Source organism: Frieseomelitta varia, unplaced genomic scaffold (genome assembly GCF_011392965.1).
Source record: "Frieseomelitta varia isolate USP_RPSP 00005682 unplaced genomic scaffold, Fvar_1.2 scaffold_987, whole genome shotgun sequence".
NCBI lineage: Eukaryota > Metazoa > Arthropoda > Insecta > Hymenoptera > Apidae > Frieseomelitta > Frieseomelitta varia.
Genome location: NW_025110797.1, coordinates 133035 through 234688, shown reverse-complemented (window position 1 = coordinate 234688; position 101654 = coordinate 133035). Strand labels below are relative to the sequence as shown.

At 43.6% G+C, this 101654-nt stretch overlaps 1 long non-coding RNA gene across 1 annotated transcript; it reads right to left on the bottom strand.

Moving 5' to 3' along the window:
* Positions 1-18333: 18333 nt before the first annotated feature.
* LOC122538376 lies at positions 18334-95046 on the bottom strand. The gene is made up of 3 exons (XR_006308845.1): positions 94662-95046; positions 76155-76390; positions 18334-18435 (listed from the first exon to the last, which is right to left on the bottom strand). It is a non-coding gene; the product is annotated as an uncharacterized LOC122538376 (long non-coding RNA).
* Positions 95047-101654: the final 6608 nt, after the last annotated feature.

The following is a 101654-nucleotide window of genomic DNA, read 5'->3' as shown; positions in this document are numbered from 1 at the left end:
TTTTTTGTAGAGAAACAGAGGAACGATAGAAGAATATTTCTCAAAGAGAGCTAGTTAATCGGTAAATTTTGAAAATTCTCTGCCTGCAGATCGATACGAGATCTATCGAATTTCGCGGGGTTGAAACTCGAGCGAGGTCTGAAATGCTGTTTGAAAGTGATGCTTCGCGACGTGCGAGAAACAACAGACAAAGAAAGAGGCAACGACGAGAAAAGGAAAAAAGGGAATCAGGTGACCATGGAAAATGAAAACACGCGAAAGAGAAAGAGCTTAGTATAGTAGCTTGGAACAGTCGGTTTCGAGAGGGTTGACAAGGAAGAAGGGAGGAAGAAAGTGTGACGAAAGTGTGGACGGGAAGTGGAGGACGAGAAACGTAAACTTTATTCCGGACAATGCAGGCTGCTCCGGCGTGCTATTCTATTATTTTCGCTGGCTCTCGGTGAGGCTGTCAGGCGAGGCTTGAAGCTTGTAGCCACGGGCAACCCTCGCCTAGCTGCGACACGGCAGACGCTTTTAATTTCGTTATTCCCTCGCCGTGGCCTTCGTCTTTTTGCCGGAGCCGCAATTTGTTCGTTTTGCGGCTCGGCGCCGGGCTGCGCTGACGCGCCGCGTCTCCGAGGCAATCGCCATCGACAAATCAGTTTAATCGATTCGACAAATTACGCGCCAACGACTGCTGCTGTAGCAGCCACTTCCCTTCTCTCAAGCAGTCTCTTCCTCGTGCGCCTGATTCTCTGACCGAGGAAAAATGCGATCCAACTGCTTTCGTTTCGTGGCATTAGCAACGCCGGAAGAGATCTCATGCAAAGTCCACAGATACATATGTGTATGTACACTGTTCCTGGTCGATCTGCTCTTCGAATTGAACACGCTCGTCACGCCTGCCCGCGCGATTGCAGTCTCTGCCACCGTCGAGCGAGTCGTTTCACTGGAATTTTGAATCTTGGAAATTAGATCGAAAATTAGATGGGTGATGCGCCCTGGGCATTGACGTGTTTGTTTTCCCGGCTAAAGTTCAGATGGCGAGTTATCACGTGCGAGATAGAGAGAGAAAGAATCAAATATTTCGTCCGACGAAAATTCCTAGCCCGGAGCGTGTGTGTCCCCAGTTTCTGTAGCACGCTCTTTGTTCGACCTCGCGTAAAGTCAAAGGTTTCTTTCTACGAGCGGACAAACATTTTGCTAGGAGGCTCGGTCGAGTAGAGACAAGAAGAGCAGGGTGATTTACGAGAAATTACGAGAATCACGGAAACGTGTAACTATCGTTGCCGAAAGTTGTCGAATAATTAGTGAGAAATTGAAAGAAACGTCGAGAGACGGAGACGTGTCTGCGAATTGGCCAGGGAAATACCCGAGCGAGAGCGTGTCGAAGAGAGAAAAGTGCAGAACGTCTCGAACGTCTTCAATTTACTCAGCTTCGACTTTGCCGCTGCAAATTCATCGGCTCGCATAATCGCGTCTGCGGAGGGAAGCAGCCCGTGAGCCTGGCTGCCATTGAAAGTCGCTTTAAATTCACTAAGAGGACGAAGAATCAAAATCGTTTCCCCGTCAAATTCCCGAACGATATTCGACGTTAAACCACTCGATTCCTCCCGGCGAACGTTTCTTAATCGCTCGAGGGTCTGTGTGGCGGTGGAATGAAAACAGGAGAGAGAGAGAGGAGAAATCGATGCGTCTAGAAGCAGCAACGGGGTAAAAATCGACAGAGAGAAAAACGACAAAGGTCTCGAAATCGTCAGGTATAATATTTAAGGATTATTCCGTCTCGAATAATTCTCGAGGAAGGAGAGCCCGGGCAGGCATTGTTCCGATCCATTAATATCATTCGACCAGCAAATTGGATTATAGGGAATCCCTTTAAAGGGACGCTGCGACACCCTCTGTCGCGATATTTTTCATGCTTTCGATGGACACTGCCGCGGAAACACTCGGGAATTTTAATGACAAACGATCGTCAAGAGGAATATTCATTGTTCGTTCGTTCGTTCATCAACAGCTATTGTCCGATAATGCGTGACTCTTTCTTTTTTTTTTTCTTTTTTAACTCTCCGTTTACTTCGAGCGAGAAGAGGATAATGTAAAATTGTTACAACACGAGAGAGGAAATTCACCCGCGCCGATGTTTTCTTCCGGTGAGAAAGACCTCCGAGATTTTAATCTCGTGTCCTATCGCTTTGTCAAAAGGGTAAATTACGATGGAACTCTCCTCGAGGAAGCACCTCGAAAGGGTACACGTCTGACAAGTTAATAACTTCTTTGTGAAAAGACACGGTTCGTGATACTAACGGTGACTGTGAAAGAAGACTGAAGGATAGTCAATTTCGCGCAGGGTGAGATAATACTCGAACAAAGAGAGTGAGGGGAAGGATTTTGTAGAAATTCTTAAATAGCGAGACAGTGCATTTTAATTATGATACTCTCGAGGAAAGGGGAGAGAATAGTTAATCGACGGATAATTTTCATCGGTAGAAATTGCATTTCTTCGAAAGCCAGGGGAAGAGAGAAGACCCAGGTGGATGTTTGCGCGAAAATATAATCACAGCCGGCTAAACGGAGCCGCTCTCGCTCTCTCTTTCTTTCTCTCTCTCTCTCTGCCAACGTTCAATTTACTTAACGTCGTTTAGCCAGTACGTGACAAAGGGCATCGCGGCGACAGCGCGCAGACTTAATAAGAGCGGCACGGGTGACAAGAGGAGAACAACAATTACTCGAGTTAAACAAATTTTCATGTCATTGACTGAACAAAGGACCGGAGATACCTTCCGTCACTTTATCATAATGCCAGGCGCGCAGCCACCTCTGACTCGCGCGAGAGGAAAACAGCGTGAAGCGTTTCTGAAGAGAGCTCTCGGCCGTTTAATAAATATGCGGTAGAAGAAGTCGTTGGCTGCGATGAATGAACAAAGGATCTTTCCGCGAGTTTTCGAGCGCCGTTCGAGCGAGCTCATTGTCGCTGAAGGAAGCTTGTTTTCCTTCTCGCGCTTTCTCGCAAATCGGAGTAACGAAAGCAAGAGTGACACCGGGGGGAGGGAGTTAATTTACGCTCGAGTTCACATTTGCGAAACGTTCGTTCGTTTGTCGCAGCCACCTCTCTGTCTGTTTCTCTCTCTTAGATTAGACGAAATATTTCGCTTACCTTTGGAACACTGAACAGAATTTTCCGTGTAAAAGGCGTTTTACAGTAGTTACTCGATTCAGCGTTTTTAATTTTCACGAAAATAATAACGCCGGTGTAACGACGGAACGAATCGAAAAGGGGAACAGCAATTCAATTGCCTTCGTTACTCACCGACGCGCGCTCAAATGAATAACTAATTATCATCTAATTACGCGCGTCGCACCTTTTTCTCGGTCAAGACGCACGGAAAAAGCTTGATGGGAGAGAGAGAGAGAGAGAGCGGCGAAATACCAGCTGAATCCTGTAATTAAATGTTAATTCGTCCGGGCGTCCGTTGCTCCTTCGTTCAATTAAACGTACCCGGTGTCCTCAATGTATCAATTAACAGGCAGCCAGGCGCCCCGACGACGTACTGCAAATAGACGCAAACGAAATCGATCTACATTGACAGTGGCCGTTGCCGCCGCCGCCGCCGCCGCGCAAATGAAAATAGCATTTCTTTCTTCTTGCCTGTGCAATCCGAATTGGAAAGCAGGCATTGGTATTCGTTTAACGATCCCCGGGCTCACAAAGGAAGCAATTTCAAAGTGAAACTTAATATCATTCCAATAATTAACCATCTTTACGCTGGGAAAACCATCGCTGGAAATCCGACGGATTCCTCCCCCTCCCCCCATTCTTTTCTTTCCTTTTCTTTTCTTTTTTTTTTCGTGATCGACGAGAGATCACATCTTTGAAAAAGATTTTTAATTAAAAGCTCTCTCTCTCTCTCTCTCTCTCTCTTTCTCTCTCTCGAAAAAATAACAGTGAGTTACTACCTCTCGCAGGTAGTTTCGTATGCGGCTCGCGGACCCGATTCACTTTTAATTGACTGGTGTAATTTGATCTCGAGGGAGATCATTCCCCGTAACAATGGGAACGTAAGAAATAATATGTCCACGGCTAAAATAGCTAGGCCCTCTTTATGCCGAGGGAGAACTGTTGAACGGAATGAAAAGCTGCGAGTTCTTTCATCGGTGCCGGTGGATGAAACCCAGATATCGTACGAATACCTCTCTCTCTCTCTCACTTTCTCCCTCCCTTCTGTCAAGAGGGCGATGAAAAAGGCTACTTCGAAGTGTTCACCAACCGAAAATAATTGAATCCTCGCTACTTATTGGTTACTCTGAAACCTTTTGTGGGGAAACGTGCTTCCGCCTGGCCGTTTCCACCTACCCCTTCCCCCCTCATCCTCCTCCGCCTCCCCCCGCGCGTTCGATTCCGTCAGACAGCGGACAAACACTCGAGTGGAACGAGTAGAACGGAGTATAACCGTCGAGTGTTGCCGCATGAAAGCGACAGAAAGGGGAATCTTCGTCGTTAAATGAACCGAAATTATTCCTTTACCGGGCACGAGCCGTGCCCCGATAAGCCGGATTCTCGGTCGAGACTATGAAGTAGTTTACGCCGAATTCGATCTCTAATATATTTATCGGTTGCTGTTGGTGAAAAAAAGATAGAGAGAGAGAGAGAGAGAGAGAGATGAGGGAGGAGGGATGAGGGAGGAGCAAAAAGGATCGATCAAAATAAAAGCTTTCACGCGCGTTAGGTTTTAGATGGAAGACTACGTCGAAAACGGGAAAGTACGATTGGGGTTAAGTAGGGAAGGTGGGTGGGGGGTTCGTGACGGAGGAAAGGGATAATGGAAGAAGGTACTAAACATTTTCCTCATCCACATGACCAAAAAAAAAAAAAAGAAAAAAAAGGAAGGTGAGGAATTATTCAGGCTCTTTAACTCTCTACAGTGTAGCGTGCATAATAGAATCTATAATGGCGCATCTCGGCGCATCCCTTTGGACGTTTTTGAATCTTTTAAAGCGACTGATTGCTTTTACATTTCACCCTCGCACGTTCGTTCCCGAGCGCCGTTCGGATAAATACTTCGTCGAAGGCGGTAGCTGACACTTGCCTCTCCCCTTTTCTTTTCTTTTCTTTTTTCTTTCATCCTGCCCCCTCCCCCCCCCCCTCCCTCCCTCGGTGGAAGAAGCGGGCGGAGAAAACGTCGGGAGGAAATCGAAGGAAATTCAGACGTTCGACGAAGGATAGAGAAGTGTTTTTTAGGGAATCTCTCGCTTCGTACACCGACAGAGATTCAGCTCGCCTGCTTTCTTATTCCGCGTTCAGAGAAAAAAAAAGGAGAAAGAAAAAAAAAGAGAAAAAGAAAGAAACGAAACAAGCAAGACAATTAAAAAGTTCGAACGAAGCAGCTTGAACCAACTCCCGTTCCGCCTTCTTCAACGTTTGAAGAGCCACGTTTCGAGTCGTTTCGCGAATCCGCCAACGACGACATAACGAATGTTAAATATTTAAACGAATTTCACGAGCCGCGGCGTACGTAGGTTTTGAATTTCTAATCGAACCACAATTCCTTTCGCTATCTCGTGCCGGCGCGCTGCTCTCTTGTTTCCGTTCGCCGTCCCTTTCGCTTCTGCAAACCTCGAGCAAATACTTCTGCAGGGACAATAGTCGATATCTCGTTCTCTTCTAGGATGTAAAGTGACACGGGGTGAAGGCAGCTCGTTACCAGAAGAAAATCGCTTCTAATTATATTTACTCTGCCTGGCCATTCCCTCGGCTGCGGTTGATAAACGTGCCGGACGGAAGGGAAACAGCATTAATTAATTCACTCGGGTCCGCGTGTAACAATACACAAAGTCAAATATGACTGATTAAACACGTCGAGTGTAACAATAACGTTTTGAGCGTGTTACGTATTTTAAAATGTTAATTCGAAAATTAAACTTCGTTCCTTACCGGCCCCTTTCTTTCCCGAGGAATTTATACACACGAGGCAACTACATTCGCGCGTTTTCGAAGGAAACGGCGGTGCAACAGGTTGACGCTTTCTTCTCGCATTCGAAATCATTTTTATCGCCTTCTATTTTCTCGTGTTTCTCTTCTCTTCTATTTTTTTCTTTATTCTTTCGCGATATAGTGGATGAAGATTCGATTTCATTAAACTTAATTAAACGTTGTACACGTACGACGTACGAGGATCGATCGAGAGGCGAGAAGAAATTCAACGTTACAATGGTACACATTTCCCCGCTACAAGAAAAATAGAATTCAATTCTTTCCAGAACAATGTCCGATTTTCTTCGTTGGGAAATTTTGCTTCTTACAAAGCGTCCTAATTAAAATCCGATTGAGAACGATCTTCCTTCGAGTTTCGAGCGGAGTTCTTAGCTCAGTGGTTTGCAAACGACGAGGAGAGAAAGTTCAAAATATTCATTTAATTTATCATCTCGCGATAATCTTCCGAACTTGGACGAGACTGCGCACTTGTTATTTCCATAGTTCGTTGAAGCAAAACATTGGAAATTTTCTAGTAATCGGTCCGGATTATGCGAGGGAGAACTTTCACCGCTCTCTTCTCAGCGTCGAATTACGAACTTCGTGGAAGGACGACTCGAAAGAATGTTAAACCGTTCGCACGAACAACCGTTTGGAAGCCAATTGAGAGCGCTGAGTCGATTAGCGCATTTCAAAACGCTTTCCAAACCTCGCTCTTACGAGGTTTCCCTCGTTGAAAATTCCTTCGATTCTAATTAAATTTCGAAAGGAAGCTTAATTCGATTGAGCAGATTGATGGCTTAGTTTTCACGCTTAACCACTTGCGCTGGCAGCTGGTTCGCGGACCGTAACGAGCGACCAAACCGTATACAATAATTCTTTTTTGAACTGGTCGGTATGATATCACTATAGAGAGAAATTATTAAGAAGCTATAAATTTATTACTTTATTTTACCTGTGTTGTATTTAAATATACTTAAAACTGAAAAAGTATTGCAAATTTTGGGGCAAAAATATACTTAAAAGTGAAAAAGTGTTGCAAATTTTGGGGCAAAAATATACTTAAAACTGAGAAAGTGTTGCAAATTTTGGGGCAAAAATATACTTAAAATTGAGAAAGTGTTGCAAATTTTGGGGCACAAATATACTTAAAACTGAGAAAGTGTTGCAAATTTTGGGGCAAAAATATACTTAAAACTGAGAAAGTGTTGCAAATTTTGGGACGGTAAAAATTCTCTACGAGCGGTGACCCGTCATTCCAGCGCAAGAGGTTAAGTCAAGACTGAAGCAGAGATTCCGTGAGCTAGAAGTTTCGTTTGCATCGTCGGAGAATTGCGGTCGACGAAACGATGCTTCCATGCAACACCATCGAGAGGAGTCAATGTAGCACAACGGTTTAGGAATCTGCCTCAATTTCGGTTAATCGCGAATACCTTACATGTTCGTATCCGTACACATCGTTTCCCGTCGTGCATACCGGGTGTGCTAATGGAACCACTAGGGGAACTGATTTCACGCACGTCCATATCCGCGTGGATAGATCGATCAGGTGCAACTAATCGCGGTACGGTTCGGTCTGGCGACGACTCTGATTAACTCCTTAACTGGAAACGTTTCGTTGCGCTCTGCACGACGCGTTTGTCCGACCGTCTTCGATAATCCGCGACTTCATTCGACTCGAGTTCGACAAGTATCGTTCGAGCGCACAAACGGTAGCTAATAGCTTTTAGAAACTCGCGTTTCACTTCTCCGAGATAATATTATGCCAGCGTGTGTCTGCGCGCACGCGCGCATTTTAAAAAATCAACAAACGCCAGAAAATACCAGTGGAAATATCAATGGTTTTTCTTTTTTCTTTTTTTTTTTTATCGAGCGATGTTTTCTGTGCAAATAACGCATTTGGTAAGCTAATGCAGCGACCAGCGCCCGAGGATGTTGAAAGTAACCGAGGTTTCGAACTTGCTCGAATTAGGCTAGATTTGAGCGCGTCGAAGTAACATATACACACAAGCGGGCAGAAGGTGATTCCTTGCAAAATAAAAATAATAAATAATAATAAACGTAGAACGAAATATTTTTTTACTCGAACTTTGTTAGAAGTGAAGACTTGTCAAATATATTTGACTTTGGCCAATTCCAGTGACAGAAAAGAATAATTGACGGATGTGGTTGTTTTGCGTACGAAAATAAGTAAAATGTTTTCGTTTGAAGTTACATTTCTGAGATAATTAACTTTGAATGTGTTTCGTCAAAAACTTGATAAATTACTTGATAAATTGTCAGATCTTGTACAGAAATTTTATTCCACGTTTTTTACTTGTTTCCGCACGTAAATTATTCCGTCACGTCGCGTCTAGAAATAAATTAACTTCAAGTCCTCTTAAAGGAATCGAATCTTCGATTTCGATTTTCTCGAAAATCCGAAGCCTCAGATCAGAAAGTCTTACTCTGTGTTCCTTTCTTTATCCCCTGCCAGCTTGTGCCTGTATCAAAATGTCGCCACACGAATATTTTTTAAATTCTCGTTTCGCAACTCGTTGGATGTCGTAACACAACACTCGCGCGAGATTGCACCGCGATCACGTATTTCTCTGTCCCGAAGTAATCACGTCTCGCTAAAATCTCTTCGCTTCCGTTAAAGAAGAAAGAGATGAAACCACGCAATCGGAGCCGATTGATCAACGGAACTAGGGCGCGTTCGCGATAGATGGATTTCCGAGCGATTCCGAGGGAATCGACGCCCACTGAACCGCGAGTCATAGAACGCGTGTAGATGACCCCGAACTGGGTACCTCGATAAGTGATTGCCAGCGATCGTTTCTTTCTTCCGATTCGTTCTCACTCGTTTCTGCTCTCGACGATTCTTTGTTCTTTCCCCCTCCCCTCTTTCCAGCGGATTCCTTTCAACGGAGGTAAAAAAAGAGAAAAAGTGCTCTCGAAAACAGTTATCCGACTCGGCATCCGCGGGATTTTCCTTATTACATCCGCCGACCAGAGAACAAATGAGATTTATCATAAGCAGTCGGCCTCGTGGATAAATCTTGGCCCGTCCCCCTGCCAAGCGAGAGCCAAGAACGAGAGCGGAGAGGGATGGGAGTAAAGGAAAGTACAAGGGATAACAACGGCGAAGACGGGCGAGAAAGTGAGGGAGTGGGAAAAAAGTCTCGGCAAGAGGAAGACAGTCGGGGGTTAAAGTGGAAGGTGGGAGAGGGTATGGCAGCCGTAGAATGTAATTTGAAAAGTTTTCTCGTTAAATTGCGCAAAATGCGTGCGGTACGCGTCCGCGGGACAGCGGGTCGTGCAGAGCAGAGACAAAGTGGACCCGACCGGTCGTCGCGGACGGACAATGACGCGCGCAGCGACTGATTTTAATTATGGAATCCGCGCAGGTAAAACGCTCAATTTTCCCATCGTTTCGCTGCCTTTGGCCCTCTTTTTTCGGTCGTATCTGCACGGCCGCTGCAATTTCAATCGAACCCACTCTACGCCGGATCCGCGTGTGTCCCTCTGCCACCCTGCTGCACCCTCATCATCCCCCACTCTCTCTCTCTCTCTCTCTCTCTCTCTCTCTCTTTTTTCTCTGGTTCTATCCCTCTTCGTTACCATCCCTCTGCCGCACGATCGATTTCCACTCGACTCCAGGAAAATATCGACGAACGTCGAATTACGATTCGCCGGTGTTCGTCGAATAACAAATAAAACGCTCGCGTACTTTCTCTCTCCCCCTCCCCCCTCTGCCGCGATCTTCCGTAACGTGGCGGCCGCGGACGGCGCGAGGGTAGAAATGAACAGTGGTGGGCTGTTGGGATGAGATGTCGGCACCGTCGGTATTACATCCTTCGACATTCACGCTCGGAATTGCATCCCGTTATCAAATTATCCTCGCGCGTTTCGCCCGCCGCCAGCTTTCGCTTCCGCGAATCTCTATCGCCCCCCCCCCCCCCCCCACGTGTCCGATCGCCCGCGATTATTTTCAGTTTTCGCTGGTGGAGAACCGAAAGTTGGATGAAAAATCGTTCCGAAGAGCAACGATAAAGTTGCAAAGTTGCTGTATCTTGCTGTTTTAGAAAGTACACCTTCGCCGTGTATTTTTCTTGAATTTACCAGACCTTGTCTTTCCCCACCCCTTTGTCTTTACACCCCCCGCCGACTATTAATTGTCCGGTGAACCGGAAAATTCCCGAGAGAACCTTTTCCTTTTCTCCGCGAGAACGAAAGAAAATAGACGGCCGAGCTTCTTTCAGCAAAGCGGAGAGAACGAAAGAGGTACGCTTGTCGCGGCAATTGGTCCGTCAAAGAGTGCGGAGCCATTTAGCTTCGCGAGCGAGTTCAAAATATATACCGGCCACGGCATTCGCCACCCCGAATTACTACCGGTCTGCATTTTCTCTTTGCTTCGTATGTGTGCGCGCCTAGGGGAGTAAAAAAAAAAAAAAAAGCCACGTACGTGGAACGCGTGAAACGGTCAGCCGGAAAATCGCTGTGCGAGGGAGAGAAAAACGAGAGCGCGCGCACAGGAGAGGAAACGACCACGCTGGACAAAGGTGTACGAGCGAAGAAAGGTCTCGACGAGGGAGAGAAGGACCCACGGCGAGAAGAAAGACAGAGTGCTACCGGCTCGGCTATTTTACGGGCCGGAGTAATTACGGTTTCGGTGTTTTCCGGTGTTAACAGTTGTATCTGGCCCTGACATCTACCTGACCCCTCTGTTTTCCACCATCCTTGCGGCCGGCCTCGCGGCCGGCCTCGCGGCCGGCCTCGCGGCCGTCGCAATTTTCCAATTCGGGAATAACGTTTTACCAGGCCAGGTCGTCCTTCCTGTCGTCTTTGTTTCTCTCCACCCTCGTTCCGATAAAATACGTCCCGACCGACACGGACTTTCCTTCTCTGTCCTTTGCGGAAACGCAAATTTTGCGACGAAAAAAAAAAAAAAAAGGAAATTATCGCGCCGCCACCTAGACTTACCAGACTTCCCAGAGACTAGAAATTTGAAACTTTATTCCAAAGAGAGAACTTGGACCGGGGTGGGGATCAGATGTCACTCTGATACTCGGTATCGTTGACACTCAAGCCATCTCTTTTGGAGATGGACTGCTCAAAGCATCGTGCACTCCCCGTCGGGGAGTTGAATATCACTTGGAATTGTTTATCACTCGATACTGGTCGATTTTGACACGTCGTACACGTCGGAGTGGACGAGACACCGTTTATACATTTCGGACAGAGAAGCTTGAATTTTAATTTGACGGTGTTTCAACCGTTGCGCGAGAGGGGCGGCGACGACGACGACGACGACGACGACGACAGCGTGCTGCTTCCACCCCTTTGCACGGAGGAAAGTCTTTCACGCTTTCGATGCAGGAGAGTGTTAAGGGTCGCACGAGTACATCGTTAGAACGTTAATTGCCATTCGGCGTGCAACGCCGGCATTGTGCGACGGTGTTTCAGACTTTTTAACAGCGTTCTTTCTTGTTACGATAATGGCGGTGTAAGTGAGAAGAAGGGTACAGGGTTCAGGGCGTGTTTTTGCGGGAATTCACGGTGCCCATTTGCCTCCTCCGTTCGCGTGGAAACCGGAGCTGAAAACAGTGCGACGCGTCGTGCTGTAACTTTCGTTCAATGAAACACTTTTATCGCCCTGACTAATGAAACACGCCGTGTTTTTTTTTTTCTTTTTTTTTTTGTACCAACGGAAGCATATTCAATTTCGACCGGCGAATTTTCATCTCGTCTGCAAATTACCATCTACAAAATTAAAAAGAAAATATATATATATATATATATATATATATATATATATATATCGAGCAAAGTAATTTGTAACTTTGCTTTCAGCGAGCGTCGGTCGGCGTGTTCGAAAAAAATCCGTGAAATTCGTCGAGCACCGAAGCACGGATCGTTCTCGAAAAGGACGCTCCGAATCGTCCGAATTCCCATCGGTGAAAGAATTTAATCAGCTCGTTAGGCGCGTGTATCCGTGGATCTGGCAGGCGGAAAAAAATTTCGGCAAATAAGTGATTGCGAAGTGGTCGCGAATAGACCGGGCAGGATCAGAGGGATGATCCAAGTTCGAGGACGCGGCAGCTGGTTCGAGGACGACGTATATCAGGAGCACCCTCAAAGTAGCTCAACGACTCGTTATAAATTGTCGTCGACTGCTCCACCTTGGATTCTACGGAAACGACGCGGCGTAATGGCGTGGAGGAGATGGCCGTGGGGATGGGATTGCCTCTATCGGCAAGTTCCTTCCGACTGGTAAAGGAAGGAACGGAACGAATTAATTCCGTAAGGACGAAAACTTGAGAACAAAGGGGAGGGGGGTGGGAGGGAGCGGGGGAAGAGATGCTGGGATTCAAAGGACGCAATTGGATTCGAGAGTCCGGCGCGAGAGCAAGGGACGCGCTTGCACAGGCCTGTGTCTCTCTTTGCTATTCTGCTGATACAGTGGCGAACTTGTCCCATCGGCCTCGCGTCATCATCCTTTTTTTTTGTTCCCCTCGTTCTTTTCTTTCGTTTTCACCCACCCTCCTCCCCTGCCAGGCGCTAACCGAGAGTTTTGCGAGATTCAAAGTCAGCGACATCATCTTTCCTCTTCTCTATATCCGTGAATCGGGAATCTGTTTGGCAAGGCACTCTTTTTTTTTTTTTTTTTTTTCTTTCAATCCTTTGCGGTCCGAGCAATTTTCATCGTTTCGTCCCAACTAGTCCGCGCTACGTTGACAATTTTGTGTCAGTTTTGCTTCTGGTGTCGGTGATATCGCTTTGCTCTACTCACGAGTAGATAGTTAGTAGTTATTATTACTCTCTGAAATTCACGTTCAACATCAATCATATAATCACTGTCAACGTCTTCAAATGCATTTTCAGTTGCCGCTGTACGTACATTTACGCCACGGTCCAGTTAATAAATCAAAATTTTTAAACTTTCTTTGCGAGGACTTTTGTGAAAAATAAGACTCGCTATACTAGGGATTCTATCCCTGTGCGCAAAGACACCAACAATAAGCGATTTCTTTCGAAAACCACGATATCGAGATACACGACCAAATAGACAAGGAATATCTTGTTTTATCTCTGTTAGTCTCGACAAAGCAGCGCCGATGAAAAGAAATTGAAACGACGTGCATCACGACTCGCACGCAAAAGTAGGCGAAGCTACGAATCAGTTCAACGGAACGCCGCGGGTGCAAGTAAGCGCAGAAATGCTTCCGATCCGACGCGGTGGAAAGTTGGAAATTGCTGAATCGTTCTGTGAATCGCGTAGGACACTCGATGTTTCACAGCCAGCTGTTTAAAATTTATCGAAAGTACTTTTCTTGCGCTGTTTAAATAGCAGGAAGGCAAACGCAATTTGTCAAGGGTTTCTTGCGTGTCTGCGTGGTAGACGACTTTCGACAAAATGCTCTCTAATTACTGCTGAAATATCAGTGATATCGCAAGAAGTACCTAATGATTTCCTCGACTGTGTGGAGAAAAAGGTGCGGATCGAATTCACTGCCACTGGGAACGGAAAAAAAGCCGCAGCTCAAAGAACTTAATTGGATTTGCGACGAATCGACTGTGTGTGAATCGCGCTTTTAAAACGCTCTTCGCTCGCTAGTGAGTCAACGTCCAGAGGACGTTGTTTCGTTAAGTAGCGATTAAAGAATTTTGCAAATTGCTGAACAATCGCTCGGCATTATGCGTTTCGTGTAAGGAAATTGCGAAACATGTTGCGAAAGCGTTGTATTTTTCTTTGATATTTTTATAATATGAGCGCAGACTCGCGAAAATATCGAGAAAGAGCTTGAGCTTGTAGCAGGGAATTTTTCTTAATTTTCACAAGGAAACGTTTCTCCTAATGGAAATGGAATGTGGTAATTTTTTTATGCTATCGAGGAGGGAAGTTAAATTTAAGAAGTTTCTGTCAAAGGAGACGGTGTCTCGTAATTTCCTCCAGCCTAACGATATTTTGTCAAATCGAGACACGAATTTGCATCTTACGAAAGGTGTTCGGATGCTTCGAGAACGTCGACCAAGGAACCCCGTCTGGGTTCTTTCGTTCGCCGCGAATTACCACGGTTCGAGAGAATTTCGTGAATTGCGATTAATAGCTTGCGATAACGAGGTTACGAGCTGCCGACTAGCTACGTACGTTTTGCATAATTCATTGCGTTTTCGCAGTGTAGCGTTCGCAGAGCCGATTAACCGGGGAGACGTAATTCATGTCAGAATCGCGTTTTCATTCGCCTCTGTATTCTCAGCCGTCATTTGTATTCCGAAGAATGCTTCCTTCGAATTAAACATCGTCTGCCAAACGTAATCGCGCGGGGATCATTTGACGAGAGTTCGACCTTTTTCTTCCTCTGCCTTTCTTTCTTTATTTTGCTCGAGATCTTTGAAAAGGAATTGGCGATGATAACGCGTTCGTCGTAGGCGTGGATGGCATAAATTTTCGGAAGAGGAAGAAATCCCATGGTGGGACGTGTATTTGCGTAGGTATGACGATTGCAACGAGAATTTATTAGGTATGTTTACAGAGTAAACACGCGGGGGAAAGGAAACGTTTAAGGGAGAGATATTTACGAGCGTGCTAAGAAAGATAGAAAGTGTCGCGGATTAGTTCTAGAACCCAGAGATACGGGAGTTTGCGCTTCATTGTTGTGAATGTACATTCGCGAAAGTGTCAAGTCGCGAGGCGGAAATGTAACTTAAAAAAAAAAAATCTCCTTCGTCGAAAAACAGAGAAAAATTATATATTTTAGATACGCGTTTACATTGGGTTAAAAAGAAAAGAAGAAAAGAAAAAGATCATTACAATCTTGCTGATCGTGTATTATCGGGATGCTACTGTTGCGAATCGTGAAAATGTTTTATTCAAATCCACGCACGTTCGACCCTCGACAAAAATTTCACGATCATCCATTCGGTGGTCACCATAAATTTGCAGGAATAAATACGTCGATATTTCTAGCCGATGTCAGCTGAATCCTGAGCCCGATCTTTCCTTTCTACCCTTTTCCTCGTTGCACTGTTCTTCGTATTTCTTTTTTTTTTTTTTTTCCTTTCTTTTCTCATCCTGGCACTCTCCATTATCCTTGTTCTCATCTAATCCATATTCCGGCATTAAACAGTGTCTCTCTTTTTCTCTCTTTTGTCTCATCAACACCTTGTCTTTAAATTCCTCCGTTCCTCTTGGTTGTTCGTTTGCTCTCTTTTTTTTTTCCACTTCTTTGTATCTCATTTCTCGCGCATATTTCTATCTTTCTCTCTCTGTTTAATCCTACGGATCTCGTGGAATTCGCTGCGACTGGGTTCCTCGTTTTCGTTTCAACTCTTTCTCGCCAGATCCTTTCGGTTTTCTTCACTTTTCTGTTTCTCTCCTGTTTCAACGACGCCCGTTATCTTCAGTTGACACTTTCGTAGCGCATATTTCGCATTTTATTCAGCCTTCCTTCACTTTATCCCAGTTTTTCCTTTTAAAAAGCACCCAGGAGCACGATAAACAGCGTATAAATGTTCCCCTTATCGTTTCCTGTTTTCTTTTTTCCCCCCCTCCTCGTGTTAGCTTCTTATTTTTAATTTCCTGCTATTTTTCAAGCGCTTCCTCTCTTCCAGCCCGGTGGGCTACCGACTTTCCTTTCGCATACCGTCATCGCCTCTAATTTTCTACACCGCTTCCCCGTTTACTCGATCTCCGCCGTATTTCTTTCACCGGCGTTCAATAGCCCCCGTACATACTCCTCTCCGGAGTTGGTTCTCTCGCCGCTGCTTTCCCTGCTTTCCCTTTTTCTATCTCTCCCCCTCGTCTAATTGTCTTCGTTTTGACCCTCATTACAGACCATTTTTCTCGCCTCTGGCCACCCGCCCCGTTCTCGTACGACAATGACTCACCGTTCTGTCTCTTTATTTCTTCTTCTTTCTTTTTTCTTTCTTTTCTCTTTCTTCTTTTTCCCTCTCCCCTCTCGACCTACCACGTCGGTCGATTCCTTCCAGACTCGTATCTCTTCATCCACGTCTCCGCGTTGACCTGTTCCGCGCGTCTCTCGCTCCGAACGAACGTTTCTCCTACAACATTGCCCCCTATTTCTATTCAAATCCGTTCCCACACTCCCTCCGTTATTCTCCGGCAATCCTGCTCTCGCACTCTCCGCGTCTGTCTGCGTTTCCCTTTGCTACTTGCATGCCCACACCCTCTCCCTCCCAACGTGCTTCGTTCAACCTTTCGCTTTCTCTCCCTCTTTGACCTGCCCCTCCACCCCGGAGGATCGGTCCGCACCCCCTTGGCGAACCAGGGTGCACAAGCATCACCTCCGACGGCCGTGTGATTCCACGTGTGCGCTTCACCGTGACAAAGCCAGATTTAAGCTCCGCTTACGAGTCGGAGCTTTCCAGCTGGCTCGAAGCTCGCCGGAGCCAGGCTACACTGCTCTCTCTCGCCGCGCTACACGCTGCCTCTGACGCTGTATAACGATTTTCCTCCTCCTCCTCCTCCTCCTCCTGCCCCCTCACCCCTCCGCGTTTCGTTATCAGCCATAATAGACCGCGGGAACGTACGCGCGCGCCGAGATTTAGAGAGACGCTCACATGGTCCCCGCGAACGTCGAACGACAAGAAAAAAAGAAGAAAAGAAATGGATAAAAACCACGGGGACACAATGGCCGCCCTTTGTCGCGCGTAATGTGCCCCCGCGACTATGTGTCGTCGCCTGCTTGCCAAATATTTCCCGCGCTGCGTCCAGTATCCTCTTGTTTTTCCAAGGTATTTCGTCACTCGACGGTTCGGCGCGATTAAATTTTTCAACGAGTCGCGTATTTTTCTGCCACTTTGCCCGAGGAAACTTCGTCCTGTCTCCTGAAATTTAAACAATCGATGTCTGACCGAAATCGGGAAGTGAGGTTCGCGTGAAACGCGATTTTTCTTGCGCGCGCGCAAGCCCAAAGACGTAACTTAAATCTTTGTTGGTCTCTGCGAGACAATTGCCTCTTCGGTGTGTTGCTGCTTCGGTCGTGATTGCTGAACGGCGTGGAAAACACGTGGCTGTCGTCGCTGTCTCTATAAACCGCGCGCCGCTTTTAAACGGCAGCTTAAACCGAGTTTCGAGTTCCGTTATGTTATCGTTCGCGTACGCGACTGCTGCACCTGCGGTCGGGATTAATCTTCCATACCCGAGAGAGATAATACCGAGAATCGGGCATGCACGATGGCTGCTCTCGGTCGACGTCTAGCAGCGAAATTTCTTTCAAGGTTAGTGGGTTATTTCTCGAAATGGATCGATCGAAGCTGGCAGGAGGTGATGGATGAAAAATCGAATAATTAATGTTTGCTTCATCGACTAACTGCAAGTGGCAATTAATTCTCCGTACGGATCGATAGTTCCTCGGATAGATAGGAATTCGATCGTTGTACCTCGATCAAAGAATCAACGAGCTGCCAAGTGAATAGGAAATACACTCGTTAATTGCGAATCTCGGCCACGCATAGAATTTCATTTCGTTGGAGAATAACAATCAAGATTATTGTATATATTGTAGAGATATAGTATAAATAATGTTTTAATTTAATGAAAGTAAATAATTAAACAAGACAGATTACTTTCAATACAATAAATTACACGAATTAACAGTTCAAATAAACTCTTTCAACAACACAGTGCGACACTTTTTAACAATTCTCTTTCAACTCTCTTTGGTCTTTTTTCTTTTTGAAAAAGAAAAGCGCTCCATGCCTACGTTGGACTTGTCGCGTCACATTCATATTTTATCATACTTCTGTGATCAACAAACAGGCCATCTGTTATATTTAAACATAGCTGAAATTATTACTACAGATTAATTGTAGTAACCGGTACTACGATGTTACTTTAAAATTCGTTAAGTTCTTTCCACGAGAGAGAAATTTCGTCACCGGGGACGCGCTTCTGTCTGAAACGATCAGCGAGAAAAATTAATTTAAACGAAGCCAGAGTTTCAATTGAACGAGGCCGGCAGAGGGACGGGTCCCGATGAACCCTGTTTACACATCCTGTGGGAAGAGGCAGAGCCAGAGTTTTGGAGAAGTCGACGAAAAAAAAAAAAAAGAGAAGGAAACGACGATGCTTGTCGAACGACAGAAACAGGACGAAGGACGAGAGAGAGAGAGAGAGAGAGGGAGAAGGAATGAAATAGGAGGTTGACACCCCTCCAGCGTGTAATTCTGACGAGCTGGCAATTCGATCCTGAAACAGGACTCAGGAGACGGCATAAACCTTCCTCCACGCTCGTTTGTCCTTTCTTTCTTCATTTTAACCTTCCTCCCCGTTCATCTCTTCCGCCCGACACTTCACGATCCTCGTCCGTCTGTCGACTATTTGTCTCGCGAACTTCGCCGTCTTTTTGTCCCCGGCGGTCCCCGATCTGTTCCCCTTAAAGATTCAATTTGATTCACTCACCGTGAAGAGCCTTCAGATATGCCTTGCCGGCATTGATCAGCTGCCTCGCCCCTGGGTTGAACTTGTCCAGGATGTTCTGCAATCAGAAATGTAAAACGTGTTTATCGCCGTTTCTTCGACCGTTCTCTCTAACGCACCGGGTAAGGTTTAGGGACATGTTCCCTGAAGTTTCGACCACGTTCGAGGGAATAATTTATCGAGAATCGAGAGTAAATTGGTAGACGACATGAATTTTGGATGAACTTTTGGACGACCATTCGCCACGCGGTCCTTTGGGGCAGCGGGCAATTAAAAACGAGATCGGTCGCGCCAAATTCTCGGGACCAAGTGTTTCGTTTCAATTTTCACCGCTGAACACGAGTCTACAATAAAAGGACAAGGACGAATTGGGATTGGCTGTTAAAAATCTGGCTGCACGAAGATCGAACGAAAACCTTCAATTCGATCGGCAAAGTGATTTTCTATTCAACGAAATTGCGACGAACGATCCTGCTTTTAACGCGGAATCGATCAATTTATTTTCCCGCGCGTTTTATGTATAAACCGCGCGGCATCGTCGAAATTGCTAATTGGCTAAAATGATAGATGGCAGGATACGGGACGAAGAACCCGCGAATTCTCGACTTCGTAACGATCCTGGTTTTTCCCAGTATAGTATAAATAGCCGGCCACGCAATGGCAATTGCGCCTGTATTTGAACAGAGGCCCGTCAGGCGCACGTCTTCGTCAGGCCTTGATCGATAACTGACCATATATTGGCTGACCAAGTGTTAACGAGCATGAGCTAATCGGGTTACGTCACTATGACGAATTAGTTTCCCGAGCAAAAGTCGGGCCTTCGGCGAAGGCTACTCCCGACTGCAGAAAAATTTCCATTCACCGAGTGTTACCGCTTTAAAATATTCTCGACCGCTCTTGTAATTCTGTAATTCTTAATTCTCGCTCGAGACTCTGCGCAATTGTCACGCTAAATTCCCAAAATTCCCCGAAAACTGTGACCGAGACTCGTACAAGAACGTGACCCCCCCAAAAAAATCGAAAAGATGACAAGCGTTCAACCCCTTGCGCTGGCAACTGGTTCGCGGACCATAACGAGTGACCGAACCGTACACAATAAAGTCGTCGCTTTTTTCGTGATATCACTGGATAGAAATTATTAAACTTGTCATTTATTTTGCCTGGGTTGCATTTAAATATACTTAAAACGGAGGAAATGTTGCAACTTGGGACAAAAAATTCTCGACGTGCGTGGCAAGAGGTTCGTCTTTAAATTTTACTCCGTTCGACTTAGAGTCGAGCCTAGTTAACCGATACTCTTTTGAACGTAACACTTTGATAATTTCCTATTCGTAAATCTTCATTTTTAGTCGTTAACCCCTTGACGATAATGCGAATTAAATGAAATTGACTTATTTTTCATTTTAACATTTTAACGTAAACTTAGCAAAGACAATTTTTATACTCTTGTTATATTTATGTCGTGGACAAACATGAACAAAATAAATAGAAAGAATTATTACAGAACAAATTAATATTCTATTTAATAGTCTTTAGGAAACGCACGACGTCTCTCGTCTTTTCTTTCCGACCAGTATGGATATTTAGGTATTTTACAACATGTAGACTCGTAGTCTCTGACGATTCTACCAAACTAGCCCGTCGAAATTAAACGTCGCGCATTTATTTCTTGAAATTCAACGAGACCACTCCCATCGTGACGGTCGTTCGCTGGTCACAGACGAGAAATAACTCTCGCGTGTTCTCAGATTCGAGTTACCAACCTAATCGTAAAGTGGAGAAGAGTTCAGGAACCTCCCTCTGCGTTTCACTATCCTCGACGTTGAATTCACTCGCTAGCGAGTAAGCTGCGAAATTCAGAGACGTTTGCTCGTCGCCTCGTCAACGTTGTCGTCGTCGTCGTCGTCGTCGTCGTCGTCGTCGTCGTCGTTGTTGTCGCCGCCGAGGCGGACAAAGCGCGAGCAAACGGAGCAGAAAAGTAAACCGAAACAATGTCGGGGGAAACTTGGCGGTCAGTTGATGGGGCTGGCAGATGCTTGAATAAACAGAATTCTCGGGGACGTGCGCGGCCGCACGAATAACGAGAGCCGTAGCTACTGACTGACGTGGTTGCATGCTATCAGGATGAGCGTGTACGAACGCCTGCGGCATTCCACCTTTGAGGACGAGCGTTCGCCGTCTTCCTGCGTCTGTCTCTTCCCTCTCTCTCTCTCGCTCTTCACCCTAGAAGAGCTCCTTTCACCCGACCGTGAAAGCGTGTCGTGGCGTTCGACGTCTCCCGGAGAGAGAAAACGCGGTCCCAGCTAGCTCGTGTTTTGCCGAGAATAAAGACAGAACAGAACAGAACAGAACAGGCGGGGAGAGCGGGCGATTAATGCCAAAAACACCGAAATTCTGGCGACACTAGAGGCTAATAAGGGGTTGCACAGTTTGCACGGTTTGTCGCCGATCCTCCCGGCACTCGCGCAAGAATGGAACAAATTGCCTCGTCCGGGAATGTTAATAACCGTCTGCCTCTCTGCTCTCCGGCAGTGTAATGATCCCAGCGCTGTGAAAACTGGAGTAATTCCACCAACCAGTGCGCCGGTAACTGGCAAATTCGCGGAATTTTGAAGTTTCGCGGAAACTTTGCCACGGCTAAATTGATAGTAATTTTCGCGGTTTCCTATCGCGTCGAGTTGTTTCGCAGCCACGAGAGAGAGAGAGAGAGAGAGAGAGAGAGAGAGAGAGAGATAAAATACGATCGAAGGGAAAGTTCAAGGGATACTTGGAGGTTGTAGTTGGTTGTCTGATTGCGTATAAATGCAGCGCGAGCGTGCGCGCGTCGTGTGAATGCGCGTTGAAGATAAACGGAATCACGGTCGAATAAATTTTCGTACAACGCCCGGTTATAAATGCGATCCCGAGCAAACAGCGGTGGTCCAGACACGCCGTTGCAACCTCGCGCAAGTTTCGGCCGGTGGATCTGGTTTGAATTTAATGCTCTTTGAAGAAATTAACGTCACGAGTGTAATAATCCGCGCGACGCTACCGTTTTCTTTTTTTTCTTTTCCCCTCCTCTTTTTCTTTTTCGAGAAATCTCTCGTATCAGTCTCCTTTTTTTTCGTTTTTTTTTTTTTTTTTTTTCAACCGGGAAATCTGCGCCAGCGCGCACCGCCTGTATAAAAATAGTAATTCCACGTTATTCCGCGCGGATTGGAACTCCCGCGATCGAAGAGCCAACAACCATAGTGGCTCGATGAGAATGAAACCTATCAAATTTCAACCAGTATTTTAGCGCGTTGATCACCGACGATCACCGACGTTCCTCTTCTCGAATCGAAGAGTCGAAGAATCGAAATGAAAAAAAAAAAGAAAAATTAAAAGACTAGGCTTTCAACTTGCCTGCGTTCGAGATCGTTCAAGAACTCTAATTACGAGAGGAAAGTATATAAACTACTCGCGTGGTAGTCAATGTTAAATTCAAAAAAAAAAAAAAGAAAAAAAAATCGCGAAATGAAACACTTCTCGAAATGGAGGCGATAGAAATCTGATTTCGGGAGTGTAGCACGTTTACGATGACAGCGCATATCCTTTGGCGGAAGGAATGACGGGTTCGCGTTGGAGCGTAGAGCAAGGAACGTCTTTGCTTATCACCATTATATAATTTGGTTGGGAACGTGGCAGCGCGACCGGTAGAACGGTCAAAGGGCCGACTATTCTCTCATGGCCAGTCCCACCGGTGCACCGGCGCTGACTCGAATTCGAAATTCCTCTCCTGCGGAGATGATTACGGCGGATACGTACACCGGCCATATCCATTATGCCGCTACGATCCGTGGAGGATTCCGCTTCTTAGATTCGACCAGGATTTTGCTAATTAGATGCATTGCATAATGCGGTACATTGTCAAATGTGCTGAGCTAAATCTAAAACGACGTTTAACGCGTCCCGGGTCGGACCGATTTTTTTTTTGGTTACTTTCCGTTTAGGTCACGCTGTTACCGATTAATCGGTTTGCTCCTGAAGCGTGTCTCGCAATTGTTACAATAGTGCAAAAACTATTAATTATCAGGAAAAGTGGTCTAAAGATGCATTACAGAACAAAGCATTAAGTACATTTAATTTTAAGATATTGTTTCATCAAACAATTTTTTTAATGATGTTAGAATCAATTTGAAATAATACATTTTGTTCCAAATATTTTTAGTAGAGAATAGTAATAATTTATTGTGCAAATTATACGATACCGTGCAATAATACTAAATACTAATGAATAATATTTACTTTAACGTTATTTTGATAACAAATTTTCAACTCTTTTATCGAATTGAGTCAATCTTAACAGACAGCTGGGAAAAATGATCGTCAATGCATGACATTATAAACAAATATTTATAAAGTTCTTCGTTTTACAATGAAAGCTCTAAATGGCTTGAAAGTGTTAATTATTTATGCGAGACTCTCGAGTACAATTTAATTTGATCGAAAGGAAAGCTTCTGTTAAAATTTCCAAGCGTGCAGATTCTCTCTCTCTATCTCTCTCTCTGTGCGTGTGTTTCTATAACGTGATCGGTGTTCCACAACGTAGTGGCTATCGTTTCACTTTATATCCAATTAGAAAATCCAATTTTCCACGGAGATTTAATCGGAAGGAGCCGTGGAATGGAACGTTTTCTGCGACACATGGGAGCCCCGTTTGAATCATTGGGGCTCGGTTAAATCGTTGGGACGTCGCGCGCGTCCGGGGCGCGATTTCGCGGGCCACACGGTCGTTAAAGCTTGGAGAATTTCGTCGAACGTCGGCGACTGTCCGAGGGTTTAATCCGTGCGATTGCCATTTCGAGAGGATCGGCGGTGTCACGAGACAATCGTTTCAGACCGAATGAAAACGTCGGGTTCGTTCGTTCGTTCGTTCGTACGGCCGGCCAAGCACAGTGTCAGCTTGGAACGTGCACGAGAGGTGAACGAACGATGGAAATTCAAGTGGTCCTCCGCTATTCGAAGAAAACGACTTGTTTGCTCGCCGATATTGCGCCCCATTAGGCAACATTCCGCCGGTCGAAATGCCACATTTTGCCAGACGTCCGTGGCGAGCGACCCTACTTTTCCATAGGCAGACATTGTCCTCTTGGCTGTGTGCTTGTTCTCGGGCTCGTAACGTGTAACGCTTATAGTCCGATCTAAGCGTCGTTACTTTGAAGAATCGCGCGTGTGCTCGCCGAAACTCTCGTCCCTAAGTATCTCGACTTCAAATTCTTCGCCGATACAGTATCGCAAAGATTTATCAGCGGAAAAAGGAAAAAAAAAAAAAAAAAGAAGAAGAAACGAAACATTCACTGTGTGCAGTCCACCCTAAATTACCTCGAGCCTTGCTTCCTTTCAGTCGGTTAAATCAGTCGTACGCGGTTTAAATCTAGTCGATTGATCTTGGAATCCGGTAGCAACACGGGCTCGAAAAGGATTGACGCCGTTGAAAGGAGATTTAAATGAAACGTTTCGCTCACGGATGGAGCGAGGCAAACGAATACCTTTAATGGAATTATCGGGCGATCTAATGGAATCGCCGGTATTCCTCGATGACTCGCGAACGATCTCGGGGGGGGGGGGGGGGGGACGGAGCATTGCTCGGCAGAAGTACCAACTGCCACGCGAGTCGGCAAATTTACCAACGCGAGATCCTTTCAGAAAACCGGTTCCCCTCGGAAAGCACATCACATCCTTGACCTCGCCGCTTGTTGGAAAAAAAAAGAAAAAAAATTAATATCCCCAAGTACCGTAAGTACGTCAATGTTAACTGTCGCGATACGTTCGGGAATACTAATTTACAGCGTCGTTTCTCGTTGAAGAGAAAAGAAAAAATCGTAGATAATCAAAGGCATTCTTGTCGAAGCGACAGTAAATTTTATCGCTGTTTCTTTTTTTTTTTTTTTTTTTTTTGTTTTTTTTTAAATAAAATAAAGTTTAAAAAATAAATCTCTGTAGGCTTACATGTCTACTCCTAAAATTGACGAAGTTATGGTTGTTTGAAGGACGCGACGACCGGCGTCATTTTTACCGCAATACTAAACTTGAAAGGCATTTTTCTGGAAACTATGTTTTTCAAAAAAACGGTGTCCATGATATCTGAAAATCTACTTGACCAATTGATTCAAAATTTTAAGTACGCATTTAGCACACGTGTGCCTATAGTACAAAAAATTTTATTTTTTATACTTTCTTAGGCTTCCGAAGTTTAACGAAAACATGCAAAAATCGATGATCGAACTTCAAAGTATCGCTACTTTTTTAATTACCGACTTTCTTCTTTTATTTTGGTACCTGTTATAGTCAAACTCATACTAATTAAGGAACATTCACGTTTTCTTATTTCCGACAAGCAGAAAGGTCGAAATCATGACTTGTGGACTATGTTTGAGAGTATGCAGTGCCACTAATTTTAACTTTTTTTGTTTCAAAAAAAATTTTAAAACGTCGTTGAAATACGTACAAATAAACCTTGTCAATTTGACTGCAAAAGATATAATAGTTTCTTTGCAAACAATTCCCTAACAAAGTTAAAAAAACACGCATTTCACACGACAATACCCTCTTAACTCTGTTCGATAGGTTTCAAGTATCAATTTCTAAAAAAAAAAAAAAAACATATATTTATTACTCCATACCGCGCGACGGAATTTATAATTATTACTTTACGAGAAACATTAAAACGTTTCTGCCGGTGGATAATTTCGTATTTTCCGTTTCTTTTTCTTTTTTTCTTTCTTTCTCTGAAATTTTATCCGCAGACGGGGTAAACTGAAACTGAAAAAGATGAATTTGCGAACGCGATGCTTTAATCTTCCAGTATTTTCTACGTGTCCACGTACACGCATGAATGTATAAATTTGACATCCGAGTGCTATCGTCGAGAACTATCGTTTCACGAAGGGGGGGTGCACGAGGGTGAACTTATTTTATGCCATTATTACACCGGCGTTGCCAGAATAAACGGCAGAGAGTAGTAATGGCGCAATATCTCACCGGCTAGTCGGAACGTGGAGTTATTTTTCTGCGGGACGAGCATTAGACAGAAATTTTTGGCATAAACGGGAGCGACGTATTGCGCCCGACTCACTACTCTGGGGGGGGGGGGGGGAATTTCATTTGGCTGAACGTTACGCTCGTTTCCACCTCGAGATATATGTGTTACGCTCCGGTACTCTGTTTTTGACGAGCGGAATTTTTGCAAAGTTCGTTCACCTTGATCTCGAGAAGCTGGACGTTTTCGTCGATTTTTTTTTTTCGAGAAACAAAGTTGCGTCGATCGTCGTCGGAATGAAAGATAGATGGCTGGTGGAAACGGAATGGAATAGCAAAACAGTGCACTTCGATTTCAAGCAATACCGTTACAAGCCACGCGGCTGTTACCACACGTTGTGGCCACAATGGCGGTCTCTCCATTGGAAGCGTTTTGTTCGCGATAAAAGTGCCTCTCCTAGCTCCTGCCGTTCTTTTTGTCCTCTCTCTCTCTCTCTCTCTCACTCTAGATTCGCTGTAAACAGATCACGTACCGTGCATATAACCGTGGAAATTCTGCCCGAGGGGCAAGAGAACGTTTTAGAAAAATGCGTCGCAGCCGCGTGACGCGATAGCACACGACGAGCATTCGACGTATCGAAGCCATCTCTCTCTCTCTCTCTCTCTCTCTCTCTCTCTCTCTCTCTCTCTCTATTTCTTTTTCTCGGGCCAAGGAACAGAGACGACAGCTCGAAGACAGATGAACGGAATTTCATTAAACGTTTCCGTTCCACTGCCGTGGAAAACATTTTGTACGCATTCTGTCGCCGCGTGCAAAATTTTGTGACGTTCGTCCTCGATACCGTGTGCCTTCGTAAATACTGAAAAGACGAGATCCTTTCTGTCCACGCGTTCTTGACCACCAGTGTCATCGTGATTTTGCACGGCTCAAGGTCCCATCCTTGACGATCGATAATTGGAAATGTTCTAGTTGGTCGATCGTTTGCATCCAATTATCGTCGTGCGCGACGATCGACGATCTGTCAGTCACTTTGTATCTCGACCCATTTGTTTCATTGTCTTCTTCCTTTGAAAATGTTGAAAATTTCAAGACTGCGAGAATACGCTTCTTCTAGTTAACACTGGAACTTTAGCATAGACTCTCGAAGCATAAAATTTTTGAAAAGAAATAAAGAAATCGTTGAAGTTGAAAGCAAAGAAATGGTGAAATGTTATCACACAATGGAACTGGTACAAACTTTTATTTGCACATTTTGCGAAAAATTGTTCAATTCGCGTCCACTAAATATCTAACGAAAATTATGAATTGGTCGTTTGAACCGCTCTCTGATGGTTCCCATAGTGTTGAAGGATGAATCAAGTATTTAATTCCACGAGAGATAAAATAAAACCTAGTAGTGTTGAAGAATCGAAGATTCCCGGATTACGGTAAATCGACGTAGAAAACGAATATTAAACGTCGTTTAATTACGATCGTGTCTTGCCGCACGTTTATTACGAAGCATCGCGCGAGAAATCGAAGGTGCGGAGGAATGCGGATTGGCAGCGGACGCGTTGTTTCCTGAATTCTCAGCGGCGCCCGGCTGAAAAATCCGGCGACCGTTCAAGGATGGCAGGAAGGGTGCTGCAGGACGTGAAACAAGGTCAACACCGGGCGCAGCGGCGAGGTTAAATTTAACCCGGTACCGATTCCGTTATAGTCCACATAACTGGCCAGGCTGGCTAACCGGCGCTCGGACAAGAAAATGGAAGCAACACGAGCAACATGGTTTCTCTTATTGGCAACCAGTTGGTCTCTCCTCTCCGCCGGCAGTAAAAAGAGCGCGGACCAAGACAGAGAGAAAGAGAGAGAGAGAGAGAGAGAGAGAGAGAGAGAGAGAGAGAGAGAGAGAGGAAGTCATCAGACAGACGAGCGCGAAGGAGAAGGAGAAGGAGACGAAGAAGAAGAAGCCAATGAATGTCGACTAACGGTACGCGATGCATGAATTTCGCGATGTATCGGTGCGCTCAGCTCTTGTAAATGCCATTCGACACGTGTAGAAGCGTGTTCAGGGCTGTGGTAACGACGTTCGAAACCCCGCGTTGTTTCCCAACTTGCTTTCCACTTTTTTCTTCTTTTCTCTCTCTCTCTTTCTCTTTATATTCGATCCTGATTGTGTTTCAGAGCATACCTCTCATTTAGTTTATGGACAATCGAGCATAACTATTTGGATGTATAACCCGCGTCTTAGGCGAGTTAGGCGATCGTTCCATTTCCATCGATTCGAACGTCAGAACGAACGGGTCGATTGGTGCGCGACGAGTTTCGAAACTCGGTAACGTTTCAATTCGATAATTCCACGGTGCTGCTCGAAATCCACGGCCCTTTCGCGCCAGCTGTGGCATACTCCGATCGTCGAACATAGTTTTGCTACGACCGCCGTTAGTCCGTGCGTCGAAATGAGATTTAACGTTCGTGAAATGTTCACAGTAAATCGCGTGATCCGTTGCAACACGAGTGAGAAGAGAGAATGGAGGGATATCCTTGGAACGTGGAAGTTTCCACAAAGTCGCCGAGCTACGATGATGGAAAAGGTACGATGAATTTTATAAATCCATCACGTAACACGTACCTTTCGTTTCGTTTCGTTTCGTTTCGTTTCGTTCCGTTTCGTTTGTTTTCTCCACTTGCCTCTTTCCACCAGGGGTGTGGAGGTTGTGTTTCTACGTTTGTTCGAATTCTGCGCCTTGTCCCTCGCAACTTTTCAGCTTCAAAAGGGAACAAAAATATCGTTAAACCGAGCCGTACCGCGCATGAATCGCTGATACGTCTGCCTGTCTTGCTCGCAGCCTGTCCCTTTCTTTCTCTCTGTTTCACCCGCTCACTCCGGCTCTTCGATTCTCTGTTTGTCTATCCGTGAATTCATCCTGACTATCTGGGAACGCCATCGACTGATCTGAATTTCAGATTTGCCCGTGCCGCGCGCTCCGGCAAGTAACGCTCGAGCCTGGAAACGTACGATCTGTCAGCGCGCAGGAGGCGAGTTGTAACGAATGTAATTTTTGGCCTGTGTGTGTGTGTCTGTGTGTGTGCGTATCGGTTACTGGTAACAGTGCGATATGGTGCGGTGTACACCGTGTGCGGTACACGGTTGGTATAATAGCGATGATAGATGCGAGTTGCCCGCGCGCACGCCTTTGTGACTCGCCGGGGCTTTCTCAATAAACCCGGGAATGAGTTACATCCTGTTAAAGGGACTTTTCGGGATTAACTTCGCCTGTGATCGACAGGATCGCGGATTTAATCCTGTGACCGCTCAGCCATTAATACCGTTTCATCGAACGGCCACCTCCAAGGCATTATAAACATTTCCCTTTTTTCACGGCCAAACGTATATATCTCTCGCTCTCCCATCGGCTTTCCTCCCTCCACTCCCCACCCTCGCCACCCCTGTCGTCTGTCAGGCGATACAAAATTTCTCACGAGAGTTTACTCTCTCTTCCTTTTTTCGCTAATTTTTTACAGACGGTCAGAAGCTTTCTCTTCCCAAAAGATTCCTTTTTAAATCTATGAAATAAAAATATATATAAATTATATATATATATCGTTCGGTCTTACCGAACACAATGATGGTCAAAATGTGATGCGAGAAATAAATTCATCGAGCCAGGGACAATGAACTCCTGTCTTGTAACTTTTCTACGGCAGGGACCTGCCGCGACCGTATTTCATATTTCAAACTGACATTTCCGTATTGTAGTCATATTTGACTCTTAATTCCAAGGCTCGATGAGTTTCTTTATCGCATCGGTCCCCACCATAAACAGGACACTAATAAACCGGCAGGACACGGAAGATAAAACCGTTAGTTCCAAGAAGCAATTGTCAAATTTACTTCTTGGAACTGACCCTGAAAATGTTTGGAAAAACCCACACCTTTCCGATCACAGGATCGGAAAGGAAACAAAGAGGGCTCGGATATATAAAAGCCGACTCCGAAATAAAATAAAACAGTCTTATTCACACTTTCAAATCGCGTGTTTGCCGGTTCGCGTCCTCAAACCCAGTGCATTCCAGGGATTCAATTCACACTCTTTAATCAATATCAATATCAAACTTTACTTTGAACTAGCTGCACTTCATTAACGTTGAAGGCAAGCGAGCCACCGATCGGCTCGTACGTCAAGAAAAGAGAATACGTAGAACTAGATCGGCACGCTACATATATAAAGAAAGATACATGAACAACAGTTGTCAGACAGAATGTTCGCCCCCGTGAATCGATAGATTATGTAAATCGAAAGCTACTCGCCTCTCGTCGGCGATATTATAATTTTTTCCCAGCTGACGAGTCGAGCGTAATTTACGTTTACGCGGCGCGAACTAAGTTCGTACATCGGAACGAGCTTAGTTCTCGTGAATCGGACGTGGAAAACTTTCTACTCGAACGAAACTGCGACGACGAGCCGCGTTTACCTTCGTCGTTGCGACGTTACCGGAGGAGAAATATGATTTTATAGTCTGATTTTATACGTGATAATTGGAAAGCGACGAAAGTGAAACGGAACTCTTTTACCTTGGAAAACGTGTCACGATCGATTATACCAGATCGGAGGGATAACACGCGAGTCGGAGGAAAAATGGAACGCGTTTCGATTACGTTCTGAATCAGAGATGCGCTCTCTGCCATGAGAAATCTGCCACGACCTTGATCCACGATGCTCGATTTGTGCATCACGAGCAGTCGGATAAATTCCTCGGTATAAATTCGTTCGCCGGTGTCGTGAACTCCGTCCAGGTGCGGCTCGTAATCGTAAACGAGCCGGCAACATTGGTGAAATGTACGTTTGCTCGACCCGCGTAGCGTCCTGAACGGATCATTTCCGTGACTTTTATGACACGTGATGTCGTTGTATCCTCGCGGTGGAAAACCACTCAGCCGCGCCTCATGGCCCTTCCTCCCGTCGTAAAGTATTCTTTTAAAAGTATTCCAAGCTACCTTGGTTACCTGAGGTACCTTGTACAAAGCGAAGAACTAAAAAAGAGAAAAAAGGAAAATTGGAATCGATCGCTTTTCGATTTTTCTCAAGTTCTGCCGCTCTGCCGGAAGAGAAACGAGCGTTTAACCAAGCAACGTTACAACACCGGTGGAATGAACCGATGCAACGAGTACGTTAATTTGCATCGGGCGCGATACGATTTTAAGCTCGGCCGAGTGTGAATTATTTCCGGATTAAAAGCGATCGGGACGAACGATGGAAAGTCGAAAATTTGAAAGCGAGCTAGCGAGCACGTGTGCGCGCGCTGGCTTCACTGGCTGTCTTCTCGCTGGCGCGGCCGAGTAACGAAGTTTCACGTTGCAACAATTTTATTTCGGCGGAACGCGCGAAAGCTTTCAACCGTGGCGAAACGCCGAAGAACACGAGAGAGAGAGAGAGAGAGGGAGGAAAATCTTGCGAGACTCGGCTCGTTTGCCACTGCGGCGCGCGAGCTAGGAAGGAACAACGAGAAGGAAACGTTCATAAATATCGGAATAAGGGGGCCGCGTGAGAAAAAATGCGCGTCGCTGTGATTCCTATTTATGACCCCGGATAAGTCAGCAGCCGGAGAAATGTGGAAGAAACCGGAGAGAAAAACCGGCGAGGGAAAGATGTAACCCCCGTGTCCACGACTGGGGCGCGAACCGTCTGAATTATGCACATTTAAATCACAGCCGGCTTGCGCGAAATTGCGATAAACAAGTTCGGCGGTGGCGGAGGCAATTTTCGGCGGAGGATCTGCATTTTTTTTTGCAAAACGCGCCATGCCACGCTGGGAAATTCCAAAGTTGAGGAAAGTTACTTTGATTAGTGACATTTTCGTTCGGCATCGTCGTTAACCGCTTGACAACTGACTGCGGACCATAACGAGTGACCAAATCGTATACAATAATTCGTCGCTTTCTTCTTCTGTCGAACTCGTCGATATGACATCGCTGGATAGAAATTATCGAGAAGTAATAAATTTATTATTTGTATTGCCTGGGTTATACTTTAATATGTTATACTCAAAACGGAGGAAATTTCGGGACGAAAAATTCTCGATTGAGAATTTGAATAATTGCATTGTTTTTGCGATTAAACAAACCCAGTGCGGATGTAATTATTTCCAGCAAGTAGGTCCAGAAAGAAGCTTCTTGCGACATACTTCCAGTCGATATGCTGTCTGATAATGCACCAAATAAATGTACGGTGCGAGCCACGTGGTAACGTTTCCGGCTGAATTTTTCGGTGGACGCGAGGACGAGTTTCGATCGCGAGTACCCGAGTGAAAAACAAATTCCCCGGACGAAACTGGCTGCGATTCAGCCGGGTCAAACGAGAGAAAGAGAGAGAGAGAGCCTTGAGCGTCTAATTATCCTCTTCAATTTCATCGATCCGGTTGGGAGTGGTAGCCGGTCTAGCACTGGTTTCCAGCGCTGTGGACGAGCGTTCGTGAAATTCCTCATCGGTCAGAAAGCTTGGCTCCAGCGCGCGGCCAACTCCAATTGAGGATTAAATTAAATAATGACAAGGACCGCGACTGCGCGAGCCTTCGACGTGCATTCATACGTACGTATATATGTACGTATGGCTTTAAACGAATCGCCAAAAAAGACCAGGCTACGAGCTACTGGATTTTAAATAACAAACCCCGCGCCCATCCCCGCGCGTCGCGTGTAATTCTGCTTGGAAACGGACCATCGACGAAGAGAAATTAACGAATTCGCCGTTAGATGGGAACGATGGGACTTCAAAGGGGCGTCTCTTAACCGGATGAAACGCGAGGCCGGGACTCTGTGTTTTTGCTCCCTCTTGCTTCCTCCTCCGGGGCGGATTCAACCTGGATTACTCGTTCCCGAAATAAAACGTGGGAATGAAATTAGGAAAAACAGAGGTGGAGAGAGAGAGAGAGAGAAAAAGTGAGATCTGAATGTTTGATAAAACCTCGTGATTGCAGTTTCGTGGCTCTCTGCCGATAGAACGTGGAATGCAGAGGAGAGGGAAACAGTGTCTTCATTCTCGACGCTTCTAGGGATAAATAAAGAAAAACAAAGAAAAGTGGGAGAACGATGAACGAACGTAGAGTTCGTTGAATTATTGACTCGACGACGTTGCGTTTGTTTAATATCTCCTCGGAATGCGGAAATACGTAAGCGTAAGATAACATCGATATTCGCTGTTGAATTTATTCATACGTATTCCTCGCCATAGATACGGAATTTATTCGCAAAAACACCTGCTATTCGGTGTATTTTGTTCGGCGAATCGATACCGAGACAACAGTCGTCGCGTCAAGTGCAGATTTCTCTAATTTCCAGCAAGTTGCAAATCTACGTGGGGAAAAAAAAGAGGGGGGAAAAAAAAATTGCAAAGGGGAAAGGGTTAATCCTCGATAAAAATTCGGCTCAACTCCGTCTTCAACGCTCCTAGGTCCTCCTTGGACATCTAAATTTTGCATCACGCTGCTTGCCTCGAATCTGCCGGATCGCACGGTCCGCCGTTAGGTACATAACATTCCACTTACGAGCCCAGCGTCGTCAAATTTCGTACTCGAACGCGTCGAATATTTGATGAGCTTCCGGCGTAACGCGTTACGGCCGCCGTTGAGGGACCGGATAAGCCAAATAGATCTTGGGAAGCGTCGGAGAAACTGGAGATCGAACGAGATGAGGCGACGAGACGAGACGAGACGAGACGAGATGAGACGAGACGAGACAAGACGAGACGAGGAGGCGAAATGCGAGGAGACGGGGAAAGAAGGAGGCAACGGAGAACCTCCTTCGTTAAAGAGGCGAAGACGAGAAATGTGGGTCTCTTGGGCACGACCTCCTGACCTCTCCCGCGAGTTAAGAGACGATTGTCATGCTCGTCTCCTACCGGCGATAAATCCTCCGAGCCTCCGCTGGCCAATAATTTAGTAGCCTCGGGTCGCCAAGGTTAGTGAACCGACGTCGTAAAACACTGCCAACTGTCATTCGAGGAAATTTACGAGGTCTCCAAACGAGAAAACGTACAAGAAGTTTCATTGTCGAAGCAGCCAACGTCGTCACAGCGTCAACTCTTTCGCGTCGCCGCTGAACCCACGCTCAAAGTGCCGCACGCATTGATCGAGAATCATTGTCCGAGTTAATCCGTCTTGAAATGAAATCTTTTTCGAGTTTCCCGTTTCTTTGACAAGGGTCTGGAACGGTTACTTTAATCTTTCAAACCTAGCTTTAAATTGTTTCAAGAGTTAATTAACAGTTACACCTGTAGTCGGTCTTTTCCGAATTAGCTGGCAACTGGATTGCGAACCATAACGAGCGACCGACAGATTCTTTTTCGACACGTCGGTATGATGATCACTGGATAGAAATTATTTATTTGTATAATTTGCTTATTTTAATTATTCATTTATATAATTTATGAATTTACTATTTGTTTTGCCTGGGTTATATACTTAAAACTGAGAAAATACTTGCAATTTTGGGGCAAAAAGTTTTTGACGTGGTTTGCAGGCGATTAAGAAAGATTCTTTATTACGGTAATTTCTTAAATCGCATAAATGTTCCACAGTATCGAATAGAGAAAATAGAAAAATTATTTACTTTCGATACGCAATTACTTCAGTACGTCAGTGCATGCTCGTAACGAAAGGGTTAACGATTCTATTGCCTATTGCGTGCGAGGATGTTTCTCGCGCCGTGTGTTCCCGCGTGAGAGAGAAATCCGTTTCACGCGTTGCTTTCGGCAGCTGCAGCTACGAAAATCAATGCCAGCAACCTGAAGAGCCCGATAAATTAATCGCACTGGCGGCTTTAACGAGTTTTGTTTCTAATTAAACGGACCATTGGCCGACGCGTGCAGCTGGATGAATAGCTGACGTGGAAATTGAACTGGCAATCGAGCCGCGTTGAACGAAACAATCCTTTAACCTGGGTTCCCGGGCTAGAGTAATAAAGTATAATTGCTATTAATTGATAGCCGGGGCAAGAAGGATTCCTTGATGAACGAGGCGTACGATTACAGACGGTTTCGAAGAAGCTGCCGTAATAAAACGGGGATTAACGCTTGGTCCAAGACTGATCACCGTTCACTGAGAGAAACAGAGAGAGAGAGAGAGAGAGAGAGAGAGAGAGAGAGAGAGAGAGAGAGAGGATTTGCCGCATTCTTGGCGTCTCTCGTACTTTCGTTCCTTAATCCATCGTTTTACTTAATTTCAATAGCTGGAACGTCATCAGTCACGAGACACACAGTCGAGAAGGTAGATCCAGGGATAAATTGATTAATTCTCTTTTTCAAATTACGCGGAAGAAAAGCTGGAAGATGGAGGAAGGATCGTTCTTTCTTCGCGCAACGTCGGGGAAACGCCAAATACAAAGGGCGTTTTTCACGCGGGTTTCTTCGCGACTTTATTCGAGGAGCCGACGAGCTTAATTTTTGGAAAGATAAGGATCCACGTAAACTCGAGGGTGTCTCTTCCACGATCGGAAGAATTAATTCGATATTCCGTTCGTGAACGTAACGATGAAACCACCGGAGGAACCGTAGATCCCGACTTTAGACTCGAATCAATTACACGTTAACATTTAGCTCGCCTCGATGCCGTCTTTCCCGCGTCTCGATTCAACCACGCCAAATGGAGTTTAACTGACAGCTCAGCCAATCGGGTTTTGGGTTTAGTTCGCCGGTGGAAACTTCGTTTAACGCCGAAGACTTCGCGGCTAAACTCTGCTCAACGCTCAGACTAAAGCTGGTGGGACTTGGTTGTACTTTGGGGGAAACGTACACAATCGCGTACTTGAAACATCTGCCTGGAATCCACGCGGAACTTAAATAAACTTGGGATAAACACCTCTCCCGTAAAATTGGTTATTTCGTCGACTGTTTAATGCAAATATATTCCATATGGCTGATACAGCATCTGATACTCGACGATACTTTGTCACGAGTTTCGTTCCTGAGGCCGTCCTCGTCAAAATCTCGAAAGATAGAGAGCGATTTGGCAAGTGAAATAAACTGGATTGAAGTGAAATAAATTTTTCAAACGACTGCACGCACGTGTTTCCTAGGTACGTTGGCAATTATTGTCTTCAAACGAGTGTTAAAAAGAGTGACGGCGTATCGATGAAAGAAGCCGATTACACCGAGTTGAAGGAAGTGCTACGTTTCCTCGTGTACTCGGTTGGAACGATCTCTCAAGGAAAGAGGAGGGGAAAAAAACAACGATAGAAGTCGATGTACCGTTAGTACGTGGAGGGAAGATTACAAAGTTAAACCGGTCGAATTTTTGGGCGAGCAGATTGCATCGATTGGACTCATTAACGACCGACTGCTGCCTGTTATACTAGCGTGTAAAGGTGCAATTTATTTGCGTCCCTCTGCTTCGAAGAAAAGTAAATCGTGAGATTGCTAAACAGAGTTACTTGTTCCTTTTTAACAAAAATCCATTTCGAGAATGAGAGCGCAAGTTGATGTGAAATTTTCGGGCTTTATCACGATCGACCGTCAAACAGCTTTTGTCGAACAGCTATTAATTAGTAGCTAATAAATTCGTTGAAAACAGATTCAATTGGGAGAACGAGCGTGAAATTTCTAGCTGAACAGAGAGAGAGAGAGAGAGAGAGAGAGAGAATACGGAGCTTAATTAGACAGAGGCACTGGATCGACAAATTTGCTCATTAATTATATAAACGATGGATTACGCCTTTAATATCAGATAATCAAATATCTAGTGTTGGCTTTAGGTTTTAATCCAGGCCCTTTTTTTTCAACGTCGCAGTCTCTAAAATTTACACGCGCCTGAATTAATCATCTTCCGTTCTTCCAAATTTCACGGTATCGTCGGCAAAGCCACTTTAGCAAATTTAAAAGAAACACGAAGAAAATGTTAAACACTTTCAACATGAAAACCTTTTTTTTATAATTTTGAAATTATAATCTGGAAAAATGGTCGTTCGATCGAACGAGAGTTTAAGTCACAGAGTGCCACGTTCGTTGTGAACGTAGTTGAAATTTAATTATTTAGAAAATGAATAGATTATTAATATAATTTAATATTATATAATATATATTATAATATATAATAATATATTATAATAATTTTTACTAAAAGTGTACAGTTTCCATTTTTCCATTTATGATTGCCAATAGCTATGACAGCACCTACTCCTCGTCTTTAGTTCATTCATCAATTTTAATAACAGCGGCAATTTATTCAACAATTTGATATGGAAATTTATTAAATATAAATTATAAGAATTATATTATTTATTATTTTCAAGGATTGCAATATTTCTGGTTTTATAGCTGATTTTGAAATAGATTGAAGAAGAAATTATTGCTTCATCTACATTAGCGCCAGGCAATGGCTCCAAACGAAGGAGACTCGGACGCGTAAGTCGTTCAACGATCGCTTCTCCAATTTACATGATGCGAATACAGACAAGGAATTATTCGTCTGCGTGGACCGTCACAACTGAACGACAACTGATTGTCCTGCGTCGGTCGATGGTGAACCACCGAACAACCGAGACATTTCTATCGGATTAGAGAGACTGCGCCACGCTCGCGGACCCTGGTCGCAAGTTTTAATTAAATTCAGCCAAGAAGAGGAAGAAGTTGCCGCCCCGTTTCTGTTTCAACCGGCGTCACCGCGCCGAAGATCGTTCATATTTATGAAGTTTGCTCCGCGACGCTTTGCGTGGACCGCGCCGCAGTTTCAGCTCGGCGCGTTCGATTTAATAACGCGTGAGACCGATCGAAATTAGGCGAACAACGGACGAAGAAGTTGGACACCGGAGAGGGAACGCGGCGCGATTAATTCTCTCGAGGCTACGCGCGAGATGAAATTGACCGGCGGATTTACAATTTCCACCGAGAGCTCGATCGAACGAAAGGTGATTTTGACTCGAGACGATTTGAAGGAGGACGAAAGCCGAGTGGAAGTTAATTAGAAAAATTTGGACCGAGCGGAGAGAGAGAGAGAGAAAGAGAGAGAGAGAGAGAAAGAGAGTTCAGGTGTTCCACGGGCGTAGAAAAAGCATAGTGGCTCGTGAGTTCGACTGCACGGCCAGGATCCCTTTGATCGAGATACCTAGGAAATCTCTGTGAATTTATTCGTTCGAAACGCCTTTGTGGCGACGGTGGAAAATTTCACGGTGAGCGAGGGTACGTAAAAGGGTATCTTTCGAGATCGAGAAACTTGAAATTCGACGAATCTCGTTAAAAAGATTGATATCGCCAAGTTGAAGCTCGTGTGCATGCATGATATTTCCACATCAAAGCAAAAAGCAAGGAGGAGTAGGGAGGGGGAGAAAGCTGAAGGAACGAACACGCGTCACGAGTTTGCTGCCGTTTGTGTGTTCAGCTCGTGCTGCGGGGAACAAGGGGATGTCCCGCGATCGCGTAAAATGCGATAAACGCGGACAGCAGGCGACGAAACTACCGTCGAAAAATGTTTCGCGTAAATGTGTGGCGAGCGTTTGCTGCGTGAAACTCATCTCCAAAAGGGAAGACGAAACGGAGGAAGTGGGATCGAGCGGAAGGAAGAGGCAACACAAAATGCAGAGTACGCGCCGAATCTGCACATCCCGTGTTTCCCCCGCCTGTCCACGCGGTTTCTTCTTGTTTTATACTTTTATCCGGTGTCTCGAACGAGGGATTGAGAGCTATTGAAAGCTACGAAAGAGGATATACGCGTTTATAGAGTGGCGGCGGAAGGGAAATACGAAAAAGCGAATGCGCAAATGGAAGGAAGGAAGGAATCTTGCCCCCGTAGTCACTCAAATCCTTGGGAAGGGAGGAAGAAGAAGAAAAAGAACGGATTGTTATTTCTGTGTGTCTATCTGTTGCGTCCTTCTCCGTGTTCGTCTGTTCCTCCCGCCTTTCCCCTCACTTTTAGTGCACCCTTCAAAGGCGCGGGAAAAAGCTCTGAAAGCACCATGTGTCTGGGCCAGCTGAACTTTTTGCGATATCCCTTTCGCTACCCTTTATTCAAAGGAAGACTGTAATGTACCATCATCCTTGCTCCCCAACTTTGATGAGAGACGGCACGTCGTTATAACTTTGCTGAAAGTACGCATTTTCCTCTCTCTCTCTCTCTCTCTCTCTCGTATATTTCTCTGTCTCCTTTTAGATTCGATCGATCATTAAGAATCGTTTCAATTCTTTTTGGAAGAGCGAAAGGGGAGGAGAGTGGTTTAAAGACTTTCCTCGCACGCGAGGAAAGTAGAACGTTATCTACTTTGCTCGAGAAGGAATTTTCTTTTTTTTTTTCTTTTTTTGATAAAATTAATTCTTTTTCAACGTGGTAGAATAAAGCGAATTGGTGACCACGGTTCGAGGAGTCTTCCCTTTGTCACAAGGACGCTTCTGTTTTTTCCCCTCTCTTTTACAGAGAATACACGTGTAGAAATACGGGCGCGTGAACTCTGATATTTGAGATTCCTCTGTTTCGTTCGACCACTCAATATCAATCTGGCGAATCGCCAGAATGCCGGCGAGAGAACCGAGTGCGTTCTCCACGCGCGCGTGCATGCGATCGTAGTACCGTGGCAAATTCTTTTACGCAACGATAACGGCGAAACATTTGCATTAAATTCCCCGAAATGCGGATGCAAGTCGACCGTTCAAACGTCTGTCTTCGACTTTCTTCTTTGCCTTTGGATTCCTTCCTCTCTCTCTCGTCACAATCCTAGAAATATCACGTCGAGGCCAATGTTTCACTCGCGAAACGAAACTTTATAGAAACGACGTATTATATTATGAAATCTCGATTTTCAACTCTCGCCCAATTAGTGGACATCGATCAATCGATTACTTACAGTTGAATAATCGAAGGCGTTCGAACGAAGGAGGTGGTACGCCTTTCGCGAGAAGCAGATGATTAATCGAATCGGCCGCTCCTTCCCTTTTCTTGATTCGCCGAAAGTAAGAGGCCCCGAGCCGATTTTACGCTTTCGAAAGTTGGTGACGCAGCGAAAGTTCGTTAACAGGGTTGTAACTTGGTAATTAATATCATAAACGAACGAAGGAACGTCGGTGAGGAGTTGCCGCGCGCCCCTTAACATCGAGTTAGGCTGCGTTTACAAGTCTCTTTCTCTCTCTTTCTCTCTCTCTCTCCCTCTGTCGATAAACGGATAACAGCTGTCGTGCAAGTTTACATGTGACGACTGCGCGAGACTAATAAATCAAGATCCGCGGTACGGGAATTTAGGGGACCTGGAATCTCCGAAATACTCCGGGAAATTCCATTGGGAAGGCCATCGAAAAAGCCACAAGATCTTGATCTTGATCTTGTGTTTCTTTCACCTCTTGCGCTGGAATGACCTGCCACGCACGTCGAGAATTTTTTGTTCCAAGTTGCAACATTTTCTTAGTCTTAAGTACATTTAAATGTAACCCAGACGAAACAAATGACAAGTTTATTACTTTTTAATAATTTCTATCATACCGACGAGTTCAGAAGAAAAAGAAAGTGACGAATTATTGTATACGATTCGGTCACTCGTTATGGTCCGCGAACCAGGTTAATCTCTTGCGCTGAAATGACGTGCCACGCACGTCGAGAATTTTTTTTGTCCCAAAATTGCAACATTTTCTCAGTTTTAATTATATTTAAGTATGACCCAGGCGAAACAAATAATAAATTTATTACTTCTCAATAATTTCTGTCCAGAGGTAGAGATATCATACACGACGAGTTCAGAAGAAAGTGACGAATTATTGTATGCGATTCGGTCACTCGTTATGGTCCGCGAACCAGGTTAATCTCTTGCGCTGAAATGACGTGCCACGCACGTCGAGAATTTTTTTGTCCCAAAATTGCAACATTTCCTCAGTTTCAACTATATTTAAGTATAACCCAGGCGAAACAATAAATAATAAATTTATTACTTCTCAATAATTTCTATCCAGAGGTAGAGATATATACGAGTTCAGAAGAAAAAGTGACGAATTATTGTATGCGATTCGGTCACTCGTTATGGTCCGCGAACCAGGTTAATCTCTTGCGCTGAAATGACGTGCCACGCACGTCGAGAATTTTTTTGTCCCAAAATTGCAACATTTCCTCAGTTTCAACTATATTTAAGTATAACCCAGGCGAAACAATAAATAATAAATTTATTACTTCTCAATAATTTCTATCCAGAGGTAGAGATATATACGACGAGTTCAGAAGAAAGTGACGAATTATTGTATGCGATTCGGTCACTCGTTATGGTCCGCGAACCAGTTGCCAACGCCAAAGGGTTGATCACGCTCGCGCGAGGATAATGCCTGTTGATTACCGCGGGCAGAGTCTCAGAGTTGGCTATTAAAAGGGGAGGAAACGTTTAAATGGAATTGTGTCTAAGTGCACGCGCAGCGGTGGAAAATAATTTCGCGGTATTCCTTGAGGATTTAACGCGGAACAGCGTCGAATGACACGTAGCGCGAAACTCGATATTTTTCATCTGCCAAAGGCAGAAGAAGGATTCCAGGTCGCTGGTGGTGCTTCATGCCCCGAGGTAACCGAAACATATTTTTTAAACGGGGCGAATTTCTTTTTTTCTCCTTTATCACCGGCGAAAAATATGCTGCGCTTGCTACGTAGTGTAATTTTCCTCCGTTGTAACGGAAGTTCTCTGGTGGAAATTTCGCGGTGTTAAGTAAGACGCTTCCAGTTGGTCAGGCGGTATAAATTCTCTCGCGGGGTGGGAAGGAATTCCGCCGTTGGGCCGTAGGCACCGGAATAATACGGAAAGGCAGATGTTTCGTCGTTGCATGCCCTTCGAGGAATTACGTTTCCACGCGGTGAACAAATGCGAGGTACACGACGGTTTTAAGTCGTCGAGATAAATTGCGGCGGGGCTGCCGGCACCTCGGGGAAAGATTGCTCCGTGCCTCGGCCAGTTACTTCGTTCACGCGCGGTAAGAACTTCCACGTAGAGATTCTCCCAAGGCCACTGAAACCTGCAGTTGTCTCCAGGTGAAATGAACTTCCACCTGGAGGATGCAAGTGTTGATACTTTGGTTTGGTGGATAAAACGACGATTCGCGGCGAGAAAGAAGCTCATATTTCGAAAAATGAAATTGTAATTCGAGAGAGAAAGAGAGAGGAGCAAATACTCGTCGTCTTGTAACTGAAATTCAGCTTGCGAGCTTCAGCGAAAAAACATTAGAACACTATTGAAATTATAGACCCCGTAGAATGATATTTAGACACTCTGCTAGCTCTGTTACAGCTGCCCTTGACAGAGTAGTAATCGATGCACGGTGTTTCAAGCTTCGTTTACGTTTTTCCTCGATAACTTGTCGATGTAGTCAGTTTTTAAAACTCGATATCAGCCGCGAGACGTCGCGATAAGCGGATGAACGATCGCTCGAGTGGAAAACATCCGCGAGACCGCGAGAGCGGCGGAGTTTTGCACTCGAGCACGCTGGCTGACCGTGCGAATTTCAAACTGCCCGCCGACCGCCGCGCCGAGCCGTGCTAATTATCGCGAAGTTCTTTCGGCATGCTTCTGGTTAATTAGTCCGAGCGGGCATCAAAACGGGCATGAAATCAGACGGTGGGATCTCTCGACCTGGCTTGGCCTTTCTGGCTTTCACCCTCGTTCACGGTCTCGTCGCGGAGGGGTCGAGGGCTCGGCCCACGCTAAGAAACAAGACGGAAACAAGAAGGGAGGAATCGTGCCGGTGTAATTATCGGTGACGCGTGAACAGCAGACGCAGGAATTGACGTGGGAACAACGAGGTACTTGGGCATGAAAGAAGGTTCTTCTCGCTCGACTTCGAAAGTGCTTTAAGATTAATATTCGACGGCCAGTCAGTTCTTTGGAACTTGAATCATTTTTTTTTTTTTTTTTTCTTATGTGATGGTGTTGCAGTCCCCTGGGATTTGTGGGTCCCTATAACCTGCATTTAACATAAATGAATCAGGTGTAGTCGTTTGTGTGAGTTTTTTGTTAACTAGCAGGGCTGATGATAGTATTTTTTTGCAGGATAAAATTTTCAAAAACCTGCTGTGTCTTGGAGTGTTGGTTCTAGAATTTGTGTGATTAGTTGATTAGTTGAGAATTGCATGTTTCGGGAGTTTTGTCCTTATTTTTAGGAGGATGCTGTCTATTTGATAGTCCCCTATGGCCTTGATTAGTGGGTTTTCATGATTGGGTTGATATGCTTGGGTTGATATGTCATTGATGTGAGAATGTATTCTTCTATTGAGGGCATGTTGGCGTTTTGATGCAGTGTTTATTTAGGATGATTCTTAAGAACTTGTTCTGTATTTTTTGTATTTTGTTTATATGGGTTTTGGCAGCAGCCATCCATATTTGATGTCCGTATATGATGATAGGTCTGACACATATTTTGTATAAATTTAACTAAATTTCTGTTTTTAATTTGCTATTGACGCTTCTTTGCACTCAACAGTTCGGACTTTCTCCTTTTATAATTTGCTGATCGTAACAACGACGTAAGAAGAACGAAAGAATTTCAGAAGACAGTCCTCAGTCAATTGACACTCATCGGAATAATTCGTACAAAACTAGACTTCTTATTGCTCCTTACGAAAGTAGAAGAAAAAATAGCGGGTATCATTTTTTCAGAGATTCGTCAATGCTTGTATATTATACTTGTTCTAGCAAACCCGCGATGCACGTTGGTGATCGCTTCAAATTGAAACGATGTCGCACGTTAGAAATATATAATCTCGTGATAATAGTATTCGAATGATTATTTCCAATGTTATGTCATTTTATTTGAAGCGATGTTTCGTTGATGATACGAAGAAAGTTTTCGAGGGCAAAGGGTTGAAACATAAAATTTCCATACGTTTAAAATAAAAATAAAAAAAAAAAAATGGAATAACTTTGTAATATAATGGAGCAAGCTTTCGTTTGTACATGTTACGAAAAATTATTCGAATCGCTAAAAATACAAAATTTCTAACAAATATCATAAATTCTAAAACCATCCTGACCATTTTGGTAGTTCCTAGTGTTAAGCTTCCTCGTGAGAAAAAAAAAAGTTTCGGATTTGCAATTCTCTGATTAAATTACGTCAAATGTGAGCAACTGTCCAGATGCACGTTTCAGCGATAATGTACGTAGGGATCTAACCATTCAAGGGAATCCCTTTGGCTTAGAGTCGGCTTGATTTCAGAATGTCCTGTGTCTCTTGGAGTCTTACTGCTGGGATTGTCTCGATCCTAGACGCGTCTTAGTCCCAAAATCCCCTTACGACCCGACTTCTCTTGACTCCAGTCTTCCTTCAGCTTTAGGAAATACGTCTCGGAGCTTTCACGGTCCCAAATTTCGTCTGATCCTCCTCTGACTCTCCTCGGTCCCCGCCTAATTTCCTCCAACTTCCAGCTCTTGCTCCGCATTATTCACAGACTCGAGGGAGTCAAGAAAGACTTCTTGACTCACTCGGGATCGAAGACAAGCTACTTTGGGAACTTTGGGAATTTTTGGTGAGCAACGTTTTCCCCACCAATTGGCAAACGCGAGAACAAAAGGGTATGAAACAGGATAACAGGAGAGTATTAAATTGGACCAAGGTATTACGTTTCCGTGCAAACCTTTACACGCGTCAACGTGAATTTTTTGGCTTTGGAAATAAATATCGTTTCCGATTGTTTGTTCGTTCGCATTTGGAGCGCACTACACCGTGTGTAATTCAAAAGAGGTATTATGATCGTTTCGGTGCAGCTTCGGTTTTACAAATTTTTACAAATTTTTCCGTGCGAACGAAATCGCCGATTACTTTTTTTCCCCCCCTCGTTTGTTTCATTTTGTTTTGTTTCCTTTTTTTTTTTTTTTTTTTCGTTCTTTTTAGATAAAATCCGCGATTTCGTTTCGCTACGTTTTTTTTTTTTTTTTTCGTTCGATCGAAAGTGAACCGCCAATACATTTTTTTAAAGATCCGCAATGGATCCGTGGTAAACAACTCTCGTCTGGTCTCGAAAACACGCTACAAACGGCCACAGAAATATCTGCGCTCAATTCTTTCTCGGCAACAAGTATCAATTCTGACAACAAGTCGACGGTTTTAAACAACATAAAAATAAAAAGCGTAGAGAGAAATGGAAGTTGAAACGCAGAGAGAGAGAGAGAGAGTGAGACAGATCCTGGAGTCAGCAAAAAGAACGAAGACGCGACGGACGTATCAAAATTTTTCGCGTTGCCCCTCGTGTTTCACTTTTATTGACTTCTGGCGGAGCCAGGGCACTTTAAACAGCGGAATCTTCAAAAGACCAGTAGGAGGGGGGGGGGGGGGGAGGACAAAGCGAATAGCCCGGTGCCTATCGTATTTGCCAATCGGTCAGTCGTGATCCGGATAGTCAGACAGATTGCTAACAGTGGACCGGTGGAATGCTCTGGCAGAATTACGCAACCAACTAAGTGCCCCGGAGCAACTAGACTTTACTATCGCTCGAGAAAGGGATATACCCTTCTCTTTCGAGTGTACGTCTCTCTCTCACACATACACACACACACACACACACACACACAGAGGCACACATACCGCGCAATCACTTCTCTCTAGCCTTCTACCTCTCGCTCGCTCGATTCGCGATAGCAGCACGGTTTATACAATCGTGGTTGTACACCAGTTGGCTACGATACTTTTCGATCGTTTCAGCGTGCTTTCAGTTAATTTATCGTGATGTAAGCAGCAGTGTGCACAGTGTGCTGCAGCGTCGATGCCAGAAGGATCGTTGTACGAGAGATGAAAGTTATTTTTTTCCTTTCTTCTTTCTTTTCTTCTTCTTTGTAGGCTAGGATTCGTCGTGAGAGAAACGTCAGCGATGCACGACGCGTCTCTTTAAGAGGCATCGGATGGCCTAGAATCCAAGCACAGTAATCGCTGTTCTGTTGGGGGACTCGCGTTACAAATGACTCCGCCATAGAAAGCTGATCTATTAGCGCCTGTCGGGCAGCCTCTGGCTGAAAGAGGTCGTGTTGTTCTGCGCGACGCGGCAACGAGAAGCGAGGAGAGAAATTGTTCCACGCCAGTCTCGATCGGACTTGGAATTTCGCGAGTCGCCTCGAGCGATTCGACTCACATTTCGAGACGCAGTAGAAAATTTCTGCATTGTAATTGATGTGAAATTTTTACGAAAATTTTTGTATTAACCGCGAAGGCGGTCTCGTCTTTTCGTGTTAATCAGTTTTCAGCATATTAATGGCTAAGCCGCAAATCGCTTTATACAACTGCGTCGTTCTCCCCACCCCTTCTGTCACCCAATTTCATTCAACCTTTACCTTTATCTCTCGATTTAGCATCGCGCGGGATACAATGGTACAATAGCGTGATAATATCAGGAGTAAAAGTCCGGCATTGTTCGAACGATTACGCCCGCCCGCGTAATCCTTAATTGCATTCGCCCGTAGCGTGGGTCCACGATCTATACGATCCTTTGGATACACCGTGTCCCAACCTGCACCAACTACGACATTGTCCGAGAGAGTCTGTCACACCGTGGATACGTTCGCGATCCCGTGCGACGAACATTGTCCACACATTATGCGCGAACGCGAGTAACATTCCGCTCTGCAATATTACACAATATATAACAGCCGAATAAATTGGCCAGCTTTCTGAAAAAAGAGAGCTTACAAGGGAAAATTAGCTTTGGTCTTGGTTTTGTTATTTAACGTATGAGCGTAACTGTAACGACTATATAAAAATATCGATATTTTGAAGATTGCACTTGACTGTCCCCTGCAAGAAGCCATTATATTTAAATTTAGCCAACAGTTAATATTATAAAATTTTTTATAATTATAGCGAACGTAGGTTGGCTGCATAGCTAAATTATTCGTTCGGTGATTTTAGATCATACAATCAAGATAACCAATTAATATCCACCATTCAAGAACTAAACCACAACCAACCTAACACAAACGCCATAGTCATCTGGATTCCAGCTCATCAAGGAATAGAAGGAAATGAAAAAGCCGACGCAGCAGCAAAAGAAGCCACAGTTCCCTCACTTATTAATAATCGCAATCATCTTCCAATCCCCTGCGGCGACGAAACAATCCATTGCAAAAAAGTAGCAAAAAATGAATGGAACAATACATGGAAAACAACTAAAAGCATCCAACTACACAAAAGTATCCAAGACTTTCACCAGCAAACACCAAACAGGAAAGAAGGAATAATTATCACACGCCTAAGAACCGGTCATACCAAGCTGACATATGAATACAAAATCAAAAATACTTCACCACCCACCTGCACTCATTGCGATAATCATCCACTAATAATAACCCACATACTGCACGAATGCCACACCACAGAAATCCAAAGGCACAAATACGGAATCAACGCAAACATAAATCTGACGTCTCAAAATGACATACAAAGAGTACTAAAAATATCTCAAAAACATAAACTACTACACACATAATGGCACCGTCGTCGCTAATGACCTCGCTGTCGATGCAACAATAAATAAAAATAGAAGAAGAAGAAGAAGAGGTATAGTAATAAAATAATACGTAGGTATAGTAAGAATAATCAAATTTCGAAAGAAGAAATTCTTGAGGATAGAGGCAGTCGTGATAGATACACTTGTCGAATTATTATTCGAATAAACATTTCTTGTTGCTTCTTATGAAAGTTTATAAAATGAAAGTGAAGGAAATTTTCCAGGAAGTTGAAATTATGTATTATTAACTTCTGTATACTATACTTGATAATCGACAAAATTTCATGCTAAATACCATTTAAACAGGATGATCATTTCCAATGCTACATTTTGAGTGATACTTCATTCACTGTTTCGTAAATAGTTCGCAAAATTGTTAACATTAAACGTACTATATATATATATATATATATATATATATATATATATATACCTATTCCTACCATAACCGGTTTTGAAATAAAGGTCCTTTTGCGAAAATGGTGCTGCCAATTGTCAATTTAGTATATAGGAAACAGTGCAGAGTGAATAACTTTTTTAAATAAGAAAAGGAATTATATATTTTATATTTGAATATTTCAAATTTCTAGACCGGACATTGGTACATTTAGTGTTAAAGCTTGAAGCTTTTGCTTTGGCAATCGTGAGTTCGTTTTTTTTCAAAGGTGAATTTTATATCGCGTAGCGATAGGGTGGGAAAGTGAAATAAAAAGAAAAATCTTTTCGCCGAAAATTGTGAAAATTGAAACCCGTGTAAAAGCATTAAAAAAAAAGTTGATCAAGTCCACTATGGCCATGAAGATTGAAATTTTCTTCTTACAATGAGCCTCTAAAATTCTCTGTACGATTTTTCTTCGCCATTTCGTTGAACTTTGAACTAGGATTTCTTGAATTCCTAACGTTAACATTCGATAGAGCGACGAAGAAAAAATCATACGACAATCGTTTCAACGAGTCACTATGAAAAGAAAGGTTTCGTTCTTCAAAATAATTAATACATAATTAATTAAAAAAAAAAAAACTTTCTTTCAATGTTTTCACACGTACGTTTGAATTCTGGTGATTCAACTGGCGGCTGAGTTGAAAAGAATAAAAGCATCACGCTTTGAAACGAGACTGTATCGTTGTTCGCGATCTCCCTTTACGAAGTTACATCAGTTTAAATTATCGACAGTTTCTCATTAGCTCTTTGTACAGCTAGGCTCCGTAGAGAATATTTTATCTAATTAATTTTACCCGTCGTTTACTCAATTTCATTTTACGGAACGAACGTTTAAGGTTTCGTTGGCTCGTTGAACAAAGAGAGAGAGAGAGAGAGAGAGAGAGAGAGAAGGATCCCAGGCACGCGTCTCCGTTAATTAAATACGATCTTGCTACTGTTCTCCATTAAAAAAAAAAAAAAAGACCGGTCCTCGATAGAAACAAACTTATGATCGTCGTCGTTCGTAACGAGCCGAGTTCGTTGATTCGAAGCTCGAGTTCAGCATGCAGAAGTCGATGCAGAGAGCGAAGTGACGAAACGAATGGCCGTCGATAAATAAATCCTCGCAACGCGGCGGTGCAGCTTCTCGGTAACTTGACGTAATTGGTTAACGGAGCAAGTATCGAGGCGTTTAATTGGACGGTAGGCACGTAGTCCTTTCGCGTCTGCTTTACGTCTGGTCGTTTATAAAAGAAGCTTACCGCGAGGCGTGCAGCCGCTATCCGCGCGTCCAACCGGTTTCCTCGGGACCGTTTCATCCCGCGCGATCGCGCGAGTCGTTTCGAAATTTCTACGGCCTCGTCTATGTGTCCAATGCAAATCTGTTGAAAATGTTCGGGGGGGAGGAATAAGGTTCTAAAACTTTAAGAGCTTGCAACGTGCTTACCGAGAGGAGGCGGTGGCGGATAAAACTCGCTTCATCCTCTCGTCGAGAGCTCGTTAAATTTTAGAAAAACGTGTCGTAAGAAAGTTGAAGTTGCAACTCGTGCCGAGCGGCACCTATTCACGCCAAGTGGTTAAACGCTTTATTCCTCTTTATTCCTCTTTATTCCTCGCGACGACTACCTAGAGGAAAGCCTCTGAAATTTTCCACAGACGATCTTTTTAACGCCGTACGTAAGATGGAATTGCGTGGTACGTTGGAATAATAGATCTTGCATCACGCTTAGCTTCACTCTAATACGCCAGTCTGTTGGATTTGATGTATTCCGATGCTTCGAATAATCGGACAGACAGGAGATATATTCGTACTGTCAGAAGGAAATCTTAACACATTGCGTACCGCACTCGGGCGCCCGCACATTTCTGGAGCAACAAGGAAACTTTGCACAATGCATATATGCACTTCTTTAATTCACGTTGACAAAATATTCTTAAACGTTACTATATATTTTTCATAGTAATATTTAAGAATCTATTTATTATGTATTTTAGATGTTTAATTATTATTTATATTAACATTCGATCAAGTTGCATCAAATCGTATATTCGAATAAATAATTAGACAAAAGATAAATACCACTTATCCAGAACGAAATCTTAATATTCGATCGAGCCTGCGTTGCGTCGAATCGTCTATTTGTTTACACATTTCTGATAACTATGAAAATGTGCCCGTGGATAATACGCGCGGATTTGAAATTTCCATCGGCGCTTTAATCCCGAATCGTTGAAAAGAACACGGCTGTTGTTTTGTCACCGTGGTAGAAACTCGTCAGTCAACTGTGTACCGCCTAAAGCACCTTCGACCTTTCTGCGGCTGTTTGCAGCCGCAATTGCACAACCTTAATCGACCAGCCACGGATCCGGAAAACTATCATTATCTGTTCCACTTCTATCGACAAAGCACAGCCCAGTGAAAGTTTAACAGAGAAAACGTTTTTTACGTGTTTATTATATATAAATTAAATTTATTTAAAAAAAAAAAGAAACTAGATATTAATAAATACGGCAAACATTTAATTTCTAAATTTAATTTCACAAAAAAAAAAAAACATATTCATGTATATTTAGATCATTTACTTTCGAGATAATTAAATTATTAAAATAAATTAATCAACGATGCAAAATGTACAAAGTCAATTTTACTTATTTACTTTGGAAACAATTCATTTTCACTACTTGAAACTATAAGTAATATTATTAATTCTTCAATTATTACTAAAATTTATTTTTATTACGAAACTTTATTTAATTATATTAATGTAAATTATAAGCGTTTTAAAATAAATTTATATTTATTTAAAACGTTTGTGACGTTTTCAACCTTGAGAAGGTTTGATATTAAAAAGGTGGGCACAGAGTCAGTCGGTTTAACCAACTTTTGATTATTAGAGGTAAAGGGAGGGAGGAAGGACGAGTTAATTAGAATTCACCCGTGAACCTTCTATCAAAGGGGTAACGCCACACGCGCTCCACCGCTCAACTGAGAAACGAATGCAAATGTATGCCGGTGGGAGCGTCTTTTACGCGGAAGAACATTCTCGCAACGTTCATCCTCCTCGCGATGGCAAACTGGTGGACTTTCCACGCTTCTTCCAGGAGATTGGCGGTCACGACGGAAACCTGTTGGGCGACTAACCTACCTGAGAGAGCACCTACGACCTTCCAGCGGCGCGGTGGTTGCACAACCATAACCGCTGCGAATCATCCTACGACGTTTGCAAACGTCGAACATGGTTTCGTTATCCCTCACGTTGCCACCGAACAAGATTCGTGGATGGAACAGAATTTGGACTACGACAAATAGAACCAAAATACACGACATAGCACACCATTTCTATCAAAAAAATACCAAACAGCAATATAAGCAGAAAAGAAAGGATAGCTATGACTAGACTGCGAATCGGACACTCCAAAATCACACACGAATATCTCATAAGCAAAATAGAACTACCTTTCTGTAATCAACAAATCACCACCGACCACCTGCTACATGAATGCAGAAAATACCGAAACCTAAGAAGTAAATACGGATTAAACTAAATTACCGCCCTAACCTGCCAGAAACAACAAAAATACGTTATCAACTACCTAATGGAGACCCAACTACTAGACCAGTTATAAAGAGACAATCTCAATACGTCGCTAAAGACCTCGTAGTCGATGCGACGCTAAACCCTCATTTAAAAAAAAAAAGCATGAGTGCAGAAAATACCGAAACCTAAGTACGAATTAAACTAAATTACCGCCCTAACCTGCCAGAAACAACAAAAACACGTTATCAACTACCTAAGGGAGACCCAACTACTAGACCAGTTATAAAGAGACAATCTCAATACGTCGCTAAACACCTCGTAGTCGATGCGACGCTAAACCTCCATTTAAAAAAAAAAAAGCATGAGTGCAGAAAATACCGAAACCTAAGAAGTAAATACGGATTAAACGAAATTACCACCCTAACCTGCCAGAAACAACAAAAATACGTTATCAACTACCTAATGGAGACCCAACTACTAGACCAGTTATAAAGAGACAATCTCAATACGTCGCTAAACACCTCGTAGTCGATGCGACGCTAAACCTCCGTTTAAAAAAAAAAAAGCATGAATGCAGAAAATACCGAAACTTAAGAAGTAAATACGGATTAAACCAAATTACCTAACCTGCCAGAAACAACAAAAAAACGCTATCAACCTAAGGGAGACCCAACTACTAGACCGGTTATAAAGAGACAATCTCAATACGTCGCTAAAGACCTCGTAGTCGATGCGACGCTAAACCTCAATTTAAAAAAAAAAAAAGATTCGTGGGCAATTTTTTACAATCGGGAGCGAACGACGAGATGAAAGGAGAAACGAAAGGAAGACTCTCTCTCTCTCTCTCTCTCTCTTTCGCGCTCGTTCAAGGAGAATCTTTCATTTTTCATCTTATTGGGAAATCGCGGTCGTTCGTCTCGCGGTTTTGTCTCGAATATACCCTGGAACTCTCTCGCGATTAATTAATGCAGTCCGCGCGATGAGAACCGCGATAGGAAACGGCCGAGTCAAGCGGAATAGCAAGAACGTTTCTCGCTGGGTTTGTTCATTGGAAGTGCACGCGTAGACCGTTGCGCACAAAAGTAACTGGAGACCTCGCGCTTATCTTCGGCCAGCGTGTCATTTAATTCGCCGGACGATAAAACGAAAGAATCGACTGTGATTTTATTATCCTGGTTGCTGGGCTGGAACAATATGACACGTTGGAGTTAATCGAATCGGTATCGCGCAATATTATAGAAAATGCCAAATGCGTTTGAAAGATCGGTTTTCACTAGCTGTTCAGCGTGACTGTTTTCAATATTTGCAAAATCATCGCGCCATCGTGAGTATCAAATTTATTTTCAGCTGATGATTTTTAATTGTGACAGCTTTGTATAAAAATAGAAAGAGAGAGAGAGAGAGAGAGAGAGAGAGAAAAGGCAATGTATACACGCAACGATAAATTGTGATTGATCGTGGCAGTGACATTTAAAACCGATGAACACTTGGACGATTCTCCTGTTGTTGATAAGCGTTCAAGTGAAATTCACCGATCGTTATTTGCTTCGTTGCATCATCGCGTTTCGCGACCAGACGATAAACGTTACGTTCGAATTTCGCCATTTTCATCTTCGTTTGTCGATCATCGGTATCGCTCAAAGTGTCTAGACACTTGCAGACGGTATTGCACAGCGGGTGCGCATGCTCGTCGAATGGAAAATCGCGTAGGATTGTGTCGAGCTCGTGAAGGAGGAACTCGTGAAGGGAAACATCACGCGGCAACCGCGAGAAAGTTGCTTTCGCTCGGTCCCCTCGAGAGGAGATCGGCTACTTCTCCTAGGCATTAAAACGCGCTTCACACGTACACGCACGCACACACCGACGGCCCACTGTAACTCCAGGGCCGTAATCAGTCCAGGAGGTGACAATCCGATTTCAATTCGATACGAAGCCAGCGATTCGTCCACGGTTTCTCTTTCGTTTCAATTTTTACGAGTGATCTTGAAGCTGAACTTTCGTCGCTCTAACGTGTTTCTCTTAAATCCCGACGTTGAAACGGTTTGCAAATTTTTTTACCACTGTGTCGTGGTGAGTTGGAAATTTTTTTAAATTGATACAAAGAGCGGTACGAGGTAAGTGGAGAAACGTGAAAGCGTGAAACGATTGGAATTCGGTCGCAAAGCCGGTTCGCAAAGAAATTTGGGCAATTTCGGTGACAGGAAATTCTTTTGGTCGAGAAATTTTTAATCCTTTGACAAAAAACAGGCGCGCTCGTATCTCGCCCGTTCGGGCGACGCACGTTTTTCACGCGCTGATATTCGCGCCAACAGGTATCCCACCGCTATCGCGTCGTTCATGCAAATGAACGTTTTATTTCCAGTTATGTTTAATGAAAGAGGAGAAGAAACCGGCCGGGGATGATGTACGAAATTATGCAAACGACTTCTGACTGGTCTGGCGGGAGTAAATAATGTGATTATTCGGTGGTAGAGGACACGCGGGAGAGGAATATTGATCAACTTGGTCTTGCGAAGCATCCGATTTTATTCCGTTTCGCAATAGAAAAAAAAAAAAAAAAAAAAAAACGTTAATTAACGACCACGCCAACGTTTCACGCAGAACGACACTTTTTATTACACACGAACACGATTCTCAATCGTCGAGTCACATCTGTGAACAAATCGCGCTCGTCTGTTGGAATTTTCTTTCAAACAGGTTCCATAAATAGATGCAACAACAAGATTCGACCAACGCTTTCGAAATCATCGTATTATTTACGATTTTCTTTGATTTTTGACGCGCGCAAATGACGGCGATGACATACAGTGTAAAGCTAAAGGATCGGGGTACGGTTGTTGTCCGAAAACTGGCCACGCGACGCCGCGACAGGCGCTAAAAATTCTTTTCATTCGGTTTCCGATCGGTGCTGTAAAAATCGTAAATCACTGGGAAAACGGCACTAAATCTTATCTGGACAGTGATTAACTTGGAAATGGTGGGTCGTTGGACACGCCGGTGCCACGGAATCGTTGTTGGTCGGGGTCATAAAACACCTTTCTGGACTTTAACGTCGATGCAGAAACGCGACGCGAACGAAAGAGAGAGAGAGAGAGAGAGAGAGAGAGCGCGGGTCCGCGTGGTAACTTGCTACAGCCCTGGTGGCCTCCGGTATCTCGGCTGCGAGTACTCGCTATCGAGCTCACCGGCCACGTTCCTTATTATTTCCCATTAAGGCTGGATGTTCCTCTTGCCCTCGAAAGAGTTCCTCGTCCCCGAGACGCGGCCAGCATCGACTCCGTTTAAAAGCAGACGCTCCGGTATAAAATTTCACGGGATTCGGGACAACTCGCGATAAGCCCTAACCAGCTTGCCTTTCTCTCTCTTCTCTCTTTCCGCGTTCCTTCCTTCCTTCCTTCCTTTCTTTCTTTCTTTCCCCGCGGCGAGAGAATTCGAAACGTGTGCCGCTGCACCTCACTCGTCCTCGACTGCAGCTCGCACCTGACCCGCGAATTCTTCTTCTATCCGCGAATTTATCTCAACTTTTATCACCTCGATGCTAAATTATCAGCGCGAATTATGACATTACGGGGCCATTAACGATTGTCATCCCATCTGGAAAATGCGGGTTTATCACCGCTCCCTTTTAATTCCATGCTGCTGCTGTTCTCTCTCTCTCTCTCTCTTTCTCTCTCCGTTTGCTTTGTCACGTTCTATCCTGTCCTACTTTTATATCTGTCTGTATAGTTCTCCCGCGGACTTGGTTCAAGTTTCCGACTCGTGCATATGAAAGTTTGCACACGTTCCAAATTGAAAAAGCTCCTTCAGCCTTAAAAAGAAAGAAAAAGTGTCGCTCCCTGCAAATTTCATCGTTATTCATCCTGGAACGTACGACCCGATTTCGAAAAACGGGACGTGGCTGATTCGAAACGATGCCAATCTCCCACCGAATTGCAGGAAAATCCCGCGCGAAAACGAATTCAGGGTAGAAAAGTTTCGATAAACAAGCGATATCGATAGTGTTCGTTCGCTCGCGAGCAACTTTTACCGAGCTGGGCGGTTGTGTAGGTACTGTTACAAAACGGGAAACTCGAAACGACGGAACAGGCAACGCAACCTCGAACGCGGATATGTTTTTATCTCCCCCCCCCCCCCAAAAGCTACTAGCATCAGCGATAAGCATATTGGAAGAAAGTTCGCCTCGTTTGCAGTTTGCGCGACCGCGGATAGTTGCTGCTCTCCGTGGAGGATGATGCGGAGATAATGCACGGAGAAACCGCGGATAAGATAATGCGCCGTATAAACTCTCTGTCATTGATTTACGGACACGAGAAGCGTCTAACGCGTTACGTAAAAATTTTCGAAAGCATGGAAAGAGCATGGTGTGTAATTAAACGTATCTGGTGTACGCGAGGTTTACTTTCACGGCGGAATATTTTTACCTCGCGTCGCTCGAAACGTGTGTATTTCTATCTTTCTTTTTTTTTCTTTTTTTCGCGAAGAGAATTCTCATCGTCGCGCACGCGAGACCAGTCGACCTTTACAAGAATTCGTAATTGTTCGAGGAAGAACGCCGTCTCGAAACGAAAAGGACGGTGATGGTACAAGAGTCGCGATCGTTGAAATATTGTTGGCGCTGTTGGTGTTTCACCGAGGCTCACGAACTTCTTTAGAGTCAGAATTGTTTTGCGTACTAAGTATTCTTAGTGGGAAATTCGAAGACGAATATAAAATTTACGACGGAACAATTTTTTCGTGGAATATTTAGACACAGATTGGAGGATTTCTTAAAGATCGTAAGATCTCTTACCTACGGGCGACGAGCAATAGGGAGGGCAGCTAGAAAAATTTGGAAAACAATTCGTAAATCGAAACGAATTTACACCGGTCTCCTTTCCGCGAGAATGGAATTAGGGCAATCAGGTCCCCCGAGACACGACCTTACGAGAGAACTGTGCTGTGTACCCGACAATTTCCGAATGCACGTTCTCGCCCGAAGGAAATGAAACGGAACGAACAATTTCCGAGAGAGCGAGCACGTGGTTCCGGCTTGAATAAGAAGTAGATCTCAGAGCACAGAGAGACGTAGACTCTCGAAGACTGATTCTACGGAAACCAAATACACCTTGGCAACGTGAGAATTTTCTCAATTTGTCGCAAAGTCCGGACAAGTCGTGTAACGCGCGAATTTCTAGCCTGTGAGTCCTCGTTTGCTCTTTTGTTTCGCACCTCGGTCGATGCAGAACGTTATTATACGCAGAATGTCCCGGAATGTCATTTAAAAAACGTCTCAAATATGTATATTCAATATAAATTAAATTTATTTGAAAAGGAACTAGACATTAATAAATACGACAAATATTTAATTTCTAAATATATATTTACTTTTTTTATTTTACAAAAAAATAATATATATATTTAGATATATTTATAATTATATTATATTAAATTTATATTTATATTATATTAAATATGATTTATATATATTTATATATATAATCATTCACTTTCGAGATAAATAAAATTATTAAAATAAATTAATTAACCCTGATACAATACTTATTCATTTGTTTGAAAAATTCACTTTCGTTATTTTAAACTATTAATAATATTATTAATTTTAAATTATTACTAAAGTATATTTTTATTGTAAAACTTTAATTATATTTAATTATATTAATTTAAAATTATATATAGCGAAGGTCGCCACTATTCTCTCAAGTATAATTGTGTAATTTTTGTTTACGTCAGTCGACGTAGCAGATCATTTTCTATAAAAAAAAAAAAAAAAAATGTTAACCTATTCATATCGAATAGCTGTCAGTTTAGGTGATACTTTAATTTCATAAAATCTATCGTATGACAGTATTCATACTGTTTTTGTCTTTTATGTATAGATTTTAGAATAAAATACCTCCTAAAATAATAATAGTTTCTAGACAGTAGATATGTCAATTTTTTTTTTTTTTTGTAGAAAACTATGAATCTGTTGCATCGATTAATACAAAAAAAATTACATAATTATACTTGAAAAAAATCTGGTAGTCATCTTCGTATCTTCTACATCCATCTATTTAAAGACAATCGAATTGTACCAAATTACTGTCTTCTTGGAATAAAAATATTCTTTAAATAACGAACAGTTTTATAGATTAAAGTTGGACATCCTGTGCAATTTCAGCGTCACGGACGTAAAACAAAACTTGTCGGATTTCCTTTTTTCTCTCGAATCTTTCTTTCTTCTTTCTTTCAGAAATCGCGCAGAGGCGAGCGGAAGGAAAAGCTCGCGGTCGAAGGAACGAAATCCCTCGGAAGGAAAGACGAACGAGACAGGTATTTTTCACGGGACTTGCCGCGGTATAAAAACCGCGTCTGTACGGCCGCGTTTTCGTCGAGATCGAGCCGGAGAGAGGCCAAGAGAGAAAGAGAGAAACGGACGATTAAAAAATCGGATCGATAATCTGGAAATAAGTCTGGGGAGGAGGGCGGCAGACTGTGACAAAAGGAGGATAGAGCGCCTTGGGAAGTTTTTCCACGCCGGAAACAAGACGCTAATGCTTCAGTTCCGAACTGGCCCTCGAGCTGTTCGTATCAGTTCGTATCAGATATGACTCACGCAAACGGATTTCATATCCGGCGGAGGAAATTGCGTTGTTTGCTCACTGTGCTAACTAATAAAACTGATTGTCCTATCTGGAAATCCGCGGAGCGGATTTTATCGTTACGCGTTGTTATCGTCCCGTGTGTATATCGCAACAGCTTCACGGTCCGGCCAACAACAGCGTTTATAACTCGACTCGGTATTTTATTCAACCTGACCCCGGCGTCGTTGTACAAAATAGTTCACCGCCGCCGTAATGAACTCGTCGTAATTGCGCCGCTTTAATATCAGATCCGGCATTAATACCACCGTCGCGGCTCACTTGCATAATTGAATCGACATTGTTGGCAGAATTTTACAAGTCGATAAATTTCCCCCACTGTGGAGAACTCTCCAGGTTTTCAGGAGCTAGAGTTCCCCGATTTCGTTTCGTTCGTGACGTAAACAAGAATTTTGTTTCTTTTTCTGTGTCTTAAAACAAATTGAAAATCCATTATTCGACTGCAGTCCGCCGTCGTGTAAACAAAAGAAAGAGAGAGAGAAAGAGCGGTGTAGAACAGCGGCAGTCTACCGGAAAATGAATAAAGAGATTTCATTTCCCCTCCCCGGCAAATCTTGTTTCGAGAGATCGTAGTGGAAATCGAAGGACGTCGCGGACCGTACGAAAATACGCCAAATTCCCTCGATCGCACGTTCGCGATTAGAATATAGAGGATCGAGCTCGCGTGTCTCTTCGAGAATTGTTTCCTACGAAGAAGTGCTCGAGCTGCGTTACAGTTCGGAGAGAATCGCACAGACGAACAGATTCTGTCTGTACAAAAAAGGTCGGAGAAGCGAGAACGAAGAGGAACAGCGCGTCGAGTCAAAGCCGAAACGAACGAAAGAGGATCGAATGCAGCGTCTGGTAATAGCGCGAAGCCGAGCACTGTGTGACAGCGAGAGATAAAGAGAGATAAAATTGTCGGAAGAAATCGGTGACACCTTTAGCTCCGTTCCACTTGATTACGATCGTTGTCCGTCTTCTCCCGTGACTGTAAAAAATCGGCTGCCAGACCTAGAAACAAAGTCTAATCCGAAAGACTCGGGGGAGGGGGAGGCTAGAGAAAATTAGTCGTTGAAACTTTGACGCGTCACGATACTTGGAGAACCGTCGATGCAAATACGCCGATTCACCTCGGTGTCGTATTTGCTCGGTCATTGTCAACAATCGCGATGCGCGCACGATACGTTTCGTAAGCTCGCTCGACGTTTCGTTACTGATAGACCGGGCTTACGGGAAAGTGACTCCGCGTTGCACGCACGGCTGAGCCGTTGTAAATTTGCATGAAAACGGGGCGATTCTGACAAAAATATCTCGCAAATATTGCGAGGGACGTTGTTTCTTTTTTTTTTTTTCCTTAAATTTGTTTTTCATAAATCCACCGGCAAAACGGAACGTCGATCGTGAAAATGGTCGGGCCAAACGGGGTAAGGATAATTGCGTTGGTCGATCGATCGTTGGTTGACGTTTTCTTTTTTTTTTTTTTTTTTTAATTCACCGAAATTGACGAAAAAGGAGAAGAAAGAAAGACTTTTTTTTTAATAATTTATTAATTTAACGTCGCATCTACGATTCTAGACGATTCTAGACGATTTCTAGACGATTATATCTTATGGTAGATGATTAGTTTCCTTTAGATAGTTCAACATTTTCTATATGTTTCTGTGACGTTAGGGCTGCTGGTGATTTTTGCTTTTAGGCATGGTACTTGCTGCGTTCAAATAGTAGATGATGGGTTGATATTATTTGGTTGCATTGGTTCTGTTTTTTTTTTTTTTTTTTTTTTAATAGTGCTATATTCATGTGCGAGTTTGCAGTGTCCTGTTCTAAGCCTTGTCACAACTATTCTGCCTCTTCGAAACGAAAGACTTGTAAACAGCGGCAAGACAAAAACCGAGCGCATTCGAAGCTCTCGAATCACTCTACCGTTAATTCCATCTTCCGGGAACGATCTCCTCGGCTCTAACGATATTTGTAGAAGCAAAAACTATGATTTTATAACGATTATGGAGGCGCACGGACGCGAGGAGGCGTAAGAAGGGAAATAGACGAGAGGCTAGCGAACGAAAGGAACGAAGAGGGAGGGGCGGGGGGGAGAGAGAATCGAAACGACACGGCGAAAGGAGGAGAAGAATACGAGAAAGAGATGGAAACGAGGAGAAGGGAGAGAGAGAGAGAGAGAGAAATTCCATCCACCGCGCCCAGGTCGAGATGGTCGCTCATAAATATTCATACGGAATTCCTGAAGCCAGGAAAACATCCATTCCTGTAGGAGCGCACGTGTGCCCCCGTGCATTCGGCAATTTCGTGAACGACAAATGAAAAAAGAGCACCGGGGATCGGCGCGCCCCGGCATGATTCCAAACCGGCGGCGAAGAGAAACGAGGGAAATTACCATAGGCCAATTTCTGATCGGTTGCCGCCCGCGCTCTACGTCGCCGCCGTCGAAAAATATCTGGACGCTGCGTTTACGTTTTAACCCGGGATTTAAGGGACGATACACCGCCAACCAGAGATAAGAGTTAACGGCTCGAATGTGACGAAATCAAGTCGCGCGTTGCAACGGCATTGGCGCGTGAATGACACGCTTGGTAAGAAAATTCAGCAACTTCAAAGAATTCAAAAGCAAAAAGATCGACGTGGAAACTAGGGAGACACAGGGGTCGTTTCTGAAAATTGGAAGGCTCTTCTTTAGGCTGAATTCGAACCCAACGTCTTCTTGGATATAATCGAAAGGTAATCAATCTAATCAGTTCAGGCGTGAATGCTGCAGGCTCCAAATTTTTTCACAGATTGTGCAAACTTCGCGATCCACTCCCACGTGCCAGACGATAGAGTCACTTTGAAACTTTTTCCACTGTAGAGAGTTCTTGCAACCAACGAGAAACGTCAGAGAGAGAGAGAGAGAGAGAGAGAGAGAGAGTTATCGAACAGATTGCATCGGTCGTAATTAATTTTTGCATTTCATTCTGGTTGCTTCAAAACTGCTACTTACTTCATTTTGGCGAAAATCATCAAAAAAGAAACGTTTCTCCGTTTTTTCCCACTTTTCGTATTATCCTCCATATTATTGTCTGAAGATGCTAATTTATAATGGAAATCTGACCAATCTGACTGTTCCAACGACGTTTGACGTCGTCAAACTACATTTTGGTTTCTTCAGTTGCTGAATGAAAGTTTCTTTCGTGATTTTCTCGAAAATACACATACAGGACTTTATCCCCTTTCGTTTTCCAGACATTCCCGGCGTTTTGACATTTAAATACAGGAGAGGCGGACACTGTGTGTAGAAATCAGGCACGCGAGGCACGCGCAACGCTTGGCGAGCCATCGCTACAGATTACAGCTACAGCGGCGATCTTTGTTTCGCACGTTTACTCCCGGAGGAGGATTTATTAGCTGAAAAAAAGAGGATCGATCTTATTGACAGGATCTGTCAAGGATTTTTCACAACATTTTTATACGCAACGAAGGCAGCGGCGGCGGCGGCTGCGATAACGCTGCCCGGCATTAAGCTTCCCGGCAGCGCGAGCTTTTCCAGCTCCGTGCTGCTGCAGCGAAAGGCTATAAAGAGATTCGAGTTACGACAATCGAGCGGCGTTCTTTTTATTTGGCAAACAACACGCGCAATGACGTGCCGTAAAATTTATCTTGCCATTTTAATGCCGAAGGAAGCACCCGCGTTCGGCCTGCGCCCGTGACAAATCGCGCGTACACTCGTCCCCTCTCTCTTTCTCTCTCTCTCTCTCTCTCTCTCGCTTCCAACTGTATTTCCACGGAAGAAAAATTCGCGCGCTCGGTGACCTGTAAAAATATACCCGTGTTCTCCCGTTTGATTCCTTTCTCTCTTGCTGCCTCTCTACTTTCCCCCTTTTTTCGTCTACCAGCGCGTAGAGCGAAGCGTCCGCGCAACTATTTGCAAAAAGTTGGGAAATCGATATCGAGGGGAAATTTATTTTTTTTGCTCTCTCTCTCTCTCTCTCTCTACTCGAAAGCGTCATTTCTAGCGTGTACCGATATGCTGCGTTTTCGATTCCAACTGCATTCTTTCACGTTTCGTTCGTTCCGCAGACAGAGGATCTTTTCCTCTTTTTTTTTTTTTTTTGTCCCCCCTCCTCCCTCTCGAACGAACGATCAATTCCTACGTTTCTACGTAAACTAAACATTATATCACCGGTTATATTTGAACACTTGCGTCACAAGCGCGTCGAGCTCTTTCGCTCGTGTCTGCGCGAGAATCTCGATTTGAAGTTTCAAAGGAAGCTTGCCCCTTTATTCTGCATATACCCGCTGGCGAACAAAGACGTTGAAATTGATTAGAAGTGCGTTCTCTATGAAAATTAGAAGCCCTCGCGATCGATCTCGGTGATGCGACTTGAGGGTGGAAGAAGCGGGGAAAGACGGGGAGGAAAAGCAAGGGGAAAAAGCTTGGTATTCAAATTGGCTTGGTCACAAATCTTCAAGATACATACATATATGCAATGAGTCTCGCGTAACGAGTGGGTCCTCTTCTTCTCCGCTCATTTCGCCGCTATCGCGACTCGCCTCGATTTTTTTCTACTCTCCCTCTTCGCCGCGCTTCCGCGCGCCACGGACAACAATTTCTCCACCAGCGTGCCGTTCGCCGCTGCGTTTGAGAAAATTTGCATGAGGAGGCGCGCACGCGGCTCCTGCCCTTTGCATAAAGGGAAAATTTATAATTGGCGGCGGGCCAGGGCCAACGTCTGCTGCGACGCTGCTCTACGTTCGATCGCGCGCGAACGCCTCGTCCCGAATTTTGATTTCAATCGAGGCTGCTCTCCTCGCGGACTGTCCCGCCGAGTTTCGAAGAAACCCTAACCGCGCGCGATCGTGCGGAAAATTTCGCGCCTCCGACGTTTATCGGCCGTGAAACCGAATTTAGCCTCGAGTCAGTCAGTCAGCCAGCTTCCGGATAAACCCCGATGCTCCACGCGACTCGATTGCGACCAGATAGAGATTTAAGCTCCAACTAACCGGAGCGGAGAGGCTTAGAGAAAACGTGAGCGGACGAGATTCTTCGAATTTTGTCGCGTATTCGTGAATCTCGAACTGCAACTTCTCGACTGCTGCGACGATTAACAGACTCTGACAGACGAATTGAATGAAACTCGACACGAAAAAAATGATATTTATTTTTCGTTTTAATATCTGTGTAAACTTAAGAAAGATCGTTTTTTATACTCTTGCCTCTTCCAGTTGAATAAATAAAATCCTACTGCTTTTGTAAAAATTCAAAACAGACGTTTTATAATATTTTTATGGTCCACGCTTTAACGCTGAACAACTTTGGTATTATTTCTGGAGTTATCTCTAATAAGTAATGGTAATTTTTTGTTTTGCACTGAAAGTAAATTAAATCTGCACGCGTCTCATAAACAGTTAATACGTGTCAGCAGTTAAATACTGATCAATTTAGCTTTGAAACTTGTGATATGCAGCGTCATCACGAGCTTCGTGTTCTGCAGTTAATGAACGCGCCAAGAAAACGATACACAAGAATAGTTTCACATTCGTGGCTAGTAGAATACAACGCAATCGAACCTCCAAGTTCGAAATCAAGACCGAGGTCAGTTTTAGAGGCAGGTTCTTTCCTTCTGTTTTCATTCGTTTCCTCCATCAAATTGAACGTGTAGTTATTCATCTCCAACAGTCAGGTACGAATCTTTCTTTCCACTCTGTACAGAGTTCGAGAACATCAGAAGAGCAAACGATGTGGTTGCTTTGAATAAAATTTTAAACAATGTCTTTTTCATCGCTTCATATTCATTTTGAGATATCCTCTAATTTTTGTAAGTAGTGTAGATGATGATATAAGAAAAGTTTGTCTAGTAAATCAACACGCTCCAGCGATCTCTCACGCAGCCAGTCAATGGACGAACGAACTCTGAATTAAGTTAAAGAAGGAAACGAATGGTTTGTTAGTCGCGGGTAGATTTTTCACGGTGAACAGGAGCCGAGGCATTGTTCCACTTTTTCCTCCGAGGGTGTGCTCGCCTCTCAGCACGAAGCCGAGAGAGAGAGAGAGAGAGAGAGAGAGAGAGTAAGCGAAACCCGCGCCGGCTATACGTCAGTTACAAGTCTGCTCTCAGCGCAAACACACGACCCGCCGAGGTTGACTACTTTGACAATTAATAGCCAGGGAAGCCCGAAACACCTGGATCGTGCCTGGTACATAAGTATCATAAATGTTGCCAACTCAGGAACAAGCTTTCTGTATATCACGCGGAACGTTGGAATGTTTTCAACGGCCGCGTTGTTTCAACAAGTTTATACCGTCGCGCGGAAACACGGTGAAACTTTCTCGGTCGTAAAAAAAAAAAAAACGGTTAGTTACCAAGTGTTAATGGAACAAAAGGAACTTTCACGTCGGTTGATCAACGTTACTCGAACGCCGTGCGCCTGGATCCTCGTGTCCATCTGACGAAACTATTTCCACGTAATTTATTTCACCTCTTTATGGAGAATGTTGCTTATTAATCGATCGAGAATATCCACTTTCTACGAATTCCAACTGGCTGCTATCATCGATCGAAGAACGGAGGAATTCGAGAAGCTTTCTGTTAGCGTGGCTTCGATTCCACGCTTATTTACGGACATTCCCCGGTATTAATCGAGGATAATAAAAATGGCCGAAACTGGCGGCGGTGCGAAGAATTCGTCGGCAGGCCAACCGGCAACGTCGGGCAACGCGGTATGCGGCGGCAGAAACTCGGTATCCTCGCCCTTAATTGGCCGTTTCTAGCGTTCCTTTCTCTATCCTGTGTCCTTCTCGAATGACAGGACGCGGCGTGTCCGCGGCACGATAACGCGCGGCATGCACATCGATTTGCACAGCGCGACTATCTTCCTTCCCTGTCGCCTCCCATCCCCGTGGAAACAAGCATTACCTGTGGAATATCACGTTTCGGATTGCGATCCCGGCGAGTCGCGCCAACGATTCCCGCAATTCGTCGCAGACCTCGCCGAAGAATCTCCGACTCGCCCTCGGGAGGATTTTCCCGCTCTTTCCTGCGCGCAGAGAAGTAACTTTCCGTCCCTCGGCAAACGAGAGAAAATGAGATTTTTCTCTCTGACTCGATGACGGAATAAAGAAAACGCGATTGGAAATTAACGCGGCGGTTTGGTGGGGACGATCTCGCGTTTGTCCACAAAGGATTTACCACCCGGTCGCGTTGTTGTTACATTATTATTAAAGCCGTTATTCAATGAACGTCGCTGTCCAACAGCGTGAATGAATTTTCATGATGCCGCCCGCGTTTATTTCGGCCCGGGCGAAATTATAATTCCCAATTTAATAATTCGGATACGAAACATTTACAGACGTTAATAATACAATTAATTGCGCGCTGCTGGTTGAACAGCCGTGTTACATGTTCATCGATTTTGTCGAGCCGAGAAAATTTCGTCGCGGGATAAAGGGGAGGAAGGTGTTTGAAGAACCTCCGACTATAGTACGCGGATCAACTGTACAGCGTTTCGTTCGCGTTGGATCCAAGAGAACTATTTTAAATAAATCTTTCCCTCTTATCAAATAAGTAAATATTCAAAGGGATACTCTTTCTGTTGCAGTCTTCTATCCGTATAATTAAACAATTTTCTTAAAGTTTTTGTTAAAGTAAAGGATCTTTTGTACGGCAGCTCTTATTTCACTTTCATTTCTCCCAATTGCGCGAATTGTTGATTCATTTCTCGCAAAGAGATGTGTCTTAACTTATCTCACCAGATTTCAACGATTTCGTATCGAGAATTTCTAATTTCTTCTTCCAACGATACAAATCTACTCGGCTTATTTTTTTTTTTTCTTTTTTATTCGTGATGTTTGGGGATCGTGGCTAATATAAATGGAAAATATTACATATAACAGAGAATAAAATAACTTCCGCACAGTACACACTTTGAATAACCCTTATCGCGCAACAGTTAATGTAAAACTGTGCTCCGAGACAATTCAATAGAGACGCACATATTTTCATATCAAAAATGAGCTTTTTTCATCGCGTTTACACAGGGGGTCCCGCTTGTGCGTGTACCCCCTTGTTCACCGCACGGTGGCGCAGCGAAACGCGTTTCCACGCGCGGTTTCAATACACCCGGTGGAATCCTAACGAGTCGCGAGACAGAGAGACTCAAAGGGCGTGAGGGAAGTTGGATAAGTGCCGGCGGAGATGAGGAAAGAAAATGAGAAGGAGGACAGAGACGGAGGGGGAAGAAGGTTGTTCATTCCACATTCATTTCGCGATAATCTCGACAGGACCAAGCGGAGTTCATTACTGTTTCTATCTCATTAACGACGCCGACTATCGAGACACCGAGGCGCGTCGCGGTATCTACTTCTTTCGAAAAGAAAAAAAAAGAAAAAAAACACGCGACTCATTAATTGGAGAGGCTAGCCACCGAGATAACGAACAAAATTTATCTTTATAGTTATTAACTATCGATTGAAAAAAGAAATGAAGGGAAAAATGACGCGAATTCCTCCTGCCTGCCGGCGCAAGAACGATATTTTATCGGAGTTGCATCTAGATGTGATCATTAACTGTTCCCCAGTTGGAAACGAGCTCGCTTTCTCTCTCTCTCTCTCTCTCTTTCCCCTCTTTTCCATCGAGATTTTACGATACGCGCTTTGTTTTTCCGATAGATCATATTCATTTTTCATCCACCGGGTGGATTTTTCCCCTCACCCATCGATTCGACAATTCCGTTCTTACGAGTATCAGAGTATTCGCGAGAAAATTGCGTCGAACGTTACACAGAATCACGAGGTAACTGAAAAATCTTGCGTACGAGTCCCGAATTTTTTTTCTCTCTTTTTTTTTTTTTTTTTTTGCTTCTTCGAAACGATTCGACGCTCGTCGCCGTCCGCGCTTTGTCTCCTCGGTTTGCGGTTTTAATCAATGTACCTTCCGGAAGATTCACGGCCTGCGAAATTTCCGGGAGGCGGCTTAAGCGCAGAAAGACAAACAGCCGAAACAGAAAAATTCCTTATCGCTGTCGGGAAGCGTCGCGCGGAGGGGGGCAGTTAAATCCGAGAGAGCGGCTTTATTAAAAAGGGAAGAAGGGTGACTCGATACGGAACCGCCCTAGTGGAATTACACCGTTCTCTTATATTGTCCCCTGGAACCTCTCCCTCGCCACGAACCTAACCCAACCCCACGTCGTGGCCACGGTAATGAATTCTCTTTTTCTTCCACGAGTCTGTTGGTAGAAACGAAAGATGATGAATTTCAGATTGAACGTTTTCAAATTCGTGTCGTGCCGATACGAGTGATCGCACGTCGCCGTGCTAATGGATCGTGCAAGTGAGACGAGGGATCTTTTGAAAGAACGTCGCGCAGGATATTAAAGAACGAAACTGCCAGCTCCTCCCCCCCCTCGTCAGTACTGTTCAGGGAGGTGTCGTGGACGACAAGTGGTCGTAATGAACGTCCTAATGAATATGCACAATGAACAGAGACCCTCGTTAGGACACGTGCTGGTAGCACTTACTTGGCCGACTAAACCGCGTTAGTCGCGGCTTACCAGACCCGCTACCAGGCTTCTGCTCACCTTTTTAAAGATTATTAATGGTGTTGTAGCGGTGCCCGGCTTTGGGAACCTTTACGCTGCGGAGCTCTGGCTAATCACAGCGGCTTTTTAATTGAGAGGGCGTGCACACCGGCCGGCCGCCCCGACGCGCCGCTCTGAATGTTAACTTTGTCCCCGACGACCGTCCCCGTTTCATATTGTTATCCCCGGTGATGAAGCGATCCGGGAGTTCACCGCGTCGTTCAACTTGGCCGAATGAAAAATGATGGCGAACGAGTCCTCGATGACGCTTGGCGATGGTGTCGGTAGCGGAATGATCGATCGTCGCCGATGCGGATCAATTTGGGGGGGGTGCTATCGCGGAGAGATCGGGAAACGAATTGTTACATTTTTCAGTGACCAAGCATCGAGAGCATGCTTCCCCCGATTTAATTTTATTCGCGTTGGAATTATATCTGTGAATGTATTTTGGCTACGCCGGATTTTACTTGGCAATTGCTCACTGAGAATGGCGAAACTTTTCGGAAAGTATATCGGAAATAATCGAAACTGAACTGAACTGCGCTACGTCGAAATGAATACTGTTTGCTCGTTCGTGAAAATTTAACTTTATTTCATGATACAACCAATAATCTACGTATACAATTCGAAACGTGAGTCAATGTACATTTCTTGCGTTCCTACATATTTGTGTCTTTTTCTGATTAATTGACTACAACATTCGTTTTCGTTTTAAGGGTATTGACCGAGACGTAATCGATCGAATTAAAATTCACTTACGTTCGAGACAGTTATCAGTAACATTTCGTTTTCGTACTATCTTTTTTATACTTTGAGCTCAACTGCCTTCAGAGTAGACCGCGCGCACAGGCAAGCGTGCGCAGACACTCGCGGAAATCTCGTTTCGATTTGAGATTGCAAGAGTGTACGGAACATTCGATTATCCGTTGCGTTAATAAACTTGGCGATGCCGTATTACCGGATATAATTCCAACGCTTTGATGGCAAACACATCGCGCTGGCGGCGCGTAGTAATTTACTCGCGTCTCGAGTACGATCGGATCTTCCGTATCGCGGTGCGCACGGAACGCTTAACCGTGTAACGAATAATCGACCGATCAGGGTTAATAATAGCAGCCGCGAGAGACCCACGTTCTCCCGTTCCGTTAATCTCTCGGCTATTCCTTCGAAATAAAGGAATTTGCCTAATAAATCGCGCGAACCATCCGACACGCGACATCGTCCGCGCGCGATAAGACTTAAGGGAGTGAACGTATAACCAGCCTCTCTTTCTCTCTCTCTCTCTTTCTCTCTTTTTCTTCCACGGCCGCTAGTAAATTTCGCCGTGGAAATCGCCGTGATAAATCAGGCTGGAGTAAATCACACGAAAGATTCGCGAAAGGAAGAACCGAGTGGAAAAAGGAGAGGAGAGAGGCAAGAGCTGCTGCTGCTGCTGCTGCTGCTGTACTCTCACGTCTCGTTACAATCTCGATTTCCTCGAGACGGCGCGCGGCAATGTCGGCCGGAGCCGTTAGAAAATAACGAGGTAACTACAGGTTAACGCCGTTATCGCATGACGGGGTTTATGGGGTTCCATCGTCGACAAGCGAGCCCCATGGCGCGAGTATATCACGGCCCGCGCAGTTATGTTTCAACGGGGGGGTGAATACGCGCCCGGTGTTTGCTGGCCATAGGGTGAACGGAAGGAACGCCGGGGTGGGTGTTAATTGGCTTCCGATCTGCCGGTCGAGACCACCGTCGGCGGGTGGGCAACCAACCAACCAACCCTCTCGGAAACAGGTGCCCGCGAGGTGTCGCAACCCACGCGAAACCCGCATTAGGCCGTGAGTTTAGGCACGTCGCACGGGTCAAGCGCGTCGACTAATTTCTCTCGGATACGTAATAACCCGATCGAGTACCTGTCGGCGTTGATTGATCGAGAATCTTGGAGACGATCTCTCCTGGCTATGTACCGTCACTTGCCTAATTTCGATCGTTTTGACACGCGTAATTTTACAAAAATTTACCTGTCAACAGACGAGGAGACTCGGTAACGTTCGAAATTCGCGCGTGAACTTCGAAAGAAAGACGACGAGGAGCGGACTGAGGAGCGGTTGGAACGGCGATTAAACAGAGAAAAATTGAGAACCGGTTACGTCGGTCGATCGTGTTCACGCAAATCCTCTTATTACGTTGCTGGCATCCCAGGCGGAGGTAATCAACGAAACTTATTTATTACGAGCGCGTAACGAGGCCGTTCTTTCGCCGAGTCGATGCGTAAAACGATATATCCAAACGAGAATCGTCGCGCGGGAAGCCGGATCGCGCGAGGAACTGTAAATTGTCTGCCGCGGCGTGTACAAGAATGGGGCAAACACACGGCCACGTTTCACGAATCGATAGCAAGCGTGCGCGCATCTCGATACACGATCCATACACGCAGCAATCTTTGCGTGCCGCGCGCGCACCGCCACCATTCAAACAGATTCGCCGCGTATGATTAATATATGCGCCCGGCGGGTACAAATAGCGGGTCTTTACTTGCCACCGTGTGCGCGAGTTTGAAGTTCGCGTGGTGGATGGCTTGCGTACACAGGCGAATGTAAAACGGAGTCCGCAAAAATTAAAGGATTATCCGGGATTACGAGCGGCAACAGCGTCGCGACCACACGCCCGGACCCGGCCGCGATCATCGGCCCGCTGCAGTTTAATTTCAAACGCGTTCCAACCACCCGGAAAACCGATTTGTATCCTTTACTTCCTGCACTGGCTGCCCGACGACCAACGTTAGCTCGATTACTAAGAGGGTGGGCGCGCGAAGAGGGGATCCACTAGTAATTACGTTAATAACTTCAACCGGCCGCAGAATTTATGGACCTCTCTCGCGAGAAAGTGAAAAGATCGTGGAGAAGGAGGAGGAGGAGGAGGAGGAGGAGGAGGAGCGACCGGCTGGCGCTAATTCGCAGCAGGACGGTGTCGTTAACTAACGAAGCCATTCGCGGTAATATTAATTCACTCGGTCATGTTTAATTGGACGGTCCGCGCGAGATCTCTTGTGAATTTGTCACGATTTATTAACGATCGTCCAATTTCCGCCTCGAGAGAGAGAGAGTTCTTCTTCTCGGGTTGTTGTTGCGATCGTTGTTTCCGCTCTCTCCTTCATTCCCCTCCCCACGGAACGTTTTCCGAGCCCCGATACCTTCTTTTCACGCCCTTTAGCCCCGGCGCTATTGTCCAGCGAAGCACATCCGTCCGATACGCACGCGGAGACCTTAACTCTCGGGGAAACTTCATTAGCGAGAACGATAATTACTGTAAACAATTTTATTGCTCTCTCGCATTAAATCTCCCTGGCGAAAGTTATTCGGCGGAGTTACGGAGGTGGAGGAGGAGGAGGAGGCTCTCCTCGGCTCGACGAGTTTGCATCCGCTCTCGCTGAACGAACCGGAACTGCTTATTATGTTAGAGAATATAATAAGCTCCATACAAATCTCGTTTCTGGCAAGACGCTCGAGACTATCTCAACGTTGTTTTACTCAACGATCCTCTTTCTCCGCGGACCGAGACACTTCGAGAGACGTTTATAACGTCTTCGGGAACAGAATCGTTTTGTCCGACGCTGGAATTACGCCCCGCCGTTTGATTGTGAGTTTATGAGGGAAACGAGCGCCACTCTCGAAATTTTTCTTTCTTTCTTTCTTTCTTTCTTTCTTTCTTTCTTTCGTCCAGATGAAGCCGAGTCCGGACAACTGTGCGCGAAGAGTTCAACTGTGAAACGTCGCAACGACAAGTGAAGTTATACGTAATAAAACTCGTAACTTGCGATCTTGAGGCGTGGAAGAAGTTGTCAGAGCGGGGAATAAGCCGACGTGTAAAGGATCATCTTCCATTGAGAAACTTTGCAGATTGTTGGAGCCAGATCGTTATAATCTCGTTGGCGTGATTCGCCTTCGTAAGACTTGCGGGAAGAGGGAAAAATGTCGACGAGACGTGTGTGTACGTATGATAGACGAGGGCACACGCTCGCAGCGACGTTTTCGATATTTATATTTCCATCGATCCATCGTGGTTGTTCCAACAATTTCCAACAACGTAACTGGACCGAAATACCGCGCTCGTCTTTAAACGCGTTTCGTTGTTTGAATCAACACCGAGGTTTTAATTGCGCGACACCCGACACGGTACCAATGCACAGAGAGTCCCTTTTGGAAAAAAGGTTTCGTTCTAAATTTACAATCGTTGCTCCGCGGTTGCGTGTCCATCTCGCGGCTCTGCATCTCGTTCCAATCAACGGCTGTAATTAGTCGTCGGGGAATCTCCCGCGTATCATCGTCGCGAATGCGCTCCGCTCGACAAAAAAAAAAAAAAAAAGAAAAAGAAAAAAATGTGGAAAACGCGAGCGAAATGACGCGCGGAATTTCTGCCGATTTTTTTTCGGAAAAGTGGAATTTTTCCCTGATTGGAAAATGCCAACACCATTCTATCCGAAAACTGGCGAGAATCTTCCGCCCGTGATGTGACGAAATTTACGACAAGGACAGAGAGAGAGAGAGAGAGAGAGAGAGAGAAAGAGGGAAGAGATCGATATGACTCGAAGCGAATGACAAGAGAAACTTAAGCCACGGTAAACCTCGTGCTTGCTGTCGCGATTTTGCTATTTTCCACGAAACATCCGTCGTTAGCAGGTATAACGATGGTTGGTCTACGAGGAGGGGGGTGGGATAATGGGGGAAAGCGGAAGTGTACGACTCGAAGGATCGCGACAAAGATGAGTAGAAGGGTATTACGGTTTAAAGGAAAGCTTGACTGCCGAACGACTAATAAGATTACCTTCCGCCTAATCATTCTCGCTCCTGTGAACTCTCACGGCTCTCTCCCTCTCTCTGTCTCTGCCGCTCTCTACCCATATACAGTCTCGCCGCCATGCTTGTATTCCGCGACGGATAATTTTCCGAGGCGACACCTAATTATCGGAAAAATTCTGCGGCAACCGTGTCTACCGGCTTCCGCGTAAACGCACGTTTTCGAGACAGACAGACGGATAAGTGGAGGGATAAACGGATGGATTAACTGCAAGCTCGCGTCACTGGATGGAAACTTTTGTACAGTCAGCTAAGTAGACCGAGCTTTCGTTCCGCGGGATATGAGAGAACGATGGTGTTGTGGTTCACGCGTAGAGAAAGTCGACGGTGTTTCGGTGTCGATGCTCAATTTCCCGTGAAATTCCTTCTCTTTGGAAATGGACCGAGAAACTTCGGTTTCGAAACGTATCGTCGTTCTCTCTCTCTCTCTCTCTCTCTCTCTCTACGCATGTTTGTTTAGAAATTATGGTATCGTTGGTAAATTTTTTTTTTTAATAAAAGTCAGTCAAGAAGGAGAACCTTCCGTTATCGTTTCTGTAACGAGGAGCTAGCACCAGTGACAATGAAAATTTATGTTGAGACAACTTCGCAAAGTCATTTTGAAGCGTGAAGCTTCTATTGATGTGCGGCGAGGATATCTTTTTTTCTCGGAAATTGTGAAAAATCAGACTTGTTGAATAATTTTTCTCCGAACAAAGGAAAAGCAAGGCCGCGTGGTCTTGGAAAATTAAAATTTTCTTCTTACAACGAGCCCTTAAAACTCGCTGTACGATTTTACTAAACTTGGAATTGAAGTGAAGATTTCTTGAATTTGTATTGTATCTTACCTCGATGCTCGACGTTTAATAAAATATCGAACAAAAGAAGTCGAACAGTGAGTTTTAAAAAGTTGTTACAAAGGGGAGGCCTCAGTCTTCAAACTGACAGAAAATTTTTTTATTACCACACACGTTTGAATCCTTACAATTTTTGAGAAATTGTCTCAGTCCTCGCGATTTTTAAAATAGAGGCTTCAATGTTTCTTTTACGATTAGCTTGAATAATCGACAGTCCTTCGTTGTCACTGATAATTCGGCCTTTGTTATTTCACCACGTCGTTAAACTCTTCCAATTTTTAACTTTCTGTTCCAAGCTGTTAAACGCACGGCCACTCGAATGATCCGTAACTCGCAATTAGGAAACGAGATTTTCCTACTTTCGGATTTCAAATTCCACTCGCAACGCGCGTGCATTCACGCACGTCTCATTAGCAGCCGGTGTCGAGGATGTGTAATTTGTTGGAGGTTTTTCAAAGCCGTATGGGGACACGCGCAAATGTCCCGTTAGTGGCCAAAGGTTTTACTATTGAGGAGGCTGGCTATTCATCCATCGTTGCACGCGTTGAATCCCACAGACATTCGCTAGTTAGGTATAACTACATAAGTATCTTTAACGACCCGACATTGAGACGAGGTATAGATTCTCTTATCAACACGTGACAATTTCCCGTACCTGTTGATGGCGCGACAAATAATTCTGCTCGTCAGCGTCGAAGGTTTCGGAAGATGGAAAATTTCCGCCATTTGCAACAGACATTCTACCGAGTTACAGTTAATTACAAGTTTATTTATCAATGAAATAAACAATTGTATCCTAATCTCTGGTATAGTCGACGTTAATTGCTATTGCTTGTTGCTCTTTGGTATGGAATTCACCTGGTTTTGATGGAAACAAGTTTTTGACAAGCTCTCGAACTTGGTTGTCGTTGGAGAATGTTTTCCTCAAAGTACCTCGCAGGGATCGAAATAGATAATATAGCAGTCCCAAGTTAAATGTCTAAATGCACTTTTCTTCACTAATCGTTCGTTGCTGTCCCCACCAATACTTGGAATTGGAACTGTCCTCACATTTATGCTACCTTACCGTTCGTGACACTTGCATATACGAAACAAAAAAAAATTTAGAAATTTTAAAATAGCAAAACAAAAATTTTAAAATTTCGGAATTTTAAAATAACAAAACAAAATTCTAAAATTTTGGATAAAATAACAAAAAATTTTAAAATTTAGGAATTTTAAAATAATAAAACAAAATTTTAAAATTTAGGAATTTAGGAAATAACAAATCTAAGAAAGTAACAAAACAAAATTTTAAAATTTAGGAATTTTAAAATAAATAAATTTAGGAATTTTTAAATTTAGGAAAATAACAAAACAAAATTTAAAAATTTAGTAATTTTAAAATAACAAAACAAAACTCAAACGAAGAACGTTTCACCTACTCGAAGAAGCGGCCGTCAGACTACTGATTTTTCTAATTAGATCGCCGTAATTTCCAAATTTCCCCAGCGGAATCTTCATCGAGCTCGAGTGAAACTAATTCGATCTGTCTCGTGCAAAACAGAATTTACAACGCGATTACGCGCAAGTTCCTTGTTGCAAGCCGCGCTCGCGGAATTTTAAAACTCTGCGCGCTCTGTATTACGAAACTTCGCGCCAGTTCTGTTCGAAGCGTAGTGGAGGGCAAAAAAAAAAAAATCTACTCCGCAATTTTTCACATAACAGTGAAATTCTGCGTCGAGAGACAAAACTTTCGCGCGCTCGTTCGCGCGATAGAAATTTCAGGTCTGATCGAATTATTCAGAAAACACACTCGACGTCGGTTTTCAAAATCGAGAACCCCGGGCGGAAGACCTGAAGAAATTGATGAAAGTGATTTCCAAGGAGTACAGGTCGATATCCATTTCCTCCTTTGACGGCGAAATGGGAGCGGGGGGGAGAGATAAAGTACAGAGACACGAAAAACCAGTATCCTGGGGAAAGGAAGTGGAGACGCGACACAGAAGAAGCAGAGAAATGGCAGATCGTCAGAGTAACGATAAGCGATACTCCCTTGAAAAAAAAAAAAAAAAGACAGGAGAAGGGAGGATAGAAAGATAATATTCCGCTAAAATTTCCGAGCTCGGTGTGTGACCACCCGGGAAATTTTCACGTTTCATTTTACAGTGACTTTATCGAACGCGCGAATTTTATCAAACTGTTGTTCCGCTGGACAACGGGAGATGCTAGCTTATCACGCTGCATGATGTATAAACCGAGGAGGGTGAAAACTTGCTAAACCGTTAAGAAGAGGATGATCCTGGAGCAAATTTCATATTCGGGCACAGACTCTCTCTCTCGAGAGAGAGAGCGTACTCGTGTCTACTCGAAGGAGAGAGAGAGAGAGAGAGAGAGTGTTCGCTCGCGCGCGGAAATCCATTTCTCGTTATTGCAGCTGTATCGCGTGACACGTGTTCGAGGTGTCTTGATGCTTTTCGCGCGCGTCAAATAGCGAGGCTGGCTGGAAATTATTATCGTCGAGTTGCGTGTGTGAAAACAATTCGTATATTCGCCAAAAAGTAACTGCATTTTCTTTTTTTTTTTTTTCTTCTTCTTCTTTTTGTATGCTTGCAAATGAAAGGCGAATTTTATTAATATATTTTGCCATTCTTTTTATATTTACGTTTTGTTCCATTATCTTCTTTTTGGCAACTTCACGATTCCAGTAGATGAAATTTAATAAATCGATTCTGACATTGCCTTGGTTCGAAGGCCTCTTCACCGTATACATTAGATAACTTTCACGAGCCTGCAGTCTTTCTTTCCTTTCTCGGAATGTAGTACAGCAAAAATGTTCGCCGACAATTACGTAAATGATTCTCTTTGATTTTTTACGTTGAAATGACAAACGAGTAATTGTCAATGAGATCGCGCATTTTCTTCTTTTTGAAGCAAGTTCGAACGACGAGCCATCAGTATATTCCTTCGCGCAATGAATTTACGATTGAAAAGTGAAGTTTGTTACATTTTTTACATACATGTCCATCTGTTAGAAAAAAAAACCGCAATTACTTTTTGGCCACTGTGTGTGTGTGTGTGTGTGTGTGATAAAATGAAGAAAGTATTTTAAAATTCTCCTCGCAATTGTCCGTTCTCTTGAAATGTTTCTTCCAAGTCACGTATTAACATCGCCGGCCAATTTTGGCCCAGGTTTATTCTTTCGCGAGGGAAAATGTACTCGCTCAGATTGGAGACGTTCGTTCACCTGCCGATAAAGAATTGATCGTATCTGTATTCTTCAAACCATTTTGACAATCGTAAACAAGCGTCGAGCTCCGCGATCAATCCGTCAACACACAGCGAGTTCGAGTGACAGTGTTATCGTTCTTTCAGACTTTCTTGTCAAGCGTTTCTAACGAGTGGAAAGCGTTAATCGCCAAATTACGTAATTAATCGAACGCGAGATTCCACTTGGCCAGTTTCATCGTGAGTGTGACAGAACTTTCCCGTTTCCCTACGAAGAGAAACCAACGGCCGACGGTCGTGAGACTGAACCTCGATCGGCGAGATCGAGAAACGGGGCTTACCTTGTAGATCTCATCTACGAGTCTGGTGAGTTCCTCGGTTTCCATGGTGTTTTCTACCCCTTCGGTGTCTGAAAGCTGCACTTTAAAGCCGACTTCACGAGATGCTCATATTTTTCCCCGTCTTCCCGAAACCGGATCTCACGGTGGCTGTTCCACTTTCGAGTCGAGTCGAGTCGAGTCGAGTCGAGTCGAGTCGAGTCGATCTCCTAATTCGGCCTCCGTTCGGCGGCCGGGACCTGCAAACAGAAGAAGAAGAAGAAGAAAATAAATGAAAGAAAATTGGAACGAGTATCTCGGAACGTTTATCTGGCTAGTCCGAAGTCCGACAACTCGATGTACTTTGCACGATAACGACAACGGCTTTTAATTCGTTCTCAAACGAGCTGCACTCTCGAAATCGACGATAACAGCCGCAGTAGTCTCCAGCGCACAGCCAGAACGTTTCAGTATTCGTAGAATGTCCCGCTATCTAAACGTTCTATTACCGGAACAGTCATAATCGCGTCCTTGGGTTGGAATAAAATTAAAATCGCGCGCGTGGTTTGTAAAGAAAAAGGGGTAAGAATTTTCGGAATGGGGCGAGCTAGAAAATCGTAGCCGTCGTTTGTCCTATGAAAATCAAACGATTGGTGGTACATTCGTGGTAACAAAGTCGAAGAAATCGTTTGTTTCGTCAAGTTTTCGATCAATTATTCTCGAATTTCGCCGGGGGAGAATGTGACGAGCAATTGTCACGGCGATCGCGAGACAAAGCCGAAACGATGCGCCGGGGCGTTGTAATAAAGTTTGGATGAGAGGTTCTGGCCGTTATGCAGATTCGTGAAATCTGTAAATTATAACGTAGAGACAAAGAGAGAGAAAGAGAGACGGACGATTCAAGGAGATCCTCTCCTGTATTCAAATTAATATAAAGAGGCTTAACAAAGTAGAAACAGTTGCCAAGCATGCTAATGTATCACGCTGATACAGCGCTAAGTGAATTTAACTGCTATTCGTCGGGTGGTGAAGTTCGTACGGGCAACGAAATTGCACGAATTATCTTTGAAACCGGCGGCCGCGCGCGTATACACACCCAGGTGCAATAATTCACGGGTAACCGGCGCATTTGGAATAACAATTTACAAAATCTTGAGCGGCAATCCAACGACGCTTTTATGTTAATGTCGCGCGCATTAAAATTCTCGCCGCGCGACGCCAAGGACTCGCAGCATCTCGCCCTGCGTGCTTAATGAAACACAGTGGCCGAGGAATGTGCCACGTTCCCTTTTTCTCTTCCCCCGAAACAAACTGCTTGCTGGCGCTTAACTTTGCTTCCTTCTTAACAGGAAACTTCTCTACTCTTCCCCCTTCGGACGCGATCAACGTGTGCAAGCATCTCTTTAAAGAGAAAGGTAATTAACCTCGTTCGCCAGTGATCCGTGGGTTTTTACATACCGTGGTAAGAAAAGTTTTCTTACAGTGCACAGCGTAATCGTACCAATGGCAGTGAAAACATTGTCGATAATTGAAAATTGATAACAGTCGTTTTAAACAGATCCACTTCTGGTGAACTTCTTCCTCGAAAGTTTCAAAAATGTTTCTCGCAACTGGATCTATCGTTTCGAGAATTAAAATCTCCTCTTTGCTTTTTGTACGATTTTTTCTTTCTTTCTTTTTTTTTTTCGTTAGGGTTAAATGACATAAATTTAAGAAATCCTATTTCATCGTCTACACCTAGTGTTTCAAGTTTTGAATGATAAAAGAAAATAGTAATCGTACAGAGAATTTGAGAAAATGTCAGTCTTCAAGACTATGACGGATTTCGTCGCGAAGAAACATTTAATTCAATTTAATTTAATCTTACGTGCATTTGAATTTTTTCAATTTTCAATGAAACAAAATATTCTCACTTGCCTACTCGTTATGCGAAGTAAAATTATCCTCAAAAGAAACGAATTCGCGACTGTCGAAGCAAAGGTTCCACGTTTTAAAGCGAGGCCAAACGAAATCGTTATATACAGGATGGGCCAAAAGTCCCGATTACTTTTTCTAACAAAACATCGAAATACAAGAAACAACTAATTTCATCAACTTTTAGTCAAACTCAAGTTCAAACATGATTTTCAGAAGAATTTTTTCAACGATATGCGAGAAGGAAATTACGAATTAATTTTAATAGTTGATTTTTGCGAATCAGCTCCGATAATTGACAATTTTTCACTGCGTCATTGGTTACGTTTCTCCAATGAGATTTAACAAAATCTCGAGATCCAATTTCGAACACTTGTTCGATTCGTTGTCAGTTTGTGAGAAAGCGTCTTGCCGTGACTCGAAAGTGAAACGACGGAAATTGTAAATGGCATTAATTCAATCGTACGGGACGCTGCAGACTAGAAATAATAACGTTGCCCCCGACGGAGCAATTATCCGGCGAGAGGCGTCGCTGACAAATTTCTCCGTCGAGCAAACTTCTGCGTGCGTATTAGCGCGAGAGATCCTCAATGGAAAAACCACGCGAGCCCAATAACCGTTCCGTTCCGCGCAACTAAGAACTTGCGCGTCCCGACACTTGCACTTGAATCGCGATCTCGCTGCCACAGAGATCTGAAAACTTTTCCATTCCCGAGAAAGCAGCCGAGTGAATGCCGACGTTACCACCGCACATGCACGCAGCCTCCAGAGATCTATCGACGCGGTTCTACAATAGTTCTCTCTCTCTCTCTCTCTCTCTTTCTCTCTCTCTTTGAGCATGCCTAGGCCGGTGCGGTTTTAGCGTTACTCATACGTGGAACGAGAGGTCACGTTTTCCAGGCTACTTTCATTCCGCAAGGACACCCGGTGCATACATCCGTGTGTGTACGTGTGTGTGTGTGTGTGTGTGTGTGTGTGTATGTGTGTGTGCTCGCGATAGAGACAGAGAGGAGGGAGAGCAGACCGGAAAAAGCGGCATAACTTGGCTGTATTATCTCTCGACGCACGGAGCCCGTGTTAGACCACGTAGCTCGATTTGTGTTTGTGTGTGTGTGTGTGTGTATGTTTGTCACGGATCGACGATCGAGAGTTTTCTCGCTTGATTTTCGAACCTGATTCGAGAGCAGTTCCAACACCGAGAAATCGTGAAAGCACGAGACACCGTACGCGTAGAGTCCGGTGACGAAGGAGATCCGACGCGTCTCTTCGTTTTCTCTTCGCCAAGCTGAGCAAAGGACAAATTAGAAATTTCTGTCACTTTGATGCTATTGTCGCCAGTCTGTCGGAGACGTAGACCACCGAACCAGTCGATTGGTTAAAAATCTTGGCTCACTGGGGCAGGAAAGGCACGAAACGGGCATGTTACACTCAGCTGTTCCAGCCTTTCAGGCTTCGTAAGCACGAGTTTGTTGGATTAATCTCTCATGGGATTATGATATTAAGAGCCAATCCCTCTTCGTGCTTTTTTCCCCCTCTCCCTCTCGCTTTAATTCCCCCTATCGCGGAGTATAATCCAGCCTAATGTAATTAGGCGAAAAGCCACGAGAGACTGAGGTGTAAAAATTGCGTCGGGGCTGCGTTGGAACCCGATTCCTCGAAACAACATGAGGGATTCGCGTGAATTTTAATCGTCCTTTGAATGAAAAAAAAAAGGAGGAAACGAGAGAAACGAAAGATTTTGTTAGCCACAGCTTGGTCACGGCACGCGGAAGACTGGCAAACTCGATCAGCCGACTGGTTTGAAAATATATCGCGCAATTGCACGACTCGCATAGTCGCAAAGTGAATTTTGCAGTAACTTTCCAAACGGGTTGGCGATACCCCTCTAAAAGCTTTCACGTGAATTAAATTCTCTCGAAACGTTTACGATAAAATGTTTCCCTTTAATCTCTCTAATCACATGTGCTAGGCTTGTTTCGCGCATGCTTGCGAAACTTTGGGAATTTCGTTCCGATACGCCCGATGTTGCCCCCCCCCCCCCCCCTCCTTGATGTTTTTCTCTGTGAGCGCAGGCCGGCCAACTCCCCGGTAAACTTGAAATATTTCATTTCACGCACGGCCGCGTGTTTCTCCGCCGATTCTGAAACGGGCAAGCAGCAACTCTCTGTACATTCTGCGAATTGAAAAGTCGAACGTGTCTTTGCGAAACTTCTTTTTTTTTTTCTTTTGTTAATTCGTCGACGCGTACAAGGTGGGAAGTGATTCTGCGTTGAAGCCTCCGGTTCTCGAGAAAAATCGAGTTTGGAAATTTCGAATTCGGCTGCGAAAATAAGTGAAAAGTATAGAATAAAGGCATCGTTCTCAAAAAGAAGGGAAACAGCGACTCGTTTCTGTACGATAAATTTTCAAACTCGACTCTCTCGAAAAGCGTCTTGCAAAAAATACTAATTTTTCACTCTTTTCTTTTTCTCAAGTACATTTGATAAATTTTTGAAACTTTAGAGACTTTAATAAAAAATTTTACCCTTTCCTTTCGACTCATTTTTCTTTCGCTCTTTCATCTTCCACTCGCTTGCACTACTTGTCCTGTATTAATGGTTCTCAGAGATGCAGTCGTGACAATGATAACGATAATTTGTGTGTCGCAAGTTTGCTATGAATATCATTAAACGGTCGTGAAACGCTTCGCGAAATTTCGCTGATAACAAAACGCTGAAGATGGAGGACAAAGTTGCAAAGATTTCACCGGCGGGCGATGAATCTCTTCGGTTTTATAGTCTATACCCTGTGCCGTAAATCCGCGAGCGTCGTTCCGCGCATTTAAATGTACGGGGATGGAAATTGGAGGTATAAACGGATACGAAATAGAATCTAAGAAATTGAAGAAGTTTTCAAGCGAGGGGAGAGCGAGTTTACTTATCGATTAAGCAAGATGCAGGAAAGTCACGCGCCGCGGAAAGAGAATCGGACGAGTAGACACACTGTCTTGGAAACCAGACAGTTCCAACAGCCAAAGATCTTCGGCAAACTTTGCCCTTACTTTCCTCAAATACGACAAAGCCGCCGCGATATTACGGACGCGTGTATCGTACCCTTTAAAATCTAACTTTTAAATAATACGTCGCGCGAGGTTGGTCATTTTTCGCTATTTTTCTTTTCTTTTTTTTTTTTTTTTTTCTTTTTCTTNTTTTTTTTTTTTTTTTTTTTTTTTTTTTTTTTTTTTTTTTTTTTTTTTTTTTTTTTTTTTTTTTTTTTTTTTTTTCTTTTTCTTTCCTTTCGCAACACACGGTGTACGTTTACGGATGGATCCGCGTTGTCGGATAACACGATTTTCAGTAACACGGAACACATTCTGTATGAAATTCTACCTCGCCCAGCATGGATTTGTATAACATGGAACCAATTAATTCGGTTATTCGAGGGTTGCTTGTACATTGCTGGGAAATCTAGATCCAAGCAAATTTAACAGGTGGTCATTAGCATTTTCGAGCAGCTTTGCTCGTTGCAAAATTATTGCTGGCAACTTTGAGAATTTATCGCGTTGCAACGCTGGCTGTTTCTAAACAATGAATCCCTTTCACGTGGTTTCTCACATTTACAGCGAACAGCGTGAAATTGCTCGCACGACTTTGCAATGAAAAGCGAGAAAAATTGTACACGTAACGATCCACTCTGAAAAATTCAAACGTGCGTGTAGAAATATTGAACAAATTTTTTTTCGTCGACTGGATCCATTATCATTTTGAAGAGAAAAGTCTCTCCGATTTTTTTTTCTGTTTGTTGAATATTAGAATTAAATGACAAAAGAAATTCTGACATGCCAAGTTCGATAAAAATAGCTCGTTGTAACGAGAAAGTATCAATCCTCGAGGCCGTGGTGGATCTAGCCAAGAAGATTTTCAACGTTTCAGCGTACGATCGAACTTTTGCAATTTTCAAGAACGAGCTTCGCGACTTCGCGCTTTGAAATGAGGCTAATTGGATCGTTATACGGTTTTCTTTCACAAAGATCGCGTCGACTTGACTTCCAGTTAAATCGACAGTTTCTTTCTTTGTCGTTCGTGTGCAGTTGCTGGTGTTTACAGCGATTTCCTTAGAAGTGAAAAATATTTTCCAATCGCGAACGCATCGAACGATTCTACTTTCTTCGTCGCGATCTGCGCGTTACGTCACGAGAGGTCTGCGAAACGAATACACCGTATATTTATATATTTATTAGCGCGGTCGACAACCCGTATCTTCTCAAATCAACGTCCTGCTCTCACTTTTCCAGAAGCGTAATGCCCTCCCCTTTTCCTCCTCGCACCGTTTCATAACGTTGAATAACCAATATCTTTCTCCTCGTTCTCGCGCGCAGGCGGCCGCAAGAATGCAGCGGCGAGAAGGAAAGCGCGTTCGAGCGAGAATATATATATATATATATATATACACACATACACACACGCACACACACACACCGTGCGGCCAACCTGGCCTCTCTGGTTCCTTCGCCGATCGCGATTTCCAACAGCTGCTCTCGATACGAATTAACCACCGTGCTACGTGCACCAGCTACGTTGGAATACGTGCTTAGGATACGTGTAATCTCATGGAAACGAACAAATCGACATTTACAACGGTCGACCGTGTTCCAACAGACGGAATGACAGTACCCTGCCTCTGTCATTTTTCTTCGTTCTGGTATGGACAGAAAACTGGCCTCTGGCGGGAATGCATTCCTTCATTTGTCGCCGAGAATTACGCGATTATTGAAATTTCCAACGAATTCGAACGTTAGCGAGACGCTGATGATCAACACCTTGTCGACGGAGTGATAACCGTTGATTTTCCTACCTTTAATACGCACGCTGATTTTTTTTTATAAATGTCTTTATTTAAGATGGAAAGATAAACATTTTTTTATGTAATAAAAATTTATATGTTTGAAGTATAAAATTATAGGGATTAATAAAGTATAATTTCAATATCACGAATTAAAAATAATAATCTAATAAAGAAAAAAAAAAGAGGTATTGAAAATGGTAATATAAATATTGAAATTGGATTAAATCCACGTTCAAATGGAACTTTTTTTTTTCTAAATTGATTTTTTTACTTATTGGAAAAAATTTATTTAAATTAAAAATAATTATCGAAATTAATATAATAAATATATTAATATTGTATATATTATAATTAAATAAATTACATTTAATTGGAAATTAAATGTAATATTTATACTATAAATTTAAATTAATAATATAGCAAAATAAATACAAAAATTTTACAATAAAGTTAGACTTTTTGCAAAATAAAATACACATATATCACAATGTAATCGTAGAAATAAAAATTTAGTCAATATGAAATTACAAATTTAATATTGAATAGTCGAATAATACTATTTTAATATGACAGGCATTGTAATATCTGTTAATTTTAGTGCATAGATTTCGTTCAAAATGTCAGACCCAGAAGAAGATAAACGGAGACACAACGTCAGCAGGATCGTTGCAATTACTTGGAATTTGTATTCCCAGAAGTATTTGTAACCCAGAAAATTCTCATTACAATGTTCTTCTTATCAGGAGCTATCCAAAATAACCAACTTCTCCTAATTCTCCTAAAATATTGGTCCTCAACGACATCCTCACTGCTAGTGCTAAAGTCACTACTAGTTCCTACATCCTCCGTAAATACTCTTTCCGAGTTTATACTTTTATCCACTTTTTTTTTCATGCCATGTCTTTAAAATATTAAAGTTACGATAATAAATATTAGGCGTAAATTCATTACTTTTGCGTACACTAAAATCTTAACTGCAACCGAGGCTGTTACCGCGCGTAACAGATAACAGTGTTCAATTTGACGCCAAGTGGCGTCATCCGTAGATAAAGTTTCACAACGAAAAAAAAAAAAAAAAGAAAAAAGATTGATTGCGCGGCCACGATCCAAAAGAATCTCGACAGTTTGTGACGGCTGCTGCTGCTGCTGCTGCTCGAGAGATGCATGGGATTCGCAGGTTTTATGACTTAATTGCGAGTGAAAGGAATTACGCAACGACGGGCGATCTTTGTGGACAAACAGCCGCGGGGATCGCGAAGACAATGCGACCGGGGAGTATCTGCGCGTCGGTGAAACGAAATGACATCAACCGCGTCTATATCCTTTACATTCCACGGGCTTGTAATTCCTGCGGCATTTATAGAATGTAAAACCTGTTGGACGGGCAGGCTAGGCTCACTCGCTCGCTCGCTCGCTCGCTCGCTCGCGTCTGTCTTGCTGCCGCTCGATTCCGCAGCAAGAACGCGAGAACCTCGTCGAAGCGTATTCGAATTAACCGAGCAACGATCCTCGCGATTTCTTCTGCGTCTTGATCTCTCTTGGGTTAGGTTAGGTTAGGTTAGAGTTTTTCTTCCTTCCTTCCGTAAATCAAAAAATACATACATTTGAACCCAAATATCAAGTTTTGAAACGAAACCAATACGAAACCAAGTCGTTTCATATCGTCGAATTCGACAAATTTTTCGCGTTGTTATTTGGCGGTTTGCTTCAACTGGCCTACCAGAATGCGATGCATCTTTAACATCGAAATTGTTACAGAACGACAATTTTGCAAATCAGTTTTGCCACTGGCCAAGATCTCCGTACACTTCATAATACGTACGTAACTTTTCTCTTGAAATTTTCGGTGATAAAGAAAGCAAAATGTGCCGAAAATGTTCCTTTTTATTTTTCATCTTTGATACGAAACCCTGCCCCAAAGAAAACAACTGCACAGAATCAAAAAAATTTCTTTTGAAAATCAAATGAAACGTCAGGTTGTTAGAAATGTTAGCTGTCGAAATATATATTGACAATATGGTTTGGATGGCTTGTTAAAGATACAACTGACACTCGTCGGGAAAAAAAAAAAAAAAAACGAAATTTGCTTTTCGAACAACCCAATTTACGAGACGTAAGTGTGAGTGAAGTATAAAACGATAGGAGATGACCATGCTGTTCAAATGGAACTTATTGTTAGCGTTGATATGTTTCTCCAACAACGTGACATGGTACGTGCGTTAGGGGTTTTCTAGACTTACGTTGACGATTTTTATGAAATCCCTGTCCATTTTGTAAGGTTTCGTACAAAGCAACGAGAAGTTCAGTCTCTGTGAATTATCTCGAATTGTTCGAATTCTCCCAACCGAGTGTTAACCGACTGAGAAGTTTCTTCTGAAATATTCTTTTGTATAATATTTCTTACTGTCAGAAACAACGTTAGTATAGCTTTCACTTTGGGCATCCGTTCAGATAGTCCACTGTTGCGTTACACCACAACGTTCGTTACAATTAGCAGTAATCTCACAACTCCGAGCCGTCTAGTTAGATCAAAAGCTACGGTGTCCCAAAAGCTTAGAATATTTACAAAAGATGCCGGAGCAAGTTGGGAAGACGCTCTCGCGAGCCACCGTGAGTGAGTTGGGAAAACTCTTTGGTAAAGGAATCGAGATTTCCACGGAACTTCCCACGTTTGACGAAGAAACGGAGCGCACGAGCGCCTGTACAAAAAAAAAAAAATAAAAAAAATAAAACGAAAAAGGGAAAGAGCTGGAGAAAGAAAAAATGAAATTAGCGGAATCGGTCGAGATATTGTTTGCGTGAATTTTTCGACGGAATCCGCGCGAAACGTTACAAACGGCGGCAACGAATTAACGAACAGAGAGAGAGAGAGAGAAAGAGAGAAACCGTTTCCCGTTGATTGAAAGATAGAAATAAAACGTGTAAAATCCGACGGCTGAACTGAACATCGAACTGAAGCGCCAGGAGGGGGAGAGGAATCCCGGTTGCGTCGTGGGGAAATTAATTATACCGAGGCGGATTCGACGAAAATCTGCCGCGAGTACGCGAAAGTTCATCGTCGAGCGCGTATAAAAACCCAGGAGGAGAGAGGAGAGAGAGAGGGACGCGTCGTGATTCCCGAATTAAATATTCCGGCGGATTTCTGGGAATTCTCGGCTACCGTCCGAAAAGAGGAATGGTCGCCATTAATAAATACCGATACCAATTTGCCTAAGGTGGTGGTGAAAAAGGACGAGAAAGAGAGAGTGGAGTGGGGAGGAGGAGGAGGAGGAGAAGGAGGGATGGGATCGGAAACGCAAGAAGAGGGTACGTCCAATAAATTTTCGTAGGGTGGGAGAACGGATTTCCGTATCAGTTGGTAGTTCCGTGCCAGGTGATACTTTGCAAGCGGGAGAAAGAGAAGCCAGATAAAACGCTTCTTTTTCCGTGAGAAAGGCGTAGCTCTCTCGCTGGAATTCAGGACAAATTCCTCGAGTGTGGCGGCGCTGCTGTCTCGCACGAGCGAGCGGCGCCGCTTCTTTTCGCGATATAGAAAACGGATGGACGGTGGAAAGAAAAAAAGAGAGAGAGAGAGACAGAGAGAAAGAAAAAGAACGAAGACGAAGGGATCAAATAAAATTAGAGAAAGACGCGGCGACCGGTGACTTTTTATTGGCGGAGGGGAGAGAGAGAGAGAGAGAGAGAGGGAAAAAAATGTGAAAGGCGCGCCCGCCGGAGAATTATCGGGATTTGTTCGTGAGGTCGCATTCAAATCGGGCCGACGTTGGAATGTCGCCCTGCCTCTTCTGTCGTAACAGTTATAAAACGGTCCTGATATCCTGCAGGCAGTAACGCACGCTGCGTTACTGTGTACAACTTCATCGACCAGCGTGTGTACTTGTATAGTTAAATGCAGCGAGTCCTCGCCTACGCGTACCACGTGTGAAACGTGTACAGCAAGAACCCTTCGATAACGTCGATCGATTGCCCATTATTACGAAGCTACCCTTCGAGACTCGAGTTTCTTTCGATGTTCTTCTCTTCTGACGCGAACTCGTGCGACGTCTGGATTTTCGAACGCGAGTTTCATAGGCCTGGTGAGATATTACAGTTTCCTTTCTTTAAAGAGGACACACCGCGGAAAATTAACACTCGTAAACGTCCGACAATTACAAAGCTCAAGCAAAAGTAATTACGAGAACGCAATCCGAAACTTTGGACGGAGGTTTCTCTTGTCAGGCGAAAGGCATAAACAAAACGAAAGAACGAAAAACAGAAGCAGAACTAACTCTCGCGCCGCGTGCAATAAATTACGAAGTTCGGTGCGCGGTGAGAGAGAAAGAGAGAGAGAAAGGTCTCGCGAAAGAAAAGTTGGATGACACGCGGCACAAAAGAACGTTGCCGACCGCAATCAATGCCTTGTCTCCTTGTGTTCGAAAGAACGATCGATAAAACGCGGTTTCGTTTAAAGAGTACTATCGTTCGCCACCGAGTCGCGAGCGTTCTCTCGCGGAAACGAGACGAGAGGAAAATAGGCGAATCGGTAGAAAGCAGGGGGAAGGTCAACCGTGCCAGGGACAATTCCTGTTAAAACAGCAATGTTACGCGATTCTTGACGAGATTCTTCGTCGTTTGTTTCAATTTCACCGACGAGAAGGAAGAAAGGAAAGAGAAAGGAATAAAAAGGGGACGATATTTCTGTTTTCTACCGTAATGCACGAAAATATATATATATATATATATATATATATATATATATATATATACTACACGCGTCTATATAATTATCGTCGACAAGCGAAATGAAATCGAGCAGGAAAATTCCTGGCTCGATTCGCGTGTCGTTCAATATCGGGACCTCGAAATGGCGATAAGGAATTTGATCAAAACAACACAACGGCGCGTTGTTGTTCTCTCGATAACCAGACTAGAATTTACATTGAAATCGTTCGATTTCATTCATTTAATTCGCGAGCTTCGTGCCTGTTCTCGAAAATGCGAACATTGGAGGGAATAATCTCGCGCTATCGTGGGGGGGGGGGGGGAACCACGTGCCATTTCCTTGGCGCGAATTTCTTTCTCGCTGGCCGTCAGCTCTAACACACTTCGCCGCTGCGTTTGTACTCGGTCTTCTCCCCTGGCATTCTGCCGTAATGAAATGAAGAAACTAACGGGGCAAGTGGGCGAACGGTTGTAAAGTTCCGCGAAACGCTTTTAATTAGGATTACACGTTATCCGAAGCGCGCGCGCGCGTACCAAGCAGCTATATCAATTATACCACGAAGGCGAACAGCCCTTTCCCCTCTCTGCCCCCCTCCTCCCCCTCCCCCCGTCGAAATGAAACCGTTTCGAGTTAATTTCGGATACGAACGCAATTACCATCTGAATTATTCGTAATTTTTCGTACGGACATGTTACACGTGTCCTGTTCTTTCTCCTCTCGAATTTTTCCTTCCCTCATCTCGTCTTCCTTTCTTCTTTTCTTTACTTTTCTTTTAACGAACGCTCTTCTCGTCGGAAAAACGACGGAACCATTCCACGAAATTCCAGTAATTAACTCTCGAACGGAGGTTGAGACACCACGAGCTTCGAAACTTTCGAAGCCCGATCGATGAGGATTTTTCATCGGTTTGCGCGCACACCGGTCGGTAAATAATTTTTGTTTTTCAATGCGGCCGCTCGGCACACGACGCGACACCGTATCTAGGTAAAAACGGCGATTTTAACGCCAGCATAACAACAAACGCAAGTTGATTTATGCCCACGAAATAAATTCGCGACCGTGAGATCCGTGGAGTGCCGCGACGCTAGTCCAATCGATACATATCCGCTCAAACGAGGAAAAACATTTTCGATTAGTGCTCCTTCGGATCGTTTTCCTCTCTCTTCCGGCGCTCCGATTCCTGCCGATGCTCATCCTGTCTCATTGAAACGAATCAGGCTCGTCGAAATAAACGTTATCGACGGCCATCCGACCGGGGAATCAAATAAATTTCGTCTGCCTTCTACTTTAAACTCGCCCGACGTAACAACGCGCCTGGCATTCCGTACGAATCCCGAATGAATCTCTCCCGTCGTTGAATATTTCATCGAGTTGTCTACACCTTCGATCGTGAAATTTCGTGAATCTCGCCCGAGTGGTAATTGTCGCCGAAATTATCAGATTTATTTGAGAGAGGAAAGAGGGATCGAGCGATTTTCCCGCCTGTTAATTCGCCGATTAGAAAGAAAGCGGCGCCAAGGGGGAAAGGATATCGCGATCCTCGGGCCGAGTGCAACGAGAACGAATATTCGCGCCGATTAAGAAAGGAAATTACGACCGCGGTGGAATAAAAACCGGCGATAGAAGAGATGAGAACGAACTGCGAGCGCGACTTTGAGAGGAAATTGTTCTTCAGCTCTGCGAAGATACAACACGACGTTCCTCAGTCGCGTTCGCTCGTTCGACTTGACATGGAAATTGTCGACGAGAAAAGAATTGCTTCTTTCTTTTGTTGATCTTCGATCGAATTAACGAATCCTTCTTTTTTGTTTCCTGAGATAAGACTTGTCGGAAAAAAAACAAATCGAGAGAGGTTCAAACGAAGGATATTATCGCCATTGTGAAGAACGATCACGCGAGCGTAACAGACGACACAGTTTTCTCCTTCAACAACTTTTCCACCGGAATAATCTTATCTCCCTGATCAACATAAATTTCTCCGAGTAGAGTTTTGCGCTGGAACGACGTGTCACGCATGTTGAGAATGTTTTCTCCCAAAATTGCAACATTTTCTCAGTTTTAAGTATATTTAAGTATAACCCGGGCGAAACAAATAATAAATTTATTACTTCTCAATAATTTCTATCCAGAGGTAGAGATATCATACACGACGAGTTCAGAAGAAAAAGTGACGAATTATTATATGCGGTTCGGTCACTTGTTATGGTCCGCGAACCAGGTTAACCTCTTGCGCTGAAATGATGTGTCACGCACGTCGAGAATTTTTTCTCCCAAAATTGCAACATTTTCTCAGTTTTAACTATATCTAAGTATAACCCAGATGAAGCAAATAATAGATTTATTACTTCTCAATAATTTCTATTCAGAGGTAGAGATATCACACTGACGAGTTCAAAAAGAAAGCGAAAAATTATTGTGTACGGTTCGGTCACTCGTTATGGTCCGCGAATCAATTGCCAGCGCAAGAGGTTAAAACTCCTTGCGCTGAAATGACGTGCCATACACATTGAGAATTTTTTCTCCCAAAGTTGCAACATTTTCTCAGTTTTACGTATATTTAAGTATAACCCAGGCAAAACAAATAATAAATTTATTACTTCTCAATAATTTCTATCCAGAAGGAGATGTCATACCGAGTTCAGAAAGAAAGCGACAAATTATTGCGTACGGTTCGGTCACTCGTTATGGTCCGCGAACCAGTTGCCAGCGCAACGGGTTAACCTTGCGCTGAAATGACGCGCCACGTACGTCGAGAATTTTTTTTTTGTCCCAAAATTGTAACATTTTCAGTTTTACGTATATTTAAGTATAACCCGGGCGAAACAAATAATAGATTTATTACTTCTCAATAATTTTTATTCAGAGGTAGAGATATACTGACGAGTTCAAAAAGAAAGCGAAAAATTGTGTACGGTTCGGTCACTCGTTATGGTTCGCGAATCAGTTGCCAGTGCAGGAGATTAACTCCTTGCGCTGAAATGACGCGCCACGCACGTCGAGAATTTTTTTTGTCCCAAAATTGCAACATTTTCTCAGTTTTACGTATATTTAAGTATAACCCGGGCGAAACGAATAATAAATTTATTACTTCTCAATAATTTCTATCCAGAGGTAGAGATGTCATACCGACGAGTTCAGAATGTGACGAATTATTGTATACGGTTTATGGTCGCTCGTTATGGTCCGCAGTCGGTTTGCTAGCGCAAGTGGTCAAGCACGTAAATCACACTTAATTCTTTCTTTTCTTTTCATTCTCTGATGAGAGTCTCTCTGTGTGTATAACCTTCTCTCTCCGAGATGTATCATCAACGGGGCGAATCGCAAACAGAATGCTAATTACGAGACAAGGGGTAAGCGACACGGCTTCGATTATCGTTCCTCGATCGGTCATTCGAGACGCGGACCCTCGTTTCAGCGACGTAAGCACGGTACTTTAAACAAAAGCGAAGCCCGTTTCCTATCGCATTATCGGCGGCTCGCGGCCTCTCTCCTCGCTTTCTTTCCTCTAATTGAAACTTTCCTAATTGTCAGCAAGAGCCCCAGTGCAAGTATCACGCTCGGTTCCGTCTCGCCGTCTCTTTCTACGATCGACAGACGCGTTTACTTCCCGGTGAAAACCTTTCGATCGACCTTTGTCCTCGATCGACTGCGATTCTCCCACTCACCCCGAGGGAGTTCTCGACGTCTCTCCAGCTGAGGAAAAAATTCCCGCCAAGATAAATTCGAGCTGGAGAGAGAGAGAGAGAGAGAGCGAGAGATGGAAGAACCTCTCGGAGATTCGAAGGTTTCAATTTGTAATAAGGGTCAAGTTAAACACGGTATTTTCAGCAGTTCGAGGGAGCGAAAGAGAGCGGGGGGGAGAAAAAGAAAAGAAACAGCCGAATAATTTAATTTTGACGTACCTCGTTCGCTGATGGAACCGGAGAACAAGTTTCCGGTTTTAGCGGGGACTTCCCTCGACCATAAGTTCTCATTGCACGGTTCTCGTTCTTTTTTTTTTTCTTTTTTTTTTTTCTTGTTTTTTGAAGTTCCGCGGAGATGAAAATTTATTTGCCAACTTCTTTATGCTCGAACGCAGAACGGGGAGATTACTCTAGCGCGTTGCGAGAAGTGATGTTAATTTTTGCAGCCGGCGAGCGAAAGTATAATCATTAAATATATATATAATTCATATCGAGTTTCGAAAACGTGGATGTAACGAAAAGATGGATGTTTGTATAAACATATCTGATCCATTCCGCTTTCTTCCTTCATTCCACTTCATTTTATTTTATTTTATTTTTTTCCTTTTTTTACGAAATTTTCGTCCCACGTGTTATGCGATACCTCGTTCGTGAGAAAAATTCGTTTAACGACAAGGGAGGAAATCTTCGGCGATCGGGTGAAAAGGAAAACGAGCGATAGATTATACAGGAAATTTGAAAACGAGTGCTTAACTAAGGGAGATACACGTACGAGAGGGATGTATGCAAGGTTCTAAGTTGAAAGCGATCGCTTCAAAGAGAACAACCGTCTGCACCGTCTACGGCGATAATTTTCCCGGTTAGCACGTCATCGGTTAAAACGACCTTGCCTATAATTAGGCAGCGCGTAATATTCAACGGTTTATTTGCATAATCGAGGAAAAGAAGACGACGAGGAAGGAGGCCCTCAAAAGACGCTTCTAAATAGGAAACGCAGTCTCTCGTCCTCCGAATACCGTATAATTAATACGCCGTCTTGCCGCTGGCTAGAACGTACGTTCTTAAAATTGAAAAAATGTCCGTCAACGTCGTGTGCCCTGCTTTGTAAGCAGGCGAGATTATTTGTGAAACGAGCTTCTGAAACTGAATCACCTTTCTCTCTTCTGCGAAATTGTCTCTTATTTATTAAAAAAAGAAGAAAAAAGGATCGCGTTTCGTCAAGTTTTTCAAAATTGAAGTTTTCGAAATTAATTTACAGATAATAAATTTCAAAAAATTAATAGAATTCACTGGTGTTTTAATTGACAGAGGAACAATCTTACGTCCACGGTGTTCATATGACAAATAATAAATTTCAAATATTAAATTAAAATTAAGAGTAGAGAAATAACTAAAAGTCAACGAGTTTTCTTATTGGCAGATTAATGGATAATTTCATGTCTGTGGTGGTGTATGATAAATAAACTTCAAGAGTTAAATTTCAAATTAAAAATAGAAACAACTAGAAGTCAACCACTCTTTTTTTTCGTGTATCACCCGGTATAACATCATCGCAATAAATTTCGTCAGGAATCGATGAGAGAGCGTGCTCCTGGTGCGCGATAGTGGATCATTAAAGCCCGCAATTTGGTTTTCCCATTGAATCGATGAAAACGAGTAGCTAATATTTTTAGCAACAGCCTGGAGCGACCGTGCTATTTATCGCCTGTTAATTATTTAACATTCATAATTAATTTTGCCCCTGCTTTACCAGCTTACTCTCTTTATCCATTATGTACATATAATGTACGCGTGCGAACTATCTATTGCCTTGATTCATTCCATCGACTTTCTTATCGACTTTTGTAATCTCGAGTATCTTCTTTTTCGTTTAATAAAAGCGATAAACTGTTCGACTCGACGTCGAACGATTGTGTTTTCGAGAAAAAAAAAGGGGCACTCGTATCACTCGAGTTTCACGTCGGTGATTCGACTGAAATTGAGTTTCGACTTCTGCGTCCCACGATAAGACTCCGGGGCTCTCTCGATTAGCGCAAGGAAACGCGAAAACTTCTCGCGGAAATCCACCCGCGTTGTGTTTCGTTTCCCGTCCTGCCCGCTATCAATCATTGCAACGCTCAAGTTGCCCGTGTCGTTCGCGTTTCCCCTGTGCTTGGTTTCTCCTCAAGGCAGAAAGATGAAAACTAAACATTTACTCTCATAGATCTCCAACTTCTTCGACCTATATGCCACGAGATTTATGAAATCTCTGCCAGGACTTCGTTAAAAACCATCCACTCTGGGCTTCTAGATAACGCCACTCGTCGGATATCGATCGAAATTTTTAATCACGTTGCCAAAATAAAAAGAAAGAGAGAGAAAAGAGAACGCGCAAAAATGCTGTCACTTATCCGTCGGATAAAATTTTTAAAAATTTAATAAAAAGGGAACGACCAGAGGAGAAAAATTTCTTTTTAAATCGAGGAAGAAGACACATAGAAATTCTTCTCGTCAATTCCAAATTCATGCGTCGATATTTCTGTTTCTCTTTTTTTTTTCTTTTTTTTATTCTTTTTAATCGCAAGCAACAATGTCGTGTCAGGATTAAAAAAAAAAAAGAAAAGAGCTGCGGCTGTCGGTGAGCTCTCCACTAAAAAAAAAAAAAAAAAAGAGAAAGAGTCTGTTCCATTTTTCTCCGAAAACACGTCGCATAGCCTCAAATTATTGGAGCGAGCAGAAAACTAACTGACCGAACGCATATTGAACGCTACCGAACGTCAGCTCCAAAACAGAATTTATGCCCGTACGAAATGACAAATAATTCACGGCCAGTCCGGTCGCACGGCGAAAAACGCCGTGTGCTCGTATTTAGATCGTAATACAGGGTTTAATGCGACGGATGAATGTATATATATCTGTTTCTAAAATGAAGCATTGTGACTGAAAATCGTGCTATTTTTCGAGAGGGTGGAACGGGGGAGGAATATTCGAACCAGTCACTTAGAACGAAATTAGGATTTCTCGTCACGTTTTCATGGAAATTCGGAACACACACTGAGACACCTGTTTGTGTTACACAAACGCCAACCGTCACGACCGAGACGGTTTCTCGTCTATTTGACAAAACACTTTCGCTTTGTTTCGTCCAAGAAATTTCTTTTCATTTGCCTCTCGTCGTTATTCGTGACGTATCTTATTTCGCCAGACGCTGGAACATTATTTTCGATCCGTCGACAAGAGTCGCGCGACGATCCATCGATTCCTAAATCGATCCGTTCACGAAGCTGCAATAATCTTCGAAATCGAAATTCGTTTGTTGCAAAATTGGCTACGAGTGGAATTGTAAATGGCACGATTCGTTCGAGGCACTCTGTATTAAATTAAAAAAAAAAAAGAGAGAGTGAAAAGAAAAAAAACACGCGTACTCACCTGAGCCGAGTTGGGCCGAACCGGGAACTTTCTTTCGAAACTTGGCAAACTTGACGATAGGCACCGGTCCCACAGATCGAAGAAGATCGAGACACGAGATTGATTCTCTGACGATCGCGGCGATTGTCACGCGAGAGACGAATGCTTGCTTGTTCGGCACGGATCGGATCGGATCAGTGAACAGCAGGAGCGAACAGACGTGAAACACACACGGCACGAGGCGCGCGAAGCGACTGAGCCAGTTCCAAGCGGCGGAGTCGCTGCAGACCAGGCCGACCTCTGCCGAATCGGACGAACGGGTATCGTTCGTGCGAGATCGTAAGGATTCAGCGCGTCCACGTTGCAAAACCACGCTACTTTACGCGGCCCGCGAAATAATCGTGCCAGCGACGTTGAGTAGTCAACACGCGGATCAACCGCGCGCAACGTTCTGTCAAACAATGCGCGATGTTGTCGATCGACCGTGAGAGTACCTCTTGCGAAACGCAGATCGTAATCGCTCTATGCGCGCGCGATTGATAAGTCAAGCTGCTAATGAAATGGAGATTTTTTTTTTAATATGAACTCTCTCTTTCTCTCTTGAATTTGATTTTGTGAAACTGCAGTTGCGATGTTCGCGAAATGTTCGTTGACTTGCGAAAACGACAGTCGCGGATACGTGGAGCGATTTTATTATTGGAGCCGGGTCGATTGAAATTATGGGATCCAAGGTATTTTCATTTTCAGAAGTTTCGGTTTCGTTACACGAAATTTTCATGTTTTTTCTTTGAGACAATTTCTATGAGGTATTGTACAGGTACTGTCGGCCAAAAATCACTCCCTACTGAAACAAATAATTTCTTTTATATTCTTTCCTCGATAATTTGCGAAACCTCCTTCAACATTTTTGAAAGTAACAATTTTCAAAACGTAAGGGAAAGAGTCATGTTTAAACTTGAATTTAATTCGATATTAATTAATCTTATATTTTGATTATTCATTAAAAAGAAATAAATGGGAAGAAGCTTCTGGCCCATTCTGTATTATATAATGAACTAGTACGAACGAAATTTACACCATTATCTAGTTGTTAACGTCATTCGAAATTCATTATTAATGGCAATCGTCTCGTTTTAATTGTTCTAAAATATTTATAGAAATAGAAACGACGGTCACCAGTGGTCATCAACGTGTTTTGAACGAAACGAAATAATCTCGTTACGAGAATCTGCCAAAATTCAAATCCATCCATTGACCGTCGTCGATGAAACGACAGTGTTTTTAATATTTGCGGCTCAGTAGGAAGCACGAAAGAGATAGCGTCGAAGTAGATTAGATTCGATGAGACGATTCGTGACAATCCAACGCCAATAATTCGAATCCTCGTGCTTATACGAGGCTCGAGAGATTTCGTAATCGCAGAGATAAAATCACGGCGGTATTTTGAAAGACTTTGATAATGTTTCGCTTTTCGGGGAATCGAGTCGTGCGATTTTAACGAGGCACGTGATAAATTCGGTTAGGTTTGCATCCACGGTGCACGTGGAATATCGTCGACGTCTCGTGCGAATTCAACCTATCCACTTAAGAGAAGGTTGCAAATTTCCCGCAACAACAACGATAAAAATGAAAGCTACGGACCACGCTGAATTTTTCAGCGGTCGTATTAAAATATGCCTGCACGATTAATCTCTCGCGGCCGAGGGGTCACGATTATTTATTTACGACAAGTGGAAATTAATGTAATAAACAAGCGCGGCGGCGTACAATTTCAAAATGAAAAATAATATCTGTTTCGATGTGTCGCGCCGCGGCTATAACGGTAACCAGCGCCTCGGTTTTTTTCAATTCGCCACGAATATTTCTACTTTTAAAATTGCGTTTTCGTTCCACTTGCCACGCGCGCGAAAAGAAACCGCGAAACGGGTCTCGTTTCGACGAAACGTATATAGGATTTATTGTTAAATTATTTTGTAGATTGAAACTGCATCAGCTCTTAAATGAAATGAAATTTTGTACAACATTATCACCTAATGACAATAATTTGATTTACTGTTACGTAACCTACATTCTAGTTGAATATATTGACATTCAACGTGTTTATTGTTAAATTATATCATAGATCAGTATATTATAATAATAAATATAATATATTATAATATTATAATATTATTATTATTATAATAAATATTAAATTAATATTATAATATTATAATATTAATATTATAATAATATAATTATAATTATAATATTATAATAATAAATATTAAATTAATAAATAAAGTAATAAATATAATATACTATAGATCACTGTATTAACTCCTGAATGAAACAAAATTTTACAATATCATAAACCGACATTAGTCACGGTGATACGTACAGGTTCTTAGACAAACGGCGGTTTGCTGCCGGTCGCTTTTCTAATTACACGTCGATGGCCACCGATGTCTTCGAGTTTATGGGGTCGTGTCGAAAGGAGGACTCGATGGAATTCGTCGGCTCTCGTTGGAATGTGGTGTAAAGGCCGGAATGAAGGTCGAATAAGTCTCTCAACCGGTTGCCGGAGCCCGGTGTCTCCAGCTGGTCATGTTTCCAGTCTAATGGAGTTAGTAAGTGCATGCAAATCTTCCGGCCGTGTTTTAAAGTGACGACAAATTTGAATGGGAACGTGCGAGGAATAATGTTAGAAAATGGAACGGCTGTTTGAGTTCTTCTTTTGTTAGAGGGCTAGGAAAGGATAGCCGATTTTTGAAAATTCGAAACTTTGCTTCTCGAACGAGCAACTTTTTTTCTCCTTTAACTTTTTTTTTCTTTTTTTTTTTTTTTTNTTTTTTTGTAACACGAACTCGTGAAACTGGCGTAGCATGAAAATGCAAGAAGTTTCGATTTAATAAATTAACAAGAATGGATCTTTGATGAAACTTTAATGACGAAACTCTTTATTTCCTCGAGGAGGAGGCCTTACTTTACTCATTAAAAAATTATTAATTGGTGATATTAAACCTTTCTTTTTCTTTTCTTTGTTCTGTTTCGGAGGGAGGTTCTTTTCCGTTTTTTTTTTTTTTTCTTTTCCTTGCTTTCAAACGATCATCGATCTTCGTTTGGAAACACACCGGTGTCTTCACCGGCATCGAAAGTTCGTTATTTCACCGAGACGACGTCGCGTAAAAACGTGATTACAAGTTTCAAAAACGTGATTACGAAAGTTTCACCGTGGCTCCCATCGAAATGCGGGAATCGGGGGCAATCCACGGTCGGTAGCGACCCACTTGCACCTAAAATGTATTGCTCGTATCCGAACCCTATCATCTTCGATCGGCGAGATAGCTTCTCTCCTCGCGTTCGTGCCGACTCTGTGTCAGCGTTTCCTTTCTGTCTCCTCCTCGTGTTTGTCTCCGCTGCATGCAGTCGCAATACCGCCAGACCATTAAAATAATGTCACCAATTTAGCAAACATATAGCGTCCTCCTTTTTTCTTTTTTTCTTTCTTTTTTACCGAGAGGCAATTCTTTTGAAACTGTCACGCTTTCCAAGTGGAAAAGAGCAGGCACGATGTGTGCGCGTGTATTTATCAAATTAAAAGTGCGAGAAAAAAAAAATATGGACCGTTGCTTTTTCTTTCTCGAAAAGAGCATGAAAATTAATATTCGCCAGTTAAAATGCAAAATTACAGGGAAGGAGAGAGAAGACCAGACCTCGTTCCTTGAAATATTTATTCCAATCGGTTTGCTATGCAAACGAGCGGAAGGTTTGGTAGGGTCGGCTGGAATTGGGATCTCCCTTGCGAATCACTCTGAAAACACTTGGTCGAACAGAACGAACTGTCAAGCGAAGCACGTATGTTCTCTAATTACACGCGCGGGACGCGTGCGTACAACGTTTCGAACAAGTCCGAGGCCCCGGTACATCGGTTCGTTACGCACATCGGATCGGGCTACAATTTACATGGTAGTCGCCCACCGTGTCCTCCCTCGCCACGCTTGTACGCGTTAATCGCGACTTATTCCGATTCTTCGATTGTCCTCGCGTCAACGCTTACGAACCTGTTTTCACTCCGAATCGATACCGAATCACTCGGTAACGATTTTGCTGTTTTGTGTTTTTTCGTCGAATCAGGGCTGAAGGAGAGCTGTATATGCATGTACGTGGAAATTAGTTCTCGAATTTGGGATTGAAGGTTGAGAAATATTAATATTTTGGTGGAATTTCAAATATGTACATCTATATAATCTCGTTGAAATTAAAAAATGGTAATAAATTTGGAAATATTTGCAGGAATTTGAAATAAATAGTACATATTATTATTATATATTAGTATTTTACTATATTTATATTATATTATATTTATATTATATTATATTTATATTATATTATTACTATATTATTATGTTATATACTTATTGAAATAGTTTCTGTTTTTGCGCACGTCGAGAATTTCTTTGTCCCAAAATTACAATATTAATTAATTATTTTCTCAGCTTTAAGTATATTTAAGTAAAACAAATAACAAAATTTATTACTTCTCAACAATTTCTATCCAGTGATATCATACCGACGAGTTCGAACAGAAAGCGACGAATTACTGTATACGATTCGGTCACTCGTTATGGTCCGCAATCAGTTGCCAGCGCAAGTGGTTGACTCTTCTGTTTCACAATTTGTTTATCTGTTGTATTTACAATATTTAAACATCGTTGTCTCTAGTACTTTGTCTATGCACACGCGAAATGAAATTTAAAATCCTAAAAAAAAAAGAGACTATTTTGATCCGACGTCCAATTATAATTGAATAATAATATTCCAATTAAAGGTTAGTCCGCGGTATGTTTAATCAGAGGAAAGTGAAATTGGCGAGACGAGAATGAAAGTTGTTACGCACAGGCGTGATAACCAGTGTATCGTCTGTTGCTCTACTCACCGTGACCACTTTCTTCCTTTTTAATTTGAGTGTCACGCATTTGAGCACCGCTCCGATTTATGTAATAACTCGCCATGCGCATACACCCTGTCTCGCTTCGATTCGGTTGGAAATTATCGCCGGAAAAATCGACACTACCGTGTTTCCAACGTTTCCTGCGGAGTTTCCAAGTTCTCACACTCACTCCGCGTGAACGAGACATTTCGAGCAATCGCGTGTCACGTCAAATTAGGAGAATGTACACGGTCATCCGACGCGATGCTCCCGGGCAACAACGTGGGTTAATCGCGATTTCATCTGATCGGGCTTGAATAAACTTGCTTCTGTTTGCTTCTGCTCAACGATGCCTGTTCGTGATAAATTGGCCGCGCGCCGTCTAAACTTTGCACGCTCCCGAGGACCCCGTTGATCCTAATTCATCCCGATGTCAAACGATGAAGCTTCTCCCCTGATGGCACGCGATGCTAAAAAGCGAATGTCACTGATTTTCGGAGCTTGCAGTTGTCGCCGATTGGGAGAGAAACGACAAATTAATTAACGCGATTAATCGGAACTTTCACCTGCCGAGGAGATTTCTTAGTTCTAATTTTTCTAATTTCCTAATTTTTCAACGACGCAAGACGCTGCGAGGCTTTTTCTCAAACTCGGGAGATTTCGATCCAATATTATATATATTGTATATAGACGGGCGTGCACAATTCGATATTCTTCAATTATAAAATTACCAGTCGACGGTGTATCAAGATCACGGCGAAATGCAATTTGCAAAGTGGTTTCGGTGTGCTTGAACGAGTTAACGCTGCAGGCGACGACGCGAGCTCCTCTTGGCCCGGTCTGATTAGGCTTGCTTATGCTTCATTAAATTCAGCAATGACTGCTCGGAGGCAAATTACGTTAGCGGTTGTATACGGTACGCCGTTTCGATAGAGGTCGCGAAATTTTCTCTTTCAACGACGTTCGCCTATTTCCACGCTATTTCGTCGCTTAATCAATTGTTTAATCCCGGCAGCTAGTTTCATGTTCATGACCGGTTTGCCCCCCCCCCCCCTTATCTCTTCCTCCCGCGGGAAAGTTGCTGCCGCGAAATTTAAGGGGAACTCGCAAAATTAATATTTATTTCCCGTGGAATTAACACTAATCGCCTTTCCGGTAATTAATTTCGCCAATTTTCCTTTCGAATTCCCTTGAATTCCTCCCGCCCCTCCCTATCCCGATGATAATTCGTATATTTCGCCGGAATATATCGAAACTTCCGCTAGCGAGCACGGGCAAGAAATTTCCACGGTGCGCGGCGCGGGATGTTGGAGGAAGCGTAAGCTACTTTTCCGCCAAATTACAAGAACAAACGTGGTAATGCGCAGGGGAGGACGAACGATCTACGGCATGTGAAACATTCATTACGATCTGGTGGTTGACGTTGCGTTCATGCGAGCAGGCAAAACAACTGTGCACGGCACAGCACGACTCATTGTACTGCAGATGTTTGCCTGTTGCTTAATTCCACCGCAATTTGATTACTATTCGCGAGCCACCGAGTTTCCTTCGCTTGGAGAGAGTAGAACCACCGACTCTATCGTCGTGAAAATCATGCTCTTTTAACTTTCATACCAATGAACGAACGTAGTAACGAGTTTCACGAGAATGAAAACTCACCGCAGAATGGACGAATCGTGTATCTTTCGTGCACAAAACGTCATATAAATATAAGTCCTATCTGTCTTCGTTTATGAGATATAATGAATTTTATAAACAGAGCAAACTCTAGTTTAGTAGTAAGCTAGTTTTACCAGTGATGGTATATTCAATTTTCATAATAATCATGCTATTGTGCATTCAAGACATCAACACCAGTTTAGAATAATTGATAAATTTTTAATTGGACCTTTTTTTCTTGGTGGGAAACTAACACAAAGTACATTGATCTTTTGAGCACGCGTTTACACGAAATTTTAGAGAAAGTTCCAGTCGATATTAAACTTCGTATGCGGTTTATGCACGATGAAGCTCCGCCGCAGTTTAGCCGAGTAGCTAGGCAATTTTTAAATCAACACTTTGCAAATAAATGGATTGGTCGTGGAGGTCCTATTTGCATGGCC